At 47.3% G+C, this 143,605-nt stretch overlaps 10 non-coding genes across 10 annotated transcripts; all 10 read right to left on the reverse strand.

Annotated features, from left to right (window-relative positions):
- Positions 1 to 4,364: 4,364 nt before the first annotated feature.
- LOC147121288 (U2 spliceosomal RNA) lies at positions 4,365 to 4,555 on the reverse strand. Its single transcript, XR_015077793.1, has one exon. It is a non-coding gene; the product is annotated as a U2 spliceosomal RNA (small nuclear RNA).
- A 7,662-nt stretch (positions 4,556 to 12,217) lies between these two features.
- Positions 12,218 to 12,408, reverse strand: LOC147121289 (U2 spliceosomal RNA). The gene has a single exon (XR_015077796.1). It is a non-coding gene; the product is annotated as a U2 spliceosomal RNA (small nuclear RNA).
- A 7,628-nt stretch (positions 12,409 to 20,036) lies between these two features.
- On the reverse strand, positions 20,037 to 20,227 carry LOC147121290 (U2 spliceosomal RNA). The gene has a single exon (XR_015077797.1). It is a non-coding gene; the product is annotated as a U2 spliceosomal RNA (small nuclear RNA).
- A 7,635-nt stretch (positions 20,228 to 27,862) lies between these two features.
- On the reverse strand, positions 27,863 to 28,053 carry LOC147121291 (U2 spliceosomal RNA). The gene has a single exon (XR_015077798.1). It is a non-coding gene; the product is annotated as a U2 spliceosomal RNA (small nuclear RNA).
- A 7,637-nt stretch (positions 28,054 to 35,690) lies between these two features.
- LOC147121292 (U2 spliceosomal RNA) lies at positions 35,691 to 35,881 on the reverse strand. Its single transcript, XR_015077799.1, has one exon. It is a non-coding gene; the product is annotated as a U2 spliceosomal RNA (small nuclear RNA).
- Positions 35,882 to 43,613: 7,732 nt separating this feature from the next.
- LOC147121293 (U2 spliceosomal RNA) lies at positions 43,614 to 43,804 on the reverse strand. The gene has a single exon (XR_015077800.1). It is a non-coding gene; the product is annotated as a U2 spliceosomal RNA (small nuclear RNA).
- Positions 43,805 to 51,536: 7,732 nt separating this feature from the next.
- On the reverse strand, positions 51,537 to 51,727 carry LOC147121294 (U2 spliceosomal RNA). The gene has a single exon (XR_015077801.1). It is a non-coding gene; the product is annotated as a U2 spliceosomal RNA (small nuclear RNA).
- Positions 51,728 to 59,353: 7,626 nt separating this feature from the next.
- LOC147121295 (U2 spliceosomal RNA) lies at positions 59,354 to 59,544 on the reverse strand. Its single transcript, XR_015077802.1, has one exon. It is a non-coding gene; the product is annotated as a U2 spliceosomal RNA (small nuclear RNA).
- A 7,631-nt stretch (positions 59,545 to 67,175) lies between these two features.
- On the reverse strand, positions 67,176 to 67,366 carry LOC147121296 (U2 spliceosomal RNA). Its single transcript, XR_015077804.1, has one exon. It is a non-coding gene; the product is annotated as a U2 spliceosomal RNA (small nuclear RNA).
- A 7,627-nt stretch (positions 67,367 to 74,993) lies between these two features.
- Positions 74,994 to 75,184, reverse strand: LOC147121297 (U2 spliceosomal RNA). Its single transcript, XR_015077805.1, has one exon. It is a non-coding gene; the product is annotated as a U2 spliceosomal RNA (small nuclear RNA).
- Between the last annotated feature and the right edge of the window lie 68,421 nt (positions 75,185 to 143,605).

A 143,605-nucleotide genomic window follows, 5' to 3' on the forward strand; every position in this document is an offset into this window, starting at 1 on the left:
AGAGGATACTGTGCTGTGTGAAGGACTGGGTTAACCGTCACCTTGAAGTCCCCACAGATGCGAACCTTCCTTGGTTCCTCAGACGTATTGTTTAACGTTTTCTTCATGACAGGAACGATGGGTGTCGCCCACTCGCTCCAGTCCACCTTAGACAACACGCCTGCATTCTCCAGATTCTCCAGCTCTGCCTCGATGGCTGGGCGAATTGCATACGGTACCGGTCTTGCTTTGAAAAACTTGGGAATTGCATTCTCTTCTATTTTTATCGAGGCCGTTACGCCTTTAAGAGTTCCCAGTTCTTGTTGAAATACCTCTTTGGCGGTAGCTAAGATTTTTGACAATCGTCCAGGTGTGACGTCGTCATCCTTTTTACCAGCCACAGTCAGTGCCTGAATGGAGTGCCAGTCTAAACTTATCTTTCTGATCCATTCACGTCCCAATAACGGTGGTCCACCATCTTGCAGTATGTACAGATACAATTTCTGTATTTCCTTGCCGTTGTATTCGACAGGCACCCTTATTTTCCCTCTGGGGTATACTTTCTGCCCCGTATACGTCTTCAAGACAATGGATGTCTCTTTCAAGGGTATGTGTGAGAATAGCCGCTCGTAGTCTCGTCGATTCATGACGGTCAGGGCTGATCCTGTATCCAATTCCATTTTGACTTGGGACCCTGCTATCGTGAGGGTGACCCAAATGGTTCGGTGATCCTCTTTTGCGATTACGTTGTGAAGTTTGAGACAGCTTAGTCTCTTGTTCCCGGAGTCACTATCGCTCTTCTGGTCTTCGGAACTACTGTCCGTCATCTTTTGTACTTTCCTGTACTGTTCCTTAGTAGCCTTTTTGTTGTCGTTAGTCTTCTTCCCAGACCTGCAAACTCGTGCAATGTGTCCCATCTTTCCGCATTGCCTGCATATTTTGTCCTTGGACCAGCAGTCCTTCTGGTCATGGGTTGTTCTGCCGCAGCGATAAAATTTTTCAAATTCCCGTGTCATTTCATGGGTGCCGTATTCCTGTGGCTTTTGCTGTATTTCCGCAGCTCCCCTTGCTGCTGCTTCGTACGATACTGCCACGCTGAAAGCCTTATCTAGCGTCAGCTCTTTCTCTGAGAGCACCCTCTTCTGGGTTCCTTCACTCAGGAGTCCACAGACAAATTTGTCCCGTAGGGTATCTGCCAGTCCTGCTCCGAACTGGCAGTGCTTTGATAGCTTGCGTAGTTCCGTAAGGTAATCAGCATTGCTCTCATCTTTATGCTGATTTCTCTTGTGGAATTTAAATCTTTCTGCTATCAGCAGCGGTGTAGGATTTAGGTGTTCCTGTAGGATATCAACAATTTCGTTAAAACTCTTCGCCATCGGTTTGGCTGGAGTAATCAGGTTCCACAATAGGCCGTACGTTCTTGCGCCCATTAAGTTTAGTAGTACCGATGCCTTTTTCTCATCGGCTACTTCGTTTGCCTTGCAATATACTTCGACTCTTTCCACATACGTGGTCCAGTCTTCTATTGCATTATCAAAGGCAGTGATATTGCCAGTCTTCGGCATCTTGGAAATCTAAGATGGCGCCTCCCGCGCTTTGCCTTCTTCCCCGATTGAACAAAATGGCGCCTCCCGCGCTTTGCCTTCTTCCCCACTGGATTAAGATGGCGCCTCCCGCGCTTTCTGTCTTCTCCGCTGCTGCTAGCGCTGCTGCTGGCGTTTTTATGCCTTGATGGCGACGCCCTATGTTCTTTGCGCACTTCCCCCCCGCGCTGCTGCTAACGCCGCTCTCCGCGGTCCCCGTGGCAAACTGCAGCTCCTCGCGGCTTTCTGCACTTCTAATTTCTTTTATTTTCCCGTCATCAGAGCAAACCCTACGGGACACTTTCCTCCCTCTTCTCGGGTCTGTACGCTGCCCGGCTTCGTAGCAGCGGCCGCGCCCTGTGTGCTCCACCCTCTCTCTCTCTCTCCTCTTCCCGACAACGCTGCTCGGCCCCGTTGAAAAGCCACCTGATCGAGCTCTAGCCCGCCGCAGCCCAGGAAGGATCAGTGTACTACCTGCCACCAGCCCGATTAGCTGGAACACCATAGACAGGATAACCAAGCCCCGCTCTCGACAGCCTCTCCTGCAAATCTTCAACTCCGATGAATCAGAGGCGGTTGCCCACGGTCGACGCCCGTTTCTTCTGTTTGTTTTTTTTTCTTTCTTCCTTCTGGCCTCGACCTCTAACAACTTCGCTTCAGGGATGGATCCCCATGAGGTGATGCAGAACTGTAGGTAAGTTCGGATCTGCTCGTCGCCAGTATTATGTCCGTGTGTAATTGAGACACGGACTACAGGAGTTGGTTACAACAGATGTTTACTGAGTGGAGACAACACTGGAACTACTATGCAAAGTTACTACACAGGCTTATATACGGGGGTGGTCACTACCAGTACTGCAGTATACAGGGGCTGCAGAATATAGTTCTTTCTGCAAAGCACATACACTGCAGAACCAACCAGGGAACAGGCTATTTTAGATCTTGTATTTTGTAATGAGACAGGGTTAATTAGCAACCTCATAGTAAAGGATCCTCTGGGGCAGAGTGATCATAATATGATAGAATTTCACATTCAGTTTGAGAGTGACTTGCCTAAGTCCGAAACTAGAGTCTTATACTTAAATAAAGCCAATTGCATAGGTATGAGGGGCGAGTTGGCTAAGGTAGATTGGAAAAATAGATTAAAAGTTATGGTGGTAGTTATGGTGGCTAGCATTTAAATAAATATTTCATAATTCTCAACAAAAATACATTCCATTCAGAAACAAAAACTCCACGGGAAAAGTAATCCAACCGTGGCTAACTAAAGAAGTTAAGGATAGCATTAGATTGAAAGAAGAAGCTTATAATGTTGCGAAGAATAGTAGTAAGCCTGAGGATTGGGAGAGTTTCAGAAACCAGCAAAGGATGACCAAAAAATTGATAAAAAGGGAAAAAATAGAATGAGAGAAAACTAGCAAGAAATAGAAAAGCAGATTTTAAGAGCTTCTACAATTATGTAAAAAGGAAGAGAGTAGCAAAAGTAAACATTGGTCCCTTAGAGGCTGAGACAGGAGAAATTATTATGGGGAATATGAAATGACAGAGAGAGAGAGAGAGAGAGAGAGAGAGAGTGCTCCCACTGAGACACAGAGAGAGTGCTCCCACTGGGACAGAGAGAGAAAGAGAGAGAGAGAGAGTGCTCCCACTGAGACACAGAGAGAGTGCTCCCACTGGGACAGAGAGAGAGAGAGTGCTCCCACTGAGCTCTGATTGGGTCTAAGCCGAAGCCAGCATGAAAGTGCAGCCAAACCAGTATCGCAACTCAAGGTCAATTAGCATTAGAATCAAGCAGTTAACACTTGATCTTAGCCAAAAGGCCGAGAATTGTTGGTTTATTCCCTTATACTCTGCCTCTCTTTGTGCTTGGCTGCAGGTTAAATGCCTTTAATTGGTTTGGGCGGAGTTTTCTGCGTAAGTTTTGGGTGTGGAAATACATGAATGTGACCAGTGATGGCTACTTTTGATTGTTGAGTCTTTGACCTTTCAATCATTTGCAGAGTATGTATGATCTTGTGGATTTACACATTTGTGACTAGCTGTAAACTGTGGCAGCTTTGAGCCCATTGTTGTATGGGTTGTTGTACTTTTAAGAGCAGAGCAGAGCAGCGGCAGCAGCAGAGAGCTGCTTTGAAATGTCACCAGAACCTCGGCCCCTATTACTTTTTTACTTATAATTTTTTCCACCCCTTTGTTTTGGGTCCTCGTTTCCCCCCCCCCTGCGTTTCCTTTTGTTTCTCTCTCTCACCTGGCAGCTGTCTCTTACCTGCCAGTACACTTCACACCTAATCTCAGCTGCCTTTTGTCTCCACGGGCCTATTACCATCTCGTCTGGCTTCGAATACCTTTTATTGTCTCCTTTTTCTTCTTTTGTTCGATCGCAGTCTTGCCTTCGATCTATTTTCTTTTCTTTCCAGTTTTGAAGAAGGGTTTCGACCCGAAACGTCAACTCAAATTTCTCTCCACGGATGTTGCCTGACCTGCTGAGTTTTTCCAGCATTTTCTGTTGTTATTTCTGCTGAAAGACAAGTTGTGAGCTGTATTTGCAAGTGAAATGACTTTTGGTATTTGGAATGTAGACTGAGCTGAGAGTGTGAGCGTAGCAGCATGCAAGGTTTGTCAGCAGCATTTAGTGGTTTTAAATTTGAGAGCGAATGTACAGAGCGGTCGCCTGTGTTTGTTTTGAAATTGTTCCTTGGTGTGTTAGATTTTGAAATGTACACGTGGTGGGGAAAAAAAGTAAAGAAAAGAAAGTGGATGTTTTTCATGAAGCTGTTTTTAATTTTTGAAAATCTCCCGAGAGGGAGGTGCACCGTTCCCAGAGGCACTGCAATACCAGGTCGATGCGTGGAGTGGACGGAGCAAGCCCCTATTCCATCTCCCTGTTCCAAAAATCAATTTAATATATGGTCCCCAGATAGGGGACATATCAGATATTAAACTGATAAGAACAGATACTACACTTGATCTTAGCCAAAAGGCCGAGAAGCGATACCCACGCGGCCCAAACTGTTCTCAGCTCCTGTTTGCCCTCCCTCTGTTAAGTCAGGCTGACTGTGCCCAAAGACGTATAACTGCTGATGTTTTCACTGTTGGGATATTTTCTAACAGAAGATTAGTTTACAGAAGTTGCCTTTTTTCCTTTTTCAGTGAAACTGCTTCATAGATATGTAAATTGACAGTATTCCACCAATCAGATGGGAGAGGGTTGTGCCTGTCCGCATGTACGTCACTGTCAGAGGCTGCTGTGCAACAAAAACGTTTTACACCAGTTGCGTGAGTGACAATGCAACAACCAACTGACAAAGTGCTGAGGTGATCTGGGTGCATAACTGCACACTTACCTATGTTGAAGAGCTTTTGAATCAAGTAGTATATAGGCCCCCTAACAGTAGCTATACCGTTGGACAGAATATTAATCAAGAAATAGTAGGAGCTTGTAACAAAGGTAATGCAATAATCGTGGGGGACTTTAATCTTCTCATAGACTGGACAAATCAAATTGGCAAAGGTAGCCTGGAGGACGACTTCATGGAATGCATTCGGGACAGTTTCCTGGAACAATACGTCATGGAACCTATTATGTCCGTGTGTAATTGAGACACGGACTACAGGAGTTGGTTACAACAGATGTTTACTGAGTGGAGACAACACTGGAACTACTATGCAAAGTTACCACACAGGCTTATATACAGGGGTGGTCACTACCGGTACTGCAGTATACAGGGGCTGCAGAATATAGTTCCTTCTGCAAAGTACATACACTACAATTCCTCCCCTTTTAGCTAAACAGTACATAACATTCGATTAATAACTAAATAACATATTTACAATTACAGTCGCTATACATTAGCTGAAGTTAAGCAATTATAAGTTCAGTCTTTGAGGAGGCTTCCTGATTCTGTCTGGATAACGCCTCTTTGGGGTATCAGGTTCTTCTGGCAAAGTTGATTCGGAATCAACGTCGTTGTTTTGTTCGTCTGCTTCCAATATCACCGATTCTGAGGTAGATGCAATTGGTACTTCGGTTTCATCACCAGGTGTATCGGATCGTGGTGTGGAATTGACGTTTTCCAGCGACTCTAGAATCTGGTCAGCATGGCGTCTTACAATGCTCTCTCCAACATCCACGGTATACATTAGAGGTCCTTGCCGTGTGCAGATCATTCCTGGCTGCCATTTCTCTGTGCGGTAGTCCCGGGCCAAAACTGGTTGACCTATCTTAAAACTCCTGGTCGGCCTTTCATTCATATTCTGAAACTGCCTGTTCTCCACATCTCTTCTGATGTTTGGCTTAACCAAATCCAAGCGGCATCGTGGTCTTCGATTGAAGAACATCATGGCTGGAGTTTGGTTGGTAACCGCATGTGTCGCATTCCGGAGGCAAACAAGAAGTTATCCACCTTGTGTTGTAGGGGTATGTCTTCATTACACATTGCCTTGATAGCCTTCTTGAATGTTTGAACGAACCTCTCAGCCAATCCATTGGTGGCTGGATGATATGGGGCGGATGTGTAATGCTTAACACCATTGTTCTTTAAGAACCTCCGGAACTCTTCAGACACAAACTGCGGTCCATTGTCGGAGCAAATCTATTCAGGCAGCCCATTTCTGGCGAATATGGTTCGTAAGACTGTGATAGTTTTTTCTGTGGTGGTTGAGGACATTTTTATTACCTCTGGCCACTTTGAATGTGCATCCACCGCAATTAAAAACATTGAGTCCATAAATGGACCAGCAAAATCAATGTGCACCCTTTGCCATGGAGATGAGGGCCACTCCCATGGATGTAGAGGGGCTTGTGGTGGGGCGTTTTGGACCTTCTGGCATCCTGTACAGCTCTTGGTCATCTCTTCGATTTCTCTATCGATTCCCGGCCACCACACAAACGCTCTGGCTAAGTTCTTCATTTTTACCCCTCCCAGGTGACCCTCATGAAGCTCATTGAGCACTCTATCCTTCAATTTGGGTGGAATTACTACTCTGGATCCACACATCAAGGTTCCTCTGCACACCGACAGCTGTTCTCTTCTCGGCGAGAATGCTGGCAACAGTGGTTCGCCATGTGCTGGCCATCCCTTCACCGTTAAATCATAGACCCTGGAGAGTGTCGGGTCATTTTGTGTTTCCTTTTCTATGTTTGCATTCGTCACAGGTAGACATTCGACTATGGTCGAGTGGAATATCTCCACAGGATCCACTGCAGGTGCTTCTTCCACCGTCGGCAACGGTAGGCGCGACAATCCATCAGCATTCCCATGCTGTTTAGTTCCTTTGTACTCGATGTCATATTGGTGTGCCCCTAGGAAAAGGAACCACCTCTGTAGCCGTTGTGCTGCCATTATCGGGACGCCCTTCTGAGGGTTGAAAATGGAGACAAGAGGTTGATGATCAGTTAGTAAAGTAAATTTCTGACCATGCAGGTAGTGATTGAACTTCTTCACCCCCCACACCAGGCTGAGGGCCTCTCTGTCAATCTGGGCGTAGTTACGCTCGGCTGAAGTTAACGAGCGTGACGCAAAAGCTATCGGCCTCTCTGAACCATCAAGGAATTTACGTGACAGTACCGCTCCAATGCCGTAGGGAGACGCATCACACGCCAGTCTTATCGGTAATGATGGGTTGTAGTGAGCCAATACTTCTCTTGAAGTGATTAGGTCTTTACTCTTCTGAAAGGCCCGCTTACATTCATCGCTCCATTTCCATGCTACTCCAGTTTGTAGTAGGGCGTTCAGTGGGTGCAGAATTGTGGACAAATTCGGCAAAAACTTATGGTGGTAATTCACCAATCCGAGGAATGACCTCAGTTGCGACACATTTTCAGGCGCTGGAGCCTTAACTACCGCTTCAATTTTGTATGGGGACTTATGTAACCCCTCTTCATCAATCACGTGGCCACAATACGATATCTGTTTCTTAAAAAACTCGCACTTGGGGCGATTGGCTCGTAGCCCATGTTCTCTTAGTCTAGTGAGCACCTGCTCTAGGTTGGCAAGGTGTTCACTGTCATCTTCACCTGTCACTAGGATGTCGTCCAAGTAACACTGAGTCCCCGGAATCCCTTGCAGGACTTGTTCCATCGCTCTTTGCCATATCGCCGGAGCTGATGCTACTCCGAATACCAGTCGATTATACTGGTAAAGACCTTTGTGAGCGTTTATCGTGAGATACTTCCTAGAGGATTCTTCAACCTCCATCTGCAAATATGCTTGTGCTAGGTCAATTTTTGTAAAACGCTTCCCTCCAGATAGTGAGGTGAAAATATCTTCTATCCTCGGGAGAGGATACTGTGCTGTGTGAAGGACTGGGTTCACCGTCACCTTGAAGTCCCCACAGATGCGAACCTTCCTTGGTTCCTCAGACGTATTGTTTAACGTTTTCTTCATGACAGGAACGATGGGTGTCGCCCACTCGCTCCAGTCCACCTTAGATAACACGCCTGCATTCTCCACATTCTCCAGCTCTGCCTCGATGGCTGGGCGAATTGCATACGGTACCGGTCTTGCTTTGAAAAACTTGGGAATTGCATTCTCTTCTATTTTTATCGAGGCCGTTACGCCTTTAAGAGTTCCCAGTTCTTGTTGAAATACCTCTTTGGCGGTAGCTAAGATTTTTGACAATCGTCCAGGTGTGACGTCGTCATCCTTTTTACCAGCCACAGTCAGTGCCTGAATGGAGTGCCAGTCTAAACTTATCTTTCTGATCCATTCACGTCCCAATAACGGTGGTCCACCATCTTGCAGTATGTACAGATACAATTTCTGTATTTCCTTGCCGTTGTATTCGACAGGCACCCTTATTTTCCCTCTGGGGTATACTTTCTGTCCCGTATACGTCTTCAATACAATGGATGTCTCTTTCAAGGGTATGTGTGAGAATAGCCGCTCGTAGTCTCGTCGATTCATGACGGTCAGGGCTGATCCTGTATCCAATTCCATTTTGACTTGGGACCCTGCTATCGTGAGGGTGACCCAAATGGTTCGGTGATCCTCTTTTGCGATTACGTTGTGAAGTTTGAGACAGCTTAGTCTCTTGTTCTCGGAGTCACTATCGCTCTTCTGGTCTTCGGAACTACTGTCCGTCATCTTTTGTACTTTCCTGTACTGTTCCTTAGTAGCCTTTTTGTTGTCGTTAGTCTTCTTCCCAGACCTGCAAACTCGTGCAATGTGTCCCATCTTTCCGCATTGCCTGCATATTTTGTCCTTGGACCAGCAGTCCTTCTGGTCATGGGTTGTTCTGCCGCAGCGATAAAATTTTTCAAATTCCCGTGTCATTTCATGGGTGCCGTATTCCTGTGGCTTTTGCTGTATTTCCGCAGCTCCCCTTGCTGCTGCTTCGTACGATACTGCCACACTGAAAGCCTTATCTAGCGTCAGCTCTTTCTCTGAGAGCACCCTCTTCTGGGTTCCTTCACTCAGGAGTCCACAGACAAATTTGTCCCGTAGGGTATCTGCCAGTCCTGCTCCGAACTGGCAGTGCTTTGATAGCTTGCGTAGTTCCGTAAGGTAATCAGCATTGCTCTCATCTTTATGCTGATTTCTCTTGTGGAATTTAAATCTTTCTGCTATCAGCAGCGGTGTAGGATTTAGGTGTTCCTGTAGGATATCAACAATTTCGTTAAAACTCTTCGCCATCGGTTTGGCTGGAGTAATCAGGTTCCACAATAGGCCGTACGTTCTTGCGCCCATTAAGTTTAGTAGTACCGATGCCTTTTTCTCATCGGCTACTTCGTTTGCCTTGCAATATACTTCGACTCTTTCCACATACGTGGTCCAGTCTTCTATTGCATTATCAAAGGCAGTGATATTGCCAGTCTTCGGCATCTTGGAAATCTAAGATGGCGCCTCCCGCGCTTTGCCTTCTTCCCCGATTGAACAAAATGGCGCCTCCCGCGCTTTGCCTTCTTCCCCACTGGATTAAGATGGCGCCTCCCGCGCTTTCTGTCTTCTCCGCTGCTGCTAGCGCTGCTGCTGGCGTTTTTATGCCTTGATGGCGACGCCCTATGTTCTTTGCGCACTTCCCCCCCGCGCTGCTGCTAACGCCGCTCTCCGCGGTCCCCGTGGCAAACTGCAGCTCCTCGCGGCTTTCTGCACTTCTAATTTCTTTTATTTTCCCGTCATCAGAGCAAACCCTACGGGACACTTTCCTCCCTCTTCTTGGGTCTGTACGCTGCCCGGCTTCGTAGCAGCGGCCGCGCCCTGTGTGCTCCACCCTCTCTCTCTCTCTCCTCTTCCCGACAACGCTGCTCGGCCCCGTTGAAAAGCCACCTGATCGAGCTCTAGCCCGCCGCAGCCCAGGAAGGATCAGTGTACTACCTGCCACCAGCCCGATTAGCTGGAACACCATAGACAGGATAACCAAGCCCCGCTCTCGACAGCCTCTCCTGCAAATCTTCAACTCCGATGAATCAGAGGCGGTTGCCCACGGTCGACGCCCGTTTCTTCTGTTTGTTTTTTTTTCTTTCTTCCTTCTGGCCTCGACCTCTAACAACTTCGCTTCAGGGATGGATCCCCATGAGGTGATGCAGAACTGTAGGTAAGTTCGGATCTGCTCGTCGCCAGTATTATGTCCGTGTGTAATTGAGACACGGACTACAGGAGTTGGTTACAACAGATGTTTACTGAGTGGAGACAACACTGGAACTACTATGCAAAGTTACTACACAGGCTTATATACGGGGGTGGTCACTACCAGTACTGCAGTATACAGGGGCTGCAGAATATAGTTCTTTCTGCAAAGCACATACACTGCAGAACCAACCAGGGAACAGGCTATTTTAGATCTTGTATTTTGTAATGAGACAGGGTTAATTAGCAACCTCATAGTAAAGGATCCTCTGGGGCAGAGTGATCATAATATGATAGAATTTCACATTCAGTTTGAGAGTGACTTGCCTAAGTCCGAAACTAGAGTCTTATACTTAAATAAAGCCAATTGCATAGGTATGAGGGGCGAGTTGGCTAAGGTAGATTGGAAAAATAGATTAAAAGTTATGGTGGTAGTTATGGTGGCTAGCATTTAAATAAATATTTCATAATTCTCAACAAAAATACATTCCATTCAGAAACAAAAACTCCACGGGAAAAGTAATCCAACCGTGGCTAACTAAAGAAGTTAAGGATAGCATTAGATTGAAAGAAGAAGCTTATAATGTTGCGAAGAATAGTAGTAAGCCTGAGGATTGGGAGAGTTTCAGAAACCAGCAAAGGATGACCAAAAAATTGATAAAAAGGGAAAAAATAGAATGAGAGAAAACTAGCAAGAAATAGAAAAGCAGATTTTAAGAGCTTCTACAATTATGTAAAAAGGAAGAGAGTAGCAAAAGTAAACATTGGTCCCTTAGAGGCTGAGACAGGAGAAATTATTATGGGGAATATGAAATGACAGAGAGAGAGAGAGAGAGAGAGAGAGAGAGAGTGCTCCCACTGAGACACAGAGAGAGTGCTCCCACTGGGACAGAGAGAGAAAGAGAGAGAGAGAGAGTGCTCCCACTGAGACACAGAGAGAGTGCTCCCACTGGGACAGAGAGAGAGAGAGTGCTCCCACTGAGCTCTGATTGGGTCTAAGCCGAAGCCAGCATGAAAGTGCAGCCAAACCAGTATCGCAACTCAAGGTCAATTAGCATTAGAATCAAGCAGTTAACACTTGATCTTAGCCAAAAGGCCGAGAATTGTTGGTTTATTCCCTTATACTCTGCCTCTCTTTGTGCTTGGCTGCAGGTTAAATGCCTTTAATTGGTTTGGGCGGAGTTTTCTGCGTAAGTTTTGGGTGTGGAAATACATGAATGTGACCAGTGATGGCTACTTTTGATTGTTGAGTCTTTGACCTTTCAATCATTTGCAGAGTATGTATGATCTTGTGGATTTACACATTTGTGACTAGCTGTAAACTGTGGCAGCTTTGAGCCCATTGTTGTATGGGTTGTTGTACTTTTAAGAGCAGAGCAGAGCAGCGGCAGCAGCAGAGAGCTGCTTTGAAATGTCACCAGAACCTCGGCCCCTATTACTTTTTTACTTATAATTTTTTCCACCCCTTTGTTTTGGGTCCTCGTTTCCCCCCCCTGCCCACCCCCGCGTTTCCTTTTGTTTCTCTCTCTCTCACCTGGCAGCTGTCTCTTACCTGCCAGTACACTTCACACCTAATCTCAGCTGCCTTTTGTCTCCACGGGCCTATTACCATCTCGTCTGGCTTCGAATACCTTTTATTGTCTCCTTTTTCTTCTTTTGTTCGATCGCAGTCTTGCCTTCGATCTATTTTCTTTTCTTTCCAGTTTTGAAGAAGGGTTTCGACCCGAAACGTCAACTCAAATTTCTCTCCACGGATGTTGCCCGACCTGCTGAGTTTTTCCAGCATTTTCTGTTGTTATTTCTGCTGAAAGACAAGTTGTGAGCTGTATTTGCAAGTGAAATGACTTTTGGTATTTGGAATGTAGACTGAGCTGAGAGTGTGAGCGTAGCAGCATGCAAGGTTTGTCAGCAGCATTTAGTGGTTTTAAATTTGAGAGCGAATGTACAGAGCGGTCGCCTGTGTTTGTTTTGAAATTGTTCCTTGGTGTGTTAGATTTTGAAATGTACACGTGGTGGGGAAAAAAAGTAAAGAAAAGAAAGTGGATGTTTTTCATGAAGCTGTTTTTAATTTTTGAAAATCTCCCGAGAGGGAGGTGCACCGTTCCCAGAGGCACTGCAATACCAGGTCGATGCGTGGAGTGGACGGAGCAAGCCCCTATTCCATCTCCCTGTTCCAAAAATCAATTTAATATATGGTCCCCAGATAGGGGACGTATCAGATATTAAACTGATAAGAACAGATACTACACTTGATCTTAGCCAAAAGGCCGAGAAGCGATACCCGCGCGGCCCAAACTGTTCTCAGCTCCTGTTTGCCCTCCCTCTGTTAAGTCAGGCTGACTGTGCCCAAAGACGTATAACTGCTGATGTTTTCACTGTTGGGATATTTTCTAACAGAAGATTAGTTTACAGAAGTTGCCTTTTTTCCTTTTTCAGTGAAACTGCTTCATAGATATGTAAATTGACAGTATTCCACCAATCAGATGGGAGAGGGTTGTGCCTGTCCGCATGTACGTCACTGTCAGAGGCTGCTGTGCAACAAAAACGTTTTACACCAGTTGCGTGAGTGACAATGCAACAACCAACTGACAAAGTGCTGAGGTGATCTGGGTGCATAACTGCACACTTACCTATGTTGAAGAGCTTTTGAATCAAGTAGTATATAGGCCCCCTAACAGTAGCTATACCGTTGGACAGAATATTAATCAAGAAATAGTAGGAGCTTGTAACAAAGGTAATGCAATAATCGTGGGGGACTTTAATCTTCTCATAGACTGGACAAATCAAATTGGCAAAGGTAGCCTGGAGGACGACTTCATGGAATGCATTCGGGACAGTTTCCTAGAACAATACGTCATGGAACCTATTATGTCCGTGTGTAATTGAGACACGGACTACAGGAGTTGGTTACAACAGATGTTTACTGAGTGGAGACAACACTGGAACTACTATGCAAAGTTACCACACAGGCTTATATACAGGGGTGGTCACTACCGTACTGCAGTATACAGGGGCTGCAGAATATAGTTCCTTCTGCAAAGTACATACACTACAATTCCTCCCCTTTTAGCTAAACAGTACATAACATTCGATTAATAACTAAATAACATATTTACAATTACAGTCGCTATACATTAGCTGAAGTTAAGCAATTATAAGTTCAGTCTTTGAGGAGGCTTCCTGATTCTGTCTGGATAACGCCTCTTTGGGGTATCAGGTTCTTCTGGCAAAGTTGATTCGGAATCAACGTCGTTGTTTTGTTCGTCTGCTTCCAATATCACCGATTCTGAGGTAGATGCAATTGGTACTTCGGTTTCATCACCAGGTGTATCGGATCGTGGTGTGGAATTGACGTTTTCCAGCGACTCTAGAATCTGGTCAGCATGGCGTCTTACAATGCTCTCTCCAACATCCACGGTATACATTAGAGGTCCTTGCCGTGTGCAGATCGTTCCTGGCTGCCATTTCTCTGTGCGGTAGTCCCGGGCCAAAACTGGTTGACCTATCTTAAAACTCCTGGTCGGCCTTTCATTCATATTCTGAAACTGCCTGTTCTCCACATCTCTTCTGATGTTTGGCTTAACCAAATCCAAGCGGCATCGTGGTCTTCGATTGAAGAACATCATGGCTGGAGTTTGGTTGGTAACCGCATGTGTCGCATTCCGGAGGCAAACAAGAAGTTATCCACCTTGTGTTGTAGGGGTATGTCTTCATTACACATTGCCTTGATAGCCTTCTTGAATGTTTGAACGAACCTCTCAGCCAATCCATTGGTGGCTGGATGATATGGGGCGGATGTGTAATGCTTAACACCATTGTTCTTTAAGAACCTCCGGAACTCTTCAGACACAAACTGCGGTCCATTGTCGGAGCAAATCTATTCAGGCAGCCCATTTCTGGCGAATATGGTTCGTAAGACTGTGATAGTTTTTTCTGTGGTGGTTGAGGACATTTTTATTACCTCTGGCCACTTTGAATGTGCATCCACCGCAATTAAAAACATTGAGTCCATAAATGGACCAGCAAAATCAATGTGCACCCTTTGCCATGGAGATGAGGGCCACTCCCATGGATGTAGAGGGGCTTGTGGTGGGGCGTTTTGGACCTTCTGGCATCCTGTACAGCTCTTGGTCATCTCTTCGATTTCTCTATCGATTCCCGGCCACCACACAAACGCTCTGGCTAAGTTCTTCATTTTTACCCCTCCCAGGTGACCCTCATGAAGCTCATTGAGCACTCTATCCTTCAATTTGGGTGGAATTACTACTCTGGATCCACACATCAAGGTTCCTCTGCACACCGACAGCTGTTCTCTTCTCGGCGAGAATGCTGGCAACAGTGGTTCGCCATGTGCTGGCCATCCCTTCACCGTTAAATCATAGACCCTGGAGAGTGTCGGGTCATTTTGTGTTTCCTTTTCTATGTTTGCATTCGTCACAGGTAGACATTCGACTATGGTCGAGTGGAATATCTCCACAGGATCCACTGCAGGTGCTTCTTCCACCGTCGGCAACGGTAGGCGCGACAATCCATCAGCATTCCCATGCTGTTTAGTTCCTTTGTACTCGATGTCATATTGGTGTGCCCCTAGGAAAAGGAACCACCTCTGTAGCCGTTGTGCTGCCATTATCGGGACGCCCTTCTGAGGGTTGAAAATGGAGACAAGAGGTTGATGATCAGTTAGTAAAGTAAATTTCTGACCATGCAGGTAGTGATTGAACTTCTTCACCCCCCACACCAGGCTGAGGGCCTCTCTGTCAATCTGGGCGTAGTTACGCTCGGCTGAAGTTAACGAGCGTGACGCAAAAGCTATCGGCCTCTCTGAACCATCAAGGAATTTACGTGACAGTACCGCTCCAATGCCGTAGGGAGACGCATCACACGCCAGTCTTATCGGTAATGATGGGTTGTAGTGAGCCAATACTTCTCTTGAAGTGATTAGGTCTTTACTCTTCTGAAAGGCCCGCTTACATTCATCGCTCCATTTCCATGCTACTCCAGTTTGTAGTAGGGCGTTCAGTGGGTGCAGAATTGTGGACAAATTCGGCAAAAACTTATGGTGGTAATTCACCAATCCGAGGAATGACCTCAGTTGCGACACATTTTCAGGCGCTGGAGCCTTAACTACCGCTTCAATTTTGTATGGGGACTTATGTAACCCCTCTTCATCAATCACGTGGCCACAATACGATATCTGTTTCTTAAAAAACTCGCACTTGGGGCGATTGGCTCGTAGCCCATGTTCTCTTAGTCTAGTGAGCACCTGCTCTAGGTTGGCAAGGTGTTCACTGTCATCTTCACCTGTCACTAGGATGTCGTCCAAGTAACACTGAGTCCCCGGAATCCCTTGCAGGACTTGTTCCATCGCTCTTTGCCATATCGCCGGAGCTGATGCTACTCCGAATACCAGTCGATTATACTGGTAAAGACCTTTGTGAGCGTTTATCGTGAGATACTTCCTAGAGGATTCTTCAACCTCCATCTGCAAATATGCTTGTGCTAGGTCAATTTTTGTAAAACGCTTCCCTCCAGATAGTGAGGCGAAAATATCTTCTATCCTCGGGAGAGGATACTGTGCTGTGTGAAGGACTGGGTTCACCGTCACCTTGAAGTCCCCACAGATGCGAACCTTCCTTGGTTCCTCAGACGTATTGTTTAACGTTTTCTTCATGACAGGAACGATGGGTGTCGCCCACTCGCTCCAGTCCACCTTAGACAACACGCCTGCATTCTCCAGATTCTCCAGCTCTGCCTCGATGGCTGGGCGAATTGCATACGGTACCGGTCTTGCTTTGAAAAACTTGGGAATTGCATTCTCTTCTATTTTTATCGAGGCCGTTACGCCTTTAAGAGTTCCCAGTTCTTGTTGAAATACCTCTTTGGCGGTAGCTAAGATTTTTGACAATCGTCCAGGTGTGACGTCGTCATCCTTTTTACCAGCCACAGTCAGTGCCTGAATGGAGTGCCAGTCTAAATTTATCTTTCTGATCCATTCACGTCCCAATAACGGTGGTCCACCATCTTGCAGTATGTACAGATACAATTTCTGTATTTCCTTGCCGTTGTATTCGACAGGCACCCTTATTTTCCCTCTGGGGTATACTTTCTGCCCCGTATACGTCTTCAAGACAATGGATGTCTCTTTCAAGGGTATGTGTGAGAATAGCCGCTCGTAGTCTCGTCGATTCATAACGGTCAGGGCTGATCCTGTATCCAATTCCATTTTGACTTGGGACCCTGCTATCGTGAGGGTGACCCAAATGGTTCGGTGATCCTCTTTTGCGATTACGTTGTGAAGTTTGAGACAGCTTAGTCTCTTGTTCCCGGAGTCACTATCGCTCTTCTGGTCTTCGGAACTACTGTCCGTCATCTTTTGTACTTTCCTGTACTGTTCCTTAGTAGCCTTTTTGTTGTCGTTAGTCTTCTTCCCAGACCTGCAAACTCGTGCAATGTGTCCCATCTTTCCGCATTGCCTGCATATTTTGTCCTTGGACCAGCAGTCCTTCTGGTCATGGGTTGTTCTGCCGCAGCGATAAAATTTTTCAAATTCCCGTGTCATTTCATGGGTGCCGTATTCCTGTGGCTTTTGCTGTATTTCCGCAGCTCCCCTTGCTGCTGCTTCGTACGATACTGCCACGCTGAAAGCCTTATCTAGCGTCAGCTCTTTCTCTGAGAGCACCCTCTTCTGGGTTCCTTCACTCAGGAGTCCACAGACAAATTTGTCCCGTAGGGTATCTGCCAGTCCTGCTCCGAACTGGCAGTGCTTTGATAGCTTGCGTAGTTCCGTAAGGTAATCAGCATTGCTCTCATCTTTATGCTGATTTCTCTTGTGGAATTTAAATCTTTCTGCTATCAGCAGCGGTGTAGGATTTAGGTGTTCCTGTAGGATATCAACAATTTCGTTAAAACTCTTCGCCATCGGTTTGGCTGGAGTAATCAGGTTCCACAATAGGCCGTACGTTCTTGCGCCCATTAAGTTTAGTAGTACCGATGCCTTTTTCTCATCGGCTACTTCGTTTGCCTTGCAATATACTTCGACTCTTTCCACATACGTGGTCCAGTCTTCTATTGCATTATCAAAGGCAGTGATATTGCCAGTCTTCGGCATCTTGGAAATCTAAGATGGCGCCTCCCGCGCTTTGCCTTCTTCCCCGATTGAACAAAATGGCGCCTCCCGCGCTTTGCCTTCTTCCCCACTGGATTAAGATGGCGCCTCCCGCGCTTTCTGTCTTCTCCGCTGCTGCTAGCGCTGCTGCTGGCGTTTTTATGCCTTGATGGTGACGCCCTATGTTCTTTGCGCACTTCCCCCCCGCGCTGCTGCTAACGCCGCTCTCCGCGGTCCCCGTGGCAAACTGCAGCTCCTCGCGGCTTTCTGCACTTCTCATTTCTTTTATTTTCCCGTCATCAGAGCAAACCCTACGGGACACTTTCCTCCCTCTTCTCGGGTCTGTACGCTGCCCGGCTTCGTAGCAGCGGCCGCGCCCTGTGTGCTCCACCCTCTCTCTCTCTCTCCTCTTCCCGACAACGCTGCTCGGCCCCGTTGAAAAGCCACCTGATCGAGCTCTAGCCCGCCGCAGCCCAGGAAGGATCAGTGTACTACCTGCCACCAGCCCGATTAGCTGGAACACCATAGACAGGATAACCAAGCCCCGCTCTCGACAGCCTCTCCTGCAAATCTTCAACTCCGATGAATCAGAGGCGGTTGCCCACGGTCGACGCCCGTTTCTTCTGTTTGTTTTTTTTTCTTTCTTCCTTCTGGCCTCGACCTCTAACAACTTCGCTTCAGGGATGGATCCCCATGAGGTGATGCAGAACTGTAGGTAAGTTCGGATCTGCTCGTCGCCAGTATTATGTCCGTGTGTAATTGAGACACGGACTACAGGAGTTGGTTACAACAGATGTTTACTGAGTGGAGACAACACTGGAACTACTATGCAAAGTTACTACACAGGCTTATATACGGGGGTGGTCACTACCAGTACTGCAGTATACAGGGGCTGCAGAATATAGTTCTTTCTGCAAAGCACATACACTACAGAACCAACCAGGGAACAGGCTATTTTAGATCTTGTATTTTGTAATGAGACAGGGTTAATTAGCAACCTCATAGTAAAGGATCCTCTGGGGCAGAGTGATCATAATATGATAGAATTTCACATTCAGTTTGAGAGTGACTTGCCTAAGTCCGAAACTAGAGTCTTATACTTAAATAAAGCCAATTGCATAGGTATGAGGGGCGAGTTGGCTAAGGTAGATTGGAAAAATAGATTAAAAGTTATGGTGGTAGTTATGGTGGCTAGCATTTAAATAAATATTTCATAATTCTCAACAAAAATACATTCCATTCAGAAACAAAAACTCCACGGGAAAAGTAATCCAACCGTGGCTAACTAAAGAAGTTAAGGATAGCATTAGATTGAAAGAAGAAGCTTATAATGTTGCGAAGAATAGTAGTAAGCCTGAGGATTGGGAGAGTTTCAGAAACCAGCAAAGGATGACCAAAAAATTGATAAAAAGGGAAAAAATAGAATGAGAGAAAACTAGCAAGAAATAGAAAAGCAGATTTTAAGAGCTTCTACAATTATGTAAAAAGGAAGAGAGTAGCAAAAGTAAACATTGGTCCCTTAGAGGCTGAGACAGGAGAAATTATTATGGGGAATATGAAATGACAGAGAGAGAGAGAGAGAGAGAGAGTGCTCCCACTGAGACAGAGAGAGAAAGAGAGAGAGAGAGAGTGCTCCCACTGAGACACAGAGAGAGTGCTCCCACTGGGACAGAGAGAGAGAGAGAGTGCTCCCACTGAGCTCTGATTGGGTCTAAGCCGAAGCCAGCATGAAAGTGCAGCCAAACCAGTATCGCAACTCAAGGTCAATTAGCATTAGAATCAAGCAGTTAACACTTGATCTTAGCCAAAAGGCCGAGAATTGTTGGTTTATTCCCTTATACTCTGCCTCTCTTTGTGCTTGGCTGCAGGTTAAATGCCTTTAATTGGTTTGGGCGGAGTTTTCTGCGTAAGTTTTGGGTGTGGAAATGCATGAATGTGACCAGTGATGGCTACTTTTGATTGTTGAGTCTTTGACCTTTCAATCATTTGCAGAGTATGTATGATCTTGTGGATTTACACATTTGTGACTAGCTGTAAACTGTGGCAGCTTTGAGCCCATTGTTGTATGGGTTGTTGTACTTTTAAGAGCAGAGCAGAGCAGCGGCAGCAGCAGAGAGCTGCTTTGAAATGTCACCAGAACCTCGGCCCCTATTACTTTTTTACTTATAATTTTTTCCACCCCTTTGTTTTGGGTCCTCGTTTCCCCCCCCTGCCCACCCCCGCGTTTCCTTTTGTTTCTCTCTCTCACCTGGCAGCTGTCTCTTACCTGCCAGTACACTTCACACCTAATCTCAGCTGCCTTTTGTCTCCACGGGCCTATTGCCATCTCGTCTGGCTTCGAATACCTTTTATTGTCTCCTTTTTCTTCTTTTGTTCGATCGCAGTCTTGCCTTCGATCTATTTTCTTTTCTTTCCAGTTTTGAAGAAGGGTTTCGACCCGAAACGTCAACTCAAATTTCTCTCCACGGATGTTGCCTGACCTGCTGAGTTTTTCCAGCATTTTCTGTTGTTATTTCTGCTGAAAGACAAGTTGTGAGCTGTATTTGCAAGTGAAATGACTTTTGGTATTTGGAATGTAGACTGAGCTGAGAGTGTGAGCGTAGCAGCATGCAAGGTTTGTCAGCAGCATTTAGTGGTTTTAAATTTGAGAGCGAATGTACAGAGCGGTCGCCTGTGTTTGTTTTGAAATTGTTCCTTGGTGTGTTAGATTTTGAAATGTACACGTGGTGGGGAAAAAAAGTAAAGAAAAGAAAGTGGATGTTTTTCATGAAGCTGTTTTTAATTTTTGAAAATCTCCCGAGAGGGAGGTGCACCGTTCCCAGAGGCACTGCAATACCAGGTCGATGCGTGGAGTGGACGGAGCAAGCCCCTATTCCATCTCCCTGTTCCAAAAATCAATTTAATATATGGTCCCCAGATAGGGGACGTATCAGATATTAAACTGATAAGAACAGATACTACACTTGATCTTAGCCAAAAGGCCGAGAAGCGATACCCGCGCGGCCCAAACTGTTCTCAGCTCCTGTTTGCCCTCCCTCTGTTAAGTCAGGCTGACTGTGCCCAAAGACGTATAACTGCTGATGTTTTCACTGTTGGGATATTTTCTAACAGAAGATTAGTTTACAGAAGTTGCCTTTTTTCCTTTTTCAGTGAAACTGCTTCATAGATATGTAAATTGACAGTATTCCACCAATCAGATGGGAGAGGGTTGTGCCTGTCCGCATGTACGTCACTGTCAGAGGCTGCTGTGCAACAAAAACGTTTTACACCAGTTGCGTGAGTGACAATGCAACAACCAACTGACAAAGTGCTGAGGTGATCTGGGTGCATAACTGCACACTTACCTACGTTGAAGAGCTTTTGAATCAAGTAGTATATAGGCCCCCTAACAGTAGCTATACCGTTGGACAGAATATTAATCAAGAAATAGTAGGAGCTTGTAACAAAGGTAATGCAATAATCGTGGGGGACTTTAATTTTCTCATAAACTGGACAAATCAAATTGGCAAAGGTAGCCTGGAGGACGACTTCATGGAATGCATTCGGGACAGTTTCCTAGAACAATACGTCATGGAACCTATTATGTCCGTGTGTAATTGAGACACGGACTACAGGAGTTGGTTACAACAGATGTTTACTGAGTGGAGACAACACTGGAACTACTATGCAAAGTTACTACACAGGCTTATATACAGGGGTGGTCACTACCGGTACTGCAGTATACAGGGGCTGCAGAATATAGTTCCTTCTGCAAAGTACATACACTACAATTCCTCCCCTTTTAGCTAAACAGTACATAACATTCGATTAATAACTAAATAACATATTTACAATTACAGTCGCTATACATTAGCTGAAGTTAAGCAATTATAAGTTCAGTCTTTGAGGAGGCTTCCTGATTCTGTCTGGATAACGCCTCTTTGGGGTATCAGGTTCTTCTGGCAAAGTTGATTCGGAATCAACGTCGTTGTTTTGTTCGTCTGCTTCCAATATCACCGATTCTGAGGTAGATGCAATTGGTACTTCGGTTTCATCACCAGGTGTATCGGATCGTGGTGTGGAATTGACGTTTTCCAGCGACTCTAGAATCTGGTCAGCATGGCGTCTTACAATGCTCTCTCCAACATCCACGGTATACATTAGAGGTCCTTGCCGTGTGCAGATCGTTCCTGGCTGCCATTTCTCTGTGCGGTAGTCCCGGGCCAAAACTGGTTGACCTATCTTAAAACTCCTGGTCGGCCTTTCATTCATATTCTGAAACTGCCTGTTCTCCACATCTCTTCTGATGTTTGGCTTAACCAAATCCAAGCGGCATCGTGGTCTTCGATTGAAGAACATCATGGCTGGAGTTTGGTTGGTAACCGCATGTGTCGCATTCCGGAGGCAAACAAGAAGTTATCCACCTTGTGTTGTAGGGGTATGTCTTCATTACACATTGCCTTGATAGCCTTCTTGAATGTTTGAACGAACCTCTCAGCCAATCCATTGGTGGCTGGATGATATGGGGCGGATGTGTAATGCTTAACACCATTGTTCTTTAAGAACCTCCGGAACTCTTCAGACACAAACTGCGGTCCATTGTCGGAGCAAATCTATTCAGGCAGCCCATTTCTGGCGAATATGGTTCGTAAGACTGTGATAGTTTTTTCTGTGGTGGTTGAGGACATTTTTATTACCTCTGGCCACTTTGAATGTGCATCCACCGCAATTAAAAACATTGAGTCCATAAATGGACCAGCAAAATCAATGTGCACCCTTTGCCATGGAGATGAGGGCCACTCCCATGGATGTAGAGGGGCTTGTGGTGGGGCGTTTTGGACCTTCTGGCATCCTGTACAGCTCTTGGTCATCTCTTCGATTTCTCTATCGATTCCCGGCCACCACACAAACGCTCTGGCTAAGTTCTTCATTTTTACCCCTCCCAGGTGACCCTCATGAAGCTCATTGAGCACTCTATCCTTCAATTTGGGTGGAATTACTACTCTGGATCCACACATCAAGGTTCCTCTGCACACCGACAGCTGTTCTCTTCTCGGCGAGAATGCTGGCAACAGTGGTTCGCCATGTGCTGGCCATCCCTTCACCGTTAAATCATAGACCCTGGAGAGTGTCGGGTCATTTTGTGTTTCCTTTTCTATGTTTGCATTCGTCACAGGTAGACATTCGACTATGGTCGAGTGGAATATCTCCACAGGATCCACTGCAGGTGCTTCTTCCACCGTCGGCAACGGTAGGCGCGACAATCCATCAGCATTCCCATGCTGTTTAGTTCCTTTGTACTCGATGTCATATTGGTGTGCCCCTAGGAAAAGGAACCACCTCTGTAGCCGTTGTGCTGCCATTATCGGGACGCCCTTCTGAGGGTTGAAAATGGAGACAAGAGGTTGATGATCAGTTAGTAAAGTAAATTTCTGACCATGCAGGTAGTGATTGAACTTCTTCACCCCCCACACCAGGCTGAGGGCCTCTCTGTCAATCTGGGCGTAGTTACGCTCGGCTGAAGTTAACGAGCGTGACGCAAAAGCTATCGGCCTCTCTGAACCATCAAGGAATTTACGTGACAGTACCGCTCCAATGCCGTAGGGAGACGCATCACACGCCAGTCTTATCGGTAATGATGGGTTGTAGTGAGCCAATACTTCTCTTGAAGTGATTAGGTCTTTACTCTTCTGAAAGGCCCGCTTACATTCATCGCTCCATTTCCATGCTACTCCAGTTTGTAGTAGGGCGTTCAGTGGGTGCAGAATTGTGGACAAATTCGGCAAAAACTTATGGTGGTAATTCACCAATCCGAGGAATGACCTCAGTTGCGACACATTTTCAGGCGCTGGAGCCTTAACTACCGCTTCAATTTTGTATGGGGACTTATGTAACCCCTCTTCATCAATCACGTGGCCACAATACGATATCTGTTTCTTAAAAAACTCGCACTTGGGGCGATTGGCTCGTAGCCCATGTTCTCTTAGTCTAGTGAGCACCTGCTCTAGGTTGGCAAGGTGTTCACTGTCATCTTCACCTGTCACTAGGATGTCGTCCAAGTAACACTGAGTCCCCGGAATCCCTTGCAGGACTTGTTCCATCGCTCTTTGCCATATCGCCGGAGCTGATGCTACTCCGAATACCAGTCGATTATACTGGTAAAGACCTTTGTGAGTGTTTATCGTGAGATACTTCCTAGAGGATTCTTCAACCTCCATCTGCAAATATACTTGTGCTAGGTCAATTTTTGTAAAACGCTTCCCTCCAGATAGTGAGGCGAAAATATCTTCTATCCTCGGGAGAGGATACTGTGCTGTGTGAAGGACTGGGTTCACCGTCACCTTGAAGTCCCCACAGATGCGAACCTTCCTTGGTTCCTCAGACGTATTGTTTAACGTTTTCTTCATGACAGGAACGATGGGTGTCGCCCACTCGCTCCAGTCCACCTTAGATAACACGCCTGCATTCTCCAGATTCTCCAGCTCTGCCTCGATGGCTGGGCGAATTGCATACGGTACCTGTCTTGCTTTGAAAAACTTGGGAATTGCATTCTCTTCTATTTTTATCGAGGCCGTTACGCCTTTAAGAGTTCCCAGTTCTTGTTGAAATACCTCTTTGGCTGTAGCTAAGATTTTTGACAATCGTCCAGGTGTGACGTCGTCATCCTTTTTACCAGCCACAGTCAGTGCCTGAATGGAGTGCCAGTCTAAACTTATCTTTCTGATCCATTCACGTCCCAATAACGGTGGTCCACCATCTTGCAGTATGTACAGATACAATTTCTGTATTTCCTTGCCGTTGTATTCGACAGGCACCCTTATTTTCCCTCTGGGGTATACTTTCTGCCCCGTATACGTCTTCAAGACAATGGATGTCTCTTTCAAGGGTATGTGTGAGAATAGCCACTCGTAGTCTCGTCGATTCATGACGGTCAGGGCTGATCCTGTATCCAATTCCATTTTGACTTGGGACCCTGCTATCGTGAGGGTGACCCAAATGGTTCGGTGATCCTCTTTTGCGATTACGTTGTGAAGTTTGAGACAGCTTAGTCTCTTGTTCCCGGAGTCACTATCGCTCTTCTGGTCTTCGGAACTACTGTCCGTCATCTTTTGTACTTTCCTGTACTGTTCCTTAGTAGCCTTTTTGTTGTCGTTAGTCTTCTTCCCAGACCTGCAAACTCGTGCAATGTGTCCCATCTTTCCGCATTGCCTGCATATTTTGTCCTTGGACCAGCAGTCCTTCTGGTCATGGGTTGTTCTGCCGCAGCGATAACATTTTTCAAATTCCCGTGTCATTTCATAGGTGCCGTATTCCTGTGGCTTTTGCTGTATTTCCGCAGCTCCCCTTGCTGCTGCTTCGTACGATACTGCCACGCTGAAAGCCTTATCTAGCGTCAGCTCTTTCTCTGAGAGCACCCTCTTCTGGGTTCCTTCACTCAGGAGTCCACAGACAAATTTGTCCCGTAGGGTATCTGCCAGTCCTGCTCCGAACTGGCAGTGCTTTGATAGCTTGCGTAGTTCCGTAAGGTAATCAGCATTGCTCTCATCTTTATGCTGATTTCTTTTGTGGAATTTAAATCTTTCTGCTATCAGCAGCGGTGTAGGATTTAGGTGTTCCTGTAGGATATCAACAATTTCGTTAAAACTCTTCGCCATCGGTTTGGCTGGAGTAATCAGGTTCCACAATAGGCCGTACGTTCTTGCGCCCATTAAGTTTAGTAGTACCGATGCCTTTTTCTCATCGGCTACTTCGTTTGCCTTGCAATATACTTCGACTCTTTCCACATACGTGGTCCAGTCTTCTATTGCATTATCAAAGGCAGTGATATTGCCAGTCTTCGGCATCTTGGAAATCTAAGATGGCGCCTCCCGCGCTTTGCCTTCTTCCCCGATTGAACAAAATGGCGCCTCCCGCGCTTTGCCTTCTTCCCCACTGGATTAAGATGGCGCCTCCCGTGCTTTCTGTCTTCGCCGCTGCTGCTAGCGCTGCTGCTGGTGTTTTTATGCCTTGATGGCGACGCCCTATGTTCTTTGCGCACTTCCCCCCCGCGCTGCTGCTAACGCCGCTCTCCGCGGTCCCCGTGGCAAACTGCAGCTCCTCGCGGCTTTCTGCACTTCTAATTTCTTTTATTTTCCCGTCATCAGAGCAAACCCTACGGGACACTTTCCTCCCTCTTCTCGGGTCTGTACGCTGCCCGGCTTCGTAGCAGCGGCCGCGCCCTGTGTGCTCCACCCTCTCTCTCTCTCTCCTCTTCCCGACAACGCTGCTCGGCCCCGTTGAAAAGCCACCTGATCGAGCTCTAGCCCGCCGCAGCCCAGGAAGGATCAGTGTACTACCTGCCACCAGCCCGATTAGCTGGAACACCATAGACAGGATAACCAAGCCCCGCTCTCGACAGCCTCTCCTGCAAATCTTCAACTCCGATGAATCAGAGGCGGTTGCCCACGGTCGACGCCCGTTTCTTCTGTTTGTTTTTTTTTCTTTCTTCTGGCCTCGACCTCTAACAACTTCGCTTCAGGGATGGATCCCCATGAGGTGATGCAGAACTGTAGGTAAGTTCGGATCTGCTCGTCGCCAGTATTATGTCCGTGTGTAATTGAGACACGGACTACAGGAGTTGGTTACAACAGATGTTTACTGAGTGGAGACAACACTGGAACTACTATGCAAAGTTACTACACAGGCTTATATACGGGGGTGGTCACTACCAGTACTGCAGTATACAGGGGCTGCAGAATATAGTTCTTTCTGCAAAGCACATACACTACAGAACCAACCAGGGAACAGGCTATTTTAGATCTTGTATTTTGTAATGAGACAGGGTTAATTAGCAACCTCATAGTAAAGGATCCTCTGGGGCAGAGTGATCATAATATGATAGAATTTCACATTCAGTTTGAGAGTGACTTGCCTAAGTCCGAAACTAGAGTCTTATACTTAAATAAAGCCAATTGCATAGGTATGAGGGGCGAGTTGGCTAAGGTAGATTGGAAAAATAGATTAAAAGTTATGGTGGTAGTTATGGTGGCTAGCATTTAAATAAATATTTCATAATTCTCAACAAAAATACATTCCATTCAGAAACAAAAACTCCACGGGAAAAGTAATCCAACCGTGGCTAACTAAAGAAGTTAAGGATAGCATTAGATTGAAAGAAGAAGCTTATAATGTTGCGAAGAATAGTAGTAAGCCTGAGGATTGGGAGAGTTTCAGAAACCAGCAAAGGATGACCAAAAAATTGATAAAAAGGGAAAAAATAGAATGAGAGAAAACTAGCAAGAAATAGAAAAGCAGATTTTAAGAGCTTCTACAATTATGTAAAAAGGAAGAGAGTAGCAAAAGTAAACATTGGTCCCTTAGAGGCTGAGACAGGAGAAATTATTATGGGGAATATGAAATGACAGAGAGAGAGAGAGAGAGAGAGAGAGTGAGAGTGCTCCCACTGAGACAGAGAGAGAAAGAGAGAGAGAGAGAGTGCTCCCACTGAGACACAGAGAGAGTGCTCCCACTGGGACAGAGAGAGAGAGAGAGTGCTCCCACTGAGCTCTGATTGGGTCTAAGCCGAAGCCAGCATGAAAGTGCAGCCAAACCAGTATCGCAACTCAAGGTCAATTAGCATTAGAATCAAGCAGTTAACACTTGATCTTAGCCAAAAGGCCGAGAATTGTTGGTTTATTCCCTTATACTCTGCCTCTCTTTGTGCTTGGCTGCAGGTTAAATGCCTTTAATTGGTTTGGGCGGAGTTTTCTGCGTAAGTTTTGGGTGTGGAAATGCATGAATGTGACCAGTGATGGCTACTTTTGATTGTTGAGTCTTTGACCTTTCAATCATTTGCAGAGTATGTATGATCTTGTGGATTTACACATTTGTGACTAGCTGTAAACTGTGGCAGCTTTGAGCCCATTGTTGTATGGGTTGTTGTACTTTTAAGAGCAGAGCAGAGCAGCGGCAGCAGCAGAGAGCTGCTTTGAAATGTCACCAGAACCTCGGCCCCTATTACTTTTTTACTTATAATTTTTTCCACCCCTTTGTTTTGGGTCCTCGTTTCCCCCCCCCCTGCCCACCCCCGCGTTTCCTTTTGTTTCTCTCTCTCACCTGGCAGCTGTCTCTTACCTGCCAGTACACTTCACACCTAATCTCAGCTGCCTTTTGTCTCCACGGGCCTATTACCATCTCGTCTGGCTTCGAATACCTTTTATTGTCTCCTTTTTCTTCTTTTGTTCGATCGCAGTCTTGCCTTCGATCTATTTTCTTTTCTTTCCAGTTTTGAAGAAGGGTTTCGACCCGAAACGTCAACTCAAATTTCTCTCCACGGATGTTGCCTGACCTGCTGAGTTTTTCCAGCATTTTCTGTTGTTATTTCTGCTGAAAGACAAGTTGTGAGCTGTATTTGCAAGTGAAATGACTTTTGGTATTTGGAATGTAGACTGAGCTGAGAGTGTGAGCGTAGCAGCATGCAAGGTTTGTCAGCAGCATTTAGTGGTTTTAAATTTGAGAGCGAATGTACAGAGCGGTCGCCTGTGTTTGTTTTGAAATTGTTCCTTGGTGTGTTAGATTTTGAAATGTACACGTGGTGGGGAAAAAAAGTAAAGAAAAGAAAGTGGATGTTTTTCATGAAGCTGTTTTTAATTTTTGAAAATCTCCCGAGAGGGAGGTGCACCGTTCCCAGAGGCACTGCAATACCAGGTCGATGCGTGGAGTGGACGGAGCAAGCCCCTATTCCATCTCCCTGTTCCAAAAATCAATTTAATATATGGTCCCCAGATAGGGGACGTATCAGATATTAAACTGATAAGAACAGATACTACACTTGATCTTAGCCAAAAGGCCGAGAAGCGATACCCGCGCGGCCCAAACTGTTCTCAGCTCCTGTTTGCCCTCCCTCTGTTAAGTCAGGCTGACTGTGCCCAAAGACGTATAACTGCTGATGTTTTCACTGTTGGGATATTTTCTAACAGAAGATTAGTTTACAGAAGTTGCCTTTTTTCCTTTTTCAGTGAAACTGCTTCATAGATATGTAAATTGACAGTATTCCACCAATCAGATGGGAGAGGGTTGTGCCTGTCCGCATGTACGTCACTGTCAGAGGCTGCTGTGCAACAAAAACGTTTTACACCAGTTGCGTGAGTGACAATGCAACAACCAACTGACAAAGTGCTGAGGTGATCTGGGTGCATAACTGCACACTTACCTATGTTGAAGAGCTTTTGAATCAAGTAGTATATAGGCCCCCTAACAGTAGCTATACCGTTGGACAGAATATTAATCAAGAAATAGTAGGAGCTTGTAACAAAGGTAATGCAATAATCGTGGGGGACTTTAATCTTCTCATAGACTGGACAAATCAAATTGGCAAAGGTAGCCTGGAGGACGACTTCATGGAATGCATTCGGGACAGTTTCCTAGAACAATACGTCATGGAACCTATTATGTCCGTGTGTAATTGAGACACGGACTACAGGAGTTGGTTACAACAGATGTTTACTGAGTGGAGACAACACTGGAACTACTATGCAAAGTTACTACACAGGCTTATATACAGGGGTGGTCACTACCGGTACTGCAGTATACAGGGGCTGCAGAATATAGTTCCTTCTGCAAAGTACATACACTACAATTCCTCCCCTTTTAGCTAAACAGTACATAACATTCGATTAATAACTAAATAACATATTTACAATTACAGTCGCTATACATTAGCTGAAGTTAAGCAATTATAAGTTCAGTCTTTGAGGAGGCTTCCTGATTCTGTCTGGATAACGCCTCTTTGGGGTATCAGGTTCTTCTGGCAAAGTTGATTCGGAATCAACGTCGTTGTTTTGTTCGTCTGCTTCCAATATCACCGATTCTGAGGTAGATGCAATTGGTACTTCGGTTTCATCACCAGGTGTATCGGATCGTGGTGTGGAATTGACGTTTTCCAGCGACTCTAGAATCTGGTCAGCATGGCGTCTTACAATGCTCTCTCCAACATCCACGGTATACATTAGAGGTCCTTGCCGTGTGCAGATCGTTCCTGGCTGCCATTTCTCTGTGCGGTAGTCCCGGGCCAAAACTGGTTGACCTATCTTAAAACTCCTGGTCGGCCTTTCATTCATATTCTGAAACTGCCTGTTCTCCACATCTCTTCTGATGTTTGGCTTAACCAAATCCAAGCGGCATCGTGGTCTTCGATTGAAGAACATCATGGCTGGAGTTTGGTTGGTAACCGCATGTGTCGCATTCCGGAGGCAAACAAGAAGTTATCCACCTTGTGTTGTAGGGGTATGTCTTCATTACACATTGCCTTGATAGCCTTCTTGAATGTTTGAACGAACCTCTCAGCCAATCCATTGGTGGCTGGATGATATGGGGCGGATGTGTAATGCTTAACACCATTGTTCTTTAAGAACCTCCAGAACTCTTCAGACACAAACTGCGGTCCATTGTCGGAGCAAATCTATTCAGGCAGCCCATTTCTGGCGAATATGGTTCGTAAGACTGTGATAGTTTTTTCTGTGGTGGTTGAGGACATTTTTATTACCTCTGGCCACTTTGAATGTGCATCCACCGCAATTAAAAACATTGAGTCCATAAATGGACCAGCAAAATCAATGTGCACCCTTTGCCATGGAGATGAGGGCCACTCCCATGGATGTAGAGGGGCTTGTGGTGGGGCGTTTTGGACCTTCTGGCATCCTGTACAGCTCTTGGTCATCTCTTCGATTTCTCTATCGATTCCCGGCCACCACACAAACGCTCTGGCTAAGTTCTTCATTTTTACCCCTCCCAGGTGACCCTCATGAAGCTCATTGAGCACTCTATCCTTCAATTTGGGTGGAATTACTACTCTGGATCCACACATCAAGGTTCCTCTGCACACCGACAGCTGTTCTCTTCTCGGCGAGAATGCTGGCAACAGTGGTTCGCCATGTGCTGGCCATCCCTTCACCGTTAAATCATAGACCCTGGAGAGTGTCGGGTCATTTTGTGTTTCCTTTTCTATGTTTGCATTCGTCACAGGTAGACATTCGACTATGGTCGAGTGGAATATCTCCACAGGATCCACTGCAGGTGCTTCTTCCACCGTCGGCAACGGTAGGCGCGACAATCCATCAGCATTCCCATGCTGTTTAGTTCCTTTGTACTCGATGTCATATTGGTGTGCCCCTAGGAAAAGGAACCACCTCTGTAGCCGTTGTGCTGCCATTATCGGGACGCCCTTCTGAGGGTTGAAAATGGAGACAAGAGGTTGATGATCAGTTAGTAAAGTAAATTTCTGACCATGCAGGTAGTGATTGAACTTCTTCACCCCCCACACCAGGCTGAGGGCCTCTCTGTCAATCTGGGCGTAGTTACGCTCGGCTGAAGTTAACGAGCGTGACGCAAAAGCTATCGGCCTCTCTGAACCATCAAGGAATTTACGTGACAGTACCGCTCCAATGCCGTAGGGAGACGCATCACACGCCAGTCTTATCGGTAATGATGGGTTGTAGTGAGCCAATACTTCTCTTGAAGTGATTAGGTCTTTACTCTTCTGAAAGGCCCGCTTACATTCATCGCTCCATTTCCATGCTACTCCAGTTTGTAGTAGGGCGTTCAGTGGGTGCAGAATTGTGGACAAATTCGGCAAAAACTTATGGTGGTAATTCACCAATCCGAGGAATGACCTCAGTTGCGACACATTTTCAGGCGCTGGAGCCTTAACTACCGCTTCAATTTTGTATGGGGACTTATGTAACCCCTCTTCATCAATCACGTGGCCACAATACGATATCTGTTTCTTAAAAAACTCGCACTTGGGGCGATTGGCTCGTAGCCCATGTTCTCTTAGTCTAGTGAGCACCTGCTCTAGGTTGGCAAGGTGTTCACTGTCATCTTCACCTGTCACTAGGATGTCGTCCAAGTAACACTGAGTCCCCGGAATCCCTTGCAGGACTTGTTCCATCGCTCTTTGCCATATCGCCGGAGCTGATGCTACTCCGAATACCAGTCGATTATACTGGTAAAGACCTTTGTGAGTGTTTATCGTGAGATACTTCCTAGAGGATTCTTCAACCTCCATCTGCAAATATGCTTGTGCTAGGTCAATTTTTGTAAAACGCTTCCCTCCAGATAGTGAGGCGAAAATATCTTCTATCCTCGGGAGAGGATACTGTGCTGTGTGAAGGACTGGGTTCACCGTCACCTTGAAGTCCCCACAGATGCGAACCTTCCTTGGTTCCTCAGACGTATTGTTTAACGTTTTCTTCATGACAGGAACGATGGGTGTCGCCCACTCGCTCCAGTCCACCTTAGATAACACGCCTGCATTCTCCAGATTCTCCAGCTCTGCCTCGATGGCTGGGCGAATTGCATACGGTACCGGTCTTGCTTTGAAAAACTTGGGAATTGCATTCTCTTCTATTTTTATCGAGGCCGTTACGCCTTTAAGAGTTCCCAGTTCTTGTTGAAATACCTCTTTGGCGGTAGCTAAGATTTTTGACAATCGTCCAGGTGTGACGTCGTCATCCTTTTTACCAGCCACAGTCAGTGCCTGAATGGAGTGCCAGTCTAAACTTATCTTTCTGATCCATTCACGTCCCAATAACGGTGGTCCACCATCTTGCAGTATGTACAGATACAATTTCTGTATTTCCTTGCCGTTGTATTCGACAGGCACCCTTATTTTCCCTCTGGGGTATACTTTCTGCCCCGTATACGTCTTCAAGACAATGGATGTCTCTTTCAAGGGTATGTGTGAGAATAGCCGCTCGTAGTCTCGTCGATTCATGACGGTCAGGGCTGATCCTGTATCCAATTCCATTTTGACTTGGGACCCTGCTATCGTGAGGGTGACCCAAATGGTTCGGTGATCCTCTTTTGCGATTACGTTGTGAAGTTTGAGACAGCTTAGTCTCTTGTTCCCGGAGTCACTATCGCTCTTCTGGTCTTCGGAACTACTGTCCGTCATCTTTTGTACTTTCCTGTACTGTTCCTTAGTAGCCTTTTTGTTGTCGTTAGTCTTCTTCCCAGACCTGCAAACTCGTGCAATGTGTCCCATCTTTCCGCATTGCCTGCATATTTTGTCCTTGGACCAGCAGTCCTTCTGGTCATGGGTTGTTCTGCCGCAGCGATAACATTTTTCAAATACCCGTGTCATTTCATGGGTGCCGTATTCCTGTGGCTTTTGCTGTATTTCCGCAGCTCCCCTTGCTGCTGCTTCGTACGATACTGCCACGCTGAAAGCCTTATCTAGCGTCAGCTCTTTCTCTGAGAGCACCCTCTTCTGGGTTCCTTCACTCAGGAGTCCACAGACAAATTTGTCCCGTAGGGTATCTGCCAGTCCTGCTCCGAACTGGCAGTGCTTTGATAGCTTGCGTAGTTCCGTAAGGTAATCAGCATTGCTCTCATCTTTATGCTGATTTCTCTTGTGGAATTTAAATCTTTCTGCTATCAGCAGCGGTGTAGGATTTAGGTGTTCCTGTAGGATATCAACAATTTCGTTAAAACTCTTCGCCATCGGTTTGGCTGGAGTAATCAGGTTCCACAATAGGCCGTACGTTCTTGCGCCCATTAAGTTTAGTAGTACCGATGCCTTTTTCTCATCGGCTACTTCGTTTGCCTTGCAATATACTTCGACTCTTTCCACATACGTGGTCCAGTCTTCTATTGCATTATCAAAGGCAGTGATATTGCCAGTCTTCGGCATCTTGGAAATCTAAGATGGCGCCTCCCGCGCTTTGCCTTCTTCCCCGATTGAACAAAATGGCGCCTCCCGCGCTTTGCCTTCTTCCCCACTGGATTAAGATGGCGCGTCCCGTGCTTTCTGTCTTCGCCGCTGCTGCTAGCGCTGCTGCTGGTGTTTTTATGCCTTGATGGCGACGCCCTATGTTCTTTGCGCACTTCCCCCCCGCGCTGCTGCTAACGCCGCTCTCCGCGGTCCCCGTGGCAAACTGCAGCTCCTCGCGGCTTTCTGCACTTCTAATTTCTTTTATTTTCCCGTCATCAGAGCAAACCCTACGGGACACTTTCCTCCCTCTTCTCGGGTCTGTACGCTGCCCGGCTTCGTAGCAGCGGCCGCGCCCTGTGTGCTCCACCCTCTCTCTCTCTCTCCTCTTCCCGACAACGCTGCTCGGCCCCGTTGAAAAGCCACCTGATCGAGCTCTAGCCCGCCGCAGCCCAGGAAGGATCAGTGTACTACCTGCCACCAGCCCGATTAGCTGGAACACCATAGACAGGATAACCAAGCCCCGCTCTCGACAGCCTCTCCTGCAAATCTTCAACTCCGATGAATCAGAGGCGGTTGCCCACGGTCGACGCCCGTTTCTTCTGTTTGTTTTTTTTTCTTTCTTCCTTCTGGCCTCGACCTCTAACAACTTCGCTTCAGGGATGGATCCCCATGAGGTGATGCAGAACTGTAGGTAAGTTCGGATCTGCTCGTCGCCAGTATTATGTCCGTGTGTAATTGAGACACGGACTACAGGAGTTGGTTACAACAGATGTTTACTGAGTGGAGACAACACTGGAACTACTATGCAAAGTTACTACACAGGCTTATATACGGGGGTGGTCACTACCAGTACTGCAGTATACAGGGGCTGCAGAATATAGTTCTTTCTGCAAAGCACATACACTACAGAACCAACCAGGGAACAGTCTATTTTAGATCTTGTATTTTGTAATGAGACAGGGTTAATTAGCAACCTCATAGTAAAGGATCCTCTGGGGCAGAGTGATCATAATATGATAGAATTTCACATTCAGTTTGAGAGTGACTTGCCTAAGTCCGAAACTAGAGTCTTATACTTAAATAAAGCCAATTGCATAGGTATGAGGGGCGAGTTGGCTAAGGTAGATTGGAAAAATAGATTAAAAGTTATGGTGGTAGTTATGGTGGCTAGCATTTAAATAAATATTTCATAATTCTCAACAAAAATACATTCCATTCAGAAACAAAAACTCCACGGGAAAAGTAATCCAACCGTGGCTAACTAAAGAAGTTAAGGATAGCATTAGATTGAAAGAAGAAGCTTATAATGTTGCGAAGAATAGTAGTAAGCCTGAGGATTGGGAGAGTTTCAGAAACCAGCAAAGGATGACCAAAAAATTGATAAAAAGGGAAAAAATAGAATGAGAGAAAACTAGCAAGAAATAGAAAAGCAGATTTTAAGAGCTTCTACAATTATGTAAAAAGGAAGAGAGTAGCAAAAGTAAACATTGGTCCTTTAGAGGCTGAGACAGGAGAAATTATTATGGGGAATATGAAATGACAGAGAGAGAGAGAGAGAGAGAGAGAGAGAGTGCTCCCACTGAGACAGAGAGAGAAAGAGAGAGAGAGAGAGTGCTCCCACTGAGACACAGAGAGAGTGCTCCCACTGGGACAGAGAGAGAGAGAGAGTGCTCCCACTGAGCTCTGATTGGGTCTAAGCCGAAGCCAGCATGAAAGTGCAGCCAAACCAGTATCGCAACTCAAGGTCAATTAGCATTAGAATCAAGCAGTTAACACTTGATCTTAGCCAAAAGGCCGAGAATTGTTGGTTTATTCCCTTATACTCTGCCTCTCTTTGTGCTTGGCTGCAGGTTAAATGCCTTTAATTGGTTTGGGCGGAGTTTTCTGCGTAAGTTTTGGGTGTGGAAATGCATGAATGTGACCAGTGATGGCTACTTTTGATTGTTGAGTCTTTGACCTTTCAATCATTTGCAGAGTATGTATGATCTTGTGGATTTACACATTTGTGACTAGCTGTAAACTGTGGCAGCTTTGAGCCCATTGTTGTATGGGTTGTTGTACTTTTAAGAGCAGAGCAGAGCAACGGCAGCAGCAGAGAGCTGCTTTGAAATGTCACCAGAACCTCGGCCCCTATTACTTTTTTACTTATAATTTTTTCCACCCCTTTGTTTTGGGTCCTCGTTTCCCCCCCCCCTGCCCACCCCCGCGTTTCCTTTTGTTTCTCTCTCTCACCTGGCAGCTGTCTCTTACCTGCCAGTACACTTCACACCTAATCTCAGCTGCCTTTTGTCTCCACGGGCCTATTACCATCTCGTCTGGCTTCGAATACCTTTTATTGTCTCCTTTTTCTTCTTTTGTTCGATCGCAGTCTTGCCTTCGATCTATTTTCTTTTCTTTCCAGTTTTGAAGAAGGGTTTCGACCCGAAACGTCAACTCAAATTTCTCTCCACGGATGTTGCCTGACCTGCTGAGTTTTTCCAGCATTTTCTGTTGTTATTTCTGCTGAAAGACAAGTTGTGAGCTGTATTTGCAAGTGAAATGACTTTTGGTATTTGGAATGTAGACTGAGCTGAGAGTGTGAGCGTAGCAGCATGCAAGGTTTGTCAGCAGCATTTAGTGGTTTTAAATTTGAGAGCGAATGTACAGAGCGGTCGCCTGTGTTTGTTTTGAAATTGTTCCTTGGTGTGTTAGATTTTGAAATGTACACGTGGTGGGGAAAAAAAGTAAAGAAAAGAAAGTGGATGTTTTTCATGAAGCTGTTTTTAATTTTTGAAAATCTCCCGAGAGGGAGGTGCACCGTTCCCAGAGGCACTGCAATACCAGGTCGATGCGTGGAGTGGACGGAGCAAGCCCCTATTCCATCTCCCTGTTCCAAAAATCAATTTAATATATGGTCCCCAGATAGGGGACGTATCAGATATTAAACTGATAAGAACAGATACTACACTTGATCTTAGCCAAAAGGCCGAGAAGCGATACCCGCGCGGCCCAAACTGTTCTCAGCTCCTGTTTGCCCTCCCTCTGTTAAGTCAGGCTGACTGTGCCCAAAGACGTATAACTGCTGATGTTTTCACTGTTGGGATATTTTCTAACAGAAGATTAGTTTACAGAAGTTGCCTTTTTTCCTTTTTCAGTGAAACTGCTTCATAGATATGTAAATTGACAGTATTCCACCAATCAGATGGGAGAGGGTTGTGCCTGTCCGCATGTACGTCACTGTCAGAGGCTGCTGTGCAACAAAAACGTTTTACACCAGTTGCGTGAGTGACAATGCAACAACCAACTGACAAAGTGCTGAGGTGATCTGGGTGCATAACTGCACACTTACCTATGTTGAAGAGCTTTTGAATCAAGTAGTATATAGGCCCCCTAACAGTAGCTATACCGTTGGACAGAATATTAATCAAGAAATAGTAGGAGCTTGTAACAAAGGTAATGCAATAATCGTGGGGGACTTTAATCTTCTCATAGACTGGACAAATCAAATTGGCAAAGGTAGCCTGGAGGACGACTTCATGGAATGCATTCGGGACAGTTTCCTAGAACAATACGTCATGGAACCTATTATGTCCGTGTGTAATTGAGACACGGACTACAGGAGTTGGTTACAACAGATGTTTACTGAGTGGAAACAACACTGGAACTACTATGCAAAGTTACTACACAGGCTTATATACAGGGGTGGTCACTACCGGTACTGCAGTATACAGGGGCTGCAGAATATAGTTCCTTCTGCAAAGTACATACACTACAATTCCTCCCCTTTTAGCTAAACAGTACATAACATTCGATTAATAACTAAATAACATATTTACAATTACAGTCGCTATACATTAGCTGAAGTTAAGCAATTATAAGTTCAGTCTTTGAGGAGGCTTCCTGATTCTGTCTGGATAACGCCTCTTTGGGGTATCAGGTTCTTCTGGCAAAGTTGATTCGGAATCAACGTCGTTGTTTTGTTCGTCTGCTTCCAATATCACCGATTCTGAGGTAGATGCAATTGGTACTTCGGTTTCATCACCAGGTGTATCGGATCGTGGTGTGGAATTGACGTTTTCCAGCGACTCTAGAATCTGGTCAGCATGGCGTCTTACAATGCTCTCTCCAACATCCACGGTATACATTAGAGGTCCTTGCCGTGTGCAGATCGTTCCTGGCTGCCATTTCTCTGTGCGGTAGTCCCGGGCCAAAACTGGTTGACCTATCTTAAAACTCCTGGTCGGCCTTTCATTCATATTCTGAAACTGCCTGTTCTCCACATCTCTTCTGATGTTTGGCTTAACCAAATCCAAGCGGCATCGTGGTCTTCGATTGAAGAACATCATGGCTGGAGTTTGGTTGGTAACCGCATGTGTCGCATTCCGGAGGCAAACAAGAAGTTATCCACCTTGTGTTGTAGGGGTATGTCTTCATTACACATTGCCTTGATAGCCTTCTTGAATGTTTGAACGAACCTCTCAGCCAATCCATTGGTGGCTGGATGATATGGGGCGGATGTGTAATGCTTAACACCATTGTTCTTTAAGAACCTCCGGAACTCTTCAGACACAAACTGCGGTCCATTGTCGGAGCAAATCTATTCAGGCAGCCCATTTCTGGCGAATATGGTTCGTAAGACTGTGATAGTTTTTTCTGTGGTGGTTGAGGACATTTTTATTACCTCTGGCCACTTTGAATGTGCATCCACCGCAATTAAAAACATTGAGTCCATAAATGGACCAGCAAAATCAATGTGCACCCTTTGCCATGGAGATGAGGGCCACTCCCATGGATGTAGAGGGGCTTGTGGTGGGGCGTTTTGGACCTTCTGGCATCCTGTACAGCTCTTGGTCATCTCTTCGATTTCTCTATCGATTCCCGGCCACCACACAAACGCTCTGGCTAAGTTCTTCATTTTTACCCCTCCCAGGTGACCCTCATGAAGCTCATTGAGCACTCTATCCTTCAATTTGGGTGGAATTACTACTCTGGATCCACACATCAAGGTTCCTCTGCACACCGACAGCTGTTCTCTTCTCGGCGAGAATGCTGGCAACAGTGGTTCGCCATGTGCTGGCCATCCCTTCACCGTTAAATCATAGACCCTGGAGAGTGTCGGGTCATTTTGTGTTTCCTTTTCTATGTTTGCATTCGTCACAGGTAGACATTCGACTATGGTCGAGTGGAATATCTCCACAGGATCCACTGCAGGTGCTTCTTCCACCGTTGGCAACGGTAGGCGCGACAATCCATCAGCATTCCCATGCTGTTTAGTTCCTTTGTACTCGATGTCATATTGGTGTGCCCCTAGGAAAAGGAACCACCTCTGTAGCCGTTGTGCTGCCATTATCGGGACGCCCTTCTGAGGGTTGAAAATGGAGACAAGAGGTTGATGATCAGTTAGTAAAGTAAATTTCTGACCATGCAGGTAGTGATTGAACTTCTTCACCCCCCACACCAGGCTGAGGGCCTCTCTGTCAATCTGGGCGTAGTTACGCTCGGCTGAAGTTAACGAGCGTGATGCAAAAGCTATCGGCCTCTCTGAACCATCAAGGAATTTACGTGACAGTACCGCTCCAATGCCGTAGGGAGACGCATCACACGCCAGTCTTATCGGTAATGATGGGTTGTAGTGAGCCAATACTTCTCTTGAAGTGATTAGGTCTTTACTCTTCTGAAAGGCCCGCTTACATTCATCGCTCCATTTCCATGCTACTCCAGTTTGTAGTAGGGCGTTCAGTGGGTGCAGAATTGTGGACAAATTCGGCAAAAACTTATGGTGGTAATTCACCAATCCGAGGAATGACCTCAGTTGCGACACATTTTCAGGCGCTGGAGCCTTAACTACCGCTTCAATTTTGTATGGGGACTTATGTAACCCCTCTTCATCAATCACGTGGCCACAATACGATATCTGTTTCTTAAAAAACTCGCACTTGGGGCGATTGGCTCGTAGCCCATGTTCTCTTAGTCTAGTGAGCACCTGCTCTAGGTTGGCAAGGTGTTCACTGTCATCTTCACCTGTCACTAGGATGTCGTCCAAGTAACACTGAGTCCCCGGAATCCCTTGCAGGACTTGTTCCATCGCTCTTTGCCATATCGCCGGAGCTGATGCTACTCCGAATACCAGTCGATTATACTGGTAAAGACCTTTGTGAGCGTTTATCGTGAGATACTTCCTAGAGGATTCTTCAACCTCCATCTGCAAATATGCTTGTGCTAGGTCAATTTTTGTAAAACGCTTCCCTCCAGATAGTGAGGTGAAAATATCTTCTATCCTCGGGAGAGGATACTGTGCTGTGTGAAGGACTGGGTTCACCGTCACCTTGAAGTCCCCACAGATGCGAACCTTCCTTGGTTCCTCAGACGTATTGTTTAACGTTTTCTTCATGACAGGAACGATGGGTGTCGCCCACTCGCTCCAGTCCACCTTAGACAACACGCCTGCATTCTCCAGATTCTCCAGCTCTGCCTCGATGGCTGGGCAAATTGCATACGGTACCGGTCTTGCTTTGAAAAACTTGGGAATTGCATTCTCTTCTATTTTTATCGAGGCCGTTACGCCTTTAAGAGTTCCCAGTTCTTGTTGAAATACCTCTTTGGCGGTAGCTAAGATTTTTGACAATCGTCCAGGTGTGACGTCGTCATCCTTTTTACCAGCCACAGTCAGTGCCTGAATGGAGTGCCAGTCTAAACTTATCTTTCTGATCCATTCACATCCCAATAACGGTGGTCCACCATCTTGCAGTATGTACAGATACAATTTCTGTATTTCCTTGCCGTTGTATTCGACAGGCACCCTTATTTTCCCTCTGGGGTATACTTTCTGCCCCGTATACGTCTTCAAGACAATGGATGTCTCTTTCAAGGGTATGTGTGAGAATAGCCGCTCGTAGTCTCGTCGATTCATGACGGTCAGGGCTGATCCTGTATCCAATTCCATTTTGACTTGGGACCCTGCTATCGTGAGGGTGACCCAAATGGTTCGGTGATCCTCTTTTGCGATTACGTTGTGAAGTTTGAGACAGCTTAGTCTCTTGTTCCCGGAGTCACTATCGCTCTTCTGGTCTTCGGAACTACTGTCCGTCATCTTTTGTACTTTCCTGTACTGTTCCTTAGTAGCCTTTTTGTTGTCGTTAGTCTTCTTCCCAGACCTGCAAACTCGTGCAATGTGTCCCATCTTTCCGCATTGCCTGCATATTTTGTCCTTGGACCAGCAGTCCTTCTGGTCATGGGTTGTTCTGCCGCAGCGATAACATTTTTCAAATTCCCGTGTCATTTCATGGGTGCCGTATTCCTGTGGCTTTTGCTGTATTTCCGCAGCTCCCCTTGCTGCTGCTTCGTACGATACTGCCACGCTGAAAGCCTTATCTAGCGTCAGCTCTTTCTCTGAGAGCACCCTCTTCTGGGTTCCTTCACTCAGGAGTCCACAGACAAATTTGTCCCGTAGGGTATCTGCCAGTCCTGCTCCGAACTGGCAGTGCTTTGATAGCTTGCGTAGTTCCGTAAGGTAATCAGCATTGCTCTCATCTTTATGCTGATTTCTCTTGTGGAATTTAAATCTTTCTGCTATCAGCAGCGGTGTAGGATTTAGGTGTTCCTGTAGGATATCAACAATTTCGTTAAAACTCTTCGCCATCGGTTTGGCTGGAGTAATCAGGTTCCACAATAGGCCGTACGTTCTTGCGCCCATTAAGTTTAGTAGTACCGATGCCTTTTTCTCATCGGCTACTTCGTTTGCCTTGCAATATACTTCGACTCTTTCCACATACGTGGTCCAGTCTTCTATTGCATTATCAAAGGCAGTGATATTGCCAGTCTTCGGCATCTTGGAAATCTAAGATGGCGCCTCCCGCGCTTTGCCTTCTTCCCCGATTGAACAAAATGGCGCCTCCCGCGCTTTGCCTTCTTCCCCACTGGATTAAGATGGCGCCTCCCGCGCTTTCTGTCTTCTCCGCTGCTGCTAGCGCTGCTGCTGGTGTTTTTATGCCTTGATGGCGACGCCCTATGTTCTTTGCGCACTTCCCCCCCGCGCTGCTGCTAACGCCGCTCTCCGCGGTCCCCGTGGCAAACTGCAGCTCCTCGCGGCTTTCTGCACTTCTCATTTCTTTTATTTTCCCGTCATCAGAGCAAACCCTACGGGACACTTTCCTCCCTCTTCTCGGGTCTGTACGCTGCCCGGCTTCGTAGCAGCGGCCGCGCCCTGTGTGCTCCACCCTCTCTCTCTCTCTCCTCTTCCCGACAACGCTGCTCGGCCCCGTTGAAAAGCCACCTGATCGAGCTCTAGCCCGCCGCAGCCCAGGAAGGATCAGTGTACTACCTGCCACCAGCCCGATTAGCTGGAACACCATAGACAGGATAACCAAGCCCCGCTCTCGACAGCCTCTCCTGCAAATCTTCAACTCCGATGAATCAGAGGCGGTTGCCCACGGTCGACGCCCGTTTCTTCTGTTTGTTTTTTTTTCTTTCTTCCTTCTGGCCTCGACCTCTAACAACTTCGCTTCAGGGATGGATCCCCATGAGGTGATGCAGAACTGTAGGTAAGTTCGGATCTGCTCGTCGCCAGTATTATGTCCGTGTGTAATTGAGACACGGACTACAGGAGTTGGTTACAACAGATGTTTACTGAGTGGAGACAACACTGGAACTACTATGCAAAGTTACTACACAGGCTTATATACGGGGGTGGTCACTACCAGTACTGCAGTATACAGGGCTGCAGAATATAGTTCTTTCTGCAAAGCACATACACTACAGAACCAACCAGGGAACAGGCTATTTTAGATCTTGTATTTTGTAATGAGACAGGGTTAATTAGCAACCTCATAGTAAAGGATCCTCTGGGGCAGAGTGATCATAATATGATAGAATTTCACATTCAGTTTGAGAGTGACTTGCCTAAGTCCGAAACTAGAGTCTTATACTTAAATAAAGCCAATTGCATAGGTATGAGGGGCGAGTTGGCTAAGGTAGATTGGAAAAATAGATTAAAAGTTATGGTGGTAGTTATGGTGGCTAGCATTTAAATAAATATTTCATAATTCTCAACAAAAATACATTCCATTCAGAAACAAAAACTCCACGGGAAAAGTAATCCAACCGTGGCCAACTAAAGAAGTTAAGGATAGCATTAGATTGAAAGAAGAAGCTTATAATGTTGCGAAGAATAGTAGTAAGCCTGAGGATTGGGAGAGTTTCAGAAACCAGCAAAGGATGACCAAAAAATTGATAAAAAGGGAAAAAATAGAATGAGAGAAAACTAGCAAGAAATAGAAAAGCAGATTTTAAGAGCTTCTACAATTATGTAAAAAGGAAGAGAGTAGCAAAAGTAAACATTGGTCCTTTAGAGGCTGAGACAGGAGAAATTATTATGGGGAATATGAAATGACAGAGAGAGAGAGAGAGAGAGAGAGAGAGAGTGCTCCCACTGAGACAGAGAGAGAAAGAGAGAGAGAGAGAGTGCTCCCACTGAGACACAGAGAGAGTGCTCCCACTGGGACAGAGAGAGAGAGAGAGAGTGCTCCCACTGAGACAGAGAGAGAAAGAGAGAGAGAGAGAGTGCTCCCACTGAGACACAGAGAGAGTGCTCCCACTGGGACAGAGAGAGAGAGAGTGCTCCCACTGAGCTCTGATTGGGTCTAAGCCGAAGCCAGCATGAAAGTGCAGCCAAACCAGTATCGCAACTCAAGGTCAATTAGCATTAGAATCAAGCAGTTAACACTTGATCTTAGCCAAAAGGCCGAGAATTGTTGGTTTATTCCCTTATACTCTGCCTCTCTTTGTGCTTGGCTGCAGGTTAAATGCCTTTAATTGGTTTGGGCGGAGTTTTCTGCGTAAGTTTTGGGTGTGGAAATACATGAATGTGACCAGTGATGGCTACTTTTGATTGTTGAGTCTTTGACCTTTCAATCATTTGCAGAGTATGTATGATCTTGTGGATTTACACATTTGTGACTAGCTGTAAACTGTGGCAGCTTTGAGCCCATTGTTGTATGGGTTGTTGTACTTTTAAGAGCAGAGCAGAGCAGCGGCAGCAGCAGAGAGCTGCTTTGAAATGTCACCAGAACCTCGGCCCCTATTACTTTTTTACTTATAATTTTTTCCACCCCTTTGTTTTGGGTCCTCGTTTCCCCCCCCCTGCCCACCCCCGCGTTTCCTTTTGTTTCTCTCTCTCACCTGGCAGCTGTCTCTTACCTGCCAGTACACTTCACACCTAATCTCAGCTGCCTTTTGTCTCCACGGGCCTATTACCATCTCGTCTGGCTTCGAATACCTTTTATTGTCTCCTTTTTCTTCTTTTGTTCGATCGCAGTCTTGCCTTCGATCTATTTTCTTTTCTTTCCAGTTTTGAAGAAGGGTTTCGACCCGAAACGTCAACTCAAATTTCTCTCCACGGATGTTGCCTGACCTGCTGAGTTTTTCCAGCATTTTCTGTTGTTATTTCTGCTGAAAGACAAGTTGTGAGCTGTATTTGCAAGTGAAATGACTTTTGGTATTTGGAATGTAGACTGAGCTGAGAGTGTGAGCGTAGCAGCATGCAAGGTTTGTCAGCAGCATTTAGTGGTTTTAAATTTGAGAGCGAATGTACAGAGCGGTCGCCTGTGTTTGTTTTGAAATTGTTCCTTGGTGTGTTAGATTTTGAAATGTACACGTGGTGGGGAAAAAAAGTAAAGAAAAGAAAGTGGATGTTTTTCATGAAGCTGTTTTTAATTTTTGAAAATCTCCCGAGAGGGAGGTGCACCGTTCCCAGAGGCACTGCAATACCAGGTCGATGCGTGGAGTGGACGGAGCAAGCCCCTATTCCATCTCCCTGTTCCAAAAATCAATTTAATATATGGTCCCCAGATAGGGGACGTATCAGATATTAAACTGATAAGAACAGATACTACACTTGATCTTAGCCAAAAGGCCGAGAAGCGATACCCGCGTGGCCCAAACTGTTCTCAGCTCCTGTTTGCCCTCCCTCTGTTAAGTCAGGCTGACTGTGCCCAAAGACGTATAACTGCTGATGTTTTCACTGTTGGGATATTTTCTAACAGAAGATTAGTTTACAGAAGTTGCCTTTTTTCCTTTTTCAGTGAAACTGCTTCATAGATATGTAAATTGACAGTATTCCACCAATCAGATGGGAGAGGGTTGTGCCTGTCCGCATGTACGTCACTGTCAGAGGCTGCTGTGCAACAAAAACGTTTTACACCAGTTGCGTGAGTGACAATGCAACAACCAACTGACAAAGTGCTGAGGTGATCTGGGTGCATAACTGCACACTTACCTATGTTGAAGAGCTTTTGAATCAAGTAGTATATAGGCCCCCTAACAGTAGCTATACCGTTGGACAGAATATTAATCAAGAAATAGTAGGAGCTTGTAACAAAGGTAATGCAATAATCGTGGGGGACTTTAATCTTCTCATAGACTGGACAAATCAAATTGGCAAAGGTAGCCTGGAGGACGACTTCATGGAATGCATTCGGGACAGTTTCCTAGAACAATACGTCATGGAACCTATTATGTCCGTGTGTAATTGAGACACGGACTACAGGAGTTGGTTACAACAGATGTTTACTGAGTGGAGACAACACTGGAACTACTATGCAAAGTTACTACACAGGCTTATATACAGGGGTGGTCACTACCGGTACTGCAGTATACAGGGGCTGCAGAATATAGTTCCTTCTGCAAAGTACATACACTACAATTCCTCCCCTTTTAGCTAAACAGTACATAACATTCGATTAATAACTAAATAACATATTTACAATTACAGTCGCTATACATTAGCTGAAGTTAAGCAATTATAAGTTCAGTCTTTGAGGAGGCTTCCTGATTCTGTCTGGATAACGCCTCTTTGGGGTATCAGGTTCTTCTGGCAAAGTTGATTCGGAATCAACATCGTTGTTTTGTTCGTCTGCTTCCAATATCACCGATTCTGAGGTAGATGCAATTGGTACTTCGGTTTCATCACCAGGTGTATCGGATCGTGGTGTGGAATTGACGTTTTCCAGCGACTCTAGAATCTGGTCAGCATGGCGTCTTACAATGCTCTCTCCAACATCCACGGTATACATTAGAGGTCCTTGCCGTGTGCAGATCGTTCCTGGCTGCCATTTCTCTGTGCGGTAGTCCCGGGCCAAAACTGGTTGACCTATCTTAAAACTCCTGGTCGGCCTTTCATTCATATTCTGAAACTGCCTGTTCTCCACATCTCTTCTGATGTTTGGCTTAACCAAATCCAAGCGGCATCGTGGTCTTCGATTGAAGAACATCATGGCTGGAGTTTGGTTGGTAACCGCATGTGTCGCATTCCGGAGGCAAACAAGAAGTTATCCACCTTGTGTTGTAGGGGTATGTCTTCATTACACATTGCCTTGATAGCCTTCTTGAATGTTTGAACGAACCTCTCAGCCAATCCATTGGTGGCTGGATGATATGGGGCGGATGTGTAATGCTTAACACCATTGTTCTTTAAGAACCTCCGGAACTCTTCAGACACAAACTGCGGTCCATTGTCGGAGCAAATCTATTCAGGCAGCCCATTTCTGGCGAATATGGTTCGTAAGACTGTGATAGTTTTTTCTGTGGTGGTTGAGGACATTTTTATTACCTCTGGCCACTTTGAATGTGCATCCACCGCAATTAAAAACATTGAGTCCATAAATGGACCAGCAAAATCAATGTGCACCCTTTGCCATGGAGATGAGGGCCACTCCCATGGATGTAGAGGGGCTTGTGGTGGGGCGTTTTGGACCTTCTGGCATCCTGTACAGCTCTTGGTCATCTCTTCGATTTCTCTATCGATTCCCGGCCACCACACAAACGCTCTGGCTAAGTTCTTCATTTTTACCCCTCCCAGGTGACCCTCATGAAGCTCATTGAGCACTCTATCCTTCAATTTGGGTGGAATTACTACTCTGGATCCACACATCAAGGTTCCTCTGCACACCGACAGCTGTTCTCTTCTCGGCGAGAATGCTGGCAACAGTGGTTCGCCATGTGCTGGCCATCCCTTCACCGTTAAATCATAGACCCTGGAGAGTGTCGGGTCATTTTGTGTTTCCTTTTCTATGTTTGCATTCGTCACAGGTAGACATTCGACTATGGTCGAGTGGAATATCTCCACAGGATCCACTGCAGGTGCTTCTTCCACCGTCGGCAACGGTAGGCGCGACAATCCATCAGCATTCCCATGCTGTTTAGTTCCTTTGTACTCGATGTCATATTGGTGTGCCCCTAGGAAAAGGAACCACCTCTGTAGCCGTTGTGCTGCCATTATCGGGACGCCCTTCTGAGGGTTGAAAATGGAGACAAGAGGTTGATGATCAGTTAGTAAAGTAAATTTCTGACCATGCAGGTAGTGATTGAACTTCTTCACCCCCCACACCAGGCTGAGGGCCTCTCTGTCAATCTGGGCGTAGTTACGCTCGGCTGAAGTTAACGAGCGTGATGCAAAAGCTATCGGCCTCTCTGAACCATCAAGGAATTTACGTGACAGTACCGCTCCAATGCCGTAGGGAGACGCATCACACGCCAGTCTTATCGGTAATGATGGGTTGTAGTGAGCCAATACTTCTCTTGAAGTGATTAGGTCTTTACTCTTCTGAAAGGCCCGCTTACATTCATCGCTCCATTTCCATGCTACTCCAGTTTGTAGTAGGGCGTTCAGTGGGTGCAGAATTGTGGACAAATTCGGCAAAAACTTATGGTGGTAATTCACCAATCCGAGGAATGACCTCAGTTGCGACACATTTTCAGGCGCTGGAGCCTTAACTACCGCTTCAATTTTGTATGGGGACTTATGTAACCCCTCTTCATCAATCACGTGGCCACAATACGATATCTGTTTCTTAAAAAACTCGCACTTGGGGCGATTGGCTCGTAGCCCATGTTCTCTTAGTCTAGTGAGCACCTGCTCTAGGTTGGCAAGGTGTTCACTGTCATCTTCACCTGTCACTAGGATGTCGTCCAAGTAACACTGAGTCCCCGGAATCCCTTGCAGGACTTGTTCCATCGCTCTTTGCCATATCGCCGGAGCTGATGCTACTCCGAATACCAGTCGATTATACTGGTAAAGACCTTTGTGAGCGTTTATCGTGAGATACTTCCTAGAGGATTCTTCAACCTCCATCTGCAATTATGCTTGTGCTAGGTCAATTTTTGTAAAACGCTTCCCTCCAGATAGTGAGGTGAAAATATCTTCTATCCTCGGGAGAGGATACTGTGCTGTGTGAAGGACTGGGTTCACCGTCACCTTGAAGTCCCCACAGATGCGAACCTTCCTTGGTTCCTCAGACGTATTGTTTAACGTTTTCTTCATGACAGGAACGATGGGTGTCGCCCACTCGCTCCAGTCCACCTTAGACAACACGCCTGCATTCTCCAGATTCTCCAGCTCTGCCTCGATGGCTGGGCGAATTGCATACGGTACCGGTCTTGCTTTGAAAAACTTGGGAATTGCATTCTCTTCTATTTTTATCGAGGCCGTTACGCCTTTAAGAGTTCCCAGTTCTTGTTGAAATACCTCTTTGGCGGTAGCTAAGATTTTTGACAATCGTCCAGGTGTGACGTCGTCATCCTTTTTACCAGCCACAGTCAGTGCCTGAATGGAGTGCCAGTCTAAACTTATCTTTCTGATCCATTCACGTCCCAATAACGGTGGTCCACCATCTTGCAGTATGTACAGATACAATTTCTGTATTTCCTTGCCGTTGTATTCGACAGGCACCCTTATTTTCCCTCTGGGGTATACTTTCTGCCCCGTATACGTCTTCAAGACAATGGATGTCTCTTTCAAGGGTATGTGTGAGAATAGCCGCTCGTAGTCTCGTCGATTCATGACGGTCAGGGCTGATCCTGTATCCAATTCCATTTTGACTTGGGACCCTGCTATCGTGAGGGTGACCCAAATGGTTCGGTGATCCTCTTTTGCGATTACGTTGTGAAGTTTGAGACAGCTTAGTCTCTTGTTCCCGGAGTCACTATCGCTCTTCTGGTCTTCGGAACTACTGTCCGTCATCTTTTGTACTTTCCTGTACTGTTCCTTAGTAGCCTTTTTGTTGTCGTTAGTCTTCTTCCCAGACCTGCAAACTCGTGCAATGTGTCCCATCTTTCCGCATTGCCTGCATATTTTGTCCTTGGACCAGCAGTCCTTCTGGTCATGGGTTGTTCTGCCGCAGCGATAAAATTTTTCAAATTCCCGTGTCATTTCATGGGTGCCGTATTCCTGTGGCTTTTGCTGTATTTCCGCAGCTCCCCTTGCTGCTGCTTCGTACGATACTGCCACGCTGAAAGCCTTATCTAGCGTCAGCTCTTTCTCTGAGAGCACCCTCTTCTGGGTTCCTTCACTCAGGAGTCCACAGACAAATTTGTCCCGTAGGGTATCTGCCAGTCCTGCTCCGAACTGGCAGTGCTTTGATAGCTTGCGTAGTTCCGTAAGGTAATCAGCATTGCTCTCATCTTTATGCTGATTTCTCTTGTGGAATTTAAATCTTTCTGCTATCAGCAGCGGTGTAGGATTTAGGTGTTCCTGTAGGATATCAACAATTTCGTTAAAACTCTTCGCCATCGGTTTGGCTGGAGTAATCAGGTTCCACAATAGGCCGTACGTTCTTGCGCCCATTAAGTTTAGTAGTACCGATGCCTTTTTCTCATCGGCTACTTCGTTTGCCTTGCAATATACTTCGACTCTTTCCACATACGTGGTCCAGTCTTCTATTGCATTATCAAAGGCAGTGATATTGCCAGTCTTCGGCATCTTGGAAATCTAAGATGGCGCCTCCCGCGCTTTGCCTTCTTCCCCGATTGAACAAAATGGCGCCTCCCGCGCTTTGCCTTCTTCCCCACTGGATTAAGATGGCGCCTCCCGCGCTTTCTGTCTTCTCCGCTGCTGCTAGCGCTGCTGCTGGTGTTTTTATGCCTTGATGGCGACGCCCTATGTTCTTTGCGCACTTCCCCCCCGCGCTGCTGCTAACGCCGCTCTCCGCGGTCCCCGTGGCAAACTGCAGCTCCTCGCGGCTTTCTGCACTTCTCATTTCTTTTATTTTCCCGTCATCAGAGCAAACCCTACGGGACACTTTCCTCCCTCTTCTCGGGTCTGTACGCTGCCCGGCTTCGTAGCAGCGGCCGCGCCCTGTGTGCTCCACCCTCTCTCTCTCTCTCCTCTTCCCGACAACGCTGCTCGGCCCCGTTGAAAAGCCACCTGATCGAGCTCTAGCCCGCCGCAGCCCAGGAAGGATCAGTGTACTACCTGCCACCAGCCCGATTAGCTGGAACACCATAGACAGGATAACCAAGCCCCGCTCTCGACAGCCTCTCCTGCAAATCTTCAACTCCGATGAATCAGAGGCGGTTGCCCACGGTCGACGCCCGTTTCTTCTGTTTGTTTTTTTTTCTTTCTTCCTTCTGGCCTCGACCTCTAACAACTTCGCTTCAGGGATGGATCCCCATGAGGTGATGCAGAACTGTAGGTAAGTTCGGATCTGCTCGTCGCCAGTATTATGTCCGTGTGTAATTGAGACACGGACTACAGGAGTTGGTTACAACAGATGTTTACTGAGTGGAGACAACACTGGAACTACTATGCAAAGTTACTACACAGGCTTATATACGGGGGTGGTCACTACCAGTACTGCAGTATACAGGGCTGCAGAATATAGTTCTTTCTGCAAAGCACATACACTACAGAACCAACCAGGGAACAGGCCAATTTAGATCTTGTATTTTGTAATGAGACAGGGTTAATTAGCAACCTCATAGTAAAGGATCCTCTGGGGCAGAGTGATCATAATATGATAGAATTTCACATTCAGTTTGAGAGTGACTTGCCTAAGTCCGAAACTAGAGTCTTATACTTAAATAAAGCCAATTGCATAGGTATGAGGGGTGAGTTGGCTAAGGTAGATTGGAAAAATAGATTAAAAGTTATGGTGGTAGTTATGGTGGCTAGCATTTAAATAAATATTTCATAATTCTCAACAAAAATACATTCCATTCAGAAACAAAAACTCCACGGGAAAAGTAATCCAACCGTGGCTAACTAAAGAAGTTAAGGATAGCATTAGATTGAAAGAAGAAGCTTATAATGTTGCGAAGAATAGTAGTAAGCCTGAGGATTGGGAGAGTTTCAGAAACCAGCAAAGGATGACCAAAAAATTGATAAAAAGGGAAAAAATAGAATGAGAGAAAACTAGCAAGAAATAGAAAAGCAGATTTTAAGAGCTTCTACAATTATGTAAAAAGGAAGAGAGTAGCAAAAGTAAACATTGGTCCTTTAGAGGCTGAGACAGGAGAAATTATTATGGGGAATATGAAATGACAGAGAGAGAGAGAGAGAGAGAGAGAGAGAGTGCTCCCACTGAGACAGAGAGAGAAAGAGAGAGAGAGAGAGTGCTCCCACTGAGACACAGAGAGAGTGCTCCCACTGGGACAGAGAGAGAGAGAGAGAGTGCTCCCACTGAGACAGAGAGAGAAAGAGAGAGAGAGAGAGTGCTCCCACTGAGACACAGAGAGAGTGCTCCCACTGGGACAGAGAGAGAGAGAGTGCTCCCACTGAGCTCTGATTGGGTCTAAGCCGAAGCCAGCATGAAAGTGCAGCCAAACCAGTATCGCAACTCAAGGTCAATTAGCATTAGAATCAAGCAGTTAACACTTGATCTTAGCCAAAAGGCCGAGAATTGTTGGTTTATTCCCTTATACTCTGCCTCTCTTTGTGCTTGGCTGCAGGTTAAATGCCTTTAATTGGTTTGGGCGGAGTTTTCTGCGTAAGTTTTGGGTGTGGAAATACATGAATGTGACCAGTGATGGCTACTTTTGATTGTTGAGTCTTTGACCTTTCAATCATTTGCAGAGTATGTATGATCTTGTGGATTTACACATTTGTGACTAGCTGTAAACTGTGGCAGCTTTGAGCCCATTGTTGTATGGGTTGTTGTACTTTTAAGAGCAGAGCAGAGCAGCGGCAGCAGCAGAGAGCTGCTTTGAAATGTCACCAGAACCTCGGCCCCTATTACTTTTTTACTTATAATTTTTTCCACCCCTTTGTTTTGGGTCCTCGTTTCCCCCCCCCTGCCCACCCCCGCGTTTCCTTTTGTTTCTCTCTCTCACCTGGCAGCTGTCTCTTACCTGCCAGTACACTTCACACCTAATCTCAGCTGCCTTTTGTCTCCACGGGCCTATTACCATCTCGTCTGGCTTCGAATACCTTTTATTGTCTCCTTTTTCTTCTTTTGTTCGATCGCAGTCTTGCCTTCGATCTATTTTCTTTTCTTTCCAGTTTTGAAGAAGGGTTTCGACCCGAAACGTCAACTCAAATTTCTCTCCACGGATGTTGCCTGACCTGCTGAGTTTTTCCAGCATTTTCTGTTGTTATTTCTGCTGAAAGACAAGTTGTGAGCTGTATTTGCAAGTGAAATGACTTTTGGTATTTGGAATGTAGACTGAGCTGAGAGTGTGAGCGTAGCAGCATGCAAGGTTTGTCAGCAGCATTTAGTGGTTTTAAATTTGAGAGCGAATGTACAGAGCGGTCGCCTGTGTTTGTTTTGAAATTGTTCCTTGGTGTGTTAGATTTTGAAATGTACACGTGGTGGGGAAAAAAAGTAAAGAAAAGAAAGTGGATGTTTTTCATGAAGCTGTTTTTAATTTTTGAAAATCTCCCGAGAGGGAGGTGCACCGTTCCCAGAGGCACTGCAATACCAGGTCGATGCGTGGAGTGGACGGAGCAAGCCCCTATTCCATCTCCCTGTTCCAAAAATCAATTTAATATATGGTCCCCAGATAGGGGACGTATCAGATATTAAACTGATAAGAACAGATACTACACTTGATCTTAGCCAAAAGGCCGAGAAGCGATACCCGCGCGGCCCAAACTGTTCTCAGCTCCTGTTTGCCCTCCCTCTGTTAAGTCAGGCTGACTGTGCCCAAAGACGTATAACTGCTGATGTTTTCACTGTTGGGATATTTTCTAACAGAAGATTAGTTTACAGAAGTTGCCTTTTTTCCTTTTTCAGTGAAACTGCTTCATAGATATGTAAATTGACAGTATTCCACCAATCAGATGGGAGAGGGTTGTGCCTGTCCGCATGTACGTCACTGTCAGAGGCTGCTGTGCAACAAAAACGTTTTACACCAGTTGCGTGAGTGACAATGCAACAACCAACTGACAAAGTGCTGAGGTGATCTGGGTGCATAACTGCACACTTACCTACGTTGAAGAGCTTTTGAATCAAGTAGTATATAGGCCCCCTAACAGTAGCTATACCGTTGGACAGAATATTAATCAAGAAATAGTAGGAGCTTGTAACAAAGGTAATGCAATAATCGTGGGGGACTTTAATCTTCTCATAGACTGGACAAATCAAATTGGCAAAGGTAGCCTGGAGGACGACTTCATGGAATGCATTCGGGACAGTTTCCTAGAACAATACGTCATGGAACCTATTATGTCCGTGTGTAATTGAGACACGGACTACAGGAGTTGGTTACAACAGATGTTTACTGAGTGGAGACAACACTGGAACTACTATGCAAAGTTACTACACAGGCTTATATACAGGGGTGGTCACTACCGGTACTGCAGTATACAGGGGCTGCAGAATATAGTTCCTTCTGCAAAGTACATACACTACAATTCCTCCCCTTTTAGCTAAACAGTACATAACATTCGATTAATAACTAAATAACATATTTACAATTACAGTCGCTATACATTAGCTGAAGTTAAGCAATTATAAGTTCAGTCTTTGAGGAGGCTTCCTGATTCTGTCTGGATAACGCCTCTTTGGGGTATCAGGTTCTTCTGGCAAAGTTGATTCGGAATCAACGTCGTTGTTTTGTTCGTCTGCTTCCAATATCACCGATTCTGAGGTAGATGCAATTGGTACTTCGGTTTCATCACCAGGTGTATCGGATCGTGGTGTGGAATTGACGTTTTCCAGCGACTCTAGAATCTGGTCAGCATGGCGTCTTACAATGCTCTCTCCAACATCCACGGTATACATTAGAGGTCCTTGCCGTGTGCAGATCGTTCCTGGCTGCCATTTCTCTGTGCGGTAGTCCCGGGCCAAAACTGGTTGACCTATCTTAAAACTCCTGGTCGGCCTTTCATTCATATTCTGAAACTGCCTGTTCTCCACATCTCTTCTGATGTTTGGCTTAACCAAATCCAAGCGGCATCGTGGTCTTCGATTGAAGAACATCATGGCTGGAGTTTGGTTGGTAACCGCATGTGTCGCATTCCGGAGGCAAACAAGAAGTTATCCACCTTGTGTTGTAGGGGTATGTCTTCATTACACATTGCCTTGATAGCCTTCTTGAATGTTTGAACGAACCTCTCAGCCAATCCATTGGTGGCTGGATGATATGGGGCGGATGTGTAATGCTTAACACCATTGTTCTTTAAGAACCTCCGGAACTCTTCAGACACAAACTGCGGTCCATTGTCGGAGCAAATCTATTCAGGCAGCCCATTTCTGGCGAATATGGTTCGTAAGACTGTGATAGTTTTTTCTGTGGTGGTTGAGGACATTTTTATTACCTCTGGCCACTTTGAATGTGCATCCACCGCAATTAAAAACATTGAGTCCATAAATGGACCAGCAAAATCAATGTGCACCCTTTGCCATGGAGATGAGGGCCACTCCCATGGATGTAGAGGGGCTTGTGGTGGGGCGTTTTGGACCTTCTGGCATCCTGTACAGCTCTTGGTCATCTCTTCGATTTCTCTATCGATTCCCGGCCACCACACAAACGCTCTGGCTAAGTTCTTCATTTTTACCCCTCCCAGGTGACCCTCATGAAGCTCATTGAGCACTCTATCCTTCAATTTGGGTGGAATTACTACTCTGGATCCACACATCAAGGTTCCTCTGCACACCGACAGCTGTTCTCTTCTCGGCGAGAATGCTGGCAACAGTGGTTCGCCATGTGCTGGCCATCCCTTCACCGTTAAATCATAGACCCTGGAGAGTGTCGGGTCATTTTGTGTTTCCTTTTCTATGTTTGCATTCGTCACAGGTAGACATTCGACTATGGTCGAGTGGAATATCTCCACAGGATCCACTGCAGGTGCTTCTTCCACCGTCGGCAACGGTAGGCGCGACAATCCATCAGCATTCCCATGCTGTTTAGTTCCTTTGTACTCGATGTCATATTGGTGTGCCCCTAGGAAAAGGAACCACCTCTGTAGCCGTTGTGCTGCCATTATCGGGACGCCCTTCTGAGGGTTGAAAATGGAGACAAGAGGTTGATGATCAGTTAGTAAAGTAAATTTCTGACCATGCAGGTAGTGATTGAACTTCTTCACCCCCCACACCAGGCTGAGGGCCTCTCTGTCAATCTGGGCGTAGTTACGCTCGGCTGAAGTTAACGAGCGTGACGCAAAAGCTATCGGCCTCTCTGAACCATCAAGGAATTTACGTGACAGTACCGCTCCAATGCCGTAGGGAGACGCATCACACGCCAGTCTTATCGGTAATGATGGGTTGTAGTGAGCCAATACTTCTCTTGAAGTGATTAGGTCTTTACTCTTCTGAAAGGCCCGCTTACATTCATCGCTCCATTTCCATGCTACTCCAGTTTGTAGTAGGGCGTTCAGTGGGTGCAGAATTGTGGACAAATTCGGCAAAAACTTATGGTGGTAATTCACCAATCCGAGGAATGACCTCAGTTGCGACACATTTTCAGGCGCTGGAGCCTTAACTACCGCTTCAATTTTGTATGGGGACTTATGTAAGCCCTCTTCATCAATCACGTGGCCACAATACGATATCTGTTTCTTAAAAAACTCGCACTTCGGGCGATTGGCTCGTAGCCCATGTTCTCTTAGTCTAGTGAGCACCTGCTCTAGGTTGGCAAGGTGTTCACTGTCATCTTCACCTGTCACTAGGATGTCGTCCAAGTAACACTGAGTCCCCGGAATCCCTTGCAGGACTTGTTCCATCGCTCTTTGCCATATCGCCGGAGCTGATGCTACTCCGAATACCAGTCGATTATACTGGTAAAGACCTTTGTGAGTGTTTATCGTGAGATACTTCCTAGAGGATTCTTCAACCTCCATCTGCAAATATGCTTGTGCTAGGTCAATTTTTGTAAAACGCTTCCCTCCAGATAGTGAGGCGAAAATATCTTCTATCCTCGGGAGAGGATACTGTGCTGTGTGAAGGACTGGGTTCACCGTCACCTTGAAGTCCCCACAGATGCGAACCTTCCTTGGTTCCTCAGACGTATTGTTTAACGTTTTCTTCATGACAGGAACGATGGGTGTCGCCCACTCGCTCCAGTCCACCTTAGATAACACGCCTGCATTCTCCAGATTCTCCAGCTCTGCCTCGATGGCTGGGCGAATTGCATACGGTACCGGTCTTGCTTTGAAAAACTTGGGAATTGCATTCTCTTCTATTTTTATCGAGGCCGTTACGCCTTTAAGAGTTCCCAGTTCTTGTTGAAATACCTCTTTGGCGGTAGCTAAGATTTTTGACAATCGTCCAGGTGTGACGTCGTCATCCTTTTTACCAGCCACAGTCAATGCCTGAATGGAGTGCCAGTCTAAACTTATCTTTCTGATCCATTCACGTCCCAATAACGGTGGTCCACCATCTTGCAGTATGTACAGATACAATTTCTGTATTTCCTTGCCGTTGTATTCGACAGGCACCCTTATTTTCCCTCTGGGGTATACTTTCTGCCCCGTATACATCTTCAAGACAATGGATGTCTCTTTCAAGGGTATGTGTGAGAATAGCCGCTCGTAGTCTCGTCGATTCATGACGGTCAGGGCTGATCCTGTATCCAATTCCATTTTGACTTGGGACCCTGCTATCGTGAGGGTGACCCAAATGGTTCGGTGATCCTCTTTTGTGATTACGTTGTGAAGTTTGAGACAGCTTAGTCTCTTGTTCCCGGAGTCACTATCGCTCTTCTGGTCTTCGGAACTACTGTCCGTCATCTTTTGTACTTTCCTGTGCTGTTCCTTAGTAGCCTTTTTGTTGTCGTTAGTCTTCTTCCCAGACCTGCAAACTCGTGCAATGTGTCCCATCTTTCCGCATTGCCTGCATATTTTGTCCTTGGACCAGCAGTCCTTCTGGTCATGGGTTGTTCTGCCGCAGCGATAACATTTTTCAAATTCCCGTGTCATTTCATGGGTGCCGTATTCCTGTGGCTTTTGCTGTATTTCCGCAGCTCCCCTTGCTGCTGCTTCGTACGATACTGCCACGCTGAAAGCCTTATCTAGCGTCAGCTCTTTCTCTGAGAGCACCCTCTTCTGGGTTCCTTCACTCAGGAGTCCACAGACAAATTTGTCCCGTAGGGTATCTGCCAGTCCTGCTCTGAACTGGCAGTGCTTTGATAGCTTGCGTAGTTCCGTAAGGTAATCAGCATTGCTCTCATCTTTATGCTGATTTCTCTTGTGGAATTTAAATCTTTCTGCTATCAGCAGCGGTGTAGGATTTAGGTGTTCCTGTAGGATATCAACAATTTCGTTAAAACTCTTCGCCATCGGTTTGGCTGGAGTAATCAGGTTCCACAATAGGCCGTACGTTCTTGCGCCCATTAAGTTTAGTAGTACCGATGCCTTTTTCTCATCGGCTACTTCGTTTGCCTTGCAATATACTTCGACTCTTTCCACATACGTGGTCCAGTCTTCTATTGCATTATCAAAGGCAGTGATATTGCCAGTCTTCGGCATCTTGGAAATCTAAGATGGCGCCTCCCGCGCTTTGCCTTCTTCCCCGATTGAACAAAATGGCGCCTCCCGCGCTTTGCCTTCTTCCCCACTGGATTAAGATGGCGCCTCCCGTGCTTTCTGTCTTCGCCGCTGCTGCTAGCGCTGCTGCTGGTGTTTTTATGCCTTGATGGCGACGCCCTATGTTCTTTGCGCACTTCCCCCCCGCGCTGCTGCTAACGCCGCTCTCCGCGGTCCCCGTGGCAAACTGCAGCTCCTCGCGGCTTTCTGCACTTCTAATTTCTTTTATTTTCCCGTCATCAGAGCAAACCCTACAGGACACTTTCCTCCCTCTTCTCGGGTCTGTACGCTGCCCGGCTTCGTAGCAGCGGCCGCGCCCTGTGTGCTCCACCCTCTCTCTCTCTCTCCTCTTCCCGACAACGCTGCTCGGCCCCGTTGAAAAGCCACCTGATCGAGCTCTAGCCCGCCGCAGCCCAGGAAGGATCAGTGTACTACCTGCCACCAGCCCGATTAGCTGGAACACCATAGACAGGATAACCAAGCCCCGCTCTCGACAGCCTCTCCTGCAAATCTTCAACTCCGATGAATCAGAGGCGGTTGCCCACGGTCGACGCCCGTTTCTTCTGTTTGTTTTTTTTTCTTTCTTCCTTCTGGCCTCGACCTCTAACAACTTCGCTTCAGGGATGGATCCCCATGAGGTGATGCAGAACTGTAGGTAAGTTCGGATCTGCTCGTCGCCAGTATTATGTCCGTGTGTAATTGAGACACGGACTACAGGAGTTGGTTACAACAGATGTTTACTGAGTGGAGACAACACTGGAACTACTATGCAAAGTTACTACACAGGCTTATATACGGGGGTGGTCACTACCAGTACTGCAGTATACAGGGGCTGCAGAATATAGTTCTTTCTGCAAAGCACATACACTACAGAACCAACCAGGGAACAGGCTATTTTAGATCTTGTATTTTGTAATGAGACAGGGTTAATTAGCAACCTCATAGTAAAGGATCCTCTGGGGCAGAGTGATCATAATATGATAGAATTTCACATTCAGTTTGAGAGTGACTTGCCTAAGTCCGAAACTAGAGTCTTATACTTAAATAAAGCCAATTGCATAGGTATGAGGGGCGAGTTGGCTAAGGTAGATTGGAAAAATAGATTAAAAGTTATGGTGGTAGTTATGGTGGCTAGCATTTAAATAAATATTTCATAATTCTCAACAAAAATACATTCCATTCAGAAACAAAAACTCCACGGGAAAAGTAATCCAACCGTGGCTAACTAAAGAAGTTAAGGATAGCATTAGATTGAAAGAAGAAGCTTATAATGTTGCGAAGAATAGTAGTAAGCCTGAGGATTGGGAGAGTTTCAGAAACCAGCAAAGGATGACCAAAAAATTGATAAAAAGGGAAAAAATAGAATGAGAGAAAACTAGCAAGAAATAGAAAAGCAGATTTTAAGAGCTTCTACAATTATGTAAAAAGGAAGAGAGTAGCAAAAGTAAACATTGGTCCCTTAGAGGCTGAGACAGGAGAAATTATTATGGGGAATATGAAATGACAGAGAGAGAGAGAGAGAGAGTGCTCCCACTGAGACAGAGAGAGAAAGAGAGAGAGAGAGAGTGCTCCCACTGAGACACAGAGAGAGTGCTCCCACTGGGACAGAGAGAGAGAGAGAGTGCTCCCACTGAGCTCTGATTGGGTCTAAGCCGAAGCCAGCATGAAAGTGCAGCCAAACCAGTATCGCAACTCAAGGTCAATTAGCATTAGAATCAAGCAGTTAACACTTGATCTTAGCCAAAAGGCCGAGAATTGTTGGTTTATTCCCTTATACTCTGCCTCTCTTTGTGCTTGGCTGCAGGTTAAATGCCTTTAATTGGTTTGGGCGGAGTTTTCTGCGTAAGTTTTGGGTGTGGAAATGCATGAATGTGACCAGTGATGGCTACTTTTGATTGTTGAGTCTTTGACCTTTCAATCATTTGCAGAGTATGTATGATCTTGTGGATTTACACATTTGTGACTAGCTGTAAACTGTGGCAGCTTTGAGCCCATTGTTGTATGGGTTGTTGTACTTTTAAGAGCAGAGCAGAGCAGCGGCAGCAGCAGAGAGCTGCTTTGAAATGTCACCAGAACCTCGGCCCCTATTACTTTTTTACTTATAATTTTTTCCACCCCTTTGTTTTGGGTCCTCGTTTCCCCCCCCCTGCCCACCCCCGCGTTTCCTTTTGTTTCTCTCTCTCACCTGGCAGCTGTCTCTTACCTGCCAGTACACTTCACACCTAATCTCAGCTGCCTTTTGTCTCCACGGGCCTATTACCATCTCGTCTGGCTTCGAATACCTTTTATTGTCTCCTTTTTCTTCTTTTGTTCGATCGCAGTCTTGCCTTCGATCTATTTTCTTTTCTTTCCAGTTTTGAAGAAGGGTTTCGACCCGAAACGTCAACTCAAATTTCTCTCCACGGATGTTGCCTGACCTGCTGAGTTTTTCCAGCATTTTCTGTTGTTATTTCTGCTGAAAGACAAGTTGTGAGCTGTATTTGCAAGTGAAATGACTTTTGGTATTTGGAATGTAGACTGAGCTGAGAGTGTGAGCGTAGCAGCATGCAAGGTTTGTCAGCAGCATTTAGTGGTTTTAAATTTGAGAGCGAATGTACAGAGCGGTCGCCTGTGTTTGTTTTGAAATTGTTCCTTGGTGTGTTAGATTTTGAAATGTACACGTGGTGGGGAAAAAAAGTAAAGAAAAGAAAGTGGATGTTTTTCATGAAGCTGTTTTTAATTTTTGAAAATCTCCCGAGAGGGAGGTGCACCGTTCCCAGAGGCACTGCAATACCAGGTCGATGCGTGGAGTGGACGGAGCAAGCCCCTATTCCATCTCCCTGTTCCAAAAATCAATTTAATATATGGTCCCCAGATAGGGGACGTATCAGATATTAAACTGATAAGAACAGATACTACACTTGATCTTAGCCAAAAGGCCGAGAAGCGATACCCGCGCGGCCCAAACTGTTCTCAGCTCCTGTTTGCCCTCCCTCTGTTAAGTCAGGCTGACTGTGCCCAAAGACGTATAACTGCTGATGTTTTCACTGTTGGGATATTTTCTAACAGAAGATTAGTTTACAGAAGTTGCCTTTTTTCCTTTTTCAGTGAAACTGCTTCATAGATATGTAAATTGACAGTATTCCACCAATCAGATGGGAGAGGGTTGTGCCTGTCCGCATGTACGTCACTGTCAGAGGCTGCTGTGCAACAAAAACGTTTTACACCAGTTGCGTGAGTGACAATGCAACAACCAACTGACAAAGTGCTGAGGTGATCTGGGTGCATAACTGCACACTTACCTATGTTGAAGAGCTTTTGAATCAAGTAGTATATAGGCCCCCTAACAGTAGCTATACCGTTGGACAGAATATTAATCAAGAAATAGTAGGAGCTTGTAACAAAGGTAATGCAATAATCGTGGGGGACTTTAATCTTCTCATAGACTGGACAAATCAAATTGGCAAAGGTAGCCTGGAGGACGACTTCATGGAATGCATTCGGGACAGTTTCCTAGAACAATACGTCATGGAACCTATTATGTCCGTGTGTAATTGAGACACGGACTACAGGAGTTGGTTACAACAGATGTTTACTGAGTGGAGACAACACTGGAACTACTATGCAAAGTTACTACACAGGCTTATATACAGGGGTGGTCACTACCGGTACTGCAGTATACAGGGGCTGCAGAATATAGTTCCTTCTGCAAAGTACATACACTACAATTCCTCCCCTTTTAGCTAAACAGTACATAACATTCGATTAATAACTAAATAACATATTTACAATTACAGTCGCTATACATTAGCTGAAGTTAAGCAATTATAAGTTCAGTCTTTGAGGAGGCTTCCTGATTCTGTCTGGATAACGCCTCTTTGGGGTATCAGGTTCTTCTGGCAAAGTTGATTCGGAATCAACGTCGTTGTTTTGTTCGTCTGCTTCCAATATCACCGATTCTGAGGTAGATGCAATTGGTACTTCGGTTTCATCACCAGGTGTATCGGATCGTGGTGTGGAATTGACGTTTTCCAGCGACTCTAGAATCTGGTCAGCATGGCGTCTTACAATGCTCTCTCCAACATCCACGGTATACATTAGAGGTCCTTGCCGTGTGCAGATCGTTCCTGGCTGCCATTTCTCTGTGCGGTAGTCCCGGGCCAAAACTGGTTGACCTATCTTAAAACTCCTGGTCGGCCTTTCATTCATATTCTGAAACTGCCTGTTCTCCACATCTCTTCTGATGTTTGGCTTAACCAAATCCAAGCGGCATCGTGGTCTTCGATTGAAGAACATCATGGCTGGAGTTTGGTTGGTAACCGCATGTGTCGCATTCCGGAGGCAAACAAGAAGTTATCCACCTTGTGTTGTAGGGGTATGTCTTCATTACACATTGCCTTGATAGCCTTCTTGAATGTTTGAACGAACCTCTCAGCCAATCCATTGGTGGCTGGATGATATGGGGCGGATGTGTAATGCTTAACACCATTGTTCTTTAAGAACCTCCGGAACTCTTCAGACACAAACTGCGGTCCATTGTCGGAGCAAATCTATTCAGGCAGCCCATTTCTGGCGAATATGGTTCGTAAGACTGTGATAGTTTTTTCTGTGGTGGTTGAGGACATTTTTATTACCTCTGGCCACTTTGAATGTGCATCCACCGCAATTAAAAACATTGAGTCCATAAATGGACCAGCAAAATCAATGTGCACCCTTTGCCATGGAGATGAGGGCCACTCCCATGGATGTAGAGGGGCTTGTGGTGGGGCGTTTTGGACCTTCTGGCATCCTGTACAGCTCTTGGTCATCTCTTCGATTTCTCTATCGATTCCCGGCCACCACACAAACGCTCTGGCTAAGTTCTTCATTTTTACCCCTCCCAGGTGACCCTCATGAAGCTCATTGAGCACTCTATCCTTCAATTTGGGTGGAATTACTACTCTGGATCCACACATCAAGGTTCCTCTGCACACCGACAGCTGTTCTCTTCTCGGCGAGAATGCTGGCAACAGTGGTTCGCCATGTGCTGGCCATCCCTTCACCGTTAAATCATAGACCCTGGAGAGTGTCGGGTCATTTTGTGTTTCCTTTTCTATGTTTGCATTCGTCACAGGTAGACATTCGACTATGGTCGAGTGGAATATCTCCACAGGATCCACTGCAGGTGCTTCTTCCACCGTCGGCAACGGTAGGCGCGACAATCCATCAGCATTCCCATGCTGTTTAGTTCCTTTGTACTCGATGTCATATTGGTGTGCCCCTAGGAAAAGGAACCACCTCTGTAGCCGTTGTGCTGCCATTATCGGGACGCCCTTCTGAGGGTTGAAAATGGAGACAAGAGGTTGATGATCAGTTAGTAAAGTAAATTTCTGACCATGCAGGTAGTGATTGAACTTCTTCACCCCCCACACCAGGCTGAGGGCCTCTCTGTCAATCTGGGCGTAGTTACGCTCGGCTGAAGTTAACGAGCGTGACGCAAAAGCTATCGGCCTCTCTGAACCATCAAGGAATTTACGTGACAGTACCGCTCCAATGCCGTAGGGAGACGCATCACACGCCAGTCTTATCGGTAATGATGGGTTGTAGTGAGCCAATACTTCTCTTGAAGTGATTAGGTCTTTACTCTTCTGAAAGGCCCGCTTACATTCATCGCTCCATTTCCATGCTACTCCAGTTTGTAGTAGGGCGTTCAGTGGGTGCAGAATTGTGGACAAATTCGGCAAAAACTTATGGTGGTAATTCACCAATCCGAGGAATGACCTCAGTTGCGACACATTTTCAGGCGCTGGAGCCTTAACTACCGCTTCAATTTTGTATGGGGACTTATGTAACCCCTCTTCATCAATCACGTAGCCACAATACGATATCTGTTTCTTAAAAAACTCGCACTTGGGGCGATTGGCTCGTAGCCCATGTTCTCTTAGTCTAGTGAGCACCTGCTCTAGGTTGGCAAGGTGTTCACTGTCATCTTCACCTGTCACTAGGATGTCGTCCAAGTAACACTGAGTCCCCGGAATCCCTTGCAGGACTTGTTCCATCGCTCTTTGCCATATCGCCGGAGCTGATGCTACTCCGAATACCAGTCGATTATACTGGTAAAGACCTTTGTGAGTGTTTATCGTGAGATACTTCCTAGAGGATTCTTCAACCTCCATCTGCAAATATGCTTGTGCTAGGTCAATTTTTGTAAAACGCTTCCCTCCAGATAGTGAGGCGAAAATATCTTCTATCCTCGGGAGAGGATACTGTGCTGTGTGAAGGACTGGGTTCACCGTCACCTTGAAGTCCCCACAGATGCGAACCTTCCTTGGTTCCTCAGACGTATTGTTTAACGTTTTCTTCATGACAGGAACGATGGGTGTCGCCCACTCGCTCCAGTCCACCTTAGATAACACGCCTGCATTCTCCAGATTCTCCAGCTCTGCCTCGATGGCTGGGCGAATTGCATACGGTACCGGTCTTGCTTTGAAAAACTTGGGAATTGCATTCTCTTCTATTTTTATCGAGGCCGTTACGCCTTTAAGAGTTCCCAGTTCTTGTTGAAATACCTCTTTGGCGGTAGCTAAGATTTTTGACAATCGTCCAGGTGTGACGTCGTCATCCTTTTTACCAGCCACAGTCAGTGCCTGAATGGAGTGCCAGTCTAAACTTATCTTTCTGATCCATTCACGTCCCAATAACGGTGGTCCACCATCTTGCAGTATGTACAGATACAATTTCTGTATTTCCTTGCTGTTGTATTCGACAGGCACCCTTATTTTCCCTCTGGGGTATACTTTCTGCCCCGTATACGTTTTCAAGACAATGGATGTCTCTTTCAAGGGTATGTGTGAGAATAGCCGCTCGTAGTCTCGTCGATTCATGACGGTCAGGGCTGATCCTGTATCCAATTCCATTTTGACTTGGGACCCTGCTATCGTGAGGGTGACCCAAATGGTTCGGTGATCCTCTTTTGCGATTACGTTGTGAAGTTTGAGACAGCTTAGTCTCTTGTTCCCGGAGTCACTATCGCTCTTCTGGTCTTCGGAACTACTGTCCGTCATCTTTTGTACTTTCCTGTACTGTTCCTTAGTAGCCTTTTTGTTGTCGTTAGTCTTCTTCCCAGACCTGCAAACTCGTGCAATGTGTCCCATCTTTCCGCATTGCCTGCATATTTTGTCCTTGGACCAGCAGTCCTTCTGGTCATGGGTTGTTCTGCCGCAGCGATAACATTTTTCAAATTCCCGTGTCATTTCATGGGTGCCGTATTCCTGTGGCTTTTGCTGTATTTCCGCAGCTCCCCTTGCTGCTGCTTCGTACGATACTGCCACGCTGAAAGCCTTATCTAGCGTCAGCTCTTTCTCTGAGAGCACCCTCTTCTGGGTTCCTTCACTCAGGAGTCCACAGACAAATTTGTCCCGTAGGGTATCTGCCAGTCCTGCTCTGAACTGGCAGTGCTTTGATAGCTTGCGTAGTTCCGTAAGGTAATCAGCATTGCTCTCATCTTTATGCTGATTTCTCTTGTGGAATTTAAATCTTTCTGCTATCAGCAGCGGTGTAGGATTTAGGTGTTCCTGTAGGATATCAACAATTTCGTTAAAACTCTTCGCCATCGGTTTGGCTGGAGTAATCAGGTTCCACAATAGGCCGTACGTTCTTGCGCCCATTAAGTTTAGTAGTACCGATGCCTTTTTCTCATCGGCTACTTCGTTTGCCTTGCAATATACTTCGACTCTTTCCACATACGTGGTCCAGTCTTCTATTGCATTATCAAAGGCAGTGATATTGCCAGTCTTCGGCATCTTGGAAATCTAAGATGGCGCCTCCCGCGCTTTGCCTTCTTCCCCGATTGAACAAAATGGCGCCTCCCGCGCTTTGCCTTCTTCCCCACTGGATTAAGATGGCGCCTCCCGTGCTTTCTGTCTTCGCCGCTGCTGCTAGCGCTGCTGCTGGTGTTTTTATGCCTTGATGGCGACGCCCTATGTTCTTTGCGCACTTCCCCCCCGCGCTGCTGCTAACGCCGCTCTCCGCGGTCCCCGTGGCAAACTGCAGCTCCTCGCGGCTTTCTGCACTTCTAATTTCTTTTATTTTCCCGTCATCAGAGCAAACCCTACGGGACACTTTCCTCCCTCTTCTCGGGTCTGTACGCTGCCCGGCTTCGTAGCAGCGGCCGCGCCCTGTGTGCTCCACCCTCTCTCTCTCTCTCCTCTTCCCGACAACGCTGCTCGGCCCCGTTGAAAAGCCACCTGATCGAGCTCTAGCCCGCCGCAGCCCAGGAAGGATCAGTGTACTACCTGCCACCAGCCCGATTAGCTGGAACACCATAGACAGGATAACCAAGCCCCGCTCTCGACAGCCTCTCCTGCAAATCTTCAACTCCGATGAATCAGAGGCGGTTGCCCACGGTCGACGCCCGTTTCTTCTGTTTGTTTTTTTTTCTTTCTTCCTTCTGGCCTCGACCTCTAACAACTTCGCTTCAGGGATGGATCCCCATGAGGTGATGCAGAACTGTAGGTAAGTTCGGATCTGCTCGTCGCCAGTATTATGTCCGTGTGTAATTGAGACACGGACTACAGGAGTTGGTTACAACAGATGTTTACTGAGTGGAGACAACACTGGAACTACTATGCAAAGTTACTACACAGGCTTATATACGGGGGTGGTCACTACCAGTACTGCAGTATACAGGGGCTGCAGAATATAGTTCTTTCTGCAAAGCACATACACTACAGAACCAACCAGGGAACAGTCTATTTTAGATCTTGTATTTTGTAATGAGACAGGGTTAATTAGCAACCTCATAGTAAAGGATCCTCTGGGGCAGAGTGATCATAATATGATAGAATTTCACATTCAGTTTGAGAGTGACTTGCCTAAGTCCGAAACTAGAGTCTTATACTTAAATAAAGCCAATTGCATAGGTATGAGGGGCGAGTTGGCTAAGGTAGATTGGAAAAATAGATTAAAAGTTATGGTGGTAGTTATGGTGGCTAGCATTTAAATAAATATTTCATAATTCTCAACAAAAATACATTCCATTCAGAAACAAAAACTCCACGGGAAAAGTAATCCAACCGTGGCTAACTAAAGAAGTTAAGGATAGCATTAGATTGAAAGAAGAAGCTTATAATGTTGCGAAGAATAGTAGTAAGCCTGAGGATTGGGAGAGTTTCAGAAACCAGCAAAGGATGACCAAAAAATTGATAAAAAGGGAAAAAATAGAATGAGAGAAAACTAGCAAGAAATAGAAAAGCAGATTTTAAGAGCTTCTACAATTATGTAAAAAGGAAGAGAGTAGCAAAAGTAAACATTGGTCCCTTAGAGGCTGAGACAGGAGAAATTATTATGGGGAATATGAAATGACAGAGAGAGAGAGAGAGAGAGAGAGAGAGTGCTCCCACTGAGACAGAGAGAGAAAGAGAGAGAGAGAGAGTGCTCCCACTGAGACACAGAGAGAGTGCTCCCACTGGGACAGAGAGAGAGAGAGTGCTCCCACTGAGCTCTGATTGGGTCTAAGCCGAAGCCAGCATGAAAGTGCAGCCAAACCAGTATCGCAACTCAAGGTCAATTAGCATTAGAATCAAGCAGTTAACACTTGATCTTAGCCAAAAGGCCGAGAATTGTTGGTTTATTCCCTTATACTCTGCCTCTCTTTGTGCTTGGCTGCAGGTTAAATGCCTTTAATTGGTTTGGGCGGAGTTTTCTGCGTAAGTTTTGGGTGTGGAAATACATGAATGTGACCAGTGATGGCTACTTTTGATTGTTGAGTCTTTGACCTTTCAATCATTTGCAGAGTATGTATGATCTTGTGGATTTACACATTTGTGACTAGCTGTAAACTGTGGCAGCTTTGAGCCCATTGTTGTATGGGTTGTTGTACTTTTAAGAGCAGAGCAGAGCAGCGGCAGCAGCAGAGAGCTGCTTTGAAATGTCACCAGAACCTCGGCCCCTATTACTTTTTTACTTATAATTTTTTCCACCCCTTTGTTTTGGGTCCTCGTTTCCCCCCCCTGCCCACCCCCGCGTTTCCTTTTGTTTCTCTCTCTCACCTGGCAGCTGTCTCTTACCTGCCAGTACACTTCACACCTAATCTCAGCTGCCTTTTGTCTCCACGGGCCTATTACCATCTCGTCTGGCTTCGAATACCTTTTATTGTCTCCTTTTTCTTCTTTTGTTCGATCGCAGTCTTGCCTTCGATCTATTTTCTTTTCTTTCCAGTTTTGAAGAAGGGTTTCGACCCGAAACGTCAACTCAAATTTCTCTCCACGGATGTTGCCTGACCTGCTGAGTTTTTCCAGCATTTTCTGTTGTTATTTCTGCTGAAAGACAAGTTGTGAGCTGTATTTGCAAGTGAAATGACTTTTGGTATTTGGAATGTAGACTGAGCTGAGAGTGTGAGCGTAGCAGCATGCAAGGTTTGTCAGCAGCATTTAGTGGTTTTAAATTTGAGAGCGAATGTACAGAGCGGTCGCCTGTGTTTGTTTTGAAATTGTTCCTTGGTGTGTTAGATTTTGAAATGTACACGTGGTGGGGAAAAAAAGTAAAGAAAAGAAAGTGGATGTTTTTCATGAAGCTGTTTTTAATTTTTGAAAATCTCCCGAGAGGGAGGTGCACCGTTCCCAGAGGCACTGCAATACCAGGTCGATGCGTGGAGTGGACGGAGCAAGCCCCTATTCCATCTCCCTGTTCCAAAAATCAATTTAATATATGGTCCCCAGATAGGGGACGTATCAGATATTAAACTGATAAGAACAGATACTACACTTGATCTTAGCCAAAAGGCCGAGAAGCGATACCCGCGCGGCCCAAACTGTTCTCAGCTCCTGTTTGCCCTCCCTCTGTTAAGTCAGGCTGACTGTGCCCAAAGACGTATAACTGCTGATGTTTTCACTGTTGGGATATTTTCTAACAGAAGATTAGTTTACAGAAGTTGCCTTTTTTCCTTTTTCAGTGAAACTGCTTCATAGATATGTAAATTGACAGTATTCCACCAATCAGATGGGAGAGGGTTGTGCCTGTCCGCATGTACGTCACTGTCAGAGGCTGCTGTGCAACAAAAACGTTTTACACCAGTTGCGTGAGTGACAATGCAACAACCAACTGACAAAGTGCTGAGGTGATCTGGGTGCATAACTGCACACTTACCTACGTTGAAGAGCTTTTGAATCAAGTAGTATATAGGCCCCCTAACAGTAGCTATACCGTTGGACAGAATATTAATCAAGAAATAGTAGGAGCTTGTAACAAAGGTAATGCAATAATCGTGGGGGACTTTAATCTTCTCATAGACTGGACAAATCAAATTGGCAAAGGTAGCCTGGAGGACGACTTCATGGAATGCATTCGGGACAGTTTCCTAGAACAATACGTCATGGAACCTATTATGTCCGTGTGTAATTGAGACACGGACTACAGGAGTTGGTTACAACAGATGTTTACTGAGTGGAGACAACACTGGAACTACTATGCAAAGTTACTACACAGGCTTATATACAGGGGTGGTCACTACCGGTACTGCAGTATACAGGGGCTGCAGAATATAGTTCCTTCTGCAAAGTACATACACTACAATTCCTCCCCTTTTAGCTAAACAGTACATAACATTCGATTAATAACTAAATAACATATTTACAATTACAGTCGCTATACATTAGCTGAAGTTAAGCAATTATAAGTTCAGTCTTTGAGGAGGCTTCCTGATTCTGTCTGGATAACGCCTCTTTGGGGTATCAGGTTCTTCTGGCAAAGTTGATTCGGAATCAACGTCGTTGTTTTGTTCGTCTGCTTCCAATATCACCGATTCTGAGGTAGATGCAATTGGTACTTCGGTTTCATCACCAGGTGTATCGGATCGTGGTGTGGAATTGACGTTTTCCAGCGACTCTAGAATCTGGTCAGCATGGCGTCTTACAATGCTCTCTCCAACATCCACGGTATACATTAGAGGTCCTTGCCGTGTGCAGATCGTTCCTGGCTGCCATTTCTCTGTGCGGTAGTCCCGGGCCAAAACTGGTTGACCTCTCTTAAAACTCCTGGTCGGCCTTTCATTCATATTCTGAAACTGCCTGTTCTCCACATCTCTTCTGATGTTTGGCTTAACCAAATCCAAGCGGCATCGTGGTCTTCGATTGAAGAACATCATGGCTGGAGTTTGGTTGGTAACCGCATGTGTCGCATTCCGGAGGCAAACAAGAAGTTATCCACCTTGTGTTGTAGGGGTATGTCTTCATTACACATTGCCTTGATAGCCTTCTTGAATGTTTGAACGAACCTCTCAGCCAATCCATTGGTGGCTGGATGATATGGGGCGGATGTGTAATGCTTAACACCATTGTTCTTTAAGAACCTCCGGAACTCTTCAGACACAAACTGCGGTCCATTGTCGGAGCAAATCTATTCAGGCAGCCCATTTCTGGCGAATATGGTTCGTAAGACTGTGATAGTTTTTTCTGTGGTGGTTGAGGACATTTTTATTACCTCTGGCCACTTTGAATGTGCATCCACCGCAATTAAAAACATTGAGTCCATAAATGGACCAGCAAAATCAATGTGCACCCTTTGCCATGGAGATGAGGGCCACTCCCATGGATGTAGAGGGGCTTGTGGTGGGGCGTTTTGGACCTTCTGGCATCCTGTACAGCTCTTGGTCATCTCTTCGATTTCTCTATCGATTCCCGGCCACCACACAAACGCTCTGGCTAAGTTCTTCATTTTTACCCCTCCCAGGTGACCCTCATGAAGCTCATTGAGCACTCTATCCTTCAATTTGGGTGGAATTACTACTCTGGATCCACACATCAAGGTTCCTCTGCACACCGACAGCTGTTCTCTTCTCGGCGAGAATGCTGGCAACAGTGGTTCGCCATGTGCTGGCCATCCCTTCACCGTTAAATCATAGACCCTGGAGAGTGTCGGGTCATTTTGTGTTTCCTTTTCTATGTTTGCATTCGTCACAGGTAGACATTCGACTATGGTCGAGTGGAATATCTCCACAGGATCCACTGCAGGTGCTTCTTCCACCATCGGCAACGGTAGGCGCGACAATCCATCAGCATTCCCATGCTGTTTAGTTCCTTTGTACTCGATGTCATATTGGTGTGCCCCTAGGAAAAGGAACCACCTCTGTAGCCGTTGTGCTGCCATTATCGGGACGCCCTTCTGAGGGTTGAAAATGGAGACAAGAGGTTGATGATCAGTTAGTAAAGTAAATTTCTGACCATGCAGGTAGTGATTGAACTTCTTCACCCCCCACACCAGGCTGAGGGCCTCTCTGTCAATCTGGGCGTAGTTACGCTCGGCTGAAGTTAACGAGCGTGACGCAAAAGCTATCGGCCTCTCTGAACCATCAAGGAATTTACGTGACAGTACCGCTCCAATGCCGTAGGGAGACGCATCACACGCCAGTCTTATCGGTAATGATGGGTTGTAGTGAGCCAATACTTCTCTTGAAGTGATTAGGTCTTTACTCTTCTGAAAGGCCCGCTTACATTCATCGCTCCATTTCCATGCTACTCCAGTTTGTAGTAGGGCGTTCAGTGGGTGCAGAATTGTGGACAAATTCGGCAAAAACTTATGGTGGTAATTCACCAATCCGAGGAATGACCTCAGTTGCGACACATTTTCAGGCGCTGGAGCCTTAACTACCGCTTCAATTTTGTATGGGGACTTATGTAACCCCTCTTCATCAATCACGTGGCCACAATACGATATCTGTTTCTTAAAAAACTCGCACTTGGGGCGATTGGCTCGTAGCCCATGTTCTCTTAGTCTAGTGAGCACCTGCTCTAGGTTGGCAAGGTGTTCACTGTCATCTTCACCTGTCACTAGGATGTCGTCCAAGTAACACTGAGTCCCCGGAATCCCTTGCAGGACTTGTTCCATCGCTCTTTGCCATATCGCCGGAGCTGATGCTACTCCGAATACCAGTCGATTATACTGGTAAAGACCTTTGTGAGCGTTTATCGTGAGATACTTCCGAGAGGATTCTTCAACCTCCATCTGCAAATATGCTTGTGCTAGGTCAATTTTTGTAAAACGCTTCCCTCCAGATAGTGAGGCGAAAATATCTTCTATCCTCGGGAGAGGATACTGTGCTGTGTGAAGGACTGGGTTCACCGTCACCTTGAAGTCCCCACAGATGCGAACCTTCCTTGGTTCCTCAGACGTATTGTTTAACGTTTTCTTCATGACAGGAACGATGGGTGTCGCCCACTCGCTCCAGTCCACCTTAGATAACACGCCTGCATTCTCCAGATTCTCCAGCTCTGCCTCGATGGCTGGGCGAATTGCATACGGTACCGGTCTTGCTTTGAAAAACTTGGGAATTGCATTCTCTTCTATTTTTATCGAGGCCGTTACGCCTTTAAGAGTTCCCAGTTCTTGTTGAAATACCTCTTTGGCGGTAGCTAAGATTTTTGACAATCGTCCAGGTGTGACGTCGTCATCCTTTTTACCAGCCACAGTCAGTGCCTGAATGGAGTGCCAGTCTAAACTTATCTTTCTGATCCATTCACGTCCCAATAACGGTGGTCCACCATCTTGCAGTATGTACAGATACAATTTCTGTATTTCCTTGCCGTTGTATTCGACAGGCACCCTTATTTTCCCTCTGGGGTATACTTTCTGCCCCGTATACGTCTTCAAGACAATGGATGTCTCTTTCAAGGGTATGTGTGAGAATAGCCGCTCGTAGTCTCGTCGATTCATGACGGTCAGGGCTGATCCTGTATCCAATTCCATTTTGACTTGGGACCCTGCTATCGTGAGGGTGACCCAAATGGTTCGGTGATCCTCTTTTGCGATTACGTTGTGAAGTTTGAGACAGCTTAGTCTCTTGTTCCCGGAGTCACTATCGCTCTTCTGGTCTTCGGAACTACTGTCCGTCATCTTTTGTACTTTCCTGTACTGTTCCTTAGTAGCCTTTTTGTTGTCGTTAGTCTTCTTCCCAGACCTGCAAACTCGTGCAATGTGTCCCATCTTTCCGCATTGCCTGCATATTTTGTCCTTGGACCAGCAGTCCTTCTGGTCATGGGTTGTTCTGCCGCAGCGATAACATTTTTCAAATTCCCATGTCATTTCATGGGTGCCGTATTCCTGTGGCTTTTGCTGTATTTCCGCAGCTCCCCTTGCTGCTGCTTCGTACGATACTGCCACGCTGAAAGCCTTATCTAGCGTCAGCTCTTTCTCTGAGAGCACCCTCTTCTGGGTTCCTTCACTCAGGAGTCCACAGACAAATTTGTCCCGTAGGGTATCTGCCAGTCCTGCTCCGAACTGGCAGTGCTTTGATAGCTTGCGTAGTTCCGTAAGGTAATCAACATTGCTCTCATCTTTATGCTGATTTCTCTTGTGGAATTTAAATCTTTCTGCTATCAGCAGCGGTGTAGGATTTAGGTGTTCCTGTAGGATATCAACAATTTCGTTAAAACTCTTCGCCATCGGTTTGGCTGGAGTAATCAGGTTCCACAATAGGCCGTACGTTCTTGCGCCCATTAAGTTTAGTAGTACCGATGCCTTTTTCTCATCGGCTACTTCGTTTGCCTTGCAATATACTTCGACTCTTTCCACATACGTGGTCCAGTCTTCTATTGCATTATCAAAGGCAGTGATATTGCCAGTCTTCGGCATCTTGGAAATCTAAGATGGCGCCTCCCGCGCTTTGCCTTCTTCCCCGATTGAACAAAATGGCGCCTCCCGCGCTTTGCCTTCTTCCCCACTGGATTAAGATGGCGCCTCCCGCGCTTTCTGTCTTCTCCGCTGCTGCTAGCGCTGCTGCTGGCGTTTTTATGCCTTGATGGCGACGCCCTATGTTCTTTGTGCACTTCCCCCCCGCGCTGCTGCTAACGCCGCTCTCCGCGGTCCCCGTGGCAAACTGCAGCTCCTCGCGGCTTTCTGCACTTCTAATTTATTTTATTTTCCCGTCATCAGAGCAAACCCTACGGGACACTTTCCTCCCTCTTCTCGGGTCTGTACGCTGCCCGGCTTCGTAGCAGCGGCCGCGCCCTGTGTGCTCCACCCTCTCTCTCTCTCTCTCCTCTTCCCGACAACGCTGCTCGGCCCCGTTGAAAAGCCACCTGATCGAGCTCTAGCCCGCCGCAGCCCAGGAAGGATCAGTGTACTACCTGCCACCAGCCCGATTAGCTGGAACACCATAGACAGGATAACCAAGCCCCGCTCTCGACAGCCTCTCCTGCAAATCTTCAACTCCGATGAATCAGAGGCGGTTGCCCACAGTCGACGCCCGTTTCTTCTGTTTGTTTTTTTTTCTTTCTTCCTTCTGGCCTCGACCTCTAACAACTTCGCTTCAGGGATGGATCCCCATGAGGTGATGCAGAACTGTAGGTAAGTTCGGATCTGCTCGTCGCCAGTATTATGTCCGTGTGTAATTGAGACACGGACTACAGGAGTTGGTTACAACAGATGTTTACTGAGTGGAGACAACACTGGAACTACTATGCAAAGTTACTACACAGGCTTATATACGGGGGTGGTCACTACCAGTACTGCAGTATACAGGGGCTGCAGAATATAGTTCTTTCTGCAAAGCACATACACTACAGAACCAACCAGGGAACAGGCTATTTTAGATCTTGTATTTTGTAATGAGACAGGGTTAATTAGCAACCTCATAGTAAAGGATCCTCTGGGGCAGAGTGATCATAATATGATAGAATTTCACATTCAGTTTGAGAGTGACTTGCCTAAGTCCGAAACTAGAGTCTTATACTTAAATAAAGCCAATTGCATAGGTATGAGGGGCGAGTTGGCTAAGGTAGATTGGAAAAATAGATTAAAAGTTATGGTGGTAGTTATGGTGGCTAGCATTTAAATAAATATTTCATAATTCTCAACAAAAATACATTCCATTCAGAAACAAAAACTCCACGGGAAAAGTAATCCAACCGTGGCTAACTAAAGAAGTTAAGGATAGCATTAGATTGAAAGAAGAAGCTTATAATGTTGCGAAGAATAGTAGTAAGCCTGAGGATTGGGAGAGTTTCAGAAACCAGCAAAGGATGACCAAAAAATTGATAAAAAGGGAAAAAATAGAATGAGAGAAAACTAGCAAGAAATAGAAAAGCAGATTTTAAGAGCTTCTACAATTATGTAAAAAGGAAGAGAGTAGCAAAAGTAAACATTGGTCCCTTAGAGGCTGAGACAGGAGAAATTATTATGGGGAATATGAAATGACAGAGAGAGAGAGAGAGAGAGAGTGCTCCCACTGAGACAGAGAGAGAAAGAGAGAGAGAGAGAGTGCTCCCACTGAGACACAGAGAGAGTGCTCCCACTGGGACAGAGAGAGAGAGAGTGCTCCCACTGAGCTCTGATTGGGTCTAAGCCGAAGCCAGCATGAAAGTGCAGCCAAACCAGTATCGCAACTCAAGGTCAATTAGCATTAGAATCAAGCAGTTAACACTTGATCTTAGCCAAAAGGCCGAGAATTGTTGGTTTATTCCCTTATACTCTGCCTCTCTTTGTGCTTGGCTGCAGGTTAAATGCCTTTAATTGGTTTGGGCGGAGTTTTCTGCGTAAGTTTTGGGTGTGGAAATACATGAATGTGACCAGTGATGGCTACTTTTGATTGTTGAGTCTTTGACCTTTCAATCATTTGCAGAGTATGTATGATCTTGTGGATTTACACATTTGTGACTAGCTGTAAACTGTGGCAGCTTTGAGCCCATTGTTGTATGGGTTGTTGTACTTTTAAGAGCAGAGCAGAGCAGCGGCAGCAGCAGAGAGCTGCTTTGAAATGTCACCAGAACCTCGGCCCCTATTACTTTTTTACTTATAATTTTTTCCACCCCTTTGTTTTGGGTCCTCGTTTCCCCCCCCTGCCCACCCCCGCGTTTCCTTTTGTTTCTCTCTCTCACCTGGCAGCTGTCTCTTACCTGCCAGTACACTTCACACCTAATCTCAGCTGCCTTTTGTCTCCACGGGCCTATTGCCATCTCGTCTGGCTTCGAATACCTTTTATTGTCTCCTTTTTCTTCTTTTGTTCGATCGCAGTCTTGCCTTCGATCTATTTTCTTTTCTTTCCAGTTTTGAAGAAGGGTTTCGACCCGAAACGTCAACTCAAATTTCTCTCCACGGATGTTGCCTGACCTGCTGAGTTTTTCCAGCATTTTCTGTTGTTATTTCTGCTGAAAGACAAGTTGTGAGCTGTATTTGCAAGTGAAATGACTTTTGGTATTTGGAATGTAGACTGAGCTGAGAGTGTGAGCGTAGCAGCATGCAAGGTTTGTCAGCAGCATTTAGTGGTTTTAAATTTGAGAGCGAATGTACAGAGCGGTCGCCTGTGTTTGTTTTGAAATTGTTCCTTGGTGTGTTAGATTTTGAAATGTACACGTGGTGGGGAAAAAAAGTAAAGAAAAGAAAGTGGATGTTTTTCATGAAGCTGTTTTTAATTTTTGAAAATCTCCCGAGAGGGAGGTGCACCGTTCCCAGAGGCACTGCAATACCAGGTCGATGCGTGGAGTGGACGGAGCAAGCCCCTATTCCATCTCCCTGTTCCAAAAATCAATTTAATATATGGTCCCCAGATAGGGGACGTATCAGATATTAAACTGATAAGAACAGATACTACACTTGATCTTAGCCAAAAGGCCGAGAAGCGATACCCGCGCGGCCCAAACTGTTCTCAGCTCCTGTTTGCCCTCCCTCTGTTAAGTCAGGCTGACTGTGCCCAAAGACGTATAACTGCTGATGTTTTCACTGTTGGGATATTTTCTAACAGAAGATTAGTTTACAGAAGTTGCCTTTTTTCCTTTTTCAGTGAAACTGCTTCATAGATATGTAAATTGACAGTATTCCACCAATCAGATGGGAGAGGGTTGTGCCTGTCCACATGTACGTCACTGTCAGAGGCTGCTGTGCAACAAAAACGTTTTACACCAGTTGCGTGAGTGACAATGCAACAACCAACTGACAAAGTGCTGAGGTGATCTGGGTGCATAACTGCACACTTACCTACGTTGAAGAGCTTTTGAATCAAGTAGTATATAGGCCCCCTAACAGTAGCTATACCGTTGGACAGAATATTAATCAAGAAATAGTAGGAGCTTGTAACAAAGGTAATGCAATAATCGTGGGGGACTTTAATCTTCTCATAGAGTGGACAAATCAAATTGGCAAAGTCTGGAGGACGACTTCATGGAATGCATTCGGGACAGTTTCCTAGAACAATACATCATGGAACCAACCAGGGAACAGGCTAATTTAGATCTTGTATTTTGTAATGAGACAGGGTTAATTAGCAATCTCATAGTAAAGGATCCTCTGGGGCAGAGTGATCATAATATGATAGAATTTCACATTCAGTTTGAGAGTGACTTGCCTAAGTCCGAAACTAGAGTCTTAAACTTAAATAAAGCCAATTGCATAGGTATGAGGGGCGAGTTGACTAAGGTAGATTGGAAAAATAGATTAAAAGTTATGGTGGTAGTTATGGTGGCTAGCATTTAAATAAATATTTCATAATTCTCAACAAAAATACATTCCATTCAGAAACAAAAACTCCACGGGAAAAGTGATCCAACCGTGGCTAACTAAGGAAGTTAAATTGAAGCATTAGATTGAAAGAAGAAGCTTATAATGTTGCAAAGAATAGTAGTAAGCCTGAGGATTGGGAGAGTTTCAGAAACCAGCAAAGGATGACCAAAAAATTGATAAAAAGGGAAAAAATAGAATATGAGAGAAAACTAGCAAGAAATATAAAAGCAGATTTTAAGAGCTTCTACAATTATGTAAAAAGGAAGAGAGTAGCAAAAGCCCCTTCGAGGCTGAGACAGGAGAAATTATTATGGGGAATATGAAATGGCAGAAACAATAAACAAATATTCACATTAGAAGACGCAAATGTCTCTCCCTCTCTCGCTGTCTCTCCCTCTGTCTCTCTCCTGTCTCTCTCTCTCGCTCCCTCTCTCTGTCTATCTCCCTCTGTCTCTCTCTCTCTCTCTCTCTCTGTGTCTCTCTCTGTCTCTGTCTGTCCCTTTCCCTCTCTGTCTCTCTCTCTCTCTGTCTCTCTCCCGTTCTCTCCTTTGTTTTTCTCTCTCTCTCTGTCTGTCTGTCTCTCTCTGTCTGTCTGTCCCTTTCTCTGTCTGTGTGTGTGTGTGTGTCTCTCTCTCTCTCTCTCTCTCTGTCTGTCCCTCTCTCTGTCTATGTGTGTCTCTCTCTGTCTTTCTGAACTCAGAGTATGCAGCTTACGAGCACTAAATCATCCCTCTTTGGACAGACTTCTCCAGCAGCAGCGCTGACAGAATTTGATTGGAACGGAGTCTGTGTTTTGTTCACTTTTGAGGACCTGAATTGTTTCAAAGTACTTGTAAGAGGGCAGAGGCCCGGCTATGGCTCCGGCTCCTGGTCCCATTACTGGCTTGGCCACGAAGCCGGCAGCACCACAAGCCAGCTCGGCTGCCACCACCGGTACAGACATGATCCAGGGCCTTTCAGGAGCAGGGGGCAGGGCGGGCTTCCAAACGTGCCTCACACCTTTAATGGTTTTAAAGTGAATAAAAATACAGGCCCGCTCCCCCGGCAGCAGTTTCAAGGCTCCCCACAGTTTCAAAATCGTAAACATTGGTCCCTTAGAGGCTGAGACAGGAGAAATTATTATGGGAAATAAGGAAATGGCAGAAGCATTAAACAAATATTTTGTATCTGCCTTCACAGTAGAAGACACAAAGAGCATACCAAAAATGGTGGGGAACCAAGAGTCTAATGAGGGTGAGGAACTTAACGTAATTCATATAAGTAGAGCAAAAGTACTAGAGAAACTAATGGGACTAAAAGCCGACAAATCCCCATGACCAAATGGCCTACATCATAAGGTTCGAAAAAAGGTGGCTGAAGAGATATTGGATGTATTGGTTTTCATCTTCCAAAATTCCCTCAATTCTAGAACGGTCCCAGCAGATTGGAAGGTCGCAAATATAAGGAGGGAGAGAGAAAATAGGGAACTTACAGGCCAGTTAGCCTAATCAGTCATCGGGAAAATGCTGGAATCCATTGTTAAGGACGTGGTATCAGGGCACTTAGAAAATCATAACATGATTAGGCAGAGTCAACATGGTTTTATGAGGGAAATCGTGTTTGACAAATTTATTAGAGTTTTTTGAGGATGCAACTAGCAGGGTAGATAAAGGGGAACCAGTGGATGCAGTATATTTGGATTTCCAAAAGGCATTCGATAAGGTGCCACATAAAAGGTTATTACACAAGATTAGGGCCCATGGGGTTGGGGGTAATATAGTAGCATGGATAGAGAATTGGTTTACTGACAGAAAACAGAGAGTAGGGATAAACGGATCTTTTTCAGGTTGGCAGGCTGTAACTAGTGGGGTGCCGCAAGGATCATTGTTGGGGCCTCAGCTATTTACAATCTATGTTAATGACCTAGATGAAGGGACCGAGTGTAATGTATCCAAGTTTGCTGACGATACAAAGCTAGGTGGGACAGTAAGCTGTGAGGAGAACACAAAGGGGGAAAAATTCGGTTGCTTTGCACCTCCCTAAGAGGGCGCTAATGGGGGCAAAGCAACTAACTCCCGGGCATGGTGATGTTTGCGCCGCTCACGAAATTGACCAGACATTTTGCGGCGGCGCTACACACGCTGGATTTACCCTTCACCTACCCCTGGATCCCCGATCTTTGTTGTTCTTGGACCCTAGGTTTCACGCCCACTTCTCCATGCTTCTCCACTATCATGCCAGGTCCGCTGTTAACACCTGAGGCCACTCTACCCTTCCACTGGACCCCAGGATCAACCTCCGCCGGACAATTTTCCTCTGCTCTTCAGCCTGATGAATCCACTGGAGTTTCCTGCTTCGACCTCCTACAGCGCACATCAGTTGAATCTCTGCTCCTTCAACAGCTCCTCAATCTAACATCTCTCCTCTGATGACTCCGAACCTCTCTCCTTCATTGATTTGTGGCTTCTCTAAGCTGCCTCCATCCTCTTTGGAAATGAACGTCATCCCATCGTAACCTGCTGGCCCTCAGACTTTAAAGTGGGGTATGGCTAGTGAGTTGTTGTTTGCACCTTTTGTTAGAAATTGGACCTTCACAGTCATTCTCATTTGAATCAAAATTTTCAATTGATCCAAAATGTCTGGATCCATTTTCAGGAGGTATCATGCACCAATCAGCTTATCATCTTTCTATTAGGCACTTTACAGCCTCACGGACTCGACGCTGAGTTCAGCAATTTCAGATCATAACCTAGTAAATCCAATAAGGAATTCAGAAGAAACTTCTTTACCCAGAGAGTGGCTAGAATGTGGAACTCACTGCCACAAGGAGTTGTTGAGTCGATTTAGCTTAGATGCATTTAAGTGGAAGCTAGATAAACACATGAGGGAGAAAGGAATAGAGGGATATGTTGATGGGGTTTGATAAAAATGGGTGGGAAGAGGCTCATGTGGAGCATAAAAATCTGCATGGACCTGTTGGACTGAATGGCCTGTTTCTGTGGTGTAAATACTTTGTAATCCACCTTGGCTCCATGTCCCTTAACCCGAATTCTGATCTCTACCCACTGACCTGAGCTAAGAGAGCAGGCACATCAGCCACGGTTCCTGCTCCTGATCAATAATCAGTGACCCAGGGATAGAGTAACATCATTCAGGGTTTCTGCTCCTGTGAGCTCTGCTGGAAATCACCACTGGATGTCGGGCGAAAACAGGATCTTAATCATTCCTGTTAACTATTAGATACAAATGGAAATGAGTTGGGAGTATTAGGGATGAGAGGGATAGTTCAGGTGAAGCGCTCTTGATGAGATGCTCTCTGAGAGCTCTGGCATCTTAGCACCACAAGTTGCTGGGAGAGTTGATTATGCAGAAAGTCAGGCACTGGGGCAGCCCAATATCAGAAAGCGTCTTACAACAAGCGTAGGACACTTACCTGAACATTTTAATTAACGAACCAGTGACGCTGAAGGAACAGTGAAGTATCCGTGCCGACTGGCAGATACTGTGTGGTGCACACATGTGTTTTTGTTACCAAGTTTAGCTAGTGTTCAACCATGGGTTGAGGCTGAAAATATTTTCATTAAAAGTAAAAAAAGACTTTGAGAAGGGAAGAAAAAGTTAAAAAGAAATCCCATCTCTAGTAATTGCTGAGACAACAATGGTGTAAGCAGCTTCAGATAACAGCTTGTCTCACTGTAGAGAGAGCTGCAGCCATTCACACCTCTATTCTTTTATGCAATCACAATCACTCACTGGCAGCTTTTGCTGGTCGGAGGAGGGGACATGGTATTGGCCCTCAACTCTGTACCGAGACCAGTCTGGGTCAGCAGTGGGCTAGAGGCAGAAATGCTTATTCAAACCGAAACTGAGTAAAACACTAGACATGCGAGGCTGTGAGTGGATGGAGCAGCAGCATTTTAGCTTCTAATTGCATTTTACTGAAGCAGGGGCTGATTCAAAGAGTCACGTTTCTCATTTATTACTGAAATAATAGAGCGCTGCTCTATCACAGACTGTGCCACACGCCCAGGTAAGCATGATATTTTGTAGTTCAAGTCTAAAGTTTTGTGACAGCCGTTTTTACAGTATGGATAGTTTCACTTTTCTAGCAGCTCGGATAAGCCTGTTCCCTTCGCAGAGGGTCACAGATCTGCATGTTGGTTTCCTTCTGCCCTCGCTCTCCACTTGGGTTGCCTGCTGCACAGGGACTGATTGAAGTTCGAAAAGATGATTAATGTAAAGGGGACAGAAAATCCATGCTGAGTGGCAGATACTGTGCTGTACATACATGTGGTTTTGTTCCCAAGCTTAGCTGGTTTTCAACTGTGGGTTGGGGCTGAAAAATTCCTAACATTCTAAAGAAATTAGTCTTTGAGAAGGGAAGTAAATGTTTTAAAAGTAATGCCATCTCTAGTAATTGCTGAGAATGGTATAAGCACCTTAAGATAACAGCTTGTCTCACTGTAGAGAGAGCTACAGCCATTCACACCTCTGTTTTATGTGATCACAATCATTCACTCAGATGTTGGCTGAGCTGTGCTGTGCTGGGCTGTGTTGGATGGAGTGTATTTTGGAGATACTCAGTAATGCCACCCCCACCCTCTCTTAAAAATTATGAGATTTGATAAGAAATCATGAGTTGGTAATTTTAGCTTATAAACCACATTAGTGGCTTTATTTAAACTCTTAACAGCTCTCTATAAAAACTATATTACTGCATCTAAAAATGCTTCACAAAAATAATTTTAAAATTCCTACCCATTATCACCAGTCTTTGTGAGCTGAAGTAAATTTTCATTAAAAATCGCGTGTCTCGCAATTATTTTGCGAGAGTTGGCATTACTGGTGAAGCATTACCAAATGGAGCGTGGAGAGCGGCACCATGTCCATTGTGCACCGTGGTATGGAGGGAGCACTGAATTGTTTTGGCACAAGTTCATGGCCAATGAACCCCAGGCAACAGGTTCCCAATCCCACACATGGGGCATGTACTGGATGGAGAAAGAGAGAGTTAGAGAGAGAGAAAGAGAGAAGTAGACTCAGAGAGATAGACTGAGAGAGAGACAGAGAATGACAGATAAAGAGAGTGAGACAGAGAGAGGGAGTTAGAGAGAGAGGCAGAGAGCGAGAGAAAGAAAGACAGCAAGAAAGAGAGAGTGGAGCCCTTCCCCCATCCCTGGCCTAATCTGGGCTGTGAGAGGGTAGTTCTAGTTCACTGGGGTAGATTATTGACTTTGTGACTTTGGTCAAGCAAGGTTGTGTCATTGCACCAACGGTCTTCTCGATCTTCCTTGCTGCAATGCTCCATCTCATCCTCAGTAAGGGCCCCACTGGAGTGAAGCTAATTTATAGAACAAATGGGAAACTGTTCAACCTCCATTGCCGCCAATCCAGATCCAAGGTAGTCCCATCCTCTGTCGTCGAATTACAGTATGCGGAAGACGCTTGCGTCTGCGCTCACTCGGAGGTCGAACTCCAAACCATCATCAACACCTTCACTGAAGTGTACGAAAGCATGGGCCTTACACTGAACATCTGTAAGACAAAGGTCCTCTACCAACCTGCCCCTACCACACAGTACTGCCCCCCGATTATCAAAATCCACGACAAGGCCTTGGACAACGTGGAACACTTTCAATACCTCGGGGGCCTACTGTCAACAAGGGCAGACGTCGACGACGAAATCTGACACTGTCTTCAGTGTGCCAGTGCAGCCTTCGGTCACCTGAGGAAGAGAGTGTTTGAAGGCCAGGACCTCAAACCCGGCACTAAGCTCATGGTCTACAGAGCAGCAGTGATACCCGCCCTGCTGTATGCTTCAGAGACATGGACCATGTACAGCAGGCACCTCAAAGCACTGGAGAGGTTCCACCAATGCTGCCTCCACAAGATCCTGCAAATCCATTGACAGGATAGGTGCACCAACGTCAGTGTTCTGGCTCAGGCCAACATCCCCAGCATCGAAGCTTTGACCATGCTCGATCAGCTCCGATGGACGGGTCACATTGTCCGCATGCCTGATACGAGACTCCCAAAACAAGCGCTCTACTCGAAGCTCCGGCACGGCAAGAGAGCCCCAGGTGGGCAGAGGATAAGCTTCAGGGACACCCTCAAAGCCTCCTTGAAAAAGTGTAACATCCCCACCGACACCTGGGAATCCCTGGCCCAAGACCGCACAAAGTGGAGGAGGCGCCAAACACCTCGAGTCTCTTCGCTGGGAGCAAGCGGAAGCCAAGCGCAGGCAGTGCAAGGAGCGCACGTCAACCCAAGCACCCCACCCACTCGCCCCTTCAACCACCATCTGCCCCACCTGTGACAGAGACTGTAGGTCCCGCATTGGACTCATCAGTCACCTGCAAACTCATTTTTAATGTGGAAGCAAGTCATCCTCGGTTCCGAGGGACTGCCTAAGAAGTAAGAGATGATTGACTTTGTGCGATGGTGTAAAACGGGTGATAGTGGGTCAGGAGCCCATTTTAAATCTGTCCCTTTGACTTCAATGTAAATAGAAATGGGGCGAGACGGGGGTCAGTTGTATTAAAATCTGAAGCTGTTTCCAGTGCAGCAGTGTGGCACGGTTCGATATCCTCCCTTTACTCCAGAGTGACTCCATACCAACCCTAAACCCAAATACCCATCCCACAGCCCAATACCCACCCCTTACCCTCAAACTGATCACTAGTCCCGGTTGCTCCCCTCGCCTTTCAGCCCCAGGCCCCGTTTGCACCCCTCGATCAATCCCCGACCCGCCCTTTACCAATGACGCCAGGTCAGCCTCCAGCTCGCCATTCACCTTTTCATCGAGCTCCCCGTCCAGCTGCGGGGCAAAGATGCTCGGCAGATCTCCAGCTCCGGGCCCAGTGTTTCCCTCTCAATCTGTCTCTCTGCCTCACTTGCTCTCTATCTCTACCTCTCCCTCTCTATGTCTCTCTCCCTCTCTGTCTCACTCTCTCTGTCTCCCTCTCTCCGACTCTGTCTCTCTCTCTCCCTCTCTGTCTGTCTGTTTCTCTCTGTCCGTCTGTCCCTCTGTGTGTGTGTGTGTGTGTGTCTCACTCTTTCTATCTGTCTGAACTCGGATTATGCAGCTTACGAGCACTACATCATCCCTCTGTGGACAGACTTCTCCAGCAGCAGCGCTGACAGAATTTGATTGGAACGGAGTCTGTATTTTGTTCACTTTTGAGGACCTGAATTGTTTCAAAGTACTTGTAAGAGGGCGGAGGTCTGGCTCTGGCTCCGGCTCCTGGTCCCAGTACTGGCCTGGCCGTGAAGCCGGCGGCACCGCAAGCCAGCTCGGCCGCCACCACCGGTACAAACATGATCCAGGGCCTTTCAGGAGCAGGGGGCCGGACGGGCTTCGAAACGCGCCTCACCCCTTTAAGGGTTTTAAAATGAATAAAAATACAGGCCCGCTCCTCCAGCGGCAGTTGCAAGGTCCCCCCACTTTCAAAATCGTAGGGCGCATGCGCGGCTTGGAAGGGGCTGAAGCCGCTGAATATGACGTCACGGAAAATCAGTTGACTCATAAGATCGCGAGTTGGAGCAATTTTTTATTACAAATCCCGTGTCTCGCCGTTAATTAGCAGAGTTGGATTACTGGATAAAGGCCTAGGCTTTCCTATTGCACCGCCAGCGTCAACCCATTTGTTTTAATAGCTCAGTCAGCATTACAATCGACATTCGACCCCACTTTGAACATGCAAAGTGCCGGTGATAGGACCCCGATTTGCAGATGCAGGCATCGAACAGCCTGTAAATGGATGGACGGGCAGGGAAGACAAGGGCAGGGGATGCCCAAGGATTCCTTGTGGGGCCCACCAGGAAACAAAAGGGATTAAATAAACCTCCCTTTCTGGGCCTCTGCTGACCCCGGCTCCTGTTCCCGACTGGTTTGGCGAGGCGGGGAAGTCGGCTCACAATTACAGTCTGGTCCCAAAGACATCACCGGGACTCCGCCTGCATATTTAAGCAAGGAGACCCGCAGTTTTGGGCAGGTGTCCTTGGCGCCTGCAATTTAAAATTGCAGTTGGCATGTTTGGTCCTGTTTCACTTTAGCTGCCCCCGTTCAGGTTCCGTCGGGTGGCGGGAGTTAAAATTTCCCCATTGAAGACGGATTAGAAATGAGGTTAAATGAGTTTCCGTTCTTTTTGAACATAAATCTTATTAATGGTTCCCTGACCGTGATTTTCTGCATTTAGAATTAGAACATTTTTTAGCTTGTTTGGTCACTTTGCCTTGTGGGCGGGGGGAGTTTTCCTAATTTTTAACCGTTCAATTTCTGTTCTGCTGGGACTCTCACAATCGACTAAGAAGCAATCATTGCTGTTTCTCTCTGCTCGCTTCTGGGCTGACTCCAGACCCACACGGGATTCTCCCCACCTGCTGCTCAATGTCCGCTGCCTTGGTGGCTCAGTGGTAGCTCTCTTGATGTCAGGAAATCCCAAAGCGCTTTAGTCAATTGGGTTCTTCTGAAGTGTTCAAATCTGTTGTAATGTAGGAAATGCAGAAGTCAATTCGTGCACAACAAGATCCTACAAACAGCAATGAGATAATGACAAATAATCTGATTTTGGTGATGTTGGTTGATGGATATATATTGGTGCGGCCAGGACACCGGGGAGAACTCCCCTACTCTTCCTCGAATAGTGCCATGGGATGTTTTACATCCACCTCAGAGGGCAGACGGGGCCTGGGTTAAACGTCTCATCCCACAAATAGTCTCAGTTCTGCACTGAAATGTCAGCCTGGATTATGTGCTCCAGTCTCTGGAGTGGGACTTGACTCAGAGGCGAGAGTGCTAAGTACTGTCAAGGAAAAGCTGTTGCTGAAAGTCTAGTTTGGAGCTATATTTATGTAAGACAAATTTCTTCTGGCCTGCTTCATGGATTGTCTCTTTAAATCTCTGAGCAGCTCTTCCCCTGAGAAGCTCCACCCACTTTTCACAGACAGTTTGCAAACAGCTTTTTGCTGAGGTGTGGGGAGGGATGCCCTTTGGGATGGAGACTCTTTGTCAGAGCACAGTGCTAGCAGACCCCACCATGCTTTGCCAGCATTTTCTGTTTTAATTTCAGACCTGATCTGCAGGCTGTCTTTGGTTTCAATGTTTCATCTGCCTTGAGTGTAACTCAGTGTCTTAGCTTTTCACATGTTCTTTGCTTTGCTAATGTCCTTAATTTCTTCAATGCTTCTTGCCATTGCCTAATGTAAAAATCATCTCACTGTGTAGAAATTTACAGCACAGAAACAGGCTGGGGTCGTTCTGTTTTGGGTGCAATCGGGAAATTGCGCTCAAATAGTGCTTGAAATTGTGCTGGTTAAGTTAGGCTTCAAGTTCCCACTAAAATTAATTTGCTTAATCATAAACGTAAAATCATAGAGCAGCACAGAAGGAGGCCATTCGGCCCATCGAGTCCACAACGCCTCTTTCGAAGAGCAATCCAGTCAGTTCCACTCCCTCACTCTTTCCCCATATCCCTGCAATTTTTTCTCCTTCAAGTATTTATCCAATTCCCTTTTGAAGGCAACTATTGAATCTGTATCCACCACCGTATCAGGCAGTGTGTTCCAAATCCTAACCATTGATTGCGTAAAGAGGTTTTTCCTCGCGTCACCTCTTGGTCTTTTGCTACTCACCTTAAATCTGTGCCCTCTGGTTATCGATCCTTCAGCCATTGGAAGCAGTTTCATTTCATTTACTCTGTCTAAACCTTTGATGATTTTAAACAGCTCTATCAAATCTCCTCTTAGCCTTCTCTGCTCCAAGGAGAATAACCCCATCTTCTCCAGCCCAGCCATGTAACTGTAATCCCACATCCCTGGATCCATTCTAGTGAAACTCTCCTGCACCCTCTCCAAAGCCTTAACGTCCTTTCTAAAGTGTGGTGCCCAGAATTGGACACAATACTGCAGCTGTGGCCGAACTAGTGTTCCAGCACTGAACCCTGGGAACACCACTGTATACCTCCCTCCAGTCTGAAAAACAGCCATTCACTGCAACTCTCTTGTTTTCTGTTCTTAGCCAAGTTTGTATCCATTCTGCTACTGACCCTTTTATCCTTTGGGCTTCAATTTTACTAACAAGCCTAATACGTGGTACTTTATCAAACGCCTTTTGAAAGTCGATATACTCAACATCAGCTGGTGTTTCTTAAAGCTTCCCCACCAACGACTTTAAACTGACTGGCCTGTAATTGCCAGCTTTATCCTTCTCCCCTTTTTAGAACAAGGGTGTAACATTTACAATCCTCCAGTCCTCTGGCACCACCCCTGTATCCAAGGAGGATTGGAAGATTGTAGTCAGCACCTCTGCAATTTCTACCCTTACTTCCCTCAGCAACCTAAGATGCAGCACAATGGCACTGGGTGACTTATCCACCAAAAGGACTACCAGCCTTTGTAGTAGCTCCTCTTTGTCTATTTTTATATCATCCAGTATCTCGACAACCTCCTCGTTTACCGTAGATTTGTCAAAGCCCTCTTCCTTGGTAAACATAGTTCCATGAACCAGCACAATCGGCCAGAGTGATGGAAAGTAAGGGCTCGATTTTACCAAGCACGAGGAGGCGGGCTTCGAGGCGTGCGAGGTGGTAAAATCGCCAAAAATGGCAGGCGGACCCGATCCGGCCTCCATCCCACCTCCGAGCAATTTTCCGAAATGCGTGTTTTCTGACCCCCTTTCCATCCCGCCCTTAATTGCCTCTATTATCCCATTTTGAGAGGCCTTTCCAAGTTTTAGACATTTCCCACATCCTGCACGCCTCTTCTGGAACACGGCAGGTAATCCTGGCGGCCTCACAATTGGATTGCTTACTAACTGCTGCAGCTTCACCATTAAAAAGGAGTTTCACCGATGATCATTTGCAAGTGGCAGTACTTTGTTGTCATAGAGTCATAGAGTTTTACAGCACAGAAAGAGGCCCTTCGGCCCATCGTGTCTGCGCCGCCCATCCATCCCTGTCCAGTCTAATCCCATTTTCCAGCATTTGGTCCATAGCCCTGTATGCAATGGCATTTCAAGTGCTCATCCAAATGCTTCTTGAATGTTGTGAGGGTTCCTGCCTCTACCACCCTTTTAGGCATTGAGTTCCACATTCCAACCACCCTCTGGGTGAAAAAGTTCCTCCTCAAATCCCCTCTAAATCTCCTGCCCCTTACCCTGAATCTATGCCCCCTTGTTATTGACCCCCCTACTAAGGGGAAAAGTTCCTCTTTGTCTACCCTATCTATGCCCCTCATCATTTTGTACACCTCAATCAGGTCCCCCCTCAGCCTTCTTTGCTCCAAGGAAAACAACCCCAGCCTGTTTAGTCTTTCTTCATAGCTGAGGCGCTCCATCCCAGGTAACATCCTGGTGAATCTTCTCTGCACCCTCTCCAAAGCAATCACATCCTTCCTATAGTGAGGCGACCAGAACTGCACACAGTACTCCAGCTGTGGCCTCACCAGCGTTTTGTACAGCTCCATCATAACCTCCCTGCTCTTATATTCTATGCCTCGGCTAATGAAGGCAAGTATCCCATATGCCTTTTTAACCACCTTGTCTACCTGTTCCGCTGCCTTCAGAGATCTATGTACATGTACACCAAGGTCCCTCTGACCCTCTGTACTTCCTAGGGTCCTACCACTCATTGTGTATTCCCTTGCCTTATTTGTCCGTCCAAAATGCATCACCTCGCACTTTTCAGGGTTAAATTCCATTTGCCACTTTTGCGCCCAACTGACCAACCTGTCTATATCGTCCTGTAGCCTGAGGCTTTCCTCCTTGCAATTTACCACCCCACCAATTTTCGTGTCATCTGCAAACTTACTGATCATACCTTTTACATTCTCATCCAAATCATTTATGTAGATCACAAACAACAAGGGACCCAGCACCGATCCCTGAGGTACCCCACTGGACACAGGCTTCCAGTCACAAAAGCAACCTTCGACCATCACCCTCTGCCTCCTGCCACTCAGCCAGTTTAGGATCCAACGCGCCAAGGCACCCTGGATCCCATGGGCTCTTACCTTCTTGACCAGTCTCCTATGCGGGACTTTGTCAAAAGCTTTACTGAAGTCCATGTAAACCACATCCACAGCATTTCCCTCATCCACCTCCCTAGTCACCCCCTCGAAAAATTCAATCAGATTTGTCAGACATGATTTACCCTTGACAAAGCCATGCTGACTATCCCCGATTAATCCTTGCCTCTCCAAGTGGAGACTAATTTTGTCCCTCAGAATTTTTTCCAATAATTTCCCTACCACAGATGTTAGGCTCACTGGCCTGTAATTCCCTGGTTTATCCCTGCTACCCTTCTTGTATAATGGTACTACATTAGCTGTTCTCCAGTCCTCTGGTACATCCCCTGTGGCCAGAGAGGTTCTGAAAATTTGTGTCAGAGCCCCTGCAATCTCCTCCTTTGCCTCCCACAGCAGCCTGGGATACATCTCATCCGGGCCTGGGGATTTATCCACTTTTTGGCCTGCTAAAACCGCTAGCACCTCCTCCCTCTCGATGCTAATATGTTCAAGTATGTCACAGTCCCCTTGCCCGATTTCTATGTCTGCATCGTCTTTCTCCATAGTGAACACAGATGCAAAAAATTCATTTAAAACCCTGCCTACATCATCTGGCTCTACACACAGATTGCCACTTTGGTCCCTAATGGGCCCTACCCTTTCCCTGGTTATCCTCTTGCCCTTAATATACTTATAAAACATCTTAGGATTTTCCTTTATTTTGCTCGCCAGTGTTATTTCATGGCCCCTCCTCGCCCTCCTAATTTCTTTTTTAAGTATGCCCCTGCACTTTTTATACTCCTCTAGGGCTTCTTCCGTCTTTAGTCTTTTGTAACTGCCAAAAGCCCCCCTTTTATTTCTAATGCATTTTTGTATCTCCCTTGTCATCCAAGGTTCCCTTTGCTTGTTGGTCCCACCCTTGACCTTTACAGGAACATGTTGGCGCTGTACTCTCTCTATTTCCCTTCTGAAAGTCTCCCACTGTTTTGATGTGGATTTTCCTATAAGTAGCTGCTCCCAGTCCACTTTGGCCAGATCCTGCCTTATCATATTAAAATCGGCCTTCCCCCAATTTAGAACCCTTATTTCCGGGCCGTCTTTGTCTTTTTCCATGACCACCTTAAATTTCACCGAATTATGGTCACTGTCGCCAAAATGCTCTCCTACTGATACTTCCACCACTTGCCCGGCTACATTCCCCAGAATTAGGTCCAGTACCGCCCCCTCTCTTGTAGGACTTTCTACATGTTGGCTCAAAAAGCTCTCCTGGATGCACTTTAAGAATTCTGCACCCTCTAAGCCTTTCACACTCTGACTATCCCAATTTATATTGGGGAAGTTGAAATCCCCCACTATTATTACCCTATTATTTTCACACTTCTCTGAGATTTGCCTACATATCTGTTCCTCTATCTCCCCCTGGCTGTTTGGGGGCCTATAGTACACTCCCAGCAAAGTGCTTGCCCCCTTTTTGTTTTTAAGTTCTACCCATATGTCTCAGGTCTGGGCGAACATTTAGCAGGCCTACTCATTGTTGTGGAAGTTTGGAGCCTGACACCCATCTCCAGTGTGACCTACTGGGAAACCCCTCTCCCCACCTTCACTGAGCGCTTTCTCAACTGAGGCATGTACCATAAGCATAGCCACCATTTAATTCCTTTCCTACTGGACATCAGATTCGGACGAAGACCAGCCGTGGCAGCAGCAGAACCATGAACAACAACAGCAGCAGGAGCATCAACAGGAGTGCCAAGCTGCTAGTCACCCACCTGAAGCTGCACAGGCCAGAAGGCGCCAGCGCGCGACATCGTTGCTGCCCGGGATGCAAGGGACGCACTCATCTTGACCAGATTTGGTGAGCCTGCACAATCAAAAACTTTTCTTTCGCGCCTTCTTACCAGAGCATCCACAATGGACAAGAACCTGCGGATTCCTATCACTCTGACCACCATACTGACAATTGCAAGGCGCCCAAAGCCCTCAATGTGAAAGTTCCATTTGCGAAATGACACTGGCCACAACTTCAACAGTTTGCCATCATATCTGTTTATAATACAATGACAATGATGGCTGGTCCAAAAACAAAACATCACAGCACAAAAGTGACTACCCTTGTGACTGCTTGTGCTTTATCTTCCTCTTATGAGTGCTCCTACGTGGTGCTTCCCCTGTGGCTTCAGCAGATGTGGAGGCCCCTTATTCACTTTCTTGCTGCTCCTGTTTCGACGCCCTTGGCAGCCGTCTTCTGAGGTGGCGAACCTGTGCGGGCTCGCCAACAGTCTGCTGCTCCTGCGTCTGTGCAGGGGCTGAGACACCCATCTCAGTTGGGTGAGGACTCTGGTGGGGCTCTGACCGAGGGCTCTGCAGTGGCATGGTCGTGTGAGTGCTTGGAGAGGAGCCCCCACTTCCTTGTTCTTTGCCAGCAACATCCCTCTCATGGGTCAGCCCCACTTCAGAGCTAGCAAGTGGCTTGACAGCACCTTGCTGCACTTCAGGGATGCCATGAGGACCCGTTTCTGCACTGGAAGTCCTACTGAAGAGGACCTCCATGAAGGTCTAGTTTGTATGCCCAATAGCTGACCATCGCTCCTCAAGAGATGTCATTCTAGTCTGAACAATGACCATGTTTTCCATACCCTGGCAACTATGCTCCTCCATGGCCGTAGCCATCCTCTCCTCTACCTTAGCCATCCTCTCCTCTACGGTAGCCAGCCTTACCACAGAGTTACCCATCCTTTCCACGGAGGTTGCCATCCTTTCCGCGGTGATGCGTTCATGCGCCAATGCCTCCACAAAGGCCCTGCTCATGTTCGCGATGGACTCCTCCATTCACTCCACACTCGCAGCGACCCTGTAGACAAAACCTGCCAGAGGCTCCTGCACCTGTTCCTGGAGTTCCAGCACCACTCTCCTGGATGGACCCGGAGGCACAGGGTCGACATGCAGCTGAGCCGAGCTGGCAGAGTCCTGTGCCCTCTGACGAGGACTCTCCACTGCTGACCCTGTCTCCACCATCTGCTGATGCTCACTTGTGAGCTGTGATACACTAGGTGCCAACACTACTCTATCTCGCGAAGGTCCCACCGAGGTGTGAGTGTCTGCACTGGTGCTGGGTGCGCTGAATTCTGCTGACACTGCGCCCTCAGAGGTTGCAGCTTCCTCTGAGGAGTCTGGAAGCTCAGGCTCTTCCTCATGGACAGTGGGGACGGGTGCTTTCGATGGTCCTGTGGGGGAGTATAGGAAAGAGTTAGAAATGTGAAGTCAAGGTTACATGCACATTGAATAGTGCATATGATCATAAGTCAATCTGTTAGAGCATCAGATTGATTATCAGTGACTCATGCAATATCAATGTGAGTGATAAGACCAGAAGAAATAGGAGCAGGAGTAGGCCATTCAGCCCTTTGAGCCTGCTCCGCCATTCAATGAGATCATGGCTGATCTTCTGCCTCAACTCCATTCACCGGCCCTATCGCCATATCCCTTGATGCCCTTACTGGTCAGAAATCTATCGACTTCTGTTTTGAATATACCCAATGACTGAGCCTCCACAGTCCTCTGGGGTACAGAATTCCAAAGATTCACCACCTTGTGTGAAGAAATTTCTCCTCATCTCAGTACTGAATGGCCTACCCTTTATCCTGAGGCTGTGGCCCCTGGTTCTAGACTCCCCAGCCAAGTGAAACATTCTCCCAGCATCCATCCTATCAAGCCCTGTAATAATTTTGTATGCTTCAATGAGATCCCCTCTCATTCTTCTGAATTCAAGAGAATAGAGGCCTAGTTTACTCAATCTCTTCTCATATGACAGTCTCGCCATCACAGGAATCAACCTCGTGAACCTTCGTTGCACTCCCTCTATGGCAAGTATATCCTTCCTTAGGTAAGGAGACCAAAATTGTACACAGTACCCCAGGTGTGGTCTCACCAAGGCCCTATATAATTGGAGTAAGACTTCTTTACTCCTGTACACAAATCCTCTTGTAATGAAGGCCAGCATACCATTTGCCTTCCTAATGGCTTGCTGCACCTGCACATTCACTTTCAGTGACTCATGTACAAGGACACGCAGGTCCCTTTCAGCATCTGCATTCCCCAATCTTTCACCATTTAGGAAATACTCTGCCTTTCTGTTTCTTCTACCAAAGTGGATAACTTCACATTTATCCACATTAGTATATCCCATCTGCCATGTTCTCGCCCACTCACTGAGATTGTCGAGATCCCCTTGAAGCCTCTTCACATCCTCTTGCAACTGACACTGCCACCTAGCTTTGTGTCATCAGCAAATTTGGAAATGTTACATTTAGTCCCCTTAGCCAAATCATTGATATAGATTGTGAATAGCTGGGGCCCAAGCACCGATCCTCACTGTACCCCACTAGTCACAGCCTGCCATCCTGAAAAAAACTCGTTTATCCCTACTCTTTGTTTTCTGTCTGTTAACCAATTCTCAATCCATGCTAGTATATTACCCCCAATTCCATGTGCCCTAATTTTGTTCAGTGTAAGGTTCGAAAATTTCTGCACAACCCCAGAACAGAAGGAAAGCATTAATTTTAAATGATTTTGGAACATTACAGAAGAAATCTGCAAAAGGGATAAAATGTTTGGTTGGGCCTAACTGAAGATTTCAAAGAGTTAAATTACACATTTTTCCTCAGTGTAAGAAGGAAGAAATTTTGGACTGTTTTAAGAAGTTATTGGGCCAAAGGGATTTAAAATAAAAATCCCAGGAAGATTTGGCTGGTTTAAAAGGACACGTTCAGGCTTGCAAAGGCTGGGACACAGGGGAGGTGGGGTGGGCCCCTGAGTTTGGATATTGGACTGTCTAGGAATGTCCTGGGCCACCCCAGTTTTACATAAGGAAAACGAAACCTGTTTCCCGCCGAGAATTTGCAGAGCCAGGTACATGAATAAACAGGACATGCCCCCAGCAACACAAAGGAAGGAACATTAGCCCTACAGGACACAGCAAACAAACCACAGTCCACAACCAATTAAAGAGATTGACAAACGTTTTGCATTTTTAAACTAGTTTCAAGGCAATCCCGAAACCAGTTAAAGGCCGATTAAGTTTAGATGAGCCATCCCCTAAACTCGTTAAGTTTGGATGGGCCATCCCCGAAGCTCGCTAAAGTTTTAAAACACATGAAAAATAACGAGCCCGCCAAATTTAACAAAGAAACCCGAGATTTGGCGGTCAGATGAGCCAGGCCCCAAATTAGTATAATTGAGGCCTGCCTTTTCAGTTCAACAGTCAGTCAGTCGACACAGTCAGCTCAGAAGACAGCCAGTTTGAGTCAGTTCAAGTTCGGCCAACCAGCTCAAGAGAGAGATCATCATCGGAGACTTGAAGGAAGAAAGAAGAAACAGAGATCGCGGCAACCAAAGGCCTACAGAAAGCAACAACCGCCAATATTACCACCAACCAGGTAATATTGAGCTACCGCGATCAACAAGAAACCAACCGCTGAAAAATTCACGAACCAAAGACTTGTTTCCACTCTACAGGCTAGCCTGACTTACCCTTGGGTAAGATTTGGACACAAAAGACCCTAAAACTAGCCCTAACCAAAGAAAATCGGGTACTCACCTGATACATCCAACAGCACGACTAACCGCATTTGCAGACAAACCCAAACTGAAGACCCAACGCAGGTGCGGTCGTCTACCACATCTGGGGTATGGCAGGCCCCAACCGCCACAACTAAGGAGAACCCCGAATTCGCAAACCTCTACAGTCTGTCAAGAAAGTCGTTTTGGTGAGCATTTCCTGGTCCTCTGGATTTCAGACTAGCTAGTGTAGTGGGGTTGGGAGGGTAAGGGATTTTGTATATTGTAATTCTCCCTCGCTTATTCCGAGTGTTCCCCACCCTTTTAGAGTATAAGTTTTATTGTATTGTATATTTCCCTGTCTCAAAATAAAGATCTGAATTCTTTTGACTAACTCAGGTGTCTGTTGCAAGTTTATTACAACCCCCAAATAAGTCCAAAGTCTAGAACAAAAGGGAGTGGGAGCGATTCGAACCACTCAAAGGAGTCAGAAGTGAAGCTGACAAACAACCCACACACCACCCCTTACAGCATGGCGATCGCGGCAGGACTCTGGCAAAAGGGAAGTAATGCAATAGACCCTGTGTTCGATGAAAGGACAAAGATGGAAGAGAGGATTTCCTCTTACGTTTTTGAGAAGGTGAATGCCACAAAGAAGTGGGTGACCAGTCTGTTGCGTGCTGGGCATCCCATGGATGCTGCAGCCAAGTGGACTGAGAGCAAGGATCATAAGAAGTCAGTAGAGAAGGCCAACTGGTTGGTCTGTGCCCTACGACATCCAGCTTTTAGATCAGCAGGTTAAAGCTTTGACAGCAGAGCTGCAGGAGGCAGCCAAACTGTCTCAGGCAAGAGCTTTAGCAGGGGAGGAACTATTGCAGGAATTACAAGCACAGAATCAAGGGAAATTGCAGCTAGTAGAGAAACACAGAAACAGGCATGAGTATTTTCGGTGTCAAGTCACCGAAGCAAAAGGAAATGAGCTGGTACTGAAAGAGGAGAACGCTCGCCTAACCAGACAGTTAATATAAAGGTAGCTTATCAAGTAGCAAGCACTAGGGATTTTGAAGCGGGAGATCATTGCCCCTGTCAAAAGCAGATAGCGAGTTTAAAACTTGCTCTGTCCAGGGCAAAAGGCATGGTATGCCTAGTAAGCCCGGGTAGACCTGGAAGTAGAAGTAGAAACTGTGCAGGCGTCACCTGTGGCGCCGGGGAGCAACTCGGTTGGGCAGCAGGAGGGACAAGCAATCTGTAGGGAGGACAGGGAGGCGTGCACACCACCACCACCTGTGGCGCCAGGTTTTGACTCGGTTTGGCAGCAGGGTGAAGTGGGCAAACAATTGCAGGAAAGGTCGGAGCCGGGGCCGATGTGCCCGACTCAACAGCAAAAGTTTGGCCCACCCGGGGGTGGTGGGGGCCTGGGGCCCCTTGAAAGCCAGTTTGTGATTCCCCATGGGACCCAACAGCTTAGGGCTATGGTAAGCCACTTGAGTAAGCTCACCCACAAGGGAGATCCCTCAGTCTATTTTTTGGAAGTGGAACAAGCAGCAGGCATTAATGAGTACGACGACTCAGAAATGGCCAAGATGCTCCTGTTCACCTTGGATGGCAAGCTGTACCAGTCCCTCTCTGCTGAGTGCAAGAAGGGACAGGGAGGATACGCAGCCCTCCGGGATCAAGTTCTGGAGGCGATGGGGATGAATGATGGTAGTCCGTTCTCCCGGGTGGAGAAGACTACCCAGTTAGCGGGGGAGACCCCACAGGCTTTCACAGACAGGCTGTGGCCTGTGTACAGGAGTGCCTGTCATGGGGATCTCGACCGGGCTAACTTGAACCAGGATGAGCTGGCTCACTGGCTCCGAAGTCTGGTGGCAAGCAGCTTGCCACGGATCAGAGCCAAGGCCGAGCTGTGGTTCGACCCAAAGGGCCCCCAAGTCACCGAGGAGACAGTGGTCAGACAACTGACCCTGGCTTACCCTAATGGTAGGGGGGTAGACGAACCACAGACTAAAGGGAAAGTGCATGAGTTTAAACCCAGCCAGGGTAAGAAGAAATGGCACCAGGAAGGGGGTATCCCTTCCAATGTGAGGCGTAACTGCTTCAGGTGCGGGAAGAGTGGGCATTGGAGAAGGGACTGTCAAAATCCTTGGGAGGATAGTGCAGGAAAGAGTGCCCCAGCTCCCGCCCCAAAGGCAGAAACACAGGCCTCTTCCCCCAGAGTAGATTCGATAGTAGCTGCACTTCGAGTTTTGTTGGCTGGCCCAGGGCAGGTAGCCACAGCCACGGGTGTTTTAACTCCATCTGCCCCTCCAGTTAACACAGACTTATGACTAGAGCCAGCGCAGCCTGTCTATCTGTGTCCCCTTGAGTACGATGTATGGAAAAGACCGCTTGTTAGGATGGAGGTGGAAAAGGTAAAAGGGACCTATCTGTTGGACACGGGAACTTCGAGCACCATAGTCTACTCAGATAACCCCGCTGCCTCACCTCTGTCTAACGGGGTCCCATACAGCTTAGTGGGGTTCACAGGTAACGAGCAGGTTGGCTCGTTCTCTGTCCTGCTGTCCATTCATTTAGGAGCACTCCACACCAAGTGAACTTGTGTTCTAATGAAGTGGGAGCAGGAAGGGAAGGGGATCCTGGGGGCCGATTTTATTGTAGGCCACAGGATCCTAGTGGATCTTAGGAACCACTGTTTGTGGGGAGCATGCACCGGCAAAGAGATTGAAGTGGCAGTTATCCCAGGGAAACAGGGCAAGGGGACCTTGTGTACCCTAAAACCCAAGGAGGGTTACGACCTCGAGCAAATGGTCAGTAACACTCCAGTGGAATACCAGGCATTTGTGCGAGCACACCTCAGCGCATTTGCCACTCACAAGCATGATTGTGGGAGGGAGAACGGGGTAGAAGTGAGTGTAGATGGGGACCCCATGACCCGACCACAAAAGCAGTATAATTTCCCCAAAGAGGCAGAGAAGGACATGGAAACGGCCATGACCTCTCTGGTCAAACAGGGGGTATTGAAACCAATAGCCACCCATGTAAACTCTCCGTTGTGCCCGGTTAGGAAACCGGACAACTCCTGGAGAGCCACGGTGGACTATCGGGTGCTCAATAGGAACATCCCCACCTGTGCACCCACGGTCGCAGCCATCGCCGACCTCATAGGAAGTATTCCAGCCTCCGCAACCAACTTCATGGTGCTGGATATTTCCAACGGGTTTTGGTCCATCCCTCTAAGGAGAGAGGACCAGTACAAGTTCGCCTTTACGTTCAAGGGCCAACAGTACACCTGGAACTGCCTACCACAGGGGTTCCACAACAGACCCAGCATCTTCCATCAGTGTATGGCAGATTGCTTAAAAGGCTTCAGCCAACCCGACAGTTAGTCCAGTGTGTGGATGACCTGCTCCTATTCACTGATGAAGGAGAGGAACATGGTCCACTACTGGCTGAACTGCTGGAGTTGCTGATGCAGGAAGGTTTTAAGGTAAACCCCAAGAAGGTACACATCGGCCAAAAGGAAGTAAAGTTCCTAGGGCTGGCTGTACAAGCAGGGGAAAGGGAAAAGATAAAGCCAAAAGAGAAGCGGTACAGGAGTTACCAGCCCCCAGTACAGTGACAGGAGTGAGATCCTTTCTAGGGCTAACAGGGTACTGTAGGGATTTTATTGAAGATTACGCCGCCACAGCAGCCCCTCTGCTCCGACTCCTACACAAGGGAGTGGAGTGGGTTTGGGATGAGGGTTGCGAGGCAGCATTTGTAAGCCTCAAGAAAAATCTGCAGACCGCACCAGCTCTAGGGGCGATTGATGAGGAGAAAGAGTTTTTCTTGGAGGTAGCAGCCAGCGGGGACAGTCTGAGTGCAGTGCTGCTCCAGGAGCAGCACAGTCAGCTGAGACCAGTGGTTTACTCCTCCAGGATACTCACAGATGTAGAAAAGGGATATTCCAACTGTGAGAGGCACCGCCTTGCCACTCACTGGGCTGTGAAAAGATCCTTGACCTTCACAGGCACCTCGCCCATCACCCTCCTCACCCATCACACGCCCACCCAGATGCTCCTAAATGGGAGAATTAAGGATGGGACAGTGAGCAGTGCCCGCATTGCTCGCTGGACCCTGCTTCTCTCCCAGATGGACCTAAGGGTGCAAGGTCTCTGCGAGCCAAAGCTCGCAGCCAACATGATTTATCCAGGGACGGCCCACAGGTGTTCCATTGAAGGGGTATGGGAAGTCGACATAGGTTTTCGGGCCAGGATACACCCCACAGGCCGTGAAATCTATGTGGGTGGTTCCAGCACGGTATCTGCTGGGAAACGACTCACAGGGTGTGGCGTTTATGACCCAGGGGCAGACATTGCCCTGGCAATTAAACTCCCCAGCACCATGAGCGCCCAGCAGGCTGAACTGTCCGCAGTAGTGTACGTGGTTACACACCCAGAGAAATTCCCTACCCCATGCACAATTTGCTTGGACAGCATGTTCACGTGCAATTCGTGTACGGAATACCTGGCCATCTGGTCCCGTCGGGGATACACCTCCGCCGACAGGAGACCTCTGGCCATCAAGCCCCTGCTGGAGAAAATCATGACAGCAGTAGGGAAAGAAGGGAAGGTCTTTATCCATAAGGTTAAGGCCCATTCGAAGACAGAGCCCTTGAGGGAGGGAAATCACATGGCAGATGAACTAGCCAAGCAGGGAGCTAGGGAAGGAGAGTTTTGGGACCCCTATCAGGCAGGGTCGGTAGCCACAATCCAGGACAAGGGAGGCACACGAGGGGTAGCCTTGGTCCCGGACCTAAAGCAGGCCCAGGTACAGGATCCCATCCTCAGTGCCGTCTTAAACGCGCTCACAAAAAGGGAGAAAGTAGAGGGCAGGACTGAGAGTGGAGAACGGTCAGCAAGGGTTAACCGCACTGAAGCTAGAGAGCAGCCGCCTGCAGCTGTGGCTGACTCACAGACCACAAAGGTGGGGGCAGTGAATTGTGTGACTGGAGAGGCCCTCCCACCAATTAAGTGGGATTCAGGTACACTTCCAGTAGCTGAAGCCTTAAGGAGGTCTCCTCGTACGCCACAGCCTGGACTACCTTGGTCACCTGAGTGTTATTTTAGAGTACGGTCCAGCCCAGGAGAACCCTTAGCAGGAAGGGAAAAACAAAGGTTAGGGACAAGTCTAGGGATACAGATCCCCAGCCTACAGCCTCCAAAGGTGAGGGACTCACAGGAGAGGTAGTGTTGGGAAAGGAAAGAGAGAAGGGTCCCCAGCCTGCGGCATCAGGCTGCGGGGATCCCACAGGACAGGATAGGGATTCGGCAGCCACACCGAAGGGGGTAGTGTGTTGCAGCTCAGGAGGACACACTCCCCTGGTTAACTGGGAGTCAGGAAAACTCTCAGTTGTTTTAAGAAGGACTCTCCGAGTCCGGTGGCACAGGTCACCTTACGCCCAGGCGTACAAGCTGCCCAGGTTCCACAAAAGGTACAGGCCTAACAGGAATTAGCCTGGCCATCCTGAGACGGGCGGCGGATGTATATAGCTTTCTGCAGTATTTTAAGTGTGTTTTTACAGTTTGGAAGTTTGGGATTTTAGTGGTTTAATTTTGGTTTAGTATAAGTTTTAAGTTTTGAATTTTGATAACTGTGTCAGGCCAGAGAACCTTCTGGGGACATGGCTATTTTGTTTGTGTGTCCCTACAGTGAGGAAATCGGGATGAGGAAGGTTCTGCTCCTGCTCGCCCTGGTAGGGGTGAGCATCAGTGATCAAGGAGACGTGTGATACGCTTATCAATTAATCCATAAAAAGCGATGAATTAGGATAGTAATGAAAAGGTTTTTATTAACTAAAGAACAGAGCATGCCTCTTGTGGACGACTGGTTCCAAGAAGGAAGTGGGTTGCCGAGCAGCCACCTTTATACCAGGTCATGTAGGCAGAGCCATGGGTGGAGCCAGCTGAGGCATGCATTGGTACACAGTGAGTAGCAAGAGGTAACAATGTGCAATAACGATAACAGTAGTGAACAACAATGAAAACGATAACAGTGGTTTACCACATTCACCCCTTGTTTAAAATTGAGTCCGGCAGGGTGAAGTGTACTAAAAGTTCGTGTAGGTAAGTCTATCAGGAGGCCTTGTATGCCGTCCTGATCATCGTAGCAGCGGCGGCGGTGGTGCAGTATCCAACGTTGAATCTGGTGTCTGAGTGGTCAACGAAGGGTCCTGGGGCTCCGGCATGCCGTCTACAGGGGTTGGGTTGGGAGAAGTGGTGGAGAATAACGGTGGTGATTCAGGGGCACCCGAGGGTGCGAGGTCTCGTATGGAGACCGTGTCCTCCCGCCCGTCTGGGTATGTCACGTAGGCATACTGGGGGTTGGCGTGTAGGAGGTTCACCCTCTCGACCAGGGGGTCCATTTTATGGGTCCTCACGTGCCTCCGCAGTAGGACGGGCCCAGGAGAAGTCAGCCATGTCGGTAGTGAGGTTCCCGGTGTGGACTTCCTGGGGAAAACGAACATTTGCTCATGAGGGGTGGCATTAGTGGCAGTACAAAGCAGTGACCGGATGGAGTGGAGCACCGCAGGGAGGACCTCCTGCCAGCGAGAGGTCGGAAGGCCCTTAGATTTTAAGGCTAAGAGGACGGCCTTCCAAACCGTCGCGTTCTCTCTTTCCACCTGGCCGTTCCCCCGGGGGTTGTAGCTGGTGGTCCTGCTCGTAGCAATACCTCTCGCGAGCAGGTACTGACGAAGTTCATCGCTCATGAAAGATGAGCCCCGGTCGCTATGTATATAGCTAGGGAACCCGAACAAGGCGAAGAGGTCATTCAGACATTTGATGACCGTGGTACTGGTCATGTCTGGGCAAGGGATGGCAAAAGGGAAACGGGAGTACTCATCAACTATGTTGAGGAAGTACACCTTGCGGTCAGAGGAAGGGAGAGGCCTCTTAAAGTCGATGCTCAAGCGCTCGAAGGGGCAAGTGGCCTTGATCAGGCGTGTTCTGGCCTATAAAAGTGCGGTTTGCATTCGGCACAGATTTGGCAGTTCCTGGTCATAGTCCTGACCTCCTCGATGGAGTAGGGCAGGTTGCGGTCCTTAATGAAGTGGCAGAATCTGGTGACCCCGGGGTGGCAGAGGTCATTGTGGAGGGTCCGCAGTCTATCAACTTGCGCGTTGGCGCATGTACCTCGTGATAGAGCATCTGGGGGCTCATTGAGTTTCCCGGGCCGGTACAAGATATCGTAATTGTAGGTGGAGAGTTCAATTCTCCACCTCAAGATCTTGTCGTTCTTGATTTTGCCCCTCTGCTTATTATTGAACATAAAAGCAACTGAACGCTGGTCAGTGAGAAGGGTAAATCGTTTTCCGGCCAGGTAATGCCTCCAGTGTCGCACCGCTTCCACAATAGCCTGGGCCTCCTTTTCGACAGAGGAGTGTCGAATCTCGGGGCCCTGGAGGGTCCTTGAGAAAAAGGCCACGGGTCTCCCCGCCTGGTTAAGGGTTGCAGCTAGGGCGAAGTCGGATGCATCGCTCTCCACTTGGAAAGGGATGGACTCGTCCACTGCGTGCATTGTGGCCTTCGCAATATCACTCTTAATAAGAGTGAAGGCTGCACACGCCTCTGATGTCAGGGGGAAGGAGGTGGACTTGATGAGGGGTCTGGCTTTGTCCGCATAGTTGGGCACCCACTGAGCATAGTAAGAGAAAAACCCCAGGCATCTCTTCAGTGCTTTTTGGCAGTGGGGGAGGGGGAGCTCCATAAGGGGGCGCATTCTGTCGGGGTCGGGGCCGATGACTCCGTTCTCCACTACGCAGCCGAGAATGGCAAGGCGCGTGGTGCGAAACATACATTTCTCCTTATTGTATGTTAGATTCAGCCGCTGGGCCGTACGGAGGAATTTCTCTAGATTAACGTCATGGTCCTGCTGGTCGTGGCCACAGATGGTGACGTTATCCAAATAGGGAAAGGTGGCCTGCAGCGCGTTCTGGTCAACCATCCGGTCCATCTCCCTTTGGAAGACCGAAACCCCGTTGGTGACGCCGAAGGGAACCCTAAGGAAGTGGTAGAGGCGGCCGTTTGCCTCGAAGGCAGTATACTGGCGGTCCTCAGGGCGGATAGGGAGTTGGTGGTATGCTGACTTAAGGTCAATGGTGGAGAATACCCTGTATTGCGCAATCTGATTGACCATATCAGATATGCGGGGAAGGGGGTACGCGTCCAGCTGAGTGTACCGGTTTATGGTTTGGCTGTAGTCAATGACCAGGCGGTGTTTATTGCCGGTCTTAACGACTACAACCTGGGCTCACCAGGGGCTGGTGCTCCCTTCGATAATGCCCTCCTTCAGGAGCCGCTCCACCTCAGAGCTAATAAAAGCTCTGTCCCCGGCGCTGAACCGCCTGCTCTTGGTAGCGATGGGTTTACAGTCGCGGGTGAGGTTAGCGAACAAGGGAGGGGGGGAGACTTTGAGTGTGGAAAGACTGCAAATGGTGCGCGGCGGGCGATTTAAAAGCTGTTGGTTGCAGACTGTGAGTGGGGGGAGGGCTCCACCGTATGCCAATGTGACACTTTTAAGGTGGCACTGAAAATCCAACCCTAGCAGAACGGCAGCGCAAAGATGGGGCAGGACAAGAAGTTTAAAATTTTTATATTCTGTGCCCCTAACCGAAAGGGTCACCACACAGTAGCTGCCGACGTCCGTTGAATGGGACTTGGACGCCATAGAAATCCGATGGTGCGTTGGCAAGACCGTGAGGGAGTGGCTACACACCGTGTCGGGGTGAATAAAACTCTCTGTGCTCCCGCTGTCAAACAGGCAAGTAGTGGCGCGGCCGTTTACCGTAATGTCCATCATGGACCTGGACAGATGATGAGGGAGAGCTTGATCCAGCGTAACGGAGGCCAGTGTATGGCTGAGTGAGCCGATGTGGTCGTCAGACGAGACGGTGGTCGAGTCCGGAGACAAAATGGCGGTTGAGTGCGGCGGACAAAATGGCGGCGGCCATGATTCCGATCCCCACGCGGCCGGAGGTGCACAAAATGGCGGATAAGATGGCTGCCCCCACGGTTCACACGCGGCGCTGCTGGCGTTCGCGGGTTTCCCTCTGCAGGCGTTGGCGTAATGGCCTTTCTTCCCGCAGCCAGAGCAGGTAGCGGTCCTCGCCGGGCAGCGCGCTCTAGGGTGTTTTAACTGGCCACAGAAATAGCATTTTTGGGCCTGGTTACGGGACATCGCTGCAGTAGTTGGTACCGGGGGCGGCGGTCCCAGTTGATTTCGGGACATCGCTGCAGTAGTTGGTACCGGGGGCGGCGGTCCCATGTCCCAAGGTCGCGATGACCATGGCGCGGCACCGTTACGTGAGTATGCTTCGAGGTTTCGGTGGGCCGCATCTAATGAGAGCGCGAGGGCTACGGCCGTCTTCAGGTCGAGCTTCCTGCTTTCGAGCAGTCTCTGCCGGGAGTAGTTGGACTGGAGGCCCTTAACGAAGGCATCACAGATAAGTCCCTCCGCGTGCGCCGCAGCCGATACCGCCTTACAGTCGCAGTCCCTGCAGAGTGTCTGTAACGCCCGTAAAAATGCCTCTACCGATTCCCCCGGTTGCTGCCTGCGGGATCCCAGGAGGTGTCTGGCGTAAATCGTATTCACTGGGCGCGTGTATTGCCCTTTTAGCAGGTCGAGAGCCGCCGTGTACGTAGTAGCGTCCCGGATGAGTGTATATACTTGAGGGCTCACCTGGGCGGTCAGAACTTTTAATTTGTTCTCCTCCGATATCACGGCGGAGGCTTCTAGGAAGGATTCAAAGCAGCTCAGCCAGTGTTCGAAATTGGTAGATGAACCCCCCGCTTGAGGGTCGAGGTCCAGGCATGCTGGTCTGAGGGCTCGCAGCAACGCCTGCTGTTGTTGCTGCTCAGGTGCCGACATTTTAACTTTAGTTAATAAAATTGATACGCTTATCAATTAATCCATAAAAAGCGATGAATTAGGATAGTAATGAAAAGGTTTTTATTAACTAAAGAACAGAGCATGCCTCTCGTGGACGACTGGTTCCAAGAAGGAAGTGGGTTGCCGAGCAGCCACCTTTATACCAGATCATGTAGGCGGAGCCATGGGTGGAGCCAGCTGAGGCATGCATTGGTACACAGTGAGTAGCAAGAGGTAACAATGTGCAATAACGATAACAGTAGTGAACAACAATGAAAACGATAACAGTGGTTTACCACAACGTGGAGAACTCCCATATCTATGGGTGTTCAGGAGAGAGAGCACCGATCGTTACCGCAGGGGGTGACAAACGGGGTGTGGAGGAGCTCGCCATTTACTTCCACGAGGGAAGATGGCCAGGGTGGTTGGGGTCCAATTCGACACAGTACTCCAGCCAGACCGGGTTCACGTACGGGGAGGCCTCCATCCCGTGCCCCAGGGTACAGGTCGTTGCTACAAGGGTCAGTGTCACCGAGGGGAAACGTGTGTGTTTGACATGCAAGGGACAGATTCCTTTGGATAGGTGGTGGTGGCTCAGGAAGCTGAGCAAGGATATAGGAAACCCCGCAGACGATTGGGGAACAATACCCATCGGACGATTACAGGGACCCGAGGGGGGTTGAGTGTGTGCTGGGACAAGTGGTGGGAACCGGATCAGGGGATTTATGTCTATGTGGGGTTCAGAGAAGGTCTGCCCCACAGGTGTATCCATCATTTTCCACCGGCAATGGCAAGATGCCGGGGAAGGGGTGGGATTCCAGCCTGCATGCGTGCGTGGTCCCACACTCCCCGATTCCAGTGAATGCCACTGAACTTGTAACCCGCCCCCGAAAGCCCCTGCCCACGACCACAACATCAGACTATAGTCCAGTGGTGTCCTACCACCACCAAGGGACCAGGGAATGGTTTAGTCCTAGTACCAACAGATAAGCTGCTGTACCAGGGGGTACTCTATGCAATGGCCTCAGTGATCCTGAACCTGACCGAGGTGCACTTACCTGAGTGGTGCCCTAAAGAGACAGAACAGTTGTACCAAGCCCTGTTGAAGGAAATGTTTAGAAAGTTTTATGAATTCGACTTTGCCAATGTGAACAAAGCGAAGCTGTACAGTTTACATCCTGAACATAGTATGGGCGCGGGGAGACAGAAGGGGGACCTGGAATGATGTTTTTACAGCTTATAGTACAGGGTCCTCAGTGATAAACAGCCTAGATGATATAGAGCTGCAAACCCAGATAAATGGTTTAAAGACCCAGTTAAGAAAACTCCTAACAGAGGAGAACACTGTGGTGGGCTCAGAGCTACATGAGGACCAGGCTATGACGGTCCATTTAAAAGAGATAATAGCTGAGCTGGAGAGACACGCCAAAACAGTAAATGCACTTATACGGGAAGACAGGAATGCTTCGGATCAAGCTGCACAGAATGAGGTGTGCGTGCTATACGGGGCATGGTTGCTGGGCGAGGGCCGCAGCAACCTGGAGGATTTAAAACAAGGTTTAGTCCCCTCCTGGATTAGCAACAAGCACCTCGCAGCCCTCCACCCATTTAGTAATTTGCTGAGCCCGTGTCAACTCCGTCTAGTTTCTGAAGCCTACCCTGTCCCAGTGGATTGTGGATGTTCCAATCACACTATCATGGGGATAGTAGTGAGGATACTGGTCATGGGTGGGACAGCCCGACCCGCACCGGTATACAGGGTGGAGGACATTGGGATCATTCAAGGGGGTGCACACGTTCGTTTTGCGGAGGTCTATCTCAAGGCTAAAGGGATCAAGGGTTATGGGGAGAAAGCAGGGACCGGGTACTGAATTTGGATGATCAGCCATGATCGCATTGAATGGCGGAGCAGGCTCGAGGGGCCGAATGGCCTACTCCTGCTCCTATCTTCTATGTTTCTGTGTTCCACCTTATGTCATAAAGTGGGAGCACGCTATGACAGGTACAGACCTCTCCGGGTGTTGGAGCTGGGGAGCACACATAATACTGTGTCCCCAGCACTTGAATGCCTATTCGAGACCACAGTGCGGGTTTAAAGCTGCTGGTGCACGACCTGTGAACTGTACCATGGAGGTAATGGCAGAAGACCATGTATCCCCTCAGGTAGCATTCATAGGGGGTGGGACATATTGTGTCACCACAAGTGCGCCCCACTACCGGCATGGACAGTACATCTGGTGTCCGGTGAGTGACAGCAGTTTTTGTTTTAAACCCGAGGCAAAAGTTCAAGTGGCCCAGGAATGGATTGTACCCATCCCTGAACCCTCGACTGTTCACCTCACTGTCAGGGAAAACATCACCAACCTGCAAAGTTATGTAACACATTTTGACTATGAGATTCCCCCTCTACCAGAACATCTTACTGCCCTATTAAAAGCAGTGGTCATCTCACAAAAACATTTCTATACATTAGAGCAGAAGACAGTTGAGATAGGGGCCAAGATATTGGATATTGTGGTTCCACCCTGGTGGGACATTTTTGAAAATAAAGAAGTCCCCTCTTGGGAATAGTTTTCTACCTGTTGTGTGCGAAGTGCAAAGGAAGGGACCAAATGTTCCGCTCTCAACATGAGGGAGCATGGGACAAAAACAAAAATAAATTCTATGACCAGGTGCGAAAACAACCGTGAACGTTATTAAAAATAAAGTTGGACGAGTGTATGTCAATTTATTTTTCCTGTGTGTGTTTTCCAAGTGGTGCAGGGGTGTTGGACCCCCTCCGTGCTTGGATGTGAATGTAATAAAAGTTTTGTACTTTGTGTATTTTGATAAACACTACACCTAAAGGGAATGGGAGAGTGTTTTGTTGTGGCTATTAGTTTAGGTAATACAGGGGAAGGTTGGCTCCCGAGGATCAGAAATTTTGCTCACACCTGCATGATACGATAGTGTTATAAAGGATCACGGTGGCGGGTGTAAGTTCGAAAATTTCTGCACAACCCCAGAACAGAAGGAAAGCATTAATTTTAAATGATTTTGGAACATTACAGAAGAAATCTGCAAAAGGGATAAAATGTTTGGTTGGGCCTAACTGAAGATTTCAAAGAGTTAAATTACACATTTTTCCTCAGTGTAAGAAGGAAGAAATTTTGGACTGTTTTAAGGAGTTATTGGGCCAAAGGGATTTAAAATAAAAATCCCAGGAAGATTTGGCTGGTTTAAAAGGACACGTTCAGGCTTGCAAAGGCTGGGACACAGGGGAGGTGGGGTGGGCCCCTGAGTTTGGATATTGGACTGTCTAGGAATGTCCTGGGCCACCCCAGTTTTACATAAAGACAATGTAACCTGTTTCCTGCCGAGAATTTGCAGAGCCAGGTACATGAATAAACAGGACATGCCCCCAGCAGCACAAAGGAAGGAACATTAACCCTACAGGACACAGCAAACAAACCACAGTCCAAAACCAATTAAAGAGATTGACAAACGTTTTTCATTTTTAAACTAGTTTCAAGGCCGATTAAGTTTAGATGAGCCATCCCCTAAACTCATTAAGTTTGGATAGGCTGTCTCCAAAGCTCGTTAAAGTTTTAAAACACGTTAAAAATAACAAGCCCGCCAAATTTAACAAAGAAACCTGAGATTTGGCGGTCAGATAAGCCAGGCCCCAAATTAGTATAATTGAGGCCTGCCTTTTCAGTTCAACAGTCAGTCAGTCGACGCAGTCAGCTCAGAAGACAGCCAGTTCGAGTCAGTTCAAGTTCGGCCAACCAGCTCAAGAGAGAGATCATCATCAGAGACTTGAAGGAAGAAAGAAGAAACAGAGATCGCGGCAACCAAAGGCCTACAGAAACCAACAACCAGGTAATATTGAGCCACTGTGACCAACAAGAAACCAACTGCTGAAAAACTCACGAACCAAAGACTTGTTTCCACTCTACAGGCTAGCCTGACTTACCCCTGGGTAAGATTTGGACACAAAAGACCCTAAAACTAGCCCTAACCAAAGAAAATTGGATACTCACCTGATATATCCAACAGCGCGACTAACCGCATCTGCGGACAAACCCAAACTGAAGACCCAACGCAGGTGCAGTCTTCTACCATGTCCAGGGTACGGCAGGCCCCAACCACCAGAACTAAGGAGAACCCCGAAATCGTGAACCTCTACAGTGTCAAGAAAGTTGTTTTGGTGAGCATTTCCTGGTCCACTGGATTCCAGCCTAGCTAGTGTAGTGGGGTTGGGAGGGCAAGGGATTTTGCATATTGTAATTCTCCCTCGCTTATTCCGAGTGTTCCCCACCCTTTTAGAGTATAAGTTGTATATTTTCCTCTCTCAAAATAAAGATCTGAATTCTTTTGACTAACCCAGTTGGCTGTTGCAAGTTTATTACAACCCTCAAATAAGTCCAAAGTCTAGAACAAAAGGGAGTGGGAGTGATTCGAACTGCTCAAAGGAGTCAGAAGTGAAGCTGACAATCAATCCACACACCACCCTTTACATCACCAACCTCTTGTGTGGGACCTTATCGAAGGCCTTCTGAAAATCCAAATACACCACATCTATCGGTTTCCCATTGTCTACTCCACTAGTTAGATCTTCAAAGATCTCCAATAGGTTTGTCAAACAGGATTTCCCTTTCATAAATCCGTGTTGACTCTGCCCAATCTTACTATTAGTTTCTAAGTGCCCAGTTATTGCATCCTTTATAATGGATTCCAGCATTTTCCCAACTACTGATGTGAGGCTAACAGGGCTGTAGTTCCCCGTTTTGTCTCTCCCTCCTTTCTCAAATAGCGGTGTTACATTTGCTATCCTCCAATCTGCAGAAACCGTTCCAGAATCTATAGAACTTTGGAAGATGACAACCAATGCATCCACTATCCCAAATGGCCACCTCTTTCAAAACCCTAGGATGTAAGTCATCCGGTCATTTAGTCCCATTAATGCCAAACTAATCTGTCACCCTCAGTAGCCCAGCTCAACCCCTGGGAGGAGGCGGCCCTGGAAATCACTGAGATCGAGGACGATACCCAATTGGGGGATGGACAGTCTTGCGTGCTCCTCGTTGCCTATCAGCTATTCTTCAGCCCATCTGTTTCAGCTGCACTGAGCTGCTGGATTTACCCTTCACCTTCCCCTGGATCCCCGATCTTTGTTCTTGGTCCTTGGGTTTCACACCCACTTCCCCATGCTTCTCCACTATCATGCCAGGTCTGCTATTAACACCTGAGGCCATTCTACCCTTCCACTGGACCCCAGGATCAACCTCCACCAGTCAATTTTCCTCTCCTCTTCAGGCTGATGAATCCACTGGAGTTTCCTGTTTCGACCTCCTGCAGCACATCAGTTGAATCTCTGCTCCTCCGACAGCTCCTCAATCGAACATCTCTCCTCTGATGACTCAACCTCTCTCCTTCATTGATCGATGGCTTCTCTAAGCTGCATCCACCCTGTCTGCAAATGACCGTCATCCCATTGTAACCTCCTGGCCCTCAGACTTTAAATCAGGGTATGGCTAGTGAGTTTGCACCTTTTGTTCGAAATTGGACCTTCACATTCATTCTCATTTGAATCAAAATTTTGAATTGATCCAAAATGTCTGGATCCATTTTCAGGAGATAACATGCACCAATCAGCTTATCATCTTTCTCTTAAGCACATTCCAGCCTCCCAGACTCAATGCTGAGTTCAATAATTTCAGACCATAACCTAGTAAATCCAACAAGGAATTCAGAAGAAACTGCTTTACCCAGAGGCTGGTTACAATGTGGAACTCACTACCACAAGGAGTTGTTGAGGCGACTAGCTGAGATGCATTTAAGTGGAAGTTAGATAAACACATGAGGGAGAAAGGAATAGAGGGATATGTTGATGGGGTTTGATAAAAATGGGTGGGAAGAGGCTTATGTGGAGCATAAAAATCTGTATGGACCTGTTGGACTGAATGGCCTGTTTCTGTGGTGTAAATACTCTGTAACCCGCCTTGGCTCCATGTCCCTTAACCCGAATTCTGATCTCTACCCACTGACCTGGGCTAAGAGAGCAGGCACATCAGCCACGGTTCCTGCTCCTGATCAATATTCAGTGACCCAGGGATAGAGTAACATCATTCAGGGTTTCTGCTCCTATGAGCTCTGCTGGAAATCACCACTGGATGTCGGGCGAAAACAGGATCTTAATCATTCCTGTTAACTATTAGATACAAATAGAAATGAGTTGGGAGTATTAGGGATGAGAGGGATAGTTCAGGTGAAGCGCTCTTGATGAGATGCTCTCTGAGAGCTCTGGCATCTCGGAGCCCTGGTGGTCAATTCCACTCCTGCTCTTCCTCCTCTTCATGCTTTTCTTCCTCCTCCTTCTGCACTTCTTGCTGCCCAGGTGGTGATAAGGGCTCATACCTTATGATGGCAAAGATGTGGAGCATGCAGCAGATGACCACAAATAAGGATACCCACTCAGGGTTGTACTGCAAAACTTCTCTGGAACCGTGCACGCAGCGTAAGCATTACTTAAGACCACCAATTATCTGTTTGATGATGTTTCTGAAGGCCGTATGGCCATTGCTGTACGCCAGATTTGCAGCTGTCCCCCGGTTCCTCATCGGAGTCATGAGCCAACACTGCAGGGGACAGCATGTCGCCCAGTTGCCAGTAACCTGAGAGCTCAGCTAGAATAAAGGGGGCACAGGGGATTGGCACAGGATGAATGAGTCATGACAACTGCCATGAAACTGGGCACAGAGCAGCATGATGCGCTCAGTGCCCGTGGTCGCAAACCAGATGGACGTTGAGGGAGTGGAATCACTTTTGAGTTGTGGCTGCAGCAGGTGACATAGCCCGGTGATAGTCTCCTTTGTGAAGTGAAGGTGCTTCAGACATCGCTCCACCAAGAGGTTGAGGTAGGAGAAGTGCTCCTTGAATACAGTCCTCCGCAGTGCCATTCACCTCCCTATTTGGTGAGCTTCTCCTGCTCGCTCCTGTCTTCTTTGCTGCTCCTCTCGTCCTCCAGTCCCAAAGGGAACCCTACCAGACCAACCATGACTGCAGTACAACAGTTGTGAAGGAAGCTAAGTACACGACAGCACCAGCGAAACCGTTTCTCAGCAGTCAGAATTAAGTTTTCAGAGACAGAAAACAGACCCCAAATACCCAGAAGTTAACCAGCAGCCTCGAATGTCAAACCAGAAACTAATTGGCATGTAGTATATTATCCCTTTAAACAGCATTGCTGATCGGTCCTTTCTGCCTCTTAGCACCACAAGTTGCTGGGAGAGTTGATTATGCAGAAAGTCAGGCACTGGGGCAGCCCAATATCAGAAAGGGTCTTACAACACGCTGTTCTGTACAAAACGCTGGTGAGGCCACAGCTGGAGTACTGTGTGCAGTTCTGGTCACCTCACTATAGGAAGGATGTGATTGCTTTGGAGAGGGTGCAGAGAAGATTGACCAGGATGTTACCTGGGATGGAGCGCCTCAGCTATGAAGAAAGGCTAAACAGGCTGGGGTTGTTTTCCTTGGAGCAAAGGCGGCTGAGGGGGGACCTGATTGAGGTGTACAAAATGATGAGGGGCATAGATAGGGTAGATAAAGAGGAATAACAACAGAAAATGCTGGAAAAACTCAGCAGGTCAGGCAACATCTGTGGAGAGAAATTTGAGTTGACGTTTCGGGTTTGACCCTTCTTCAAAACTGGAGAGAAAAGGAACTAGATCGAAGGCAGGGCTGCGATCGGACAAAAGAATAAAAGAACCAAAAGAAGTAAAAGAGATTAGAAGCTAGACGAGATGGTAATAGGCTGGGATTAGGTGTAAAGTGTGCTGGCAGGGCAAAAGATAGCTGCCAGGTGTGAGAGAGAAACAAAAGGAAAGGGGGGGGGGAAGGAAAGGAGTGGAAAAATATAAGTAAAAATGAAATAGGGGCCGAGGTTATGATCTGAAATTGTTGAACTCGATATTGAGACCGGAAGGCTGCAGAGTGCCTAATCGGAAGATGAGGTGCTGTTCCTCGAGTTTACGTTGAGCTTCCGTGGAACAGTACAAGAGGCCAAGGACGGTGAGGTCCGAGTGGGAATGGAGCGGTGAATTGAAATGACAGGCGACCGGAAGCTCGGGGTCACCCTTACGGACTGAACGGAGGTGTTCCGCAAAGCGGTCACCCAATCTGCGTTTGGTCTCCCCAATGTAGAGGAGACCGCATCGTGAGCAGCGAATACAGTATACTAGATTGCGAGAAGTACAAGTAAATCGCTGTTTCACCTGGAAGGGGTGTTTGGGGCCCTGGACAGTGGGGAGGGGGGAGGTATAGGGGCAGGTGTTACATCTCCTCCGCTTGCACGGGAAGGTGCCAGGCGAAGGGGAAGGGCTGTTTGGGGTGATAGAGGAGTGGACTAGGGTGTCTCGGAGAGAGCGGTCCCTGCGGAATGCTGAAAGGGGAGGGGAGGGGAAGATACGTTTGGTGGTGGGATCACTTTGGAGGTAGCGGAAATGCCGGAGGATGATCCGTTGAATGTGGAGGCTGGTGGGGTGAAAGGTGAGGACAAGGGGAACCCTATCGTGGTTCCGGGAGGGAGGGGCAGGGGTGAGGGCAGAGGTGCGAGAGATAGAACTGACACGGTCGAGGGCAGTGTCCACCACGGTAGAGGGGAATCCTCGGTTGCGGAAAAAGGAAGACATGTCTGAAGCACTGGTGTGGAAGGTGGCATCGTCGGAGCAGATACGGCGGAGGCGGAGAAACTGGGAGAATGGAATAGAGTCCTTACAGGAAGCGGGGTGGGAGGAAGTGTAGTCCAGGTAGCTGTGGGAGTCAGTGGGCTTGTAGTAAATATTGGTCGATAACCTATCCCCAGAGATGGAGACGGAGAAGTCGAGGAAGGGAAGGGAAGAGTCAGAGATGGACCATGTGAAGGTGAGGGAAGGGTGGAAATTGGAGGCAAAGTGAATGAAATTGTCAAGTTCGGGGCGAGAGCAGGAAACGGCACCGATACAGTCATCAATGTATCGGAAAAAGAGGTGAGGGAGGGGACCCGAGTAGGACTGGAACAAAGATTGTTCCACATAGCCCACGAAAAGGCAGGCATAGCTAGGACCCATGCGGGTACCCATGGCAACACCTTTGATTTGGAGGAAATGAGTGGAGTTAAAGGAGAAGTTGTTCAATGTGAGAACAAGTTCAGCCAGGCGGAGGAGGGTCGTGGTGGATGGGGACTGGTCGGGCCTCTGTTCAAGGAAGAAGCGGAGTGCCCTCAGGCCATCCGGGTGGGGGATGGAGGTGTAGAGGGATTGTACGTCCATGGTGAAAAGGAAGCGGTTGGGGCCAGGAAACTGGAAACTGTTAAAGTGGCGGAGGGCGTCCGAAGAGTCGCGGATGTAGGTGGGAAGAGACTGGACAAGGGGAGAAAAGATAGAGTCAAGATAGGAAGAGATAAGTTCCGTAGGGCAAGAACAGGCTGAAACGATGGGTCTACCAGGGCAGTCCTGTTTGTGGATCTTGGGAAGGAGGTAGAAGCGGGCTGTGCGGGGTTGGGGAACTATGAGGTTGGTGGCAGCGGGGGGAAGATCTCCAGAGGAGATGAGGTCAGTGACAGTCTTGGAAACGGTGGTTTGATGTTCGGTAGTGGGGTCATGGTCCAGGTGGAGGTAGGAGGAGGTGTCCTTGGCCTCTTGTACTGTTCCACGGAAGCTCAACGTAAACTCGAGGAACAGCACCTCATCTTCCGATTAGGCACTCTGCAGCCTTCCGGTCTCAATATCGAGTTCAACAATTTCAGATCATAACCTCGGCCCCTATTTCATTTTTACTTATATTTTTCCACTCCTTTCCTTCCCCCCCCCCTTTCCTTTTGTTTCTCTCTCACACCTGGCAGCTATCTTTTGCCCTGCCAGCACACTTTACACCTAATCCCAGCCTATTACCATCTCGTCTAGCTTCTAATCTCTTTTACTTCTTTTGGTTCTTTTATTCTTTTGTCCGATCGCAGCCCTGCCTTCGATCTAGTTCCTTTTCTCTCCAGTTTTGAAGAAGGGTCAAACCCGAAACGTCAACTCAAATTTCTCTCCACAGATGTTGCCTGACCTGCTGAGTTTTTCCAGCATTTTCTGTTGTTATTTCGGATTTCCAACATCTGCAGTATTTTGCTATCGTACTAGATAAAGAGGAACTTTTCCCCTTAGTAGGGGGGTCAATAACAAGGGGGCATAGATTCAGGGTAAGGGGCAGGAGATTTAGAGGGGACTTGAGGAGGAACTTTTTCACCCAGAGGGTGGTTGGAATCTGGAACTCACTGCCTGAAAGGGTGGTAGAGGCAGGAACCCTCACAACATTCAAGAAGCATTTGGATGAGCACTTGAAATGCCATTGCATACAAGGCTATGGACCAAATGCTGGAAAATGGGATTAGACTGGACAGGGATTGATGGACGGCGCAGACACGATGGGCCGAAGGGCCTCTTTCTGTGCTGTAAAACTCTATGACTCTATGAACAAGCGTAGGACACTTACCTGAACATTTTAATGAACGAACCAGTGACGCTGAAGGAACAGTGAAGTATCCGTGCTGACTGGCAGATACTGTGTGGTGCACACATGTGTTTTTGTTACCAAGTTTAGCTAGTGTTCAACCGTGGACTGAGGCTGAAAATATTTTCATTAAAAGTAAAAAAAAAGACTGAGAAGGGAAGAAAAAGTTTAAAAGAAATCCCATCTCTAGTAATTGCTGAGACAACAATGGTGTAAACAGCTTCAGATAACAGCTTGTCTCACTGTAGAGAGAGCTGCAGCCATTCACACCTCTATTCTTTTATGCAATCACAATCACTCACTGGCAGCTTTTGCTGCAGTCGAAGGAGGGGACATGGTGTTGGCCCTCATCTCTGTACCGAAACCAATCTGTGTCAGCAGCGGGCTGGAGGCAGAAATGCTTATTCAAACCCAAACTGAGTAAAACATGCGAGGCTGTGAGTGGACGGAGCAGCAGCATTTTAGCTTCTAATTGCATTTTCCTGAAGTAAGTGCTGATTCAAGGAGTCACATGTTTCTCATTTATAAGACAGCACCGATTACTGAAAGAATACAGAGCGCTGATCTATCATACTGTGTCACACGCCCAGGTAAGCACGATATTTTGTAGTTCAAGTCTAAAGTTTTGTGACAGCCGTTCTTACATTATGGATAGTTTCGCTTTCCTAGTAGCTCTGATAAGCCTGTCTCCCAGAGACCAGCTGTTATCTTAAGGTGCTTATACCATTCTCAGCAATTACTAGAGATGGGATTACTTTTAAAACATTTACTTCCCTTCTCAAAGACGAATTTCTTTAGAATTTTAGGAATTTAGTTTCCTTCTGCCCTCTCTCCACTTGGGTTGCCTGCTGCACAGGGACTGATTGAAGTTCGAAAAAATGATTAATGTAAAGGGGACAGAAAATCCATGCTGACTGGCAGATACTGTACTGTGCATACATGTAGTAATAATAATAATAATTCAACTTTTATTGTCATTGCACAAGTACATGAACAACGAAATGTGATCTTGCAAGCTCCCATGAGTCCAGTACAAATAACATTAACATTAAACATAAATAGCACCATCCTGGGAGAAGCAAAGCCGCTGCGTCTGTGCGCGCCGCCATTCCATTTCCACCATTCCTCCTGTCTGACAATCTTCATCCCAATGCCCGGGCCTGCTCACCAGCTGCCCCTCCTGGGGCTCCTTCTGTGACCTTCTAACCAATTGCCCCTCCTCGGGGCTCCTTCTAGTGACATTCTGCACCAGGTCTTCGCTGATGGTCACCCCTCCAGGTACTAACCAGGCCTGGCTCTGCTTGCCAGTGACCCTGTCCCTAGTCCCAGGAACTAAGTTCCCAAGCTTAGCTCGTTTTCAACTGTGGGTTGAGGCTGAAAATTCCTAAAATTCTAAAGAAATTAGTCTTTGAGAAGGGAAGTAAATGTTTTAAAAGTAATCCCATCTCTAGTAATTGCTGAGAATGGTATAAGCACCTTAAGATAACAGCTTGTCTCACTGTAGAGAGAGCTGCAGCCATTCACACCTCTATTCTTTTATGCGATCACAATCATTCAATCAGGAGATGTTGGCTGAGTTGTGCTGTGTTGGATGGACTGTATTTTGGAGATACTCAGTAATGCCACCACCACCCTCTCTTAAAAATTATGAGATTTGATAAGAAATCATGGGTTGGTAATTTTAGCTTATAAACCACATTAGTGGCTTTACTTAAACTCTAACAGCTCTTTATAAAAACTATATTACTGCATCTAAAAATGCTTCACAGAAATAATTTTAAAATCCCTACCCGTTATCACCAGCCTTCGTGAGCTGAAGTAAATTTACATTAAAAATCGCGTGTCTTGCAATTATTACTGGTGAAGCATTACCAAATAGAACGTGGAGAGTGGCACCATGTCCATTGTGCACCGTGGTATGGAGGGAGCACTGAATTGTTTTGGCACCAGTTCATGGCCAATGAACCCCAGGCAACAGGTTCCCAATCCCACACATGGGGCATGTACTGGATGGAGAAAGAGAGAGTCAGAGAGAGAGAGAGAAACAGACTCAGAGATAGACTGAGAGACAGAGAGCGACAGATAAAGAGAGTGAGACAGAGAGAGGGATACAGAGAGAGGCAGAGAGTGAAAGAGAGAAAGACAGCAAGAAAGAGAGTGGAGCCCTTCCCCCATCCCTGGCCCAATCTGGGCTGTGAGAGGGTAGTTCTAGTTCACTGGGGTAGATTATTGACTTTGTGAAATAACAACAGAAAATGCTGGAAAAACTCAGCAGGTCAGGCAACATCCGTGGACAGAAATTTGAGTTGACGTTTCGGGTCGAACCCTTCTTCAAAACTGGAAAGAAAAGATAGATCGGAGGCAGGGCTGTGATCGGACAAAAGAATAAAAGAAACAAAAGAAGTAAAAAAGAGACAATAAAAGGTATTAGAAGCTAGACGAGATGGTAATAGGCTGAGATTGGGTGTAAAGTGTACTGGCAGGGCAAGGGATAGCTGCCAGGTGTGTGAGGGAAACAAAAGGAAAGGGGGGGGGGGAAAGGAGTCGAAAAATTACAAGAAAAAATGAAATAGGGGCCGAGGTTATGATCTGAAATTGTTGAACTCGATATTGAGTCCGGAAGGCTGCAGAGTGCCTAATCGGAAGATGAGGTGCTGTTCCTCGAGTTTACGTTGAGCTTCCGTGGAACAATACAAGAGGCCAAGGACGGTGAGGTCCGAGTGGGAATGGAGCGTTGAATTAAAATGACAGGCGACCGGAAGCTCGGGGTCACCCTTACGGACTGAATGGAGGTGTTCCGCAAAGCGGTCACCCAATCTGCATTTAGTCTCCCCAATGTAGAGGAGACCGCATCGTGAGCAGCGAATACAGTATACTAGATTGCGAGAAGTACAAGTAAATCGCTGTTTCACCTGGAAGGGGTGTTTGGGGCCCTGGACAGTGGGAAGGGGGGAGGTATAGGGGCAGGTGTTACATCTCCTCCGCTTGCACGGGAAGGTGCCAGGCGAAGGGGAAGGGCTGTTTGGGGTGATAGAGGAGTGGACTAGGGTGTCTCGGAGGGAGCAGTCCCTGCGGAATGCTGAAAGGGGAGGGGAGGGGAAGATACGTTTGGTGGTGGGATCACTGGAGGTAGCGGAAATGCCGGAGGATGATCCATTGAATGTGGAGGCTGGTGGGGTGAAAGGTGAGGACAAGGGGAACCCTATCATGGTTCCGGGAGGGAGGGGCAGAAGTGCGGGAGATAGAACTGACACGGTCAAGGGCAGTGTCAATCTCGGTCAAGACTTTGTGACTTTGGTCAAGCAAGGTTGTGTCATCGCACCAATGCTCTTCTCGATCTTCCTTGCTGCAATGCTCCATCTCACCCTCAATACGCTCGCCACTGGAGTGGAGCTAATTTACAGAACAAACGGGAAACTGTTCAACCCCCGTCGCCTCCAATCCAGATCCAAGGTCGTCCCATCCACTGTCGTTGAATTACAGTATGCAGAAGACGCTTGCATCTGCGCTCAATCGGAGGTCGAACTCTGAACCATCGTCAACACCTTCACCGAAGCGTATGAGAGCATGGGCCTTACACTAAACATCCATAAGACAAAGGTCCTCTACCAACATGCCCCCACCACACAGTACTGCCCCCCGTTTATCAAAATCCACGACAAGGCCTTGGACAACATGGACCACTTTCAATACCTCGGGAGCCTACTGTTAACAAGGGCAGATGTCGACGATGAAGTCCAATACTGCCTTCAGTGTGCCAGTGCAGCCTTCGGTCGCCTGAGGAAGAGAGTGTTTGAAGACCAGGACCTAAAACCCGGCACTAAGCTTATGGTCTACAGAGCAGCAGTGATACCCGCCCTGCTGTATGCCTCAGAGACATGGACCATGTACAGCAGGCACCTCAAAGCACTGGAGAGGTACCACCAATGCTGCCTCCACAAGATCCTGCAAATCCATTGGCAGGATAGCTGCACCAACGTCAGTGTTCTGGCTCAGGCTAACATCCCCAGCATTGAAGCTTTGACCACGCTCGATCAGCTCCAATGGACGGGTCACATTGTCTGCATGCCCAATAAGAGACTCCCAAAACAAGCGCTCTACTCGAAGCTCCGGCACGGCAAGAGAGCCCCAGGTGGGCAGAGGATAAGCTTCAGGGACACCCTCAAAGCCTCCTTGAAAAAGTGTAACATCCCCACCGACACCTGGGAATCCCTGGCCCAAGACCGCACAAAGTGGAGGAGAAGCATCCGGGAAGGCGCCAAACACCTCGAGTCTCTTCGCCGGGAGCAAGCAGAAGCCAAGCGCAGGCAGCGCAAGGAGCGCACGTCAACCCAAGCACCACACCCACCCGCCACTTCAACCACCGTCTGCCCCACCTGTGTCAGAGATTGTAGGTCCCGCATTGGACTCATCAGTCACCTGCGAACTCATTTTTAATGTGGAAGCAAGTCATCCTCGGTTCCGAGGGACTGCCTAAGAAGAAGTAAGAAGAGATTGACTTTGTGCGATGGTGTAAAATGGGTGATGGTGGGTCGGGAGCCTGTTTTAAATCTCTCCCTTTGACTTCAATGTAAATAGAAATGGGGTGAGACGGGGGTCAGTTGTATTAAAATCTGAAGCTGTTTCCAGTGCAGCAGTGTGGCACGGTTCGATATCCTCCCTTTACTCCAGAGTGACTCCATACTAACCCTAATCCCACCCCACACTCCCATACCCATCCCACAGCCCCCCCATACCCTAAACCTACCCCACACCCCAATGCCCACCCCAATACCCACCCCACACCCTTAAACTGATCACTAGTCTCGGTTGCTCCCCTCGCCCCAGGCCCCATTTCCACCCCTCGATCAATCCCCGACCAGCCCTTTACTATTGATGCCAGGTCAGCCTCCAGCTCGCCATTCACCTTTTCATCGAGCTCCCCATCCAGCTGCGGGGCGAAGATACTCGGCAGATCTCCAGCTCTGGGCTAAGTGTTTCCCTCTCTGTCTGTGTCTCTGCTTCACTTGCTCTCTATCTCTACCTCTCCCTCTCTGTCTCTCTCCCCCTCTCTCGCTCTCTCACTCCCTCTCTCTCTCTCTCTCTCTCTCACTCTCTCTGTCTCCCTCTCTCCCTCTCCCTCTCTCTGTCTCCCTCTCTCTGTCTCCCTCTTTCTCTCTGTCCCTCTTTCTCTCTGTCCCTCTTTCTCTCTGTCCCTCTCTCTGTCTGTGTCTCTCTCTGTCTGTCTGTCTGTCTGTCTGTCTCTCTCTCTCTCTCTCTCTCTCTCTCTCTCTATCTGTCTGAACTCGGAGTATGCAGCTTACGAGCACTACATCATCCCTCTGTGGACAGACTTCTCCAGCAGCAGCGCTGACAGAATTTGATTGGAACGGAGTCTGTATTTTGTTCACTTCTGAGGACTTGAATTGTTTCAAAGTACTTGTAAGAGGGCGGAGGCCCGGCTCTGGTTCCGGCTCCTGGTCCCAGCATTGGCCTGGCCATGAAGCCGGCGGCACCGCAAGCCAGCTCGGCCGCCACCACCAGGGAGAACTCCCCTACTCTTCCTCGAATAGTACCATGGGATCTTTTACATCCACCTCAGAGGGCAGACGGGGCCTGGGTTAAACGTCTCATCCCACAAACAGTCTCAGTACTGCACTGTCTGCACTGAAATGTCAGCCTGGATTATGTGCTCCAGTCTCTGGAGTGGGACTTGACTCAGAGGCGAGAGTGCTAAGTACTGTCAAGGAAAAGCTGTTGCTGAAAGTCTAGTTTGGAGCTATATTTATATAAGACAAATTTCTTCTGGCCTGCTTCATGGATTGTCTCTTTAAATCTCTGAGCAGCTCTTCCCCTGAGAAGCTCCACCCACTTTTCACAGACAGTTTGCAAACAGCTTTTTGCTGAGGTGTGGGGAGGGATGCTCTTTGGGACGGAGACTCTTTGTCAGAGCACAGTGCTAGCAGACCCCACCATGCTTTGCCAGCATTTTCTGTTTTAATTTCAGACCTGATCTGCAGGCTGTCTTTGGTTTCAATGTTTCATCTGCCTTGAGTGTAACTCTCAGTGTCTTAGCTTTTCACATGTTCTTTGCTTTGCTAATGTCCTTAATTTCTTCAATGCTTCTTGCCATTGCCTAATGTAAAAATCATCTCACTGTGTAGAAATTTACAGCACAGAAACAGGCTGGGGTCGTTCTGTTTTGGGTGCAATCGGGAAATTGCGCTCAAATAGTGCTTGAAATTGTGCTGGTTAAGTTAGGCTTCAAGTTCCCACTAAAATTAATTTGCTTAATCACAAACGTAAAATCATAGAGCAGCGCAGAAGGAGGCCATTCGGCCCATCGAGTCCACAACGCCTCTTTCGAAGAGCAATCCAGTCAGTTCCACTCCCTCACTCTTTCCCCATATCCCTGCAATTTTTTCTCCTTCAAGTATTTATCCAATTCCCTTTTGAAGGCAACTATTGAATCTATATCCACCACCGTATCAGGCAGTGTGTTCCAAATCCTAACCATTGATTGCGTAAAGAGGTTTTTCCTCGCGTCACCTCTTGGTCTTTTGCTACTCACCTTAAATCTGTGCCCTCTGGTTATCGATCCTTCAGCCATTGGAAACAGTTTCATTTCATTTACTCTGTCTAAACCTTTGATGATTTTAAACAGCTCTATCAAATTTCCTCTTAGCCTTCTCTGCTCCAAGGAGAATAACCCCATCTTCTCCAGCCCAGCCATGTAACTGTAATCCCACATCCCTGGATCCATTCTAGTGAAACTCTCCTGCACCCTCTCCAAAGCCTTAACGTCCTTTCTAAAGTGTGGTGCCCAGAATTGGACACAATACTCCAGCTGTGGCCGAACTAGTGTTCCAGCACTGAACCCTGGGGAACACCACTGTATACCTCCCTCCAGTCTGAAAAACAGCCATTCACTGCAACTCTCTTGTTTTCTGTTCTTAGCCAAGTTTGTGTCCATTCTGCTACTGACCCTTTTATCCCTTGGGCTTCAATTTTACTAACAAGCCTAGTACGTGGTACTTTATCAAACGCCTTTTGAAAGTCCATATACTCAACATCAGCTGATGTTTCTAAAAACTTCCCCACCACCGACGTTAAACTGACTGGCCTGTAATTGCCAGCTTTATCCTTCTCCCCGTTTTAGAACAAGGGTGTAACATTTACAATCCTCCAGTCCTCTGGCACCACCCCTGTATCCAAGGAGGATTGGAAGATTGTAGTCAGCACCTCCGCAATTTCTACCCTTACTTCCCTCAGCAACCTAGGGTGCATCACAATGGCACTGGGTGACTTATCCACCAAAAGTACTACCAGCCTTTGTAGTAGCTCCTCTTTGTCTATTTTTATATCATCCAGTATCCCGACAACCGCCTCGTTTACCGTAGATTTGGCACAGTCTTCCTTGGTAAACATGAACCAGCACAATCGGCCAGAGTGACAGAAAGTAAGGGCTCGATTTTGCCAAGCACGACGAGGTGGGTTTGGAGGCGTGCGAGGTGGTAAAATTGCCAAAAATGGCGGGCGGGCCCGATCCCGCCTCCATCCCACCTCCGAGCAATTTTCCGAAATGCGTGTTTTCTGACCCCTTTCCATCCCGCCTCCAAGAGGCACTTAATTGCCTCTTATCCCATTTTGAGAGGCCTTTCCAAGTTTTAGACATTCCCCACATCCTGCACGCCTCCTCTGGAACACGCCAGACAATCCTGGCGGCCTCACAATTGGATTGTTTACTAACAGCTGCAGCTCCACCATTAAAAAGGAGTTTTCACCGATGATCATTTGCAGGTGGCAGAATTTTGTGGTCTCAGGTCTGGGTGAACTTTTAGCAGGCCTACTCATTGTTGTGGAAGTTTGGAGCCTGACACCCATCTCCAGTGTGACCTACTGGGAAAACCCTCTCCCCACCTTGACTGAGCGCTTTCTCAACTGAGGCATGTACCAGAAGCATGGCCACCATTTAGTTCCTTTCCTGCTGGACATCAGATTCGGACGAAGACCAGCCGTGGCAGCAGCAGAACCATGAACAACAACAGCACCAACAGCAGGAGCATCAACAGGAGCGCCAAGCTGCTAGTCACCCACCTGAAGCTGCACAGGCCAGAAGGCGCCAGCGCGCGACATCATTGCTGCCCGGGATGCAAGGGACGCACTCCTCTTGACCAGATTTGGTGAGCCTGCACAATCAAAAACTTTTCTTTCGCACCTTCTTACCAGAGCACCCACAAAGGAATTGGCAGGTTCTTGTCCAATCACTCTGACCACCATACTGAAAATTGCAAGGCGCCCTAAGCCCTCAATGTGAAAGTTCCATTTGCGAAATGACACTGGCCACAACTTCAACAGTTTGCCATCAGATCTGTTTATAATATAATGACAATGATGGCTGCTCCAAAAACAAAACATCACAGCACCCAAGTGACTACCCTTGTGACTACTTGTGCTTTATCTTCCTCTTATGAGTGCTCCTACGTGGTGCTTCCCCTGTGGCTTCAGCAGATGTGGAGGCCCCTTGTTCACTTTCTTGCTGCTCCTGTCTCGACGCCTTTGGCGGCCGTCTTCTGGGGTGGCGAACCTGTACGGGCTCGCCAACAGTCTGCTGCTCCTGCATCTGTGCAGGGGCTGAGACACCCATCTCAGTTGTGTGAGGACTCTGGTGGGGCTCTGACCGAGGGCTCTGCAGTGGCATGGTCGTGTGAGCGCTTGGAGAGGAGCCCCCACTTCCTTGTTCTCTGCCACCAACATCCCTCTCATGGGTCAGCCCCACTTCAGAGCTAGCAAGTGGCTTGACAGCACCTTGCTGCACTTCATGGGGGCCATGAGGGCCCGTTTCTGCACTGGAAGTCCTACTCGAGAGGAGTTCCATGAAGGTCTAGTTTGTATGCCCAATAGCTGACCATTGCTCCTCAAGAGATGTCATTCTAGTCTAAACAATGACCATGTTTTCCATACCCTGGCGACTGTGCTCCTCCATGGCCATAGCCATCCTCTCCTCTACGGTAGCCAGCCTTACCTTGGATTAGCCATCCTTTCCACGGAGATTGCCATCCTTGTGATGCGTTCATGAACCAATGCCTCCACAAAGGCCCTGCTCATGTTCGCGATGGACTCCTCCATTCACTCCACACTCGCAGCGACCCTGTAGACATAACCTGCCAGAGACCCCTGCACCTGTTCCTGGAGTTCCAGCACCGCTCTCCTTCTGGATGGACCCGGAGGCACAGGGTCGATATGCAGTTGAGCCGAGCTGGCAGAGTCCTGCGCCCTCCGACGAGGACTCTCCACTGCTGACCCTGTCTCCACCATCTGCTGATGCTCACTTGTGAGCTGTGATACACCAGGTGCCAACACTACTCTATCTCGCGAAGGTCCCACCGAGGTGTGAGTGTCTGCCCTGGTGATGGGTGCGCTGAATTCTGCTGACGCTGCACCCTCAGCGGTTGCAGCTTCCTCTGAGGAGTCTGGAAGCTAAGGCTCTTCCTCATGGACAGTGGGGATGGGTGCTTGTGATGGTCCTGTGGGGGAGTAAAGGAAAGAATTAGAGATGTGAAGTCAAGGTTACATGCACATTGAATAGTGCATATTATTATAAGTCAATCTGTTAGAGCATCAGATTCATTATCAGTGACTCATGCAATGTCAATGTGAGTGATAAGAACAGAAGAAATAGGAGCAGGAGTAGGCCATTCGGCCCTTCGAGCCTGCTCCGCCATTCAATGAGATCGTGGCTGATCTTCTGCCTCAACTCCATTCACCGGCCCTATCGCCATATCCCTTGATGCCCTTACTGGTCAGAAATCTATCGACTTCTGTTTTGAATATACCAAATGACTGAGCCTCCACAGCCCTCTGGGGTACAGAATTCCAAAGATTCACCACCTTCTGTGTGAAGAAATTTCTCCTTATCTCAGTACTGAATGGCCTACCCTTTATCCTGAGGCTGTGGCCCCTGGTCCTAGACTCTCCAGCCAAGGGAAACATTCTCCCAGCATCCATCCTATCAAGCCCTGTAATAATTTTGTATGCTTCAATGAGATCCCCTCTCATTCTTCTGAATTCAAGAGAATACAGGCCTAGTTTACTCAATCTCTTCTCATATGACAGTCTCGCCATCCCAGGAACCAATCTCGTGAACCTTCATTGCACTCCCTCTATGGCAAGTATATCCTTCCTTAGGTAAGGAGACCAAAATTGTACACAGTACCCCAGGTGTGGCCACACCAAGGCCCTATATAATTGGAGTAAGATTTCTTTACTCCTGTACACAAATCCTCTTGTAATGAAGGCCAGCATACCATTTCCCTTCCTAATGGCTTGCTGCACCTGCACATTCACTTTCAGTGACTCATGTACAAGGACACCCAGTTCCCTTTGAACATCTACATTCCCCAATCTTTCACCATTTAGGAAATACTCTGCCTTTCTGTTTTTTCTACCAAAGTGGATAATTTCACATTTATCCACATTATATCCCATCTGCCATGTTCTCGCCCACTCACTGAGCCTGTCGAGATCCCCTTGAAGCCTCTTCACATCCTCTTGCAACTGACACTGCCACCTAGCTTTGTGTCATCAACAAATTTGGAAATGTTACATTTAGTCCCCTCAGCCAAATCATTGATATAAATTATGAATAGCTGGGGCCCAAGCACCGATCCTCACTGTACCCCACTAGTCACAGCCTGCCATCCTGAAAAAGACCCATTTATCCCTACTCTTTGTTTTCTGTCTGTTAACCAATTCTCAATCCATGGTAGTATATTACCCCCAATCCCATGTGCCCTAATTTTGTTCACCAACATCTTGTGTGGAACCTTAGCGAAGGCCTTCTGAAAATCCAAATACACCACATCTATCGCTTCCCCATTGTCTACTCCACTAGTTAGATTTTCAAAGATCTCCAATAGGTTTGTCAAACAGGATTTCCCTTTCGTAAATCCATGTTGACTCTGCCCAATCTTACTATTAGTTTCTAAGTGCCCAGTTATTGCATCCTTTATAATAGATTCCAGCATTTTCCCAACTACTGATGTGAGGCTAACAGGGCTGTCGTTCCCCGTTTTCTCTCTCCCTCCTTTCTTACATTTGCTATCCTCCAATCTGCAGAAACCATTCCAGAATCTATAGAACTTTGGAAGATGACAACCAATGCGTCCACTATCCCAAATTGCCACCTCTTTCAAAATCCTAGGATGTAAGTCATCCGGTCCTTGGGATTTATCAACTTTTAGTCCCATTAATGCCAAACTAATCTGTCGCCCTCAGTAGCCCAGCTCAACCCCTGGGAGGAGGCGGCCCTGGAAATCACTAGGATCGAGGACAATACCCAAGTGGGGGATGGACAGTCTTGCGTGCTCCTCGTTGCCTATCAGCTATTCTTCAGCCCATCTGTTTCATCTGCACTGAGCTGCTGGATTTACCCTTCACCTTCCCCTGGATCCCCGATCTTTGTTGTTCTTGGTTCCTGAGTTTCACGCCCACTTCTCCATGCTTCTCCACTGTCATGCCAGGTCTGCTATTAACACCTGAGGCCACTCTACCCTTCCACTGGACCGCAGGATCAACCTCCACTGGTCAAATTTCCTCTCCTCATCAGCCTAATGAATCCACTGGAGTTTCCTGTTTCGACCTCCTGCAGCACATCAGTTGAATCTCTGCTCCAACTGCTCCTCAATCCAACATCTCTCCTCTGATGACTCTGAACCTCTCTCCTTCATTGATCGATGGCTTCTCCAAGCTGCATCCACCCTGTCTGCAAATGAACGTAATCCCATCCTAACCTCCTGGCCCTCAGACTTTAAACCAGGGTATGGCTAGTGAGTTGTTGTTTGCACCTTTTGTTCGAAATTGGACCTTCACAGTCATTCTCATTTGAATCAACATTTTCAATTGATCCAAAATGTCTGGATCCATTTTCAGGAGATAACATGCACCAATCAGCTTATCATCTTTCTATTCAGCGCTTTCCAGCCTCCCGGACTCGGCGCTGAGTTCAACCAAGTAAATCCAACAAGGAATTCAGAAGAAACTTTGTTACCCAGAGAGTGGTTAGAATGTGGAACTCACTGCCACAAGGAGTTGTTGAGTCGATTTAGCTTAGATGCATTTAAGTGGCAGTTAGATAAACACATGAGGGAGAAAGGAATAGAGGGATATGTTGATGGGGTTTGATAAAAACGGGTGGGAAGAGGCTTAAAAATCTGCATGGACCTGTTGGCCTGAATGGCCTGTTTCTGTGGTGTAAATACTCTGTAACCCGCCTTGGCTCCATGTCCCTTAACCCGAATTCTGATCTCTACCCACTGACCTGGGCTAAGAGAGCAGGCACATCAGCCACGGTTCCTGCTCCTGATCAATAATCAGTGACCCAGGGATAGAGTAACATCATTCAGGGTTTCTGCTCCTGTGAGCTCTGCTGGAAATCGCCACTGGATGTCGGGCGAGAACAGGATCTTAATCATTCCTGTTAACTATTAGATACAGATGGAAATGAGTTGGGAGTATTAGGGATGAGAGGGATAGTTCAGGTGAAGTGCTCTTGATGAGATGCTCTCTGAGAGCTCTGGCATCTCGGGGCCCTGGTGGTCAATTCCACTCCTGCTCTTCCTCCTCTTCATGCTTCTCTTCCTCCTCCTTCTGCACTTCTTGTTGCCCAGGTGGTGGTAAGGGCTCATACCTCATGATGGCAAAGATGTGGAGCATGCAGCAGATGACCACAAATAAGGATACCCACTCAGGGTTGTACTGCAAAACTTCTCTGGAAGCGTGCAGGCAGCTGAAGCATTACTTAAGCGCACCAATTATCTGTTTGATGACGTTTCTGATGGCTGTATGGCCAATGTTGTACACCAGATTTGCAGCTGGTTCCCCATCGGAGTCATGAGCCAACACTGCAGGGGACAGCATGTCGCCCAGTAGCCAGTAACCTGAGAGCTCGGCTAGAATTAAGGGGCCACAGAGGATTGGCACAGGATGAATGAGTCATGACGACTGCCATGAAACAGGGCACAGAGCAGCATAATGTGCTCACTACCTGTGGTCACAAACCAGCTGGACGTTGAGGGAGTGGAATCACTTTCGATTGATAAAGATGCCAGTCTGGTTATGGGGAGCATGCAAGGCAATGTGGGTGCAGTCTATGGCACCATGGACCATGGGGAAGCCTGCAATGTGGGCGAAGCCGAGTGCTCTATCATCCTGCTTTGCTCTTTCAATAGGGAAAGTAATGTAGGCATTCTTCCTGGTGTAGAGAGACTCAGTGACCTCCCATATACAGGAGCAAACTGCAAATTGTGAGATGTCGCTGTTGTCACCTGCTGTAGCCTAGCATAAATGTTAAGGGCCACGGTGACTTTGACAGCCGCAGACAGTGCTGTCCATGCCCTGGTGTGAGGCTGGAGTTGTGGCTGCAGCAGGTGACACAGCTCGGTGATAGTCTCCTTTGTGAAGTGAAGGTGCTTCAGACATCGCTCCACCAAGAAGTTGAGGTAGGAGAAGTGCTCCTTGAATACAGTCCTGCGCAGTGCTATTCACCTCCCTATTAGGTGAGCTTCTCCTGCTCGCTCCTGTCTTCTTTGCTGACCGGTCCTTTCTGCCTCTTAGCACCACAAGTTGCTAGGAGAGTTGATTATGCAGAAAATCAGGCACTGGGTCAGCCCAATATCAGAAAGGGTCTTACAACAAGCGTAGGACACTTACCTGAACATTTTAATTAATGAACCAGTGATGCTGAAGGAACAGTGAATTATCCGTGCCGTTAAAAAGAAATCCCATCTCTAGTAATTGCTGAGACAACAATGGTGTAAGCAGCTTCAGATAACAGCTTGTCTCACTGTAGAGAGAGCTGCAGCCATTTACACCTCTATTCTTTTATGCGATCACAATCATTCACTGGCAGCTTTTGCTCAGGAGATGTTGGCTGAGCTGTGCTGTAATGTGCTGTGGTGGATGTACTGTATTTTGTAGTTACTACCCTAGGCTTTCCAATTGCACCGCCGGCATTAAACCATTTGTTTTAATAGCTCACTGTCAGCATTACAATTGACATTAGACCCAAGGGCAGGGGACGCCCAAGGATTCCTGGTGGGGCCCACTAGGATACAAAAAGGATTAAAGAAACCTACTGTTAAGTCTGTGTGTTATATTGAAAATTACTACACAGACCACAAGAGTAAACTTTAACAGGTCTTTACTAGTCGAGGGTCAGGGCGGAACTGCCCAATAAATCATTACACAGCACTTATATACCGGTGTGGTCACCACCGGTATTATAGTATACAGCAGCCAAGCTAAAGTAGTGCAACTCTTAAAATAGTTCTCTTAAAGGTGGAACGGTTACATACACTACAATCCTCCCTTTTTAGCTTAACAGTATATATTTCCCATTAACATAACATCATAACATATATACACAACTTCATGTAAAAACAGTTCACAGATTCAGTCTCTGAGGCTGCGCCTCCTGACTCGGTCCGGATAACGCCTCGGTGGTGTAGTAGTTTTCGGTGGTGTAGTAGGTTTTCGTTGCTGGGGTGACTCATCTAATAGTCCTTCACTGGACTTAACAGCTTGAATTTTCGTAACTTCAGAACCAGCATTGTTGACTTCTAAAGGCTCGAGTACCTTGGGAAGTTTTTCTGCTTCCAGACTGATTTGGCTCAGTTCGGAGGGACCACGTGCGTGACCTGGTAGGGGTGATAATGGTTCAGATGAGTCATCATCTTCATCATCATGGGACAACTCACATGAATATACTAGATTACTGTCCTCCTCAGTATCTACGTCCTCCAAATGTTTTATTATTTCTATTTTTGGAGCTTCAACTGTGAGTGTGGCTGTGGTCTGTGCATTACTTGATTTGCAGCTATATTCACCAGAGTCTTTGGGTGTGAGGTTTGTAATGGTAAGTTCTATCACATTCTTATTTTGTTTAAATTTGTATCGGTCAGAAGATTCGATTAAGCTCTGGTCTTTGTACCATCTGACCATCTTGGGAGTAGGTGTGAACTCACAGCTCAAAGTAGCAGAATGCTTCTCTTCCACTGTAATGTTCTGTAGTTCTTTGACTACCTTTGACGGAGGCTCTTTAATAGTCAGCCTCGCCTCAGATTTTGATTTCCCTGCAATAAACTGCAGCAAGCCGGTCATCTTACAAGTTGTTTTTTTTAGAGTGAGACGATGAATAGTGCCACGATGCTCAATGTCCACATCTTCAGAAACATGAAGAATTTCACCATTTAGTATCCATTTTGGAGGCTTCACGTCAGCAACTGAAAGCTCACACTCAAGAATGGCGTCACTTGGCTCTGTCACTTCCACATCACATATGGGTTTAATGATGGCAATTGATTGCTCTTCTACATATAACTTTGCTGTGCTTTGGTCATCTATGGCATCGCACATGTAGTTGCCTTCATCTTCAAAAGCGACATTATTAATAACGAGCTTCCTGTACACATCTTCACTCACAATCTCATATTTATTACTGGGATGAATCTCTTTGTCTTTGTAATACCACTTGACAGCAGCAGTTGGCCTGGAAACCTTGCATTCGAAAATGACACGATGTTTCTCCATGCCAATCTTCTCTCTTAAGGGTTTCACAATTTTAACTGGCAATTCTTTAATTCGAAGCAAAGCTCTGGAAGTAGCGCTTTCAGCAACAAACTTGATCTCTGCAGCATCTTCAGTTTTTGCCTCTGCCACCAATTCCCTGAGTGGCTTATTACTGCTGACACTGCTCACAAAAGGGTGCTCTTTCTTCTTAGCTTTCAACTGATCGATGAATTTGACATATTCCCTTTCTTGCTCAGCTTTGATTCGTTTGGCCTCCTCGCGCAGACGGTTTGTGTGTTCCTGTTCCATTTTCTCAATCAGCTGCTTCTGCTGTCTTTCCAGATTCTCCCACTCTGTGTCAAAGAACTTTTTCTTTGCATTCATCTCTTGCTCAAAACGGCGAATTATTTGTTCTAATTGCTGTTGTAGTTTGAGATTGAGTTGAGTTCGAGCCCGGTGTTCCTCAGAAATGTGCATGTCTGTAGACTGGACAGACTCAGAATTCTCTGTCAAACTATGTTGTTGTTGTTCAGTGGAATTCTGTTCTGATACTTTGTCCTCTCTTGAAGCATTTATACACTCCTTCGTTTTTCCATCATTAGTCTGCAAGTCCATTTTAGACTTGTCTTTTGCACATGGGCTGGTCTTACCATCATCAGTTCCAGGGTCTGAGCTGATTGTCTTCACCGAGTTCTCACTCTCTGCTTTGTCACTGTCACTGCTGCATATGCCCTCATCCAATATTCTGGACAATCGTGCAGGTTTGACATCTTTTCTTTTTCCGGAATCTCCCGTTATTGCTTTTAGGGAGTGCCAGTCCATATTTATTTTCCTGATCCACTCCCGTCCCAGAAGTGGTGGACCTCCCTCAGGTAGTACATATATGTCCATTCCTTGGTGTTCTTTGCCCTTGTGTACCACCTTGACTTTTATCCTTCTGATGGGGTATACTCTTTGCCCCGCGTATGTCTTTAATACTATCTCCGTATCCCGTAGGGGAATATGTGTGAATAACCTTTTGTAATCTTGCTTATTCATGACCGTCAACGCCGATCCGGTGTCCAATTCCATCTTCACTTGGACTCCTGCTATCTGCAGGGTGACCCAGATAGTTTGTCGGTCAGCTTCCTTACTCACATTGTGAATTCTCAGACTACCCAGTTCCTTGCTGTTGGAGTCTGAATCCGAATTCTGTTCATCCGAACTCTTCTCAGCCACCTTGTGTACCTTGCTGCACTTTTCCTGCGGTGACTTTTTGTTGCTGGTCTTCTTTCCTGACCGGCATACTTTAGCTATGTGACCAAGCTTGCCACATTTTCTACATTCCTGGTTTTTAAACCAGCATTGGTTCTGATCGTGTGTTGTCTTCCCACAACGATAACATTTCGTTGTACCCAAAGCCATTTGATCTACGCTGAGTACCGCTGCCTTCAGCTGCATTTCTGCAGTGCCTCTCGCTGCGGCTTCGTGCAATGCTGCAATAGAGACAGCCTTATCAAGTGTAAGATCATTCTCTTCAAGTAGCCGCTTTTGTGTTCCTTCTTTTGACAATCCGCACACGAATTTGTCTCTCAGTGCCTCTGTCAGTCCTTCCCCAAACTGACAGTATTTCGCTAGCTTACGCAGTTCAATTAAGTACTCCGCGTTGCTTTCCTCTTTCAGTTGCGTTCTCGCATAAAATTTAAATCGTTCCGCTAACATCAGCGGTGTGGGGTTCAAATAATCCTTCAGGACAGCAACAATATTAGCGAAAGTCTGATCCGCTGGTTTAGCTGGTGATAGAAGATGCTTCAATAGCCCGTATGTCTTCGCACCCATTGAGTTTAGTAAGGTTAGTGCTTTATCTTCATTTGATATTTTATTTGCCTTACAATATATCTCTATGCGTTCTACATACGTGGCCCAATCTTCAACATCAGGATCGAAATCGTTGATGTTACCACGCTTAGGCATCCTCGCAATCTTCTTGAGAACAAAAAGAAATTTTTCTTTAACTTTTTTTTTTCAAAATGGCGGTTTCCCGCGCTTGTCTTCTTCCCCGCCTACTAAAATGGCGGCTTCCCGCGTTTGCTCCCGCACTTGTCTTCTCCCCCGCCTACTAAAATGGCGGTTTCCCGCGTTTGCCTTTCTCCCCCGCTGGCTGTAATGGCGATTGCCGTATTGCTACGTTCGCCCTCCCCAGCGGTTTTCAAATCGTGCCTCCCAGCCCCTCTTGCAGTCCGGTCCTTTCCCCCGGCTGCGGCTGAGTTCTCCGCGGTTTTTTTATTTTCTCCCGCGCCTTACGCTGACCCGGTTGCTGCGCCTCGCGGCTTTTTCACCGGTCGCGGTCGAGCTTGCAGTCCGGTCCTTTCCCCCCGGCTGCGGCTGAGTTCTCCGCGGTTTTTTATTTTTTTTATTTTCTCCTGCGCCTTACGCTGACCCGGTCGCTGCGCCTCGCGGCCTCGGTAGCTGCCCGGCCTTTTTCACCGGTCGCGGTCGAGCTCTCTCTCGACGCTGTTGCGTCTCCCAGCCCGCTTGCAGCCCGGTCTCTCACACCGGCTGCGTTTGTATTCACCGTGGCTTCCGTGCCTTACGCTGCCCCAGTCTCAGCGCCTCTGGCCCCGACTTCTGTCCGGCTCTTTTCCCCCCGGCCGTGGTCGAGTTCTCCGCCCTTATCTCCTCCGTTTTTCCCTCCCCTATTTCACAGCCAATGTGGCCGACTTGCTGCTCGTCGCTGATCGGCTTACCCACCACCGTGATAGAAGGGATGATCACTGCCTGTTGCTGATGGAAGGCTTCGTGTCAGAATTCTTCCTTTGCTCTGCAGACTCGAGTCTTCTCTCAGCAGAATGATGAGGGCGGATGCCTCTTCTCGACGCCCGTTAAACTGCCTTGGATGTATCTCTGCCACAGGGTAAGATCGTACTCGTCGCCACTGTTAAGTCTGTGTATTATATTGAAAATTACTACACAGACCACAAGAGTAAACTTTAACAGGTCTTTACTAGTCGAGGGTCAGGGCGGAACTGCCCAATAAATCATTACACAGCACTTATATACCGGTGTGGTCACCACTGGTATTACAGTATACAGCAGCCAAGCTAAAGTAGTGCAACTCTTAAAATAGTTCTCTTAAAGGTGGAACGGTTACATACACTACACCTACCTGCCTGGGCTCACAATTGCAGTCAGGGCCCGAAGACGTCACCAGGACTCCGTCTGCGTATTTAACCAAGAACCCCACCGACGTTGGGAGGGTGCCCTTGGCGCCTGCAATTTAAAATTGAAGTTGGCATGTTTTGGCTGGACGATGCCCCCTGTTGGAATTTCTGTGCAACTGCTGGCACAAGCTCACTGCTGGCAAGCGCCCCCTGTTGGAAAAGGGAGAACTGAAAAGTGTGACCCACCCGGCACCCCAATATTAAGGTGATTGGCAAAAGAACCAGAGGCGACATGAGGAATTTTTTTTTACACCGCGAGTTTTTATGACCTAGATGGCACTGCCTGAAAAGTTGGTGAAAGCAAATTCAATAGTGACAGACATAAGAAAATTGGAAAAATCTTTGAAGGGTAAATAATTACAGGATTATGGGGAAAGAGCAGGGGAGTGGGACGAATTGGCTAGCTCTACCAAAGAGCCAGCACAGGCACGATGGGCCGAATGGCCTCTTTCTGTGCTGTATGATTCTATGTATCACAGAAAGTCAATTTGTTAATTTCAATTAGGGTGTGAATAAATAATTAATTTAGCTGTAATTCCTCGGTCTCAGCAAGGCTGTGAATAGATGGAGCAGCAGCATTTTAGCTGCTACTTGCATTTTACTGAGGCAAGGGCTGATTCAAAGAGTCAAATGTTTCTCATTTAGAAGCCAGCACCAATTACAGAAAGAATACAGGGCGCTGATCTATCACAGATATTTTACAGTTCAACTCTAAAGTTTTGTAACAGCCGTTTTTACAGTATTGCAGTTGGCATGTTTGGTCCTGTTTCACTTTAGCTGCCCCCTCCCCTGTTCAGTTTCCATCGGGTGGCGGGAGCTTAATTCCCCCATTGAAGACGGATTAGAAATGAGGTTAAATGAGTTTCCGTTCTTTCTGAACAGAAATCTTATTAATGGTTCCCTGACCGTGATTTTCTGCATTTAGAATTAGAACATTTTTAGCTTGTTTGGTCAGTTTGCCTTGTGGGGAGGGGGAATTTTCCTCATTTTTAACCGTTCAGTTTCTGTTATGCTGGGACTCTCACAATCGACTAAGAGGCAATCATTGCTGTTTCTCTCTGCTCACTTCTGGGCTGACTCCAGACCCACACGGGATTCTCCCCACCTGCTGCTCAATGTCCGCTGCCTTGCTGGCTCAGTGATCTCTTGATGTCAGGAAATCCCAAAGCGCTTTAGTCAATTGAGTTCTTCTGAAGTGTTCAAATCTGTTGTAATGTAGGAAATGCAGAAGTCAATTTGTGCACAAGATCCTACAAACAGCAATGAGATAATGACAAATAATCTGATTTTGGTGATGTTGGTTGATGGATATGCGGGTTAGGTTGATTGGCTATGATAAAAAATTGACCCTTAGTGTTAGGGGGATTAAATATGTGGGGTTACGGGGATAGGGTGGGATATGTGTCGGTGCAGGCTCGATGGGCCGAAATGGCCTCTATCTGCACTGTGGGGTTTCTGTGATTCTGTGATATATATTGGTGCGGCCAGGACACCGGGGAGAACTCCCCTACTCTTCCTCGAATAGTGCCATGGGATCTTTTACATCCACCTCAGAGGGCAGACAGGGCCTGGGTTAAACGTCTCATCCCACAAACAGTCTCAATACTGCACTGTCTGCACTAAAATGTCAGCCTGGATTATGTGCTCCAGTCTCTGGAGTGGGACTTGACTCCGAGGCGAGAGCGCTAAGTACTGTCAAGGAAAACCTGTAGCTGAAAGTCTAGTTTGGAGCTATATTTATATAAGACAAATTTCTTCTTGCCTGCTTCATGGATTGTCTCTTTAAATCTCTGAGCAGCTCTTCCCCCGAGAAGCTCCACCCACTTTTCACAGACAGTTTGCAAACTGCTTTTTTCTGAGGTGTGGGGAGGGATGCTCTTTGGGACGGAGACTCTTTGTCAGAACACAGTGCTAGCAGACCCCACCATGCTTTGCCAGCATTTTCTGTTTTACTTTCAGACCTGATCTGCAGGCTGTCTTTGGTTTCAATGTTTCATCTGCCTTGAGTGTAACTCTCAGTGTCTTAGCTTTTCACATGTTCTTTGCTTTGCTAATGTCCTTAATTTCTTCAATGCTTCTTGCCATTGCCTAATGTAAAAATCATCTCGCTGTGTAGAAATTTACAGCACAGAAACAGGCTGGGGTCGTTCTGTTTTGGGTGCAATCAGGAAATTGCGCTCAAATAGTGCTTGAAATTGTGCTGGTTAAGTTAGGCTTCAAGTTCCCACTAAAATTAATTTGCTTAATCACAAACGTAAAATCATAGAGCAGCACAGAAGGAGGCCATTCGGCCCATCGAGTCCACAACGCCTCTTTCGAAGAGCAATCCAGTCAGTTCCACTCCCTCACTCTTTCCCCATATCCCTGCAATTTTTTCTCCTTCAAGTATTTATCCAATTCCCTTTTGAAGGCAACTATTGAATCTGTATCCACCACCGTATCAGGCAGTGTGTTCCAAATCCTAACCATTGATTGCGTAAAGAGGTTTTTCCTCGCGTCACTTCTTGGTCTTTTGCTACTCACCTTAAATCTGTGCCCTCTGGTTATCGATCCTTCAGCTATTGGAAACAGTTTCATTTCATTTACTCTGTCTAAACCTTTGATGATTTTAAACAGCTCTATCAAATCTCCTCTTAGTCTTCTCTGTCTCTATAAATCTCTGGGCAGCTCTTCCCCTGAGAAGCTCCACCCACTTTTCACAGACAGTTTGCAAACAGTGGGAAAGCAAGTTGTGCAGAGGACTCAAAGAATCTGCAAAGGGATATAGACAGGCTAGGTGAGTGGGCAAACATTTGGCAGATGGAGTGTAATGTGGGAAAGTGCGAGGTTATCCACTTTGGCAGGAAAAATAAAAAAGCAAACTATTATTTAAACGGAGAGAGATTACAAAATGCTACATTTTAGAGGGACCTGGTGGTCCTTGTGCATGAATCACAAAAAGTTAGCATGCAGGTACAGCAAGTAATCAAAAAGGCAAATGGAATGTTGACCTTTATTTCAAGGGGGTTGGAGTATAAAAGCAGGGAAGTCCTGCTACAACTGTACAAGGTATTGGTGAGACCACACCTTGAGTACTGCGTACAGTTTCGGTCGCCTTATTTAACAAAGGATATACTTGCATTGGAGGCAGTTCAGAGACAATTCACTAGGTTAATTCCAGAGATGAGGGGTTTGACTTATGAGGAAAGGTTGAGCAGGCTGGGCCTATACTCATTGGAATTTAGAAGAATGAGAGGTGCTCTTATCGAAACATATAAGATACTGAGGGGGCTCGACAGGGTAGATGCAGAGAGGATGTTTCCCCTCATGGGGAAATCTAGAACTCGGGGGCACAGTCTCAGAATAAAGGGTCGCCCTTTTTGAACTGAGATGAGGAGGAACTTCTCTCAGAGGGTCGTAAATTTGTGGAATTCTCTGCCCCAGAGAGCTATGGTGGCTGGGTCATTAAATACATTTAAAGTGGAGATAGACAAATTTTTGCAAGATAAGGGAGTGAAGGGTTATGGGGAGCGGGCTGGGAAGTGGCTTTGAGCCCTAGATCAGCCATGATCTTATTGAATGGCGGAGCAGGCTCGAGGGGCCAAGTGGCCTATTCCTGCTCCTATTTCTTATGTTATGTTTTGCTGAGTGATGCGCTATCAATTACTCATAAAAGATTGAGAGTTAAGAGAGTAACTAAAGGCTTTTATTAACAAAGGAATGAAGGTCTGCCTCGAGTGGTCGACCGGTCCAGAATACAAAGGGGCTGGGGAGCGGTCACCTTTATACTAGGACTTGTGGGAGGAGTCAGCCGAGGCATGTCCAGGCATGTACACAGTGGAATACAAACAGTGGTTTACCACATTCACCCCTTGTTTAAAAATTGAGTCCGGCGGGGTGAAGTGTATTAAAAGTTAGTGTATTGGAGTCTCTCCGGAGGTCTTGTCTGCCGCTGTGATCGGCGTGGCGACGGCAGGGGTAGTGGAGCTTCCGGCGTCGAGTCCCGCGTATGCTGTGGCACAGGCGTGTCGTCCTCGTAGATGTCGAGCGGGTCGCTGGGCCCAGGCCTGCCGTCTGCTGGGGCTGGATATCGGATCGTGGGGGGGGGTGGTAGTGAGTAGTGGGTTACTGCGGCCCCCGAGGGTGCAAGGTCTCTTATGGAGACTGTGTCCTCCCGCCCGTCCGGGTATGCAATGTAAGCATACTGGGGGTTGGCGTGGAGGAGGTCGACCCTTTCGACCAGGGGGTCCGTTTTATGGGTCCTCACGTGCCTTCTCAGTAGGACCGGCCCTGGGGATGTCAGCCATGGCGGTAGCGATGTCCCCGATGTGGACTTCCTTGGGAAGACAAACATTTTCTCATGAGGGGTGGCGTTAGTGGCAGTGCAGAGCAGTGACCGAATAGAGTGGAGCGCATCGGGGAGCACATCCTGCCAGCGGGAGGTTGGAAGGCCCCTAGACTTTAAGGCTAGCAGGGCGGCCTTCCAAACTGTCGCATTTTCTCTTTCCACCTGTCCGTTCCCCCGGGGGTTGTAACTGGTGGTCCTGCTTGTGGCAATACCCCTAGTTAGCAGGTACTGACGGAGTTCGGCGCTCATAAACGATGAGCCCCGGTCGCTATGGATATAGCTGGGGAAACCGAACAGGGTGAAGAGGTCGTTCAGACATTTAATGACCGTGGCACTGGTCATGTCCGGGCAGGGGATGGCGAACGGGAAACGGGAGTACTCATCAATAATATTGAGGAAGTACACATTGCGGTCGGAGGAGGGGAGAGGCCCTTTAAAATCAACGCTCAGGCGCTCGAAGGGGCGAGTGGCTTTTATCAGGTGGGCCCTGTCTGGTCTATAAAAGTGCGGTTTGCACTCAGCGCAGACTTGGCAGTTCCTGGTCATGGTCCTGACCTCCTCAATAGAGTAAGGCAGGTTGCGGACCTTGATGAAGTGGAAGAACCTGGTGACCCCCGGGTGGCAGAGGTCATTGTGGAGGGCCCGCAGTCTATCGATCTGCGCGCTGGCGCAGGTGCCACGCGATAGCGCATCCGGGGGTTCATTGAGCTTCCCGGGCCGGTACAAAATCTCGTAATTGTAGGTGGAAAGTTCAATTCTCCACCTCAAGATCTTGTCATTTTTGATTTTGCCCCTCTGCTTGTTGTTAAACATGAAAGCAACTGAACGTTGGTCAGTGAGCAGGGTAAATTGTTTTCCGGCCAGGTAGTGCCTCCAATGACGCACAGCCTCCACAATCGCCTGGGCCTCCTTCTCAACAGCGGAGTGTCTGGTCTCCGGGCCTTGGAGGGTTCGTGAAAAGAAGGCCACGGGTCTCCCTGCCTGATTGAGGGTAGCGGCCAGGGCAAAGCCGGACGCATCGCTTTCCACCTGGAAGGGGATGGATTCGTCCACTGCGTGCATGGTGGCTTTGGCAATGTCTTCCTTGATACGGTGGAAGGCTAAGCGGGCCTCTGCCGTCAAGGGAAAAGAGGTGGACTTGATCAGCGGATGGGCCTTGTCCGCATAGTAGGGGACCCACTGGGCATAATAGGAGAATAACCCTAGGCACCTCTTCAGGGCCTTGAGGCAGTGGGGCAGTGGGAGTTCCATAAGGGGACGCATCCGGTCGGGGTCGGGGCCGATGACTCCGTGTTCCACAACACAGCCAAGGATGGCGAGGCGGTTTGTGCGGAATATGCACTTCTCCTTGTTATATGTCAGGTTCAGGAGTTGGGCGGTGCGGAGGAATTTTTCGAGGTTTGCGTCATGGTCCTGCAAGTCACGGCCGCAGATGGTCACATTGTCCAGATATGGGAAAGTGGCCTGCAACGCATTTTGATCTACCATCCGGTCCATCTCCCTTTGGAAGATGGAGACCCCGTTGGTGACGCCAAAGGGAACCCTAAGGAAGTGATAGAGGCGGCCGTTTGCCTCAAAGGCGGTATACTGGCGGTCCTCAGGGCGGATAGGGAGCTGGTGGGACGCTGATTTCAGGTCAATGGTCGAGAAGACGCGGTACTGCGCGATCTGGTTGACCATATCAGCTATGCGGGGGAGTGGGTAGGCGTCCAGCAGGGTGTAGCGATTTATTGTCTGGCTGTAGTCGATGACCAGGCGCTGCTTCTCGCCGGTCTTAACGACCACAACCTGGGCTCGCCAGGGGCTGGTGCTGCCTTCAATAATCCCTTCCTTCAGGAGCCGCTCCACTTCGGTTTTAATGAAAACCCTGTCCCTGGCACTGTATCGCCTGCTCTTTGTGGCGATGGGCTTGCAGTCGGGGGTGAGGTTAGCAAACAGTGGGGGGGGTGGGGGGTGACTCTGAGTGTGGAGAGGTTGCACCTGGTGCGCGGCGGGCAATTTGGGAGCTGCTGGCTGCGGACTGTGAGTGGGGGTAGGGGTCCACCGTACGCCATCGTAACACTTTTAAGGTGGCACTGAAAATCTAACCCCAGCAGGACGGCAGCGCAGAGGTCGGGCAGGACCAGAAGTTTAAAATGATCGTACACGGTCCCGTCTACTATGAGTGTCACTACGCAGTAGCCGCCGATGTCCGCCGACTGGGACTCGGAGGCCATAGAAATCCGCTGGTGTGCAGGCAGGACTGGGAGAGAGCAACGCCGCACCGTGTCGGGGTGGATGAAGCTCTCCATGCTCCCAAAGTCAAAAAGGCAGATTGTATCGTGGCCATTTACCTTAATGTCCATTGTGGAACTGGCCAGCTGGTGCGGTCTCGCTTGGTCCAGTGTAACGGATGCCAGCGTAGGGGTCGGTGTGTCGCTGTGGGTATCAGATGAGGCGGTGTTGGGGGCCTGCTGCGTTCCGGCTGTCGTCCAAGATGGCGGTGTCCATGATCCCCATGTGGCTGGAGGCGTCCAAAATGGCTGCTGTACCGGTGGTTCACACATGGCCGGGGAGGCCCAAGGTGGCGGCCCGCATGGCCCACACGCAGCGCTGCTGGGGTTCGGGGTGGCTTTGGCCCTGCAGACGTTAGCGTAGTGTCCCTTCTTCCCGCAGCCCGAGCAGATCGCGTTTTTCGCCGGGCAGCGCGCTCTGGGGTGTTTTGCCTGGCCACAGAAGTAGCATTTCTGGCCTTGGGGCACTGCTGTCTGGCCTTGGGACACTGCTGCGGTAGTTGGGCCGTTGCTGGGGTGTGGCTGGGGTGGCACGGCGCTATGAGGCGGTCCTACCGTGTCCCAGGCTGTCATTCCCCGCGGCGTCCACGGTGCAGAGGAGTAGGCGTCCATGCCCCGGTAGGCTGCATCCAATGATAGTGCGAGTTCAGAGGCCTTGTTGAGGTCGAGGTCACTCTGCTCCAACAGTCGCTGTCGGGTGTAATTGGATCTGTGGCCCGCTACAAAAGTGTCCCGGATAAGTTCCTCTGTGTACACGGCGGCCTTTACATCCTTACAGCCACAGGCCCGGCCAAGCACAGACAGTGCCTGAAGATATTCCACGGTCGATTCCCCAGGTTGTTGTTTACGACTCCCCAGAAGGTGCCTGGCGTACACTTCGTTCACTGGGCGCGTGTACTGGTCCTTGAGGAGCTTGATAGCGTCCACGTACGAGGTCGCGTCTTGGATGACCGAGTACACTCGGTGGTTCACTTTGGAGGTCAGGACATCCAGTTTGTCCTCGTCCGATTTGATTGCTGCGGAGGCGGTCAGGAATTTTTCGAAACACCTAAGCCAGTGAGTAAACTTGGTGGATGAGTCCGCCTCCCGATGATCTAAGTCCAGGCATGCTGGTGTGAGGATCTTCTCCATTATAAAAACTTTGTTAATAAAATTGATGCGCTATCAATTACTCATAAAAGACTGAGAGTTAAGAGAGTAACTAAAGGCTTTTATTAACAAAGGAATGAAGGTCTGCCTCGAGTGGTCGACCGGTCCAGAATACAAAGGGGCTGGGGAGCAGTCACCTTTATACTAGGACTTGTGGGAGGAGTCAGCCGAGGCATGTACACAGTGGAATACAAACAGTGGTTTACCACACTGAGGTGTGGGGAGGGGTGCTATTTGGGATGGAGACTCTTTGTCAGAACACAGTGCTAGCAGACCCCACCATGCTTTGCCAGCATTTTCTGTTTTAATTTCAGACCTGATCTGCAGGCTTTGGTTTCAATAGGCTGGATTTTGCCAATGGGGAGCTTTTGTAGGTGGGACTCCCACTTATCGGGTTTCAGTCCCGCCTCCATCAACTTCTGGCCAACCCACTCCATTTTCCTTTGATTGACCTCATTAAGCCCGCCCAGCGGGCTTAGCAGGCCAATTAAGGGAAAGCCGGTTACAGAGAACGTCAATGTATGACGTTTCATCTGTCCAAAATTTTGGACAGATGAATTGTCATCATTTGATAGCTCTGTGAAGCTGTCAAACACTGACATTCAATGTAGTTTGATGAGTTCTTGAATTCAAGACTCATCAAAGCTTTCTTTTGCAGAAATTAGAAGGTTGTTGCATTGGAGAATGCAACGGCCATCTGTCATCTCTGCCACGGAGGTGCGAGACTCTCCGCATTCCCAACTCTTGAAGCCTGCAGGAAGCAACAAAGGTAAGTAAACTTTTACTAACACTTTCCACTTACCTCACATACTCACTTCTCCACACTTGTACCCATCACTTACCTTCACAGTGCACTTTTGCACCCCTCCGACCCCCGCAGACCCACGACTCGCCTCGGTGACCCTGGTGGGGACCGCATCCTTCGGGATGCCCGCACTTCAGAGCTCAAAATGGGGATAACCCTCTTATCTGCCTGTACCCTTCCTGCCTCCTGGCAAGATGGCACGGGGGCGGGTTGGGCACCCGCCCCCAAATTCTGCCATTTTCTTCAATGCTCCTTCCCATTGCCTGATGTAAAAATCATCTCACTGTGTAGAAATTTACAGCACAGAAACAGGCCGAGGTCGTTCTGTTTTGGATGCAATCAAAGGCCTTCTGAAAATCCAAACATAGCACATTCACTGGTTCTCCCTTCTCTATTCTACCAGTTACATCCTCAAAATCCTCAGTAATTCTCCTGAACTGAATCTCGAGACAGAGAGTAATGGTCCTATGTCAGCTGCTGTTGAGCTGTTTGCTTATACCCTGCTTCGTTTTGTACATTCTGCCGTGTGTCCTTCTTATCCATTTCTTGTCTTGCAGTTTGACCTCCTTTTGGGCTAATTGGTTGGTTTATTTCCTTATACCCTGCCTCCCTTTGTGCTGGCTGCAGCTTAAATTCCTTGAAGTTCCTGATCTCTTTTGTTGTTTTCCAGTTTCCTTCTTTGCAAGCTCGATGCGTAACTTTTGGGTGTGGAAATACATTAATAAGAACATAAGAAAAAGAAGCCGGAGTGGGCCATTTGGCCCTTCAAGCCTGCTCCGCCATTCAACAAGATCATGGCTGATCTTCTACCTCAACTCCACCTTCCCGCACTATCCCCATATCCCTTAATTTCCTTCGTTCTCCCAAATTTACCGACCTCTGGCTTGAATATACTCAACAATTGAGCATCCAGAGCTCTCTGGGGTAGAGAATTCCAAAGATTCACAAGCCTTTGAGTGAAGAAATTTCTCCTCATCTCAGTCCTAAATGGCCTACCCTTTATTCTGTGACTGTGACCCCGTGTTGTAGATTCCCCAGCCAGGGGAAACATTTTCCCAGGATTAACCCTGTCAAGCCCCTTAATAATTTTATATGTTTCAATGAGATCACCTCTCATTCTTCTAAACTGTATAGGCCTAGTCTACTGAATCTCTCCTGATAGGGCAATCCCCTCATCCCAGGAACCAGTCTAGTGAACCTTTGCTGCACTCCCTCTAAGGCAAGTATGTAAGGAGACCAGAACTGTACACAGTACTCCAGGTGTGGCCTTTGATGAGTCTTGAATTCAAGACTTCTTTACTCTTATACTCTAATCCCTTTGAAACAAAAGCTAACATACCATTTGCTTTCCTAATTGCTTGCTGTACCTGCATGTTAACTTTCTGTGATTCATGTACAAGGACACCCAGGTCCCTGTGAGTGCAAACATTTTCCAGTCTGTCACCATTGGAAAAAATATTCTGCTTTTTTGTTTTTCCTACCAAAGTGGATAACTTTGCACTTGCCTACATTGTATTCCATTTGTCATGTTCTTGCCCACTCAGTCAACCTGTCTATATCTCTCTGCAGCCACTTTGCATCCTCCTCACAGATTACTTTCCCACCTAACTTTGTATCATCAGCAAAGTTGGATATGTTACACTCAGTCCCTTCATCTAAGTCATTAATATAGATTGTAAATAGCTGAGGCGGCAGCACTGATCCTTGCGGTAGCCCGTTAGTTACAGCCTGCCAAGCTGAAAAAGTGCCGTTTATTCCTACTGTCTTTTTTCTGTCCATGAACCAATCGTCAATCCATGCTAATGGCACCTTATGGAATGCTTTTTGAAAATCCGAATAGACTACATCCATTGGTTCCCCCTTAATGTGAGCAGTGATGGATGGCTGCTTTTCATTGTTGAGTCTTTGAGCTTTGAAGCATTTGAACGGTATCTATCATCTTGTGGTTTTGCATGTTTCTGATGTGCTGTGTAAACTGAGGCATCTTTGAGCCCATTGTTGTATGGGTCCTTGTAGTTTTAAGCACACACACAGCAGCTGGAGGCAGCTTTGCGCAAGAATGTGCAAAGAACTTGTTGGTGGGGTGTGGGGGAAGTGTGTTGGTATTTGGGATGTAGACTATTTGTCAGATGCATTGTGGTCCTCCTGACCTCGCTGTTGGTCCATGCAGCACCTTCCCTGGGCCCTGACCCCGCTGCTGGTCCACGCTGTGCCACTCCTGGGCCTAGACCTCGCTGCTGGGCTCGTCCTCGCTCCTGGATCCTGGCCTCAGACATGAATGATGTTGTC

This window comes from Somniosus microcephalus, chromosome 3 (genome assembly GCF_052327205.1).
Source record: "Somniosus microcephalus isolate GS21.2 chromosome 3, FLI_Smic_1.0, whole genome shotgun sequence".
Classification (NCBI taxonomy): domain Eukaryota; kingdom Metazoa; phylum Chordata; class Chondrichthyes; order Squaliformes; family Somniosidae; genus Somniosus; species Somniosus microcephalus.